The following is a 121,896-nucleotide window of genomic DNA, read 5'->3' as shown; positions in this document are numbered from 1 at the left end:
AATTGTTCTGACCTTTCAGAGTTCAGTTTATGTACAAAGAGGAGAGTTCCAGCGGTGACTCTGGGGGCACCACAGTCAGGACCTGTAATCCAAAGCCCTTTACTCCTTGAATCAGCTTTGATCATGTCAAAGAGAAGGTAATGGAGGCCTTGATTGCCTGGAGACTATCAGCTATGAGGTGGCTACAGCTGTCTGTGTGCTCCCCGAGGGCAGAGTCTCACAGTGGTTCCTCCAGGCAGTCACACACAGCTGTGAGCACTTCAGCACTGCTGAGCTGGCTCACAGATCAGCCAGGGAGCCCAAAGCTTGCTCTGGGGCTCCACTTGGGCCACAGGAAGCAAGCTCAGCCTAGAATTCATCACTCAGTTTATCATCCATCGGTGAATTCCACAGGGAGCTTTCAGCCCTGCCCTGCCAAGAGAAGGATCTGCAAGACTCCACCATCTGACTTCACTTTCAGCCAGCATCTAGCAGCATCAGGAAACCAGAACTTGGGTTTCCAGCCTCATCCAGGACAGAGCAGATGCAGAGCTGATGGCAGACACCGCCCCAAAGCCTGTGTGACCCCCACAGTAGCCTCTGATCCTGCTTTGGAGTGAAAGGTTTGGTGGCTTTGCCACCCATGGGATTCAGATTGCAGTTTCCCTCCAGGGTCATTTTTATTCTTCCTGGAAGCTTTTCTCCTGCTGGCAGCTGGCAGGGCTCTGGCAGCTCACAAAATGCAACCCAGCAGAAGTCCACCCCAGTGGAGCCCAGCCTGAGGGACCTTGCAGACCACTGCTGGGAAACCTGGAGGCCTCTCTGGTGCATCACAACCCTCCAGAGAGGCCACTGCCCAGGAGTGGGGGAGCTTCAGCAGTGCCTCACCTGGCTGCACAGCAGCTGTGGGTTGGCTGGGGTGGTTTTTTTCCTTCTTTTCCTGTTTTGCTCTTTAAATAAGCTCAAGAATGAAATCAACAGGAATAAGAATAAAAACATATGTCTGAGATCCAGCAGAAACCAAAGGGCCCAAAAAGGAGCTGCACAGAAAGCACTTTCAGAGGGGTTTCCAAATAGTCCTTTTCTCCATCCAGCTTTACCTAGAAAGTGACCCCAGGGCTCTCAAAGGCTAAACACAGAGCAGGGCTAAACACAGAGCAGGGCTCCCAAAGCAGGGCTCCCCAAGGCTAAACACAGAGCAGGGCTCCCCAAGGCTAAACACAGAGCAGGGCTCTCAAAGACTAAACACAGAGCAGGGCTCCCAAAGGCTAAACACAGAGCAGGGCTAAACACAGAGCAGGGCTCCCAGAGCTGGGCTCCCAAAGGCTAAACACAGAGCAGGGCTCCCAGAGCTGGGCTCCCAAAGGCTAAACACAGAGCAGGGCTAAACACAGAGCAGGGCTCCCAGAGCTGGGCTCCCAAAGGCTAAACACAGAGCAGGGCTAAACACAGAGCAGGGCTCCCAGAGCTGGGCTCCCAAAGGCTAAACACAGAGCAGGGCTAAACACAGAGCAGGGCTCCCAGAGCTGGGCTCCCAAAGGCTAAACACAGAGCAGGGCTCCCAGAGCAGGGCTCCCAAAGGCTAAACACAGCAGGGCTAAACACAGAGCAGGGCTCCCAAAGGCTAAACACAGAGCAGGGCTCCCCAAGGCTAAACACAGAGCAGGGCTAAACACAGAGCAGGGCTCCCAAAGGCTAAACACAGAGCAGGGCTCCCAAAGGCTAAACACAGAGCAGGGCTCCCCAAGGCTAAACACAGAGCAGGGCTAAACACAGAGCAGGGCTCCCAAAGGCTAAACACAGAGCAGGGCTCCCAAAGGCTAAACACAGAGCAGGGCTCCCCAAGGCTAAACACAGAGCAGGGCTAAACACAGAGCAGGGCTCCCAAAGACAAAACTTATTGCATTGCATCTTTCTTCTTCTCCTTCCCTGGGAATTCCACATGCAGTTGGGTATTTCCTAGGGCTGCTTTTAGGTGCTTTTAATACTGTCCCACTCTGAAGTGCTGAGCAGGATTTGCCTCTCTGGTGCTGGCAGGACCTGCAGGAGCACACAGCCCTGCACAAACAGGCTGGGGACCTCTGACAGAAGCAGCTTCACCATCTGTTTGCCAAGGTAAATTCCTCTGAAACAGGACCTGCCAGGTGGGAGGTAGCTTAGTGCCAGTCAAAGATTTAAGGTACTTGTTCCAAACCTGCTAGCTCCAAATTAGTATTTGTTGGGGGTTTTGCTGCAAGTCAAACTCCAAACTTACTGCAAATCACTGCTGGGTTTCCAGCACCTCTGCTTTAAAATCTGGGCCAGGTTCTATGTCTCTGTGGAGCTCAGCTGGATGCTGCAAGGACACACTGCCCCCCCTGAAACATTGAGAAAGAAGTCCCCAGGTTCTTCTCTTGCCACCAGTGGTGACCTTAGCTCTGCTTGGGCTTTATAACCCACTCAGCATTTGGGTTGAGCTGGTAGAGGTCCTTCATGTAGGTGTCGTCGTCCAGGCAGCGCTCTCCTGGAGGCAGAAGAGAGAAAGGTGGTCAGAGCAGTGCCAAGGAAGAGAGGACACAGCTTTCCAAGCCCCTCTCAGAGCTCTAGTCCATCCAGGCTTCCAAGCCTGCAACTGGGATCAAACTAAGGGCAATGCAGCTAAAACCCAGAAGTGCTCTTACCCTTCCCACGTGTCCTGGGGAGGCAGGGGGACAGAGGGGAAAGGCAGGAGAGGGGAAAGGCAGGAGAGGGAGAAGGCAGGAGAGGGGGAAGGCAGGAGAGGGGGAAGGCAGGAGAGGGGAAAGGCAGGAGAGGGGAAAGGCAGGAGAGGGGAAAGGCAGGAGAGGGAGAAGGCAGGAGAGGGGAAAGGCAGGAGAGGGAAAAGGCAGGAGAGGGGAAAGGCAGGAGAGGGGAAAGGCAGGAGAGGGGAGAAGGCAGGAGAGGGGAAAGGCAGGAGAGGGGAAAGGCAGGAGAGGGGAAAGGCAGGAGAGGGGAAAGGCAGGAGAGGGAGAAGGCAGGAGAGGGAGAAGGCAGGAGAGGGGAAAGGCAGGAGAGGGGAAAGGCAGGAGAGGGGAAAGGCAGGAGAGGGGAAAGGCAGGAGAGGGAGAAGGCAGGAGAGGGAGAAGGCAGGAGAGGGAGAAGGCAGGAGAGGGGGAAGGCAGGAGAGGGGGAAGGCAGGAGAGGGAGAAGGCAGGAGAGGGAGAAGGCAGGAGAGGGGAAAGGCAGGAGAGGGAAAAGGCAGGAGAGGGAGAAGGCAGGAGAGGGAGAAGGCAGGAGAGGGAGAAGGCAGGAGAGGGGAAAAGGCAGGAGAGGGGAAAGGCAGGAGAGGGGAAAGGCAGGAGAGGGGAAAGGCAGGAGAGGGAGAAGGCAGGAGAGGGGAAAGGCAGGAGAGGGAGAAGGCAGGAGAGGGAGAAGGCAGGAGAGGGGGAAGGCAGGAGAGGGAGAAGGCAGGAGAGGGAGAAGGCAGGAGAGGGAGAAGGCAGGAGAGGGAGAAGGCAGGAGAGGGAAAAGGCAGGAGAGGGAAAAGGCAGGAGAGGGAAAAGGCAGGAGAGGGAAAAGGCAGGAGAGGGAAAAGGCAGGAGAGGGAGAAGGCAGGAGAGGGAAAAGGCAGGAGAGGGAAAAGGCAGGAGAGGGAAAAGGCAGGAGAGGGAAAAGGCAGGAGAGGGAAAAGGCAGGAGAGGGAGAAGGCAGGAGAGGGAGAAGGCAGGAGAGGGGGAAGGCAGGAGAGGGAGAAGGCAGGAGAGGGAGAAGGCAGGAGAGGGAGAAGGCAGGAGAGGGAGAAGGCAGGAGAGGGAGAAGGCAGGAGAGGGAGAAGGCAGGAGAGGGAGAAGGCAGGAGAGGGAAAAGGCAGGAGAGGGAAAAGGCAGGAGAGGGAAAAGGCAGGAGAGGGAAAAGGCAGGAGAGGGAAAAGGCAGGAGAGGGAGAAGGCAGGAGAGGGAAAAGGCAGGAGAGGGAAAAGGCAGGAGAGGGAAAAGGCAGGAGAGGGAAAAGGCAGGAGAGGGAAAAGGCAGGAGAGGGAGAAGGCAGGAGAGGGAGAAGGCAGGAGAGGGAGAAGGCAGGAGGGCAGGGGCTGTGCCACCTCTGTGGCATGCTCCAGCTCAGCTTTTTCACACACACCAGGCACATTTAGGTTCAGGAAGAAAACAGCACTGCCCTGGGCCCCTGGTGCCCAAAACCACCCCGCAGGCTCACACTGGCAGAGAAGCCCATTGACATTTCCAGCTACTTCCCCTCTTCCCTGGGAACTGGAGCAAGGTTTGGCCTTGCCAGGCAGATGTTCCTCCCTGTCTTGCTCCCCTTGGTCAGCAGATCTGCAGAGCACTTCCAGCTGTCATGGTTTCCAAGGAGGGAGAAGCAGGACAGTGTTCTTGGTGCACTACAAGCACTTCATGTGTGTGCAGTAGCTGTGATGAGCCCACCAAGAGCTGCCTGCTGCTCCCATTGCCCTGCAGGCAAAGCTTCATCTCTTGCATTTGCAGATCACAGCCCCTCTCCTACTCTCTGCTCCACTGTGCTTGGCTAGATGGCTGCTGGTGTCCAGCACAGTGCTCCTGAAGCTGGAGGCAAGCACAGGAGCAATGCTGCAGCTGGGTTTGTGTCCCTGGACTCCCTGCACCGAGCAGGCAAGAAGGTTTGCAGCTCAACCAGGCCATTTCCAGCTGTTCCCTCTCCACCTGCTCTCCTTGCCACTTCCTGGAGCTGTATCCCAACCACATGCTGTGTACTGCCCCTGCTGCTGAGCTAGGTCCATTCCCACTCCCACTGCAGTGTCCAGGCAGTGAGAGCACAGAGGCAGTGCTGGGCCAGGTCCCTGTCCAGTCCTGGTCATGAAGCAGCAGCAGAAGCCCTACTCAGTGCCCTGAAGCCCTGAGGTGTCCTGAGTAGTCCAAAACTGTCTGGAGCCCTCAGCAGCTCCATCTGCCAGGGCAAAGGGTGGCAGCACTGCACAGGGCACAGCTGTGAACACTTCAAAGCACCTTGAGCCTGCTGAGCTCTTTCACTTCTGGGCTCCCTCTACAGCAGGTTAAAGCTTGGGAGTTTCTCTTAGCTCACCTGGGATTATTAACAGTTAGAATCACAGAATTGTCAGGCCTGGAAGGGAGCTCAAGGCTCAGCCAGTCCCAACCCCCTGCCATGGGCAGGGACACCTCACACTGCAGCAGGTTGCTCACAGCCACCTCCAGCCTGGCTGCAAACACCTCCAGGCAGGAGGCTGCCACCACCTCCCTGGGCAACCTGTGCCAGGCTCTCACCACCCTCCTGGGGAACAACTTCTTCCTCACAGCCAATCTCAATCTCCCCACTTCTAGTTCTGCTCCATCCCCCCCAGTCCTATCCCTCCCTGACAGCCTCAAAAGTCCCTCCCCAGCTTTCTTGGAGCCCCCTGCAGATCCTGCAAGGCCACAATGAGGTCTCCTGGGAGCCTTCTCCTCTCCAGCCTGCACAACCCCAACTCCCTCAGTCTGTGCTCACAGCAGAGCAGCTCCAGCCCTCTGCTCCTCCTCGTGGCCCTGCTCTGGACACCTTCCAGCCCCTCCAGATCCTTCCTGGCACAGAGGCTCCAGCACTGGCCCCAGAGCTGCAGCTGTGGTCTCAGCAGAGTGGAGCAGAGGGGCAGAATCCCCTCCCTGGCCCTGCTGGCCACACTTCTCTTGCTGCAGCCCAGAATGTGATTTGCTTTCAGCAGGCCCCCTTCAGATACTGCAAGGCCACAATGAGGTCTCCTGGGAGCCTTCTCCTCTCCAGCCTGCACAACCCCAACCCCCTCAGCCTGTCCTCACAGCAGAGCAGCTCCAGCCCTCTCTCTCTGGACACCTTCCAGCACCTTCCTTACAAATCAGCATTCGTAAGGGATGATTAGAGTTGAAATTGTCTGGAAGTAAACCACTCAGAGGAATGTCTAAGCTTCCTCTCCTGTTCCAAGCCTGCCACTAGCCATTGCTTCCTCTCCTAGAGACAGCTTTTGACACCTCTGAAGTGGCAGCAGAGGCTGCTCTGGTGTCCCTGCAATGCTGTGACAAAACCTTTTTTCCTACAGCCATTACAGCTGTCTCCCATGAACAGGATACTGCTCTCCTTCCAGAGAAGCCTTGCATCTGGGATCACAGCCTGCTTCAACAGGCACAGCAGATGTTTGGACCTGCTGAAAGCAAATCACATCCTGGGCTGCAGCAAGAGAAGTGTGGCCAGCAGGGCCAGGGAGGGGATTCTGCCCCTCTGCTCCACTCTGCTGAGACCACATCCAATCCCCTCTTGAACACCTCCAGGGATGGGGACTCCACCACCTTCCTGGGCAGCACATTCCAGTGGCTAACAACTCTCTCTGGGAAGAACTTTCTCCTCACCTCCAGCCTAAACCTCCCATGGCACAGCTGGAGACTGCGGCCTCTTGTTCTGCTGCTGGCTGCCTGGGAGAAGAGACCAACCCCCACCTGGCTACAACCTCCCTTCAGGGAGTTGGAGACAGCAAGAAGGTCTCCCCTGAGCCTCCTCTTCTGCAGGCTAAGCAACCCCAGCTCCCTCAGCCTCTCCTCCCAGGGCTGTGCTCCAGACCCCTCCCCAGCCTCCTTGCCCTTCTCTGGACACCTTCAAGTCTCTCAATGTCCTTCTTGACCTGAGGGGCCCAGAACTGGACACAGGACTCAAGGTGTGGCCTGAGCAGTGCTGAGCACAGGGCACAAGGACTTCCCTGCTCCTGCTGGCCACACTCTTCCTGATGCAGGCCAGGATGCCCTTGGCCTTCTTGGCCACCTGAGCACACTGCTGGCTCATGTTCAGCTGCTGTCAACCAGCACCCCCAGCTCCCTCTCTGCCTGGCTGCTCTCAGCCACTCTGCCCCCAGCCTGTAGCTCTGCCTGAGGTTGTTGTGGCCAAAGTGCAGCCCCTGGCACTTGGACTTGTTGAATGCCATCCTGTTGGCCTCTGCCCATCTGTCCAGCCTGGCAAGGTCCCTCTGCAGAGCCCTTCTGCCCTCTAACTGACCAACTCCTGCCCCCAGCCTCCTGTCATCTGCACATTTACTGATGACTGACTCAATGCCCTCCTCCAGATCATCAATGAAGATACTAAAGAGGCTGGGGCCCAGCACTGATCCCTGGGGCACACCACTGGATCATTGCTCTGGCTGAGCTTGGCTTTTCCCCCCTGCCCAGAGGAACCTGCAAGTGCCACTGAACTGCAGGGCACGAAGTCTGTGAGCTGAGTTTTTGTGCCTCAGTCCACAGAGATGAACTTCAGGCACCTTCCTGGCCACCCCCTCCCTGGTGCTTCACTGCACACAGAGCTCAGGAACATCTCTCTGCTTCCTCCTGCCCAAGGCTAACTGCCTTAGCCTCAGGGAGAACTAGGAACAGCAATGTAAGTGCAGCCTGTGGAGAGCAGGCCAAGGGATGTTCAGCAGCCTTTCTTACCAATATTTCCTCCTATTTCATAGAGAAAGACCTCTTCTTTCTTGAGTGTTTGGACATTTCCACTGTCAGGAACAAAAAGAAACCAACAGAGCATAAGTAGATTGGAAAGAGATTGCTCATCCTGTGCCCAGGAGAAGGTCAGCAGGGTGCTGAACTCTCAGGGCTTAGCCTCATTGCTGATGCACACAGTGCACCCCACCAGCCCTGCACACTGATCCTGCAGGGGGGCAATGCACTGGGCTGGAAGGGGCTCCCAAAGCTCCTCTTGTCCTGCACCCTGCAGTCAGCAGGAATATGCCCAACCAGAGCAGGTTGCTCAGGGCCACATCAAGCTTGGCCTTGAAGGTCTCCAGGGATGGGGAGGTTGCACCTCTGGGCAGCCTGTGCCAGTGTTTCACCACCCTCTGATGCCCCAACCTAACTCTGCCCTGCTCCAGCTTCCAAACCATTGCCTCTCACCCTGTCCCCACAGTCCCCCCCCTCAGCCTGCCTGCAGCTCCCCTGCAGATATTGAGATGCTGCTCTAAGGTCTCCCTGGAGCCTTCTCTTCTCCAGGCTGAACACCCTCAGCCTGGCCTCATTAGAGAGGTGCTCCAACTCTCTGATCATCTTTGAGGCCCTCCTCTGAACCTGCTCCATCAGGGCCAGTATTGAGGCCTCCAGAGCTGGACACAGGTGAGGTCAGAGCAGAGCAGAGGGGCAGGATCCTCTCTCTCCATCTCAGGCAATGGGCACTGGCAGCCCAGAAGGCCAAGGGCAGCCCAGGGGCTGCCCTTGGCCTTCTGGGCTGCCAGTGCCCATTGCTGGCTCCTGCCCAGCTTCTCCCCCACCAGCCCTCCCAAGTCCTTCTCTGCAGGGCTGCTCTCAATCTCCTCAGCCCCCAACCTGGAATGCTAATGGGGTTTGCCTTGCCCCAGGTGCAACAGCCCTGACCTTAGCCTCTAGATGAAGAAACTGGGGGGGGTGTGTGTGTTAGAAACCAGCCTGAGATTTACCCCCAGCCCTCTTTCAGGGCAAAAGAGCTGCTGCAGCACTAAGTATTCCCTGTGTCTGACCAAAAGCCCTTATGGCTGAGTGGGAGAAACCACATCCTTGCTGGTTTTAATTTGGCTGCAGCTCAAAAGAAGTGGAAAAATAGAGCCCCCAACCCAGAATCAAGTCCCTGTGGCACAAAGGGATTCTGTTCTTCTCCCTCTGGAGCTGTGCTAATGTATGCTGAAGGCACAGACAAGCCAAGAGCTGTCCTGCCAGAAAGTGGAAGCCCCAAACCCAGCAGTGTAGGGCAAAGCAGCTCCTTAATGCCAGGCAGTGCAGCACAGCACTTGCTTGGGCAGGATGCAGCTCTTCAGGGTGCACAGGGGGCAGAGACTGACTTCCACTGTGATCTCTTCTTTGTCTCATGCATATAGGAAGCAGATGGCAAAGCTGGATTAAAGCTTCTCCCCCTTGAGCTGCTGGTGGATGGCTCACAGGGAGCTCCCCACTGCACATGGAGGACATTGCACATGTTCATACCCCAGCTCCTGCTCCCTTGCATGGGGTTACAAAGTAGTTTGCTCCTCTTCCCTTCATCCCTTTGGTTCTTTCCCAGGCTTCTTTTCTTGGAGTTGCCTTCTGTCTTGGTACCAGAAATCACAGAAACACAGAATGGGTTTGGGTTGGAAGGCAGCTTCAAGACCAAGGTGTTCAAGGCCAGGCTGGATGAAGCCTTGAGCAGCCTGGGCTGGTGGGAGGTGTCCCTGCAGGGGGGGTTGGCTGTGATGATCTTGAAGGTCCCTTAGAACCCAAACCACTCTGGAAGGTCTCTTCCAACCTGGCCTATTCTCTTCTCTTCTGTTCTGTTCTATTCCCAGTGCAGCTCTCTGTCAGTGCTCATTCCCTTGTGTTTGCCTGGGCCATAAACACATCAAGTCTCATCTACTTGGAGCCAGTTTTCCATCCAGGTCAGGTTCTCTCAGCCTGCATTCCACTTCTCAGAGCTTGCCTTGCCTGAGCACTGCTGTGAGGCTGTTTCCTGTAACTGGACTTCTGCTTTCATTCCAATAAACCAGCAGACAAACCTCCTTCAGCAAGGTGGTGACCTTGCTGTCCTGCTGCTGGGGGACAGTGCACAAGCACAGGTGTGGGAAAGCTCTTTCCAAACCCTCAGAGAGAGAAGTGCTCAGAGCAGCTGCTGGGTGATTCATAGTTCCATAGAGTGGGTTGCGTTGGAAGGGACCTTCAACATCATCCAGTTCCAGCCCCCTGCCATGGGCAGGGACACCTCCCACCAGCCCAGCTTGGCCTTCAACACCTCCAGGGAGGAGGCAGCCACAGCCTCCCTGGGCAACCTGTGCCAGGGTCTCACCACCCTCACTGGAAACAATTTCTTCCCCATCACCAGTCTCAGTCTCCCCTCTCCCAGCTCAAAGCCATTGTCCCTCATCCTGTCACTCCCAGCCCTTGTCAGAAGTCCCTCCCCAGCTCTCCTGGAGCCCCTTCAGGTCCTGGAAGGCTGCTCCAAGGTCTCCCTGGAGCCTTCTCTCCTCCAGGCTGCACAGCCCCAGCTCTCCCAGCCTGCCCCCACAGGGGAGGCTCTGCAGCCCTCACTTGGACTTCACTTTGCTTGCTGTAACACCTGCAAAGCCAGCTCCCCCCACATGCCAACCAAAGGAAAGAGTGTCTGTACCTCTTCTGGCTGAGGAACCTGGCTACCACATCCCCTGCTCTCAGCTCTTCTGTCAGCTGGATTGCCATGGAAACCTTGGAGAGATGAGGAGCTTGCACCCGTATCACTCCCTGAGGAACATCAGCCTGCAAAGCAACAATGGAATGGGAACAAAGCTGCCAGCAGCTGGCTCTGAGCAGCTCCTCACTCTGCAGCAAGCAGCTTCACACAGTGCTCTGCACTGCACTCCTGCCTGCCACCCAGCCCTGCAGGACCTCAGAGAGTGACAGCAGACCTTCAGCCCCCTTCAGCAGCAGGGAGGGGGGGAGACCAAAGGGACAGCAGTGGTTAATGACCTTTCAGGGGTGGCAAGAACAAGAGCAGCAATCTCTGCCGTGCTCATACAACACACTCTGCTGGGACACAAGCACATCACAGGCTGCTGGGGCTTGGAAGGGACCTCAAGGGAAGGCAAGCCCCCTGCACCACCCCTCTGCTACAGCTTCCAGAAGAAGCCTTTCCAGCTTCATTTCATCTGCAATGCCTGCCAGAGGGGGAAAAAAACCCACCAAGCCAAGAGAAATCACAAAGCACTCATGGCTCAGCCCACTTGAAGTGAATCAAAGATGATTTCCCTTTCAAGCAGACATTCACTGCTGCAGCTTTTTTCTCCCCACTTTTGAATGCTCCAGAATCTAATAGCTTCAGCAAAGTCAGCCTGCAGGGCTGACTACAGGATGGATTTGTACTGATTTCAGCCCCCAAATCCTTGATGGTGAGTATCAGGCATATGAGTTGCAGAGAAGGGGGGGGTCCCAAGGAGGGTTTGCCTGTTCAGCTTGCAGTGCATGGCAGTTGAAGTCACAACAAGGCATCACTGATTAGTGGACAAGGTCCTAATGTCTCTTCCTGCAAGCCTGGAGGTCAGTTTTCTATTCATCTTACCCCATCCTTTACCTACATGTGCTGATTTTGACAGGAGAAGAAATGTAGGAGCCTCTGCAGTCAGGGGTGATGATGAGGGCACTTCATTCACTGCTGCTGCCCAGGGAGGGGACAGCCACAGCCTCCCTGGGCAACCTGTTCCAGTGCCTCCCCACCCTCACTGTCAACAATTCCTTCCTAATCTGCACTCTCAGTCTGCCCTCTTCCACAGAATCACCAAGGTTGGAAGAGACCTCAAAGATCATCAAGTCCAAGCTGTCACCAGAGGCCTCATGACTAAACCATGGCACCAAGTGCCACATCCAATCCCCCCTTGAACACCTCCAGGGATGGGGACTCCACCACCAGCTCAGCACCATTGCCTCTTGTCCCACAGGCAGGTGAGGAGCTGTGCTGAGTAGCTTTACCAAACATTCCTTCTCTATGTCCTTTACTGATTTAAAACAACCATGTCTAAAACATCATCAAATCAGGAATTTGCTCTGTAGAAATCATGAAGTCAAAGCTTTGGAGCACTGCAATGGATCTCAGAGAGCAGCTGCCTACATCTAGCCCTAATTCTGTCACATCATAGAACCACAGAATGGTTTGGGCTGGGAAGGACCTTAAAGAATAGACTGAGATGGAAGGGACCTTAAAGAATAGGTTGAGTTGGAAGGGACCTTAAAGAATAGACTGAGATGGAAGGGACCTCAAAGAATAGACTGAGATGGAAGGGACCTCAAAGAATAGACTGAGATGGAAAGGACCTTGAAGAACAGATTGATTTGGAAGGGACCTTAAAGAATAGACTGAGATGGAAGGGACCTCAAAGAATAGACTGAGATGGAAAGGACCTTGAAGAACAGATTGATTTGGAAGGGACCTTAAAGAATAGACTGAGTTGGAAGGGACCTTAAAGAATAGATTGAGATGGAAAGGACCTTAAAGAACAGACTGAGATGGAAGGGACTTTAAAGAATAAACTGAGATGGAAGAGACCTTAAAGCATAGATAGAGTTGGAAGGGACCTTAAAGAATAGACTGAGATGGAAAGGACCTTGAAGAACAGACTGAGATGGAAAGGACCTTAAAGAATAGACTGAGATGGAAGGGACCTTAAAGAATAGACTGAGATGGAAGGGACCTTAAAGAATAGACTGAGATGGAAGGGACCTTAAAGAATAGACTGAGATGGAAGGGACCTTACAGACTGAGATGGAAGGGACCTTAAAGAACAGACTGAGATGGAAAGGACCTTAAAGAATAGGTTGAGTTGGAAGGGACCTTAAAGAATAGACTGAGATGGAAGGGACCTTGAAGAACAGATTGATTTGGAAGGGACCTTAAAGAATAGACTGAGATGGAAAGGACCTTAAAGAACAGACTGAGATGGAAGGGATCTTAAGCATCATCTAGGTCTAACTCTTCTGCCATGCACCTCCCACCAGCCCAGGTTCCTCAAGGCCTCATCCAACCTGGCCTTCAACACCTCCAGGGAGGGGGCATCCACAATCTGTTCTTTCAAGTCTCCAGCTCTGGAGACAATGGCTGCAGCCATCTGCTAGCAAGCAAACTCCTGTTTAAAGTCTCTTGCTTCTTTCCAAACTGCTGGCATCTTGGCAAAATAGAGGGGAAACTCTGAAGGCTGAAATGGTTATTCACAGATGTCCTTAACCAGCCTCTCACCAAAGCCAGCATGGTAAATTGGAGCTGGGTTTGAGTTTTGCACACAGTTCTGCCTCATTCTGGCTCAGTCTTTCCAACCTTCAGCTGGAGAACAGCAGGCACATGATGAATGAATTTAAAACCTGCCTGCTTGGGAGTAGAGGAGAGACAAAGCAAGAGATGGCCACAGAGCTGTAACATTCTGGTCACAGATCAAACAGAACAGTCACTGTTTATTCAGGCAAACTCATCACTGGCTCAGTCAATGAATGCATTTTGCCCCTCTCACCACCTGCATTCACAGGAGAACTGGTGCTCAGCTGCACAACCTGGTCATGGTGCCCAAGTGCAGGGAGAACAGACACTGAGCATCCCCTCACCCATTTGCTCTGCAAGTTGGTGGGGAAGAAAATGTGGCCATAAAACACCTGGGAGCTAAGTCACAGCAGGACCTTTTCTCTGCACAGCACAGCTCAAAGCATCCAGGTCATAAGGTAAAAGCAAGCACCTACAAGGGGACTGACAGCTTCCTGATGGGGGAGTCACCCACACTGTTTAGTTTGGGGGTCCCCTCTCCTGCCTCCCAGGGACTCTCAGCATGAGGGCTCCAAGAGTGAAACCTCTGGCTGAGTTAGGTGCTTGCACACTTCAAAAACCTGAGGAGATCTATCCTCAGCTGATGGAAGTACAGTGGCCTACCACACTGAGCCTGGGGCAGGCACAGCAGGCACCTGTGAGCTTCTTTCAAACCCTTCCAGCAGCCAGCAGCAGAACAAGAGGACACAGTCTCAAGCTGTGCCAGGGGAGGTTTAGGCTGGAGGGGAGGAGAAAGTTCTTCCCAGCAAGAGAGATTGGCCACTGGAATGTGCTGCCCAGGGAGGTGGTGGAGTCCCCCTGGAAGTGTTTAAAAAGAGCCTGGCTGAGGCCCTTGGTGCCATGGTTTAGTTGATTAGATGGTGCTGGGTGATAGGTTGGACTTGATGATCTCTGAGGTCTTTTCCAACCTGGTCTATTCCATTCCATTCCATTCCATTCCATTCCATTCCATTCCATTCCATTCCATTCCATTCCATTCCATTCCATTCCATTCCATTCCACTCTAACAGAGGAGGCAGACTTGAGGGTCTTTACATCATCATCATTTGTCATATTCTATTTAATACTTTTTCCTTAACAGTTTGATCAAAAGCCTCTCCTGGAATGTGACAACTTTTGTTCTGGCCAGAGTGTGCCAGCACACACTTGCTGAGGCAACCCCAGGCCCCTCAGAGCAGTGCATTCCAACAAGCCACCACGAGATGTCTCCCAATCACCACAAGCTTCAGCAGGACTCCAGTGCTCTCTGTCTGACATGGACCGAGGCAATGAGTGCTCCCTCAGCAAGCCTGCTGGTGACACCAAGCTGTGTGGGGCAGGGCAGTCACTTGAGGGCAGGGATGGCATCCAGAAGGAGCTGGACAGGCTTGAGAAGCGAGCCAGTGCCAACTGCATGTGGTTCAATAAATCAAAGTGCAAGGTCCTGCAGCTGGGTCAAGCAACCCTGGGCACAAATCCAGGCTGGGTGCAAGAGAGGGTTGAAAGCAGCCCTGAAGAGAGAGCCTTGGGGGTGCTGGGTGCTGAGCAGCTCCCCAGGAGCCAGCAGTGCCTCCTGCAGCCCTGCAGGCAGCTGTGTGCTGGGCTGCAGCCAGAGCAGGGTGGGCAGCAGGGCAGCAGAGGGGATTCTGCCCCTGGGCTCTGCTCTGCTCAGGCCTCACCTTCAATCCTGCCTCCAGGTCTGATGTCCCCAGCAGAAGGACACAGAGCTGCTGGAGTGAGCCCAGAGGAGGCCAAACATGCTGGAGGGCTGGAGCAGCTCTGCTGTGAGGCCAGGCTGAAGGAGCTGGGGGTGTTCAGCCTGGAGAAGAGAAGGCTCCAAGAAGACCTTAGAGCTGCCTGCCAGGACCTGAAGGGATCCTGCAGGAAGGCTGCAGGAGGGCTTTTCATGAGGGTGTCTGGAGCCAGGCCAAGGGGGAATGGTTTGAAGCTGAGGGAGAGCAGGGTCAGACTGGAGCTGAGGAAGTTCTTCAGTCTGAGGGTGGTGAGGCTCTGAATAAGTTGCCCCTCAGCCTCCTCTTCTCCAGACCAAACACCCCCAGCTCCCTCAGCTGCTCCTCCCCAGCCCTGTTCTCCAGACCCTTCCTCAGCTTTGTTGCCCTTCTCTGGGCACACTCCAGAACCTCGATGTCTTTCTTGGAGTGAGAGGCCCAAAACTGATGCCACAGAGACAGAGAGACAGAGAGAGAGACAGACAGAGAGAGAGACAGAGAGAGAGAGAGACAGACAGACAGAGAGCCCAACCCTCTAAACGTGTCCCGCTGGTAACCCCAAAGCGATGAACCCCACTGGTACCTAGAGAAATGCTGAGCTTAAACACAAGCAGCTCTCCCCTCTGCTCTACCCTCTTTGCCAGCACCCCTGGCAGCCCTTCTCATCCCCAAGCCCCTCAGCTGCCTGTGCCCTTACCTCAGTGGTGCTCCTCTCCTGCCTCTCGTGCTTTTCCCGGTCGTATGCCATCTTCTTCAGGAGTTTCTTCATGGCTTTGTCCTTCTTCTCCTTCCTCTGCTTCTCAACATTCTGTTTTCTCACTTGGTTAACAATAAACTTGGGAATCTAGGTGAACAGAGAGAGAGAGCATGAAAGGCTACGTCATTTCCTGAAGGAAGGAACTTGACAAAGCTTTCTCAGTGCACACATTAAGGAGGTCCAGCCTGCAAACACTGCATTTAATGCCAGCCATAAGAACAGAGTCAAACAAAGTGAAGCTGTGGAACCATTTAAAAGCCACTCCACTTGTGATGTGAATCAGAGAATCACTCAGGTTGGAAAAGACCTCAGAGATCATCAAGTTCAACCTATGACCTAATACCTAACCCCTCCTAACAACTAAACCATGGCTCCAAGTGCCACATCCAATCCCCTCTTGAACACCTCCAGGGATGGGGACTCCACCACCTCCCTGGGCAGCACATTCCAATGGCCAATTCCTCTTTCTGGTCAGAACTTTCTCCTCACCTCCAGCCTAAACCTCCCCTGGCACAGCTTGAGACTGTGTCCTCTTGTTCTGCTGCTGGGTGCCTGGGAGAAGAGACCAACCCCCACCTGGCTCCAACCTCCCTTCAGGGAGTTGGAGAGAGCAAGAAGGTCTCCCCTGAGCCTCCTCTTCTCCAGGCTAAGCAACCCCAGCTCCCTCAGCCTCTCCTCACAGGGCTGTGCTCCAGACCCCTCCCCAGCCTCCTTGCCCTTCTCTGGACACCTTCCAGCAAGTCAACCTCCTTCCTAAACTGAGGGACCCAGAAGTGGACACAGGACTCAAGGTGTGGCCTAACCAGTGCAGTGTACAGGGGCAGAATGACCTCCCTGCTCCTGCTGGCCACACTCTTCCTGATGCAGGCCAGGATGCCCTTGGCCCTCCTGGCTACCTGGGCACACTGCTGGCTCATGTTCAGCCTACCATCAACCACTACCCCCAGGTCACTCTCTGCCTGGCTGCTCTCAGCCACTCTGACCCCAGCCTGTAGCACTGCCTGGGGTTGCTGTGGCCAATGTGCAGCCCCTTGCACTTGGATGTGTTCAATCTCCTGCCCTTGGCCTCTGCCCATCTGCCCAGCCTGGCAAGGTCCCTCTGCAGAGCCTTTCTTACCCTCCAGCAGATCAACTCCTGCCCCCAGCTTGCTGTCATCTGCACATTTACTGCTGATGGACTCAATTCCCTCATCCAGATCATCAGTGAAGATGTTAAAGAGGCTGGAGCCCAGCACTGCTCCCTGGGGCACACCACTGGTGCCTGGCTGCCAGCTGGCTGTGGCACCATTCACCACCACTCTCTGGGCTCAGCCTTTTCCAGCCTGGCTGATTCCCTGCATTCTATGGCTAGATGCACACTGGTGCCTTGTGCCTTGCCTGCACAGCTCCTCCTCCCCCCTCCCCTCCAGAAGATACTCACTGTCCAGAGCAGGTCTTGGTACTGAATCATGAAGCGCATGACGGACGCCGTCCCGGCTGCCATGACAAACTCCCTCTGCTCGATGGCCTTGGAGCCAAAGCCATGGAAGGTGAAGAGGTTGGGGGCCATCACCATGGCAACGTTCTTCAGGGTCATTTTGTTTTTGTCCCGATGCTCAATGACCCTTTGGAGGAACTCAAGCAGCACCTGGAGGAACAGCAGGGCTCACGGCTCAGCTCGGCACCAGAGAGAGCCCCGAGGGAAACACACTGCTGCAGGGGGCTGGGAACAGCTTGGCAGCACTGAAAGCTGTCAGCAAGAGAAGGGCTGAGAGCCCTGGGGCTGGAGAAGAGAAAGCTGAGAGGGATTTGATCAATGGTTACAATCATCAGAGGGGTTTGGGGCAGGAAGGGGCCAGGCTCTGGGCAGTGGTGTCCTGGGATAGGACAAGAGGCAGTGGACACAAACTGGAACCCAAGGAGGTTCCACCTCAATTTGAAGAGAAACTTCTTTATGGTGAGGATGATTTGAGCCCTGGAGCAGGCTGCCCAGAGAGGTTGTGGAGTCTCCTGCTCTGGAGCCTTTCCAGCCCCAGCTGGCTGTGTTCCTGTGTGCCCTGCCCTGGGTGACCCTGCCCTGGCAGGGGGGTTGGAATGGGTGACCTCTGGGGGTCCCTTCCAAGTGCTACCATCCTGGGACTCTGTGAAAGGTGGATTGTTCACAGGACTGCACTTTTTTGTTCACAGAACTGCAAGTTTTGCTTCCTTTGAGTAATGAAGTAAATCATCAGGTGCTCAAAGCCAGGCTGGATGAGGCCTTGAGCAACCTGGGCTAGGGGGAAGTGTCCCAGCCCATGGCAGGGGGGTTGGAACTAGGTGATGTTCAAGCTCCCTTCCACCCAAACCAGTCTGGGATCATTTTTTGTGGCTAGCATTCCCAAAAGCATCCAAGTGTCTTCCAATCTCTGCCCAGGAAGACTTTTTCCCCACAACTCTCATTATGCCAGAGCAGAAGCAGCATCCCACAGATGTGAAAACACCCCTGTGGGCTCTTCCTGAATTGAAAGCAAAGGCTGCAGTGGCAGCTGTCATGGTTGTAGACACAGAGAGTGGCTGATTGGGTAAGGCAAGCAACTGGTGAGCAGAGCACTGCAGTGGGACTGAGAGGCAGCCAGCTGGAAGCTGACAATCCTCCATTCATTCCCTTCCACAGACTTGTACCTCAGCTCAGGAGCTCTCCTGACTAATCCCACACCACAAATAAGGCCCAAAAAGAAAGTGATGTTGAAACAACAAAACCCTAACAGGCCTTGAGAGGGAAATTTGTCCCAGTGCAAACAATCCTCCATTGGAATAATCTCCCCAAGGAAGCAGTGGAGTCCCCAGCACTGGGCACTTTCAAGACCCAGCTGGACACAGTGCTGGGCCACCTGAGCTAGGCTGTGCTGTTCCCAAGACAGGGTGGACTGGATGATCCTTGGGCTTCCTCCCAACCTGCTATTCTATGATTCCAGGATTCTATTTGCCTGGAATAGATGTCCTGCATCCTGAAAGGGGTCTATGAAACCATGAGGTTCCTTCCAACATGCTATTCTAAGACTCCAGGACTCTTTTTGCCTGGAATAGATGTTCTGCACCCTGAAAGGGGTCTGCAAGGAACCTTGAGGCTCCTTCCAACCTGCTATTCCATGATTCCAGGATTCTTTTTGCCTCAAACAGAGGCTCTGCATCCTGAAAGGGATCTATAAGGAGCCTTGAGGCTCCTTCCAATCTGCTATTCCATGATTCCAGGATTCTTTTTGCCTCAAACAGATGTTCTGCACCCTGAAAGGGGTCTGCAAGGAACCTTGAGGCTCCTTCCAACCTGCTATTCCATGATTCCAGGATTCTTTTTGCCTCAAAGAGATGCCCTGCATCCTGAAAGAGGTCTATGAGGAGCCATGAGGTTCCTTCCAACCTGCTATTCTAAGGCTCCACGACTCTTTTTGCCTGGAACAGATGTTCTGCACCCTGAAAGGGGTCTATGAGGAACCTTGAGGCTCCTTCCAACCTGCTATTCCATGATTCCAGGATTCTTTTTGCCTGGAATAGATGTTCTGCACCCTGAAAGGGGTCTATGAGGAACCTTGAGGTTCCTTCCAACCTGCTATTCCATGATTCCAGGATTCTTTTTGCCTCAAACAGATGTTCTGCACCCTGAAAGGGGTCTGCAAGGAACCTTGAGGTTCCTTCCAATCTGCTATTCCATGATTCCAGGATTCTTTTTGCCTCAAAGAGATGCCCTGCATCCTGAAAGAGGTCTATAAGGAACCATGAGGTTCCTTCCAACCTGCTATTCTAAGGCTCCACGACTCTTTTTGCCTGGAACAGATGTTCTGCACCCTGAAAGGGGTCTATGAGGAACCTTGAGGTTCCTTCCAACCTGCTATTCTATGACTCCAGGATTCTTTTTGCCTGGAATAGATGTCCTGCATCCTGAAAGGGGTCTATGAGAAAGCTGGGAAGGGACTTTTGACATGGGATTGTAGTGCCAGGACGAGGGACAATGGCTTTGGTCTGGGAGAGGGGAGATTGAGACTGGAGTTGAGGAAGAAATTCTTTCCAGTGAGGCTGGTGAGACACTGGCACAGGCTGCCCAGGGAGGCTGTGGCTGCCTCCTGCCTGGGGGTGTCCCAGGCCAGGCTGGATGAAGCCTTGAGCAAGCTGTGCTGGTGTGAGGTGTCCCTGCCCATGGCAGGGGGTTGGAACTGGCTGATCTTGAAGCTCTCAGCCCAAACCATTCTATAAAGCTCTGAATCTCTCCTCAAATCCTGAAAATTCAGCTTTGATTGTAGAAACTCTCCTGGCTGAGCATATTGTGAAAGAGGCCCAAAGTGGAGCAGGAAGAGCTGAAGGAGAGCAGGAGCAAACAGCACAGAGAAAAGGGAGGACCAAAACTGAAGAGCTAAGGCCATTGCAAAAAGGCAAACTCTGAAGCTGTTTGGGTTTTTTTTGCACGGGAAATAATGACAGCTGGGGGGAAAATGAGCAAAACAAAAACCAGAAAGGAAGAAAAGTTGTAGGAGAAAAGGTCTCTCACTGGGAGGATCATTACTGCAATCTGCTGGAAAAGGCTCAAGTCCCATTCTCAAAAGTCATCTGGGAGGAATTAGGGCCCTAAGGGCTTTCCTTTTCTTCCTGAAGTACTGTGGAAGTAGAAAGAATCTCCAAGCTGAGCACTAAGAGGGAGCTGAAAGATGCCATTGGTAAAAGCCAGACACAGTATTTGTGCAGGGGGGACAAAAAAAGGGTATCAGCAGTTCTAACCTTCAGAGTGTCTCTGTTGGCTTCAGGTAGAAGGAGAACCAAAAGATTCAAAGCTTGCAGCTGCTGTTTCCTTGTTGGAAGATCTGCCAAGTGAAGCACAGGAAGCTCAGTATTTTCAGCTGCCTCCTGCCCTCCCCCAGAGCACCACCTCCACGTGGCAGCCTCCTGCGGGATGCCGAATGGGTGCACCGAGCTGATTGCCACGGGAGGGCAAGGGGCTGGCAGGGCCTTGTTTTCTCACACTCCTTCCCAGCTCTCCTCTTGGGCTTTGCTGGATGACTCAGCAAGCCTCCTGGCACTGGTTTCTAGCTGCCTGGTGATTCTTTGTTTGGCAGTGTTACAAGAGCCAGGCAGCTAAGGGTCCCTCCCTTTCTGAGCCTGTGCCCCAACACGTGAGGGGAGACGCTCGAAGCCGCTCGCACAGCTCCGGCCACTGCCGCAGCAGTTGTGTGGTCTCCCAGGTCACCCACGCAGGATGAGTGAAGCCCAGGTGCTGCTGAGGAAGGCAGGTCTCCAGGGCAGCTGCAGTGGCAGTGGGGACAAAACCAGGAGCAGAGCAGCCTGGCACATTCCTCCAGCAGCCAGCACGGAACGAGGCATGCTGCAATCACAGAGAGGGGACATCGGCTCTGCCTCTTCCCCACCTGTGCTGGGATGTCTCAGCCACCCAAGGTGCAGGATCAGGGCATCCCTACACTCCCCCACCTCCTGGAAGAGCTTTGGCAGCGTGGAGCAGGAGTTCTGGCACCTATCAGTTTGCCCTCAGGTTAGGAAAGATGTTGAGGTGCTGGAACGAGTCCAGAGAAGGGCAAGGAGGCTGGGGAGGGGTCTGGAGCACAGCCCTGTGAGGAGAGGCTGAGGGAGCTGGGGTTGCTTAGCCTGCAGAAGAGGAGGCTCAGGGGAGACCTTCTTGCTCTCTGCAACTCCCTGAAGGGAGGTTGGAGCCAGGTGGGGGTTGGTCTCTTCTCCCAGGCACCCAGCAGCAGAACAAAAGGACACAGTCTCAAGCTGTGCCAGGGGAGGTTTAGGCTGAAGGTGAGGAAGAAGTTCTTCCCAGCAAGAGAGATTGGCCACTGGAATGTGCTGCCCAGGGAGGTGGTGGAGTCCCCACCCCTGGAGGTGTTTAGGAAGAGCCTGGATGAGGCCCTTGGTGCCATGATTGAGTTGATCAGATGGTGCTGGGTGATAGGTTGGACTGGATGATCTCAAAGGTCTTTTCCAACCTCGTCTATTCTATTCTATTCTATTCTATTCTATTCTATTCTATTCTATTCTATTCTATTCTATCCTATCCTATCCTATCCTATCCTATCCTACTCTACTCTCATACTGCTGGAGAGCAACAGCAAGCAATAGCTCTGTGCAATAAACTCCCTCCTGCCATGCTCTAGAGGACATGCTCTGCCAAGTCTTCTCTTGGCAAGACTCCTAATGAACCAGGCCACACTTAGACATTCTTGACAGTGAGGGAGGGGAGACACTGGAACAGGGTGCCCAGGGAGGTTGTGGATGCCTCCTGCCTGGAGGTGTTCAAGGCCAGGCTGGAAAAGGTTTGGTTTTTTTTCTTTAATACTCTTAATAAATGAGTCCCCAATGCTGCACCACAGATGTCAGGGGTTGGAAAGGACCTGAAGAGATCATCCAGTCCAACCCCCCTGCCAGAGCAGGAGCAGAGAATCCAGCACAGGTCACACAGGAACACATCCAGACAGGGCTGGAAAGACTCCAAAGGAGTCACCACAACCTCTCTGGGCAGCCTGCTCCAGGGCTCTGGGAGCCTCACAGTGCAGAAGTTCCTCCTTGTGTTGAGGTGGAAGCTCCTGTGCTGCAGCTTACATCCATTGCCCCTTGTCCTATGCCAGGGAGCAAGTGAGCAGAGCCTGTCTCCTGGATGAGGCCTTGAGCAAGCTGGGCTGGTGGGAGGTGTCCCTGCCCATGGCAGGGGGTTGGAACTGGATGATCTTGAAGGTCCCTTCTAACCCAAACCACTCTGTGCCTCTGATTAACTTTTCCTGGTGTGAATGGATAAAAGACCCTAAATTAACTTCTTTCTTAGATTTTCAGCAGAGCTGCTAGATCTTTGCTCTTCTTGTCTCTTGAGGCTAATACACTTCATGAACTGATACCATCCCACTAGTTCTTTACAATCCATCTGTACCTCCTGAGGACCAACACAAACATCTTGCCAACAAGAGGCAGTGTGGCTTTCATTTGATGTGCAAACTACTTGAACAAGTGACAAAAAGCTACCTGTACAGCAGCAAAAACACATCCAGCCTTTAGCAGTCAGATTGGTATCCAGTTTGTATCTCAGTTTCACAGCAGTGTGCCCAGGGGGCCAAGAGGGCCAAGGGCATCCTGGCCTGCATCAGGAAGAGTGTGGCCAGCAGGAGCAGGGAAGTCCTTGTGCCCTGTGCTCAGCACTGCTTAGGCCACACCTTGAGTCCTGTGTCCAGTTCTGGGCTCCTCAGCTCAAGAAGGACATTGAGAGACTTGAAGGTGTCCAGAGAAGGGCAAGGAGGCTGGGGAGGGGTCTGGAGCACAGCCCTGGGAGGAGAGGCTGAGGGAGCTGGGGTTGCTTAGCCTGCAGAAGAGGAGGCTCAGGGGAGACCTTCTTGCTCTCTCCAACTCCCTGCAGGGAGGCTGTAGCCAGGTGGGGGTTGGTCTCTTCTCCCAGGCACCCAGCACCAGAACAAGAGGACACAGTCTCAAGCTGTGCCAGGGGAAGTTTAGGCTGGAGGTGAAGAAGCAAGAGAGATTGGCCACTGGGATGTGCTGCCCAGGGAGGTGGTGGAGTCCCCAAGAGGGGACTGGATGTGGCACTTGGAGCCATGGTTTAGTTGTTAGGAGGTGTTAGGTATTATGTTGGAGTTGATGATCTCTGAGGCCTTCTCCAACCTGGCTGATTCTGTGACTCTATTAGTGACAATGCTGCTGTGGCAGAGGCCCTTCTCTGCACTGGTATCCCTTCCTTGCAGCTGAGAGAAAGGACACTACTCACTCTGCACATCCTGGAAAGCTTTGAGATACTCCACGGTGAGGAGGGGCTGAGGCAGCTCCCGGATGAAGAGCTTCAGCAGACTTGCTGCATCATGCTGCTTTACATTCTCCCAGTTGAATGTCCCCTCATAAAATTTTGCTTCCAGCTCTTGGCAAAGACTCTGAAAGGCAGCAGAGAGAAGCATTAGTAACACTTGGCTGCAGGGAGCCATGCATTCTACACACAGCAGGTACTGTCCATACACTGCAAGGGGAAAAAAGGGACTGCTGATGTGTGACTAACTCCAGCTGCTGCTGAGAGAGGGGACTCTGCCCCTCTGCTCTGCTGAGACCTCATCTGGAGCACTGTGTCCTGCTCTGGGACCCTCAACACCAGGAGAAGATGGACCTGCTGGAGAAGGTCCAGAGGAGGCCACTAACATGATCAGAGAGCTGGAGCACCTTCCCTATGGGGACAGGCTGGGAGAGTTGGGGCTGTTCAGCCTGGAGAAGAGAAGGCTCCAGGGAGACCTTAGAGAAGCCTACCAGGACCTGAAGGGGCTCCAGGAGAGCTGGGGAGGGACTTTGGACATGGGCTGGGAGTGACAGGATGAGGGACAATGGCTTTGAGCTGGGAGAGGGCAGATTGAGACTGGAGATGAGGAAGAAATTGTTTCCAGTGAGGGTTATGAGACCCTGGCACAGGTTGCCCAGGGAGGCTGTGGCTGCCTCCTGCCTGGAGGTGTTCAAGGCCAGGCTGGATGAGGCCCTGAGCAAGCTGGGCTGGTGGGAGGTGTCCCTGCCCCTCGCAGGGGAGTTGGAAGTGGATGATCTTCAAGGTGCCTTCCAACCCAAACCCTTCTATGAATCTATGACACCTGTAAAAACACAGTGGCCAGTGGCAACTAAACCAACCCAGCTTCCACAACCTTCCCTTCCTTCAGCTGGTTCTAATGTAGCAGCAGCTGGACCCAGGGCTGCCCAGCAGACGCTGGCAGATGTCCTCAGACAGCTGAACCCACCTCAATGGCCTATTCTGTTCAGAAGTTAAGGCCAGCTCAGACCATCTTTTTATCACACTGCCTCTTGGCATGACTCAAGAGCCTGTGGTGAGTCTGCTGCATGCAGGCCAAAGCCAGGGCAGAGCCTGTTGGTAGCTGGCAGGGAGGTGCCGGCGGCGTGCAGCGCGCTGAGGAGTTCGGCTGCTGCTCACCAACATCAGGGTGAGAGGGGCTGCAGAGCATGCTGCTGCCTTGCCCTGAACACAGGGCAAGGCTACCAAAGCAGGCTCACAGTGCCAGGGAAAAAGCTTCCTCCTGAGGGGGGACAGACTGTGGGTGAAGTGTTGCATGAACTGGGTGATGAATCTGGCTCATGGAAAAGGCCACAGCTCCTGCCAAGGATTAATGAGAGTCTGGCACAAGTGAACCTAAAGCACAGCCCTGGCTCTCCTTCAGACTTCTCCTCAAGGCTCCAGAGTGAAACCATCAGCTCTCTAGCTGACACAACAACCTTTGTGAAGAGGTTTTGCTGCCTGGTTTTGAGGACTTTTGTAACAGCCTGGGGTTAAAATGTCTTTGTATGGCAACAGGAGCCCTGCAGAGACAGAGGAGTGCTGGGGGGTGCTGAGAACCTGTGCAGGGGTTTACCTTTATCCTTGTTGCAGCTCCTGGGATTCTAAGAAGTCCTTCAGTTTCCAGAGTTGCTTCTTCTATCTGGGTGATCAGCTGTCAAAGACAAAGCAAACTCCATGAACAGGACTCTGCTCTGCAGAGGGAACTTGCCAGGCTGGGCAGAGGCCAAGGGCAGGAGATTGAACACAGCCAAGTGCCAGGTGCTGCACATTGGCCACAGCAACCCCAGGCAGAGCTACAGGCTGGGGGCAGAGTGGCTGAGAGCAGCCAGGCAGAGAGGGACCTGGGGGTAGTGGTTGACAGCAGCTGAACATGAGCCAGCAGTGTGCCCAGGTGGACAAGAAGTCCAAGGGCATCCTGGCCTGCATCAGGAAGAGTGTGGCCAGCAGGAGCAGGGAAGTCCTTGTGCCCTGTGCTCAGCACTGCTTAGGCCACACCTTGAGTCCTGTGTCCAGTTCTGGGCCCCTCAGCTCAAGAAGGACATTGAGAGACTTGAAGGTGTCCAGAGAAGGGCAAGGAGGCTGGGGAGGGGTCTGGAGCACAGCCCTGTGAGGAGAGGCTGAGGGAGCTGGGGTTGCTTAGCCTGCAGAAGAGGAGGCTCAGGGGAGACCTTCTTGCTCTCTCCAACTCCCTGAAGGGAGGTTGTAGCCAGGAGGGGGTTGGTCTCTTCCTTCAGGCACCCAGCACCAGAACAAGAGGACACAGTCTCCAGCTGTGCCATGGGAGGTTTAGGCTGGAGGTGAGGAGAAAGTTCTTCCCAGCAAGAGGAATTGGCCACTGGGATGTGCTGCCCAGGGAGCTGGTGGAGTCCCCATCCCTGGAGGTGTTCAAGAGGGGATTGGATGTGGCACTTGGAGCCATGGTTTAGTCATGGGGTCTGTGGTGACAGCTTGGACTTGATGATCTTTGAGGTCTCTTCCAACCTTGGTGATTCTGTGCATCCTAAGTACTGTTCCTCTGAAACCCATGAAGGCTACATCCAAGAGCATTTATCCAACCCCAATCTGTAAATGCCAAGAGCTGCTGACATCATTTTAGCACCAATTGTTCTCACTCTGTTTAACCAGGGCAGTGCCTTGGTTAAATATCTTCCTGGCCCAGCTCTCCAGTGAGGAAATTGAGGCAAGCCTGTGGTGTTCTCTCCAGTTAGAGATACTGAAGAGTGTTCACCCACCCCTGGGTTCATGGAATTGAGAAATGCCAGAAGGCAAAGCCACAACAGCACCAGAAGTGCCTCTCTGGAGTATTTTCCTTGGGTAAGAGGAAACAAAAGATACCACAAAGGTGCTACCTGCCTGCATCCAGCTCTGCCTGCATCCAGAGCAGTGGCTGCCCCCCTCCCCTGCTGCACACAAAGGTGCTGTGAAGTAAGGGAATTTATGATCTGATTTCAGTGTTCTCAGCAAGCTGCCTTCCTGCTGCCTTCATTTGTTTCATTCCAGTGCTAAACAAGGCACATCTGAACAGCAGCCTGCACAGCACAGTACTGCTTGCACTTAGAATCAGAGAATCACAGAATGGTTTGGGTTGGAAGGGAGCTCAAGGCTCAGCCAGTTCCAACCCCCCTGCCATGGGCAGGGACACCTCACACTGCAGCAGGTTGCTCACAGCCACCTCCAGCCTGGCTGCAAACACCTCCAGGCAGGAGGCTGCCACCACCTCCCTGGGCAGCCTGTGCCAGGCTCTCACCACCCTCCTGGGGAACAACTTCTTCCTCACAGCCAATCTCAATCTCCCCAGTTCTAGTTTTGCTCCATCCCCACCAGTCCTATCCCTCCCTGACACCCTCCAAAGTCCCTCCCCAGCTTTCTTGGAGCCCCCTGCAGATCCTGCAAGGCCACAATGAGGTCTCCTGGGAGCCTTCTCCTCTCCAGCCTGCACAGCCCCAACTCCCTCAGTCTGTGCTCACAGCAGAGCAGCTCCAGCCCTCTGCTCCTCCTCGTGGCCCTGCTCTGGACACCTTCCAGCCCCTCCAGATCCTTCCTGGCACAGAGGCTCCAGCACTGGCCCCAGAGCTGCAGCTGTGGTCTCAGCAGAGTGGAGCAGAGGGGCAGAATCCCCTCCCTGGCCCTGCTGGCCACACTTCTCTTGCTGCAGCCCAGGCTCTGCTTGGCTCTCTGGGCTGCAAGTGCTCCCTGCTGGCTCCTGCTGAGCTTCTCCTCCCCCAGCACCCCCAAGGCCTTTTCTGCAGGGCTGCTCTCCAGCCAGTCCCTGCCCAGCCTGTATTGGTGCCTGGGATTGCCCTGCCCCAGCTGCAGGACCTTGCCCTTGGTCCTGTTGACCCTCCTGAGGCTGTCCTGGGCCCAGCTCTGCAGCCTGTGCAGGTCCCTCTGGATGGATCCTTGCCTGCAGCTGTCAGCAGCACCACACAGCTTGGTGCCATCAGCAGCCCTGCTGAGGCTGCACTCAGTGCCACTGTCCCTGGCACCAACACAGATGTTCAACAGGACTGGTGCCAGGGCTGAGCCCTGAGGGACTCCACTTGTATAAAGTCTGTAAAGTTTTTGCTGGAGAGAACAAACAAAGGAGATGGAAACTTTTGGGTTGTCCTGGGCCCAGTGCTGCTCAGTACCTTCATCAGTGGCAGAGAGAGCAAGGCTGAGGCACTCTCCCTTGTGCCCATTTACCTTTTGGAAAATCAGTGGAATCTTGGTTCCTGGCACCTTCTTCTGGTCCTGCTCCAGTAGAACTGACAGTGGGACACCAAACAAGCCAGAGTCTGAAGAACAAAGCAAAAGAGACAGAGACATTATCCCCACCTGCCCCAGTGCCTGTGGTGATGGCACAACCCCCCAGCTCTGCAGGGCTGAGCCTCTTCAGCACCTTCAGACCTTCTGTTCACAGCCTTTGAATGCCTTTGCCAATCAAGTTACTGCACAGAGCATTCTGCCTAGCAGGATTCATTCCTCTCTTCCTGCAGGCATAAAGCAGTCTTCTGGTTTGACTTCAAACTGCCAAGCCCATATCCTGCAGCACAGTGAAGCATCTATCCTGCTGGATAACAAGTTACCCATGGGACAGCAATGTGCCCTGGGGGCCAAGAAGGCCAATGGGATCCTGGGGTGTATCAAGAAGATCCAGGGAGGTCCAGCAGATCCAGGGAGGTTCTCCTCCCCCTCTACTCTGCCCTGCTGAGACCTCATTTTGAGTACTGTCTCAGCTCTGGGCTCCCCAGTTCAGAAGGGACAGGGATCTGCTGGGGAGAGTCCAAGGCAGGGCTATGAGGATGATCAGGGGACTGAGCACTGCCTGGGGAGGAGAGGCTGAGGGACCCGGGGCTGTTTGATCTGGAGAGGAGAAGACTGAGAGGGGATTTAATCAATGTTTGTCAATATCTGAGGGCTGGGGGTCAGGAGGGAGGGGACAGGACAGGCTCTGCTCGCTTGTTCCCTGGGACAGGACAAGGAGCAATGGATGCTAAGTGCAGCACAGGAGGTTCCATCTCAACATGAGGAGGAACTTCTTCCCTGTGAGGGTCCCAGAGCCCTGGAGCAGGCTGCCCAGAGAGGTTGTGGAGTCTCCTTCCCTGGAGCCTTCCCAGCCCTGTCTGGATGTGTTCCTGTGTGACCTGTGCTGGATTCTCTGCTCCTGCTCTGGCAGGGGGTTGGACTGGATGCTCTCCAGAGGTCCTTTTCAATCCTGTTGGCTGTGATCCTGTGATCTCTGTGGTTCCAGGTTGCAGAGTCAGGGGATGCTGATCACTCTGCTCTGCAGAGCTGGAGATCACTCACTGCAAATTATGGTAATTAAGAGGGAAATGGCTTGAGGAAATTATCTAGGAACTTGGCCACTGAAATGAATCAGATGTAATGCTGGAGTGGGTCCAGAGGAGGACATGAAGATGATTGGAAGCTGGATCACCTCCCTTGGGGGAACAGGCTGGGAGAGCTGGGGTTGTTCAGCCTGGGGAAGAGAAGGATCCAGGGAGACCTGGCAGCAGCCTTCCAATACCTGAAGTGAGGCACAAGAAAGCTGGGGAGGGACTTGTTACAAGGGATTGTAGTGACAGGATGAGGGACAATGGCTTTGAGCTGGGAGAAGGCAGATTGAGACTGGAGATGAGGAAGAAATTCTTTCCAGTGAGGCTGGTGAGACTCTGGCACAGGTTGCCCAGGGAGGCTGTGGCTGCCTCCTGCCTGGAGGTGTACAAGGCCAGGCTGGATGAGGCCTTGGGCAACCTGGGCTGGTGGGAGGTGTCCCTGCCCATGGCAGGGGGCTGGAACTGGATGATGTTGAAGGTCCCTTCCAACCCAACCCATTCTATGGACCTATGAATCACCCAGCAGCTGCTCTGAGCACTTCTCTCTCTGAGGGTTTGGAAAGAGCTTTCCCACACCTGTGCTTGTGCACTGTCCCCCAGCAGCAGGACAGCAAGGTCACCACCTTGCTAAAGGAGGTTTGTCTGCTGGTTTATTGGAATGAAAGCAGAAGTCCAGTTACAGGAAACAGCCTCACAGCAGTGCTCAGGCAAGGCAAGCTCTGAGAAGTGGAATGCAGGCTGAGAGAACCTGACCTGGATGGAAAACTGGCTCCAAGTAGATGAGACTTGATGTGTTTATGGCCCAGGCAAACACAAGGGAATGAGCACTGACAGAGAGCTGCACTGGGAATAGAACAGAATAAACCAGGTTGGAAGAGACCTTCAAGATCATCAAGTCCAACCTATCACCCAACACCACCTAATCAACTAACCCATGGCACCAAGCACCCTATCAAGTCTCCTCCTGAACACCTCCAGGGATGGGGACTCCACCACCTCCCTGGGCAGCACATTCCAGTGGGCAATCACTCTGTCTCTGTAGAACTTCTTCCTCACCACCAGCCTAAACCTCCCCTGGCACAGCTTGAGACTGTGTCCTCTTGTTCTGGTGCTGGCTGCCTAGGAGGAGAGACCAACCCCCACCTGGCTACAACCTCCCTTCAGGGAGTTGGAGAGAGCAAGAAGGTCTCCCCTGAGCCTCCTCTTCTGCAGGCTAAGCAACCCCAGCTCCCTCAGCCTCTCCTCACAGGGCTGTGCTCCAGACCCCTCCCCAGCCTCCTTGCCCTTCTCTGGACACCTTCAAGTCTCTCAATGTCCTTCTGAAACTGAGGGGCCCAGAACTGGACACAGGACTCAAGGTGTGGCCTAACCAGTGCTGAGCACAGGGCACAAGGACTTCCCTGCTCCTGCTGGCCACACTCTTCCTGATGCAGGCCAGGATGCCCTTGGCCTTCTTGGCCCCCTGGGCACACTGCTGGCTCATGTTCAGCCTACTCTCCATCAGTACCCCCAGGTCCCTCTCTGCCTGGCTGCTCTCAGCCACTCTGCCCCCAGCCTGTAGCACTGCCTGGGGCTGCTGTGGCCAATGTGCAGATCCTGGCAGGAAGGATTGCCCCAAAGCCTGCTGACACAGAGCTGCTCTCAGCAGCACTGCTAACTGCTGTCTGTGCACCCCTCCTGCAACAGCACTGCTCTTGGGGGGGATGCTGTGCCAAGGCTGAGCACAGAACAGCTGCAATGACTACAAAGCTGTCAGCTCTTGAGGGACTCTGATGTTAGTCAGAGAAACAGCAGTCCCAGTGCCAACCCAGGCAGCTCTGCATCACTGTTAGCATAACAGGTCTGCCTATGAAATAGGAAGGGAGCCATACCCACAGTCAATATCCACACCCCACACTTTGATCACCTTGAAGACCTTGTCAACCAGAAAAGTTTCCACTGAGATCAAGTCGCAGAAACAAGCAGGAGGAGGTCAGCAGAAAGGCAGAGCTGGGCACTAAGCACAGTGATCCCCAGAAGAATTCTCCTTTAAAGAATGCAGAACTAACCAGGTTGGAAAAGGCCTCAGAGATCATCCAGTCCAACCTCTCACCCAGCACCATCTGATCAACTAAACCATGGCACCAAGGGCCTCATCCAGGCTCTTCTTAAACACTAGTACCTAATACCTAACACCTCCTGACAACTAAACCATGGCACCAAGTGCCACATCCAAGCCTGTCTTGAACACCTCCAGGGATGGGGACTCCACCACCTCCCTGGGCAGCACATTCCAGTGGCCAATCTCTCTTGCTGGGAAGAACTTTCTCCTCCCCTCCAGCCTAAACCTCCCCTGGCACAGCTTGAGACTCTGTCCTCTTGTTCTGCTGCTGGTTGCCTGGGAGAAGAGCCCAACCCCCACCTGGCTACAACCTCCCTTCAGGGAGTTGGAGAGAGCAAGGAGGTCTCCCCTGAGCCTCCTCTTCAAGCCACATCCATCTCATACAGTCACAGAAAGGTTTGAGTTGGAAGGGACTTTAAAGACCACTTAGTTCCAAGCCCCCTGCCATGGACAGGCACTAGAGCAGGTTGCTCAAGGCCTCATCCAGCCTGCTCTTAACCACTTCCACTGATTCCACCATGGCCATTAAACCACATCCCAAAGTACCATGTCCAGACATTTCCTGAAGACCTCCAGGGATGGGGACTCCACCACCTCCCTGGGCAGCCTGTGCCAACCCCTGAGCACTCTTTCCTTCACCACTGCACAGAGCAAAATGCTGCTCAGGCCTGGTTACTGCTCATACAAATGTTCTGCTGGGACAAAACAAGCAGGAAGGACCAGAGGCCTTGGCTTTATGGGATGCAACCAGAGCCATATGGTTCAGAACACAAAACACCAACTCACCTTTGGTTTTGATTTTCACAGCTTTTTGCTGCTTGAGTTCTGTCCCCAGTATGTCATAGAGAGCAGTGAGCTCAATCAGTGCTAAGGAATAGACTTTCTTCATGTCCTGAGGGGCCAGGTCACCAATCCTGGTGGTCCCTGTCTTGTCCTTCGGCACCCTGTAGTTCTGAGAGCAGAGATTGCAGCAGAGTGAGGAATCCAGCCCACCACAAACCACTGAGCCCCACTTCAGGGCACAGCCTTTCATCACACAGCCTGCTGCCACTGACTGCATCACCCCCAGGCAGGGTGAAAAGCAGAGGAGCCTAAAGATCTTTGGAGGGCTGAGGCTCCTGCTCACTTCTGGGGGTCATCTAATTCAACTGTCTCTTCAAAACAAGGCTAAATGTGAGGTCTCATCAGGCTGCTTGCTGTGCTGTCCAACTGGACTCTGAAACTCCCACTAAGCCCTGTGGGTGCCAGCTCCAGTGCTTAATGCTCTCATGGGGACGACTTCTGCTTTGCATAACAGAACATCCTCTGTGGTCAGCTTGTATAACAGAATCACAGACTGCTGTGGCTTGGAAGGGACCTTCAAAATCTTCCTGTTCCAGGGACACCTCCTACTAGACCAGCTTGCTTTAAGGCCCCATCCAGCCTGGCTTTCATAGAGTCACAGAACTGTCAGGGCTGGAAGGGACCTCAAGGCTCAGCCAGTCCCAACCCCCCTGCCATGGGCAGGGACACCTCACACCACAGCAGGTTGCTCACAGCCACCTCCAGCCTGGCTGCAAACACCTCCAGGCAGGAGGCTTCCACCACCTCCCTGGGCAACCTGTGCCAGGCTCTCACAGTATCACCAAGGTTGGAAGAGACCTCATAGATCATCAAGTCCAACCTGTCATCACAGACCTCATGACTAGACCATGGCACCAAGTGCCACATCCAATCCCCTCTTGAACACCTCCAGGGATGGGGACTCCACCACTCACCACCCTCCTGGGGAACAACTTCTTCCTCACAGCCAATCTCAATCTCCCCATTTCTAGTTCTGCTCCATCCCCCCCAGTCCTATCCCTCCCTGACACCCTCAGAAGTCCCTGAACTCTGCAACACTTCAATACTTCCTGGCTTGGAGCCTCCACAACTTTTCTGGGCAGCCTGTCCCAGTGCCTCCCCACCCTGATGGGGAAGAATCTCCTCCTAATGTCTAATCCAAATCCAGCTTCCTGTACTTTGAAGCCATTGCCCCTCACCCTCTTGTCCTTTTGCTGAGCACCTCCAAGAAGCCTGGCTTTGTCCTGCTCCCACCACAGCCCATGCCCCCTTCTACATCCTTCTGCCACCATCAGTGGTGGCCATGGCTGTCCAGGAACAAGCCTATGTGTGCACAGCTGCCCCCAGGCAGACAAAACAGCAGCTTGGCTGCCACAGAAATCATAACATAGGGGCTCCCTTCTCAGAGAAGGAGGATCCTTTTAGGCTGGATGTTAGGAAGAAGTTCTTCCCAGCAAGAGAGATTGGCCATTGGAATGTACTGCCCAGGGAGGTGCTGGAGTCACCATCCCTGGAGGTGTTTAGGAAGAGCCTGGATGAGGCCCTTGGTGCCATGGTTTAGTTGATTAGATGGTGCTGGGTGATAGGTTGGACTTGATGATCTCAAAGGTCTCTTCCAACCTGGTTAATTCTATTCCATTCCATTCCATTCCATTCATGGTTCATTTCTACTGCACTGCAGCTCAGCTGCAGTCAGAGACTAATGTAAGGAACTGAGCTGGGAGAGCAAGGGAGAGGAATTTGTGCTGCTGAGGCCTCACCCTGAGTACTGTGTCCAGTCCTGGGCACCCCAGCTCAAGAACTCCAGCGAGAGTCCAGTGCAGGGCCACTGTGTTAGGGGACTGGAACATCTCTCATCTGAGGACAGACTGAGAAAACAGAGGCTTTGTAGCCTGGAGAAGAGCAGCCCAGCTAAAACTCCAGCTACTGTCTGCAGGATGTCCTGAGGTAAGGCAGAGCACAGCCAGCACCTCCTTGGAACAGGCTTGTGTTAGAGAAACATCTCCCAAAGCCTCTGGAAGCCATTCCCACATCTCCATTAGTTGATGTTCAAAGGAGGATGCGTGGGGCTGCCTGAGGAGCTGCACCTGTCCTTATCTACAGAAGTGCCTGCAGAACTGGGGAACAGGAGGGCTTCAGCCTGTGTTTGCTCAGAGAGCTTTGCATACACAGTCAGAGGTGGGGAAAAAAAGCTGTTTTTCACACCAGCTCACAGGTCAGAAGTTGGCTGTCAATGGCTCCATGTCCCAGTGGAGGCCAGGGACAAGCAGAGACCCTCAGGGATCAGTCCTGGGACCAGGATTGTTCAACATCTCTGTGGGTGCCATGGACAGTGGCACTGAGTGCAGCCTCAGCAGGGTTGCTGATGGCACCAAGCTGTGTGGGGCAGCAGACAGCTGGAGGGAAGGGATCCATCCAGAGGGACCTGGACAGGCTGGAGAGGTGGGCACAAGCCAACCTCAGGAGGTTCAGCAAGACCAAGGGCAGGGTCCTGCAGCTGGGTGGAGGCAACCCCAGGCACAAATCCAGGCTGGGCAGGGACTGGCTGGAAAGCAGCCCTGAGGAGAGAGACTTGGGGGTGCTGGGGGAGGAGAAGCTCAGCAGGAGCTCTCAGTGTGCACTTGCAGCCCAGAGAGCCAAGCAGAGCCTGGGCTGCAGCAAGAGAAGTGTGGCCAGCAGGGCCAGGGAGGTGATTCTCCCCCTCTGCTCAGCTCTGGGGAGACCCCACCTGGAGTACTGCCTCCAGGTCTGGAGCCCCTATTGCAAGAGGGATCTGGAGGAGCTGGAAGGTGTCCAGAGAAGGGCCATGAGGATGAGCAGAGGGCTGGAGCTGCTCTGCTGTGAGGACAGACTGAAGGAGTTGGGGCTGTGCAGGCTGGAGAGGAGAAGGCTCTGAGGTGACCTCATTGTGGCCTTCCAGGATCTGAAGGGGGCTCCAAGAAGGCTGGGGAGGGACTGCTCAGGATCTCAGGCAGTGATAGGACTAGGGGGAATGGAATGAAGCTGGAGGTGGGGAGATTCAGGCTGGAGGGGAGGAGGAAGTTCTTCCCCATGAGAGTGGTGAAGCCCTGGAATGGGTTGTCCAGGGAGGTGGTTGGGGCCCTGTCCCTGGAGGTGTTTAAGCCCAGGCTGGATGAGGCTCTGGCCAGCCTGATCTAGTGTGGGGTGTCCCTGCCCATGGCAGGGGGGTTGGAACTGGATGATCCTTGTGGTCCCTTCCAACCCTGACTGATTCTATGATACTATTCAGGGACTGTTAGGTAGAGAGAGATCCTGAAGATCAACAACAAAATTCTTTGGCCTCTGTATTTACTTGGGTTCAACAGGGGAGATTGAGGTTGGACCTCAGGAGGAAGTTCTTCTCAATGAGGTGGTGAAATACTGGCACAGGCTGCCCAGAGAGGTGGTGGAGACTCCATCTCTGGAGACATTCAAGGTCAACCTGCCACCTACATGCAAAGTTCCTGAGAGAAATGCAAAGGCAAAGCAGAAGAATGTAAATCCTGTCTATAAGGATGTGGCAAACACCTCTGACAGCAGCCTGGCTCCATCCTCCCCCCACTGCTCTGCACATCTTTAGCCCCAGCAATGAGAGCAGCCCTCAGGCTCCTCCTCTCCAAGCCTCAGCTCCCTCAGCCTGGCCTCACAGGGAGATGTTCCACTGCCTGCAGCAGCTCTGGGATGGACTCTCTCAAGCAGTTCCCTGAGGTCCTTCCTGAACTGAGGGGCCCAGAACTGGACACAGTATTCCAGCTGTGGCCTCAGCAGAGCAGAGGAGAGGGGGAGAAGAATCTCTCTCAACCTACTAATCAGCATCCTTCTAATCCACCCCAGGATGCCCTTGGCCTTCTTGGCCACCAGGACACATTGCTGGCTCATGGCCATCCTGTTGTCCACCAGCACTCCAAGGTCCTTTCCCCCTTCCCTGCCCTCCAGCAGCTCAGCCCCCAGCCTGTGTTAGTCCATGGGCTTGTTCTTCCCCAGATGCAAGATTCCATACTTGGCCTTGCTGGACTGCCCCAGATGAGCTACCTAGAGCAGCTCTGTCTTCACAAAGCTGCACCTGACAATGCTCCTCTCAATCTAATTCCCCCACCAAGAGGCAAACCCCAGCCAGCAGCCCCAGGGAAGAGCCAGAAACAGGCAACACCTACCGGGAGCAGAGTGTCCCCCGCTCCACCCCTGCTGATTTTGCCTCCTGAGAGGTCCTTGAGATTAGCTGCCTGCTCTGCAAATGAGATCTCCAGGTTGATGTCAGTGTCTGAAGATGGCACATCCTCCAGAGGGCTCTTCTCTTCTGCTGCTCCCAGACTGAACTGTGGACCTGAAAATGGAGAGGGAAAAAAACAAACCCATGATGATATGGTTGGTGTTTTGAGCCAGCAGCACAAGGAAGCACCACCCAGGGCAGGAGGGCAGCTTCAAAGCCCAGCAGAAGTTAATGCTGGGGGGAGGGATGGACTCTCTGCTTCCAAATGCACTGATTGCTGCAGTTTGGGTATGGCTGTTGGAAAATGTAGCTTCTCACAAGGCTCCAGCTTCTGTTGTTCCTCTGGAATGATTCTGCCAAGCCAGAGAATGGTCTGGGTTGAAAGGGAGCTCCAAAGCTCATCCAGCCCAACCCCCTCTGCGCTCAGCAGGGATATCCCCAACTAGATCAGGTTGCCCAGAGCCCTGCTGAGCATCACCTTGAATATCTCCAGGGATGGGGCCTCAACTACCTCCATGGGCAACCTGTTCCAGTGTTCCACCACCCTCAGGAGGAGACTTGATGGGGTGCTTGGTGCCATGGGTTAGTTGATTAGGTGGTGTTGGGTGATAGGTTGGACTCAATGATCTTGAAGGTGTCTTCTAACCTGGTCTATTCCATTCTATTCTATCCTATCCTATCCTATTCTATTCTGCTCTTATTCTATTCTACTCTTATTCTATTCTATTCATGATGCAGAACTTGTTCTTCACATCCAACCTAGACCTGTTCATCTCTCATTTCAAGCCATTGCCCCTGGTCCTGTCCCTGCAGGCCTTTGGGAACAGTTCCTCTGCAGCCTTCTTGTAGCCTCCTTCAGGTCCTGCCAGGCTGCTATTAGGTCTCCCTGGAGCCTTCTCTTCTGCAGGCTGAACAACCCCTGCTCCCTCAGCCTGGCCTCATTAGAGAGGTGCTCCAACCCTCTCATCATCTTTGAGGCCCTTCTCTGAACCTGCTCCATCAGGTCCATGTCCTTCCTGTACTGACGGCTCCAGACCTGGACACAGCCCTGCAGGTGAGGTCTCCCCAGAGCAGAGCAGAGGGGCAGGATCCTCTCTCTCCCTCTCTGGCCATGCTGCTGTGGATGAAGCCCAGGCTGCCAGGGCCCATTGCTGGCTCCTGCCCAGCCTCTCCTCCATCAGCACCCCCAAGTCCTCTTCCTCAGGACTGCTTTCTATCACCTCATGCCCCAGCCTGTACTGATAGTGAGGATTGCTCATGAGGCTTTCTCCTATTTCTCTATTAAGAGCAGATAAAGCAGCCCATCTCAAGCCCCAGTAGGCTCCCAGAACCCTCCACAGCCAAACAGCTTTGGTTTCCTGCCTCAAACACCTTCCAGCCTCAAAGACACAGTCTTAAGCTGTGCCAGGGGAAGTTCAGGCTGGAGGTGAGGAGAAAGTTCTTCCCAGAAAGAGGAATTGGCCACTGGAATGTGCTGCCCAGGGAGGTGGTGGAGTCCCCATCCCTGGAGGTGCTCAAGAAAAGCTTGGATGTGGCACTTGGAGCCATGGTTTAGTTGTCAGGAGGGGTTAGGTATTAGGTCATAGGTTGGACTTGATGATCTCTGAGGTTGATTGTGTGTGATTCTGTGATACTGCAACCACACCAGCAATTCCTTCTTCTGCTAAAGATTCCAAGGCCAAAGGCCTTGTTTGCTCTGTGCTCCAGAGCTTTCCCAGCTGAGAATCACTGTACAGCACACCAATCATGTCTTTGTCCCAGCATTCCTGTCCTCATCTCTTGAGGAGTCTACTCCATCCCTCAGTGTCTGGCCATGTTTCCATGAGGTGGGGAGATTGAGACTGGAGATGAGAAAGAAATTCTTGAGAGTGAGAGTGGTGAGAGCCTGGCACAGGTTGCCCAGGGAGGTGGTGGCAGCCTCCTGCCTGGAGGTGTTTGCAGCCAGGCTGGAGGTGGCTGTGAGCAACCTGCTATGGTGTGAGGTGTCCCTGCCCATGGCAGTAGGGCTGGAACTGGATGACCTTCAAGATCTCCTCAAGCCAAGCCCCTCTCTGATACAACACACAACAATGAGCTAACTTCTCTTTCTTTGTTCCTTAAAGGAACCAAACACCAGACAAACCTGGAACACTTTTTGTTGCAAAAAAACCCCAACCAACACAAGAGAAGGACAACCAGGGAGAGACAGTTCCTGTTTGCAGCCAAGAAGTCTAATTCCCTAGCAGAGTAACCATTGCTTGGCAGTCTGAAATTAAAATACACCCAGAATGAAAGAAGAGGGAAAGGAGACTGTAAATAACCACAGGAAAAGCATCAGAAGTTATTTAGCCAGGAAAATATTTTCATCTCTTCCCCATCTCTGCAAGCTAGAGAAGAGCAGATTTGGATTGGATGTCAGGAACTAGTTCTGCACCATGAGGGTAGTAGAACACTGGAACAGGCTGCCCAGGGAGGTGGCTGGGCTCCTTCCTTGGTGATATTCAAAGTGGGGCTCAACAGGGGTCTCAGCAGCCTGACCTAGTTGAGGATGTCCCTGCTGACTGCAGGGCTTTGGAGCTCCCTTCCAACCCAGACCATTCTGTGATGGTTCTGTGATGTGGTAGGACCACAGAATTGTCAGGGTTGGAAGGGACCTCAAGGCTCAGCCAGTGCCAACCCCCTGCCCTGGGCAGGGACACCTCACACTGCAGCAGGTTGCTCACAGCCACCTCCAGCCTGGCTGCAAACACCTCCAGGCAGGAGGCTGCCACCACCTCCCTGGGCAGCCTGTGCCAGGCTCTCACCACCCTCATGGGCAACAACTTCTTCCTCACAGCCAATCTCAATCTCCCCATTTCTAGTTTTGCTCCATCCCCCCCAGTCCTATCCCTCCCTGACACCCTCAAAAGTCCCTCCCCAGCTTTCTTGGAGCCCCCTGCAGATCCTGCAAGGCCACAATGAGGTCTCCTGGGAGCCTTCTCCTCTCCAGCCTGCACAACCCCAACTCGCTCAGTCTGTCCTCACAGCAGAGCAGCTCCAGCCCTCTGCTCCTCCTCCTGGCCCTTCTCTGGACACCTTCCAGCACCTCCAGATCCTTCCTGGCACAGAGGCTCCAGAGCTGGCCCCAGAGCTGCAGCTGTGGTCTCAGCAGAGTGGAGCAGAGGGGCAGAATCCCCTCCCTGGCCCTGCTGGCCACACTTCTCTTGCTGCAGCCCAGGCTCTGCTTGGCTCTCTGGGCTGCAAGTGCTCCCTGCTGGCTCCTGCTGAGCTTCTCATCACTGGTGCTTCTTAAGGATCCATCCAGGACTAGGTTCCTTGTAGGAGACATCACAAAAACTCTGCAAGTAGCTGTGATGAAATTCAGACTTTCTCAACACCAGGATAAACCTAAACCAAGCAACCTGCTCATCTCAGCAGGACCAGGACTCTGCTGCTGGATCCTGCTCATGGGGAGCTGTAGCTTTTTGAAAGCTAAGGCAGCACAAGAGCCAGAAAAGGGGGATGGAAAATCTGGAAGTGTTTAACAGCAGGCTGGCTGGGGCCTGGAGCATGGGAGTGGGAATGAGAGATGTCCCTGCCCATGGCAGGGGGGTTGGAACTGGATGATCTTTAAGGCCTCTTTCCAGCTGAAGTCACTTTAGGATTCTATGAAATGGATGTGGCTGGAGGAAAACCATGAGAAGAAACTGAGGAACCTGAGGAACCTGGGGTTGTATAGGCTGGAGGAGGGGAAGAGGAGACCTCATGGCCCTCTGTAACCCCCTGAAAGAAGGTTGCAGTGAGGTGAGGGTTGGGCTCTGCTCCCTAGTCTCAGGTGATAGAAGGAGAGGCAATGGCCTGAAATTGTGCCAGGGGAGGGTTAGGTTGGAGATGAGGAGAAATGTCTTTGCTGCAAGAGTGGTCAGGGATTGGCAGAGGCTGCCCAGGGAGGTGGTGGAGTCCCCATCCCTGGAGGTGTTCCAGACACCTGTGGCCATGGCACTGTGGGCTGTGGTTTGATGGCCATGGTGGGGTTGGGTTGATGGTTGGACTCCCTGATCTTAGGGAGCTTTTTCAACCCAACAACATCTGTGTCAGCTGAAAGACACCAACCCCACACTGGGGTCTGATATTCCTTACATTGAGTCCTGACAATGGTCTCAGTCTGTTGAGGCCAAACTCAGGGGATGTCACAGACAGGCCCCTGGCTGCAGACCCTACAGCCACCCTCTGGTAGGGCACAGGGCTTTGCACCACTGCTTCCAGGGCAGTGTAATGGATCCAAGCTCAGGCTTCCAGGGGGAGAAGGTGGATTGGAATTAACACTTTGACTCTACTTAAACACAAGCAGTTCACAGCCACAGAGTGCATTGGAAGGGACCCTCCAAAGTCATCATGTCCAATACCCCTGTACTCAGCAGGGACTTCTCCAGCTCCAAGCTGCCCAGGGCCACATTCAAGTCTCACTTTGTCTCCAGGGATGGGGCCCCCACCACATCCCTGGGCAGCCTGTTCCAGCACTTCACCATTCTCATTGTGCAGAGTTTCCTCCTGATGTTCAAACCATTGCTCCTCATCCCATCCCCACAGGCCCTTCATGATCTCAGCCTTCCTGTAGGTGCCCTTCAGGTGCTGCTCTATGGTCTCCCCAGAGCCTTCTCTTCTCCAGGCTGAACAGCCCCAACTCTTTCAGCCTGGCCTCATAGGAATGCTCTAAGGAGTAAAGCACTTCCAAAACCTTGTGTGGGTTACTCACCACTTGCTCTTTCCAGAGTGGCTTCTGCTCACTTTCCATGACCCTGAAAGATGCCTGAGGCACACACTAAAGATTAAGCTGATCCTGAAACCAGAGCTTCTCCTCTGGCTACAGAGATACATGAGACCTCAGCAGCTGAACATTAGCAAGGTTAAATTCATCCTTGGCTTCCAGCTTTGGCCTCCTCCTGTGTTTATCTGTATGGATCATGTAAACTATTTAATGCATCTGAACTGGGGGAAGGCAGGTCCAGGTCCCCCTCCTCCCCCCCCAAGACTTCTGTCATGCTAATGTAGCCTATACCTGACCTACATCCTTCCTGCCAGGCTGCAGGGATCTGGTGTTAACAAACAATAAAGCAGTGGCTTCTGTTTCACTCCTCTGGTCCTAGGAAGGGGCTGTGTAAAGCAGCTGCCCAGGCAATGCTGTGCACAGCTGAAAGGTCTGGAAGTGCTGCTGCTGCTGGGGGAGCAGAGCCCTGCTGCTATTCCTGTGCATTCAGGAACTAGGAAGCAGCTGCAAGAGGAAGCAGCTTTGGTGTTCTGCCAACCTGCCACCCACATGCAAACATCTCCTGAGCTAAACCCAAATGTAAATCCTCTCTGGAAGGATGTGGGAACCACCTCTGACAGCAATCCTGTCCCTAGGCCACAGGGCTGTGGAGAGGTGGCAGAGAGTGGTGGGGACTCTTCAGCAGTGCAGTGGGAAAGGTGCTTTGGGTATGGAAATACTGCAAGTGTCTGCCTTGCTGTTTCTCAGTCTTGCCAGGAAAGCTGGAGCAGAGCTCCTGAAAAGAGAGGCTGGCAGAGCTGGGGCTGGTCAGCCTGGAGAAGAGAAGGCTCCAGGGAGACCCTAGAGCTGCATTTCAGTATCTGAAGGGCACCTGGGGAGAGACTGTTCAGAAGGGCTTGTGGGAACAGGATGAGGACCAATGGTTTGAAACTGGAGCAGGGCAGAGTTAGGTTGGACATCAGGAGGAAGTTCTGCACAGTGAGGGTGGGGAGACACTGGGACAGGCTGCCCAGGGAGGTGCTGAGGGCCACACTCCTGGAGACATTCAAGAACAGACTTGACATGGCCCTGGGCAGCCTGCTGTAGTTGGAGATGTCCCTGCAGCCTGCAGGGGGGTTGGACTGGATGAGCTTTGGAGGTCCCTTCCAACCCAATGCAGGCTGTGAAAACCAAACAAGACCAAAAATACCCCAACAAAGGAAAAACGTCTTAGAAACTGCTGAACTGCTCTGTCTGAGCAAGATGGGGCAGAGAACAATGGAAAGTTCATGGCTTCACAGTATTCCCTGAGCTTGCTGACACTGTTTAGAACAGAACAGAACAGAACAGAATAGAACAGAACAGAATAGAACAGAACATAACAGAATAGAACAGAACATAACAGAATAGAACAGAACATAACAGAATAGAACAGAAGAGAAGAGAAGAGAAGAGAAGAGAAGAGAACAGAACAGAACAGAACAGAACAGAACAGAACAGAAAAGGACTAGACTAGACTAGACCAGGTTGGAAAAGACCTCAGAGATCATCAAGTCCAACCTCACACCCAGCACCATCTGATCAACTAAACCATGGCACCAAGGCTCTCATCCAGACTCTTCCTAAACACCTCCAGGGATGGGGACTCCACCACCTCCCTGGGTAGCACATGCCAAGGGCCAATCAGTTTATCCAAGCAACAAGGTTTTGGACTGGCAAAGAAAGGAGGAGAGAGCACAGGTTGCTTTAAGGGCAAACCAGAGTCACCTTCACTCTGCCAGAAGCACTCTGGAATGCAGCAGTCAAACACCACATGAGCACCAGAGTCATCCCCTTTGGATAAGGGCCAAACAGAGTCACTCATGCTGACACTCAGAAGGCAGAGAATCATAGAACCATGAAGGTTGGAGAAGACCTCTAAGGTCATCCAGTCCAACCTTCTACCCCACAACTCTAAAACCACCAAACCATGTCCCCAGGTGTCATGGCCACAGGTTTCTTGAACACCTCCAGGGCTGGGGACTCCACCACCTCCCTGGGCAGCCTGTGCCAATCCCTGACCACTCCTACACCAAAGAGATTTTCCCTCCTCTCCAGCCTCCCCACTTTCAGGCCATTTCCTCTCCTCCTACCACCTGAGACTAGGGAGAAGAGTCCAACCTCCACCTCACTGCAGCCTCCTTTCAGGGAGCTGGAGAGAGCAATGAGGTGTCTCCTCAGCTCCCTCAGCTGCTCCTCCCCAGCCCTGTTCTCCAGACCCTTCCCCAGCTCTGTTGCCCTTCTCTGGACACACTCCAGCATCTCAATGTTTATCCTGTAGTGAGGGGCCCAAAACTGAACCCAGCACTCAAGGTGTGGCCTCAGCAGTGCCCAGTACAGAGCCACCATCACTTCCCTGCTCCTGCTGCCCACACTAGAGGTGATCCAGGCCAGGATGCTGGTGGCCTTCTTGGCCACCTGGGCACACCCTGGCTCACCCTGGCTTGTGTTCAGGTGGCTGTCCCCCAGCACCCCTGGGCAGTTTCCAGCCACTGTGCCCCAAGCCTGGAGCCTTCATGGGGTTGTTGTGACCCAAGTGCAGGAGCCAGCACTTGGCCTTGTTGAAGCTGCTACAGCTGACCTTGTCCCCTCCACCCAGCCAAGCTTGTGGCAGCTTTGCTTCTGGGGCACTCTGGCATCACAAACCAACACACTAAACTTTCCCTGGCCCAGCAACTGAGTTTAAGCTTTGGATGATTATTTTTACCTAATGCCTGAGATGATATTCAGATTTTGGGGGTTAACAGGGGTACAACTTCTCTGTCTAAGAGGATTCCCATTCTAAAATGACATCTTTGGCCTTGGATTTCATCAGGTTTTAGTATCTTTGAACTATTGGGCTGGGGAAGGGTCTGGAGAACAGGGCTGGGGAGGAGCAGCTGAGGGAGCTGTGGGGGTGGTTAGTGTGGAGAAGAGGAGGCTGAGGGGAGACCTCATTGCTCTCTACAGCTCCCTGAGAGGAGGCTGCAGTGAGGTGGGGGTTGGGCTCTGCTCCCTAGTCTCAGGTGATAGGAGAGGAAGTGACCTGAAATGGTGCCAGGGGAGGGTTAGGCTGGAGATTGGTAAAAATGTCTTTGCTGCAGGAGTGGTCAGGGATTGGCACAGGCTGCCCAGGGAGGTGGTGGAGTCCCCATGCCTGGAGGTGTTCAGGAAACCTGTGGCCATGGCACTTGGGGATGTGGCTTGATGGCCATGGTGGTGTTGGGGTGAAGGTTGGACTGGCTGATCTCAGAGGGCTTTTCCAGTCCAAACAATTCTCTGATTCCATCAAGCACTGCTTACTTGCTCTGCCTCCACACAACTCTCTGATCCCATCAAGCACTGTTTACTTGCTCTGCCCTCCCTGTTTGTATAACACTGATTTGCTCAGCCTTGTGGAGGAAAGATCACAGCCCAGCACCGAAACAGGTGTGGTGCTGTTAACATCCCTGAACCTGTGTGGCTGGACTGCAAGCTGAGCTGATTCTGGAGTTCCTGCTGCAATCCTTGGAGCAGAGCCCACTGGAGCAGGCTGACAGGAGCAGAAGTGTAGCAGGATGGAAGCAGCCTTTCCATGCAGGCTGTGCTGTGGAGAGGCAGCAGCTGGGATTTGCCTGTCAGAGCTTCCCATTCCTGAAGGGCTCATCAGGGCCAATGGCAGAAACAAAACACAAAGAGAGAAGCAGATGTGATAAAAACTCTGCCATCATTGCTTGGGAGTGTTCCAGCTCTGGAGCCTGCAGTGCAGTTTACTGATAGAAGCAGCAGGAATCTCTTCCTTCCCTTGTGCTGAACCAGCAGTCTGGCAGCCCTCACCATTTTCCCCCCTGCTCTAACTGGAGTGAGGTTTGCTGAGAGGGAGAGGAGGATTAACAGCACCTCTGCAAGCACACGGGTTGGGTGCTCCTCAGGGCTGCTTTGTGTTCCCCTCCTTCCCACTTCAGCTTCCCTCCACACCCTGGGCTGTTTCCTAAGCCTCACCCCAAGGTACCAATTTGTGCAGAATGCTGCTGCTGAGGCAGGGAACTGGGGCAGAATTTTAGTGCTGGCTTCATTAACAGCTAAGTTGCTCGAAGCAGGGAACTTGATCTGCCTGCTTGAGTGTGTGAGTGGCTACAGGGTTCAGTGGAACATCTCTGTGCTAGGCAGTCCCCTGGATGAAGGGAGAAAAACCCAACAGTCAAACAGTGCAGGACAGCAGTGGAGAGTCTTACAGCCTAACTGGTGGCCACTTAACATCCTGATCTCTGCAGTGCTAGGTGTGGGGCTGTAAGAGCCAAGGGGCAGCCCTGCTCCAGCAAGAGAGATTGGCCATGGGAATGTGCTGCCCAGGGAGGTGGTGGAGTCCCCATCACTGGGGAGGGGTTTAAGAAGAGACTGGATGGGGTGCTTGGTGCCATGGTTTAGTTGATTAGATGGGGTTGGGGGATAGGTTGGACTTGATGATCTCAAAGGTCTCTTCCAACCTGGTTAATCCTATTCTATTCTATTCTATTCCACTCCATTCCATTCCATTCCACTCTATTCTAAGACACCTAAGGGTGCAGGGAAGCCACCCTTTTACTAGTGGATCTGAAAAACAGCAGAATCATAGAATGGTTTGGGTTAGAAGGGACTTTGAAGATCATCCACTTCCAACCACCCTGCCATGGGCAGGGACACCTCCCTCTACTGCAGCTAGCTCAAGGCCATGGCCAGCCTGGCCTTGAACACCTCCAGGGAGGAGGCAGCCACAGCCTCCCTGGACAACCTGTGCCAGTGTCTCACCACCCTCATGGAAACAATGTCTTCCTCACCTCAGTCTCCTCTCTTCCAGCTTAAAGCCATTGCCCCTTGTCCTGCCACTCTAGGCCCTTGTGAAGAGTCCCTCCTCAGCTCTCCTGAAGCCTCTGGCAGACTGCTCTAAGGTCTCCCTGGAGCCTTCTCTTTACCAGGTTGAACAAGCCCAGCTCCCTCAACCCCTTAGCAGAGGTTCTCCAGCCCTCTGATCATCTTTGTGGCCTCCTCTGGACCCTCTCCAGAAGTTCCATGTCCTTCATGTGTTGGGAGCATCATAAGTGCACTCAGTGCTCTAGGTGGGGTCTCCCTCAATCGGCTCCCTGGGCAGCCTGCTCCAATCCCTGACCACTCCTGCAGCAAAGAAAGTTTTCCCTCAAAGGTCATGTTGGCCAGCACCTAGGAAGGTGACTCCACCACCTCCTTCCAGGGAGCTGTTGAGAGCCTCCCCTCAGCCTCCCCTTCTCCAACCCCAGCTCCCTCAGCTGCTCCTCACCAGCCCTGTTCTCCAGACCCTTCATCAGCTTCTTTGGACACCCTCCAGCCCCTCAGTGTCCTTCTGGGAGTGAGTGGCCCAAAACTAGAAGCAGGGTTCAAGGTGCAAAACCAGATGGAATCACTTAAGGATCAGAAAAGCCCTTGGCACAAGTTATGAGAGGAGACTTCACCCAGGTGACTTGAGGGTGAGATGATCACTGGCAACAAACAAGCTTTCCCAGGGGGCTTGAAGTCATACTCACACCTCAACAGCTTGATACTGCAACCACACAGGCCAGAGCAGGTTTCTCTTAAGATGATCATTTTGTTGTGATCAAAAGTCACTGCACAGCATCACAGAGTGCCAGCTTGGAAGGGACCCCAAGGACCAGCTGGTCCAACCCTTCTAGGTAGTAGCAGAGATGAGCTGGCCCACTTGCAATGTCTGGGCCTCTGCAGAGCTTGTGTACTTGAAAGCCTCCAGATTAGAAGGGGAGGAAAATAAAGAAGAAAGGGCAAAAAACAGGCAGGCAGCTGTTTGGCATTACCTTTTGTTCCATCCTGGGCTTCAGGTTTGTTCTCACCTGCTGGCACAGCTGAGGGGTCACTTCCATCACAGACCTAAGAAAGGCACAACAAAGAATCATCCCTCTCATGAGGACCCAAGTGCTGCTGGTGGAGACTCTGACTCTGGGCAGGACCCAAATGCCTCCTATCAAACCCAAATGCTGCTGGTGGAGACTCCTTTGACTCAGTGCAGGGTTCAAATGCCTACTCCTATCAAACCCAAATGCTGCTGGTGGAGACTCCTTTGACTCAGTGCAGGACCCAAATGCCTCCTATCAAACCCAAATGCTGCCTGTGGAGACTCCTTTGACTCAGTGCAGGACCCAAATGCCTCCTATCAAACCCAAATGCTGCTGGTGGAGACTCCTTTGACTCAGTGCAGGACCCAAATGCCTCCTATCAAACCCAAATGCTGCTGGTGGAGACTCCTTTGACTCAGTGCAGGACCCAAATGCCTCCTCCTATCAAACCCAAATGCTGCTGGTGGAGACTCCTTTGACTCAGTGCAAGGCCCAAATGCCTCCTCCTATCAAACCCAAGTGCTGCTGGTGGAGACTCCTTTGACTCTGGGCAGGACCCAAATGCCTCCTTCTATCAAACCCAAATGCTGCTGGTGGAGACTCCTTTGACTCAGTGCAAGGCCCAAATGCCTCCTCCTGTCAAACCCAAATGCTGCTGGTGGAGACTCCTTTTACTTAGTGCAAGGCCCAGATGCCTCCTCCTGTCAAACCCAAATGCTGCTGGTGGAGACTCCTTTGACTCAGTGCAGGACTCAAATGCCTCCTCCTATCAAACCCAAATGCTGCTGGTGGAGACTCCTTTGACTCAGTGCAAGGCCCAGATGCCTCCTCCTATCAAACCCAAATGCTGCTGGTGGAGACTCCTTTGACTCAAATGTCTCCTCCTGCAATTCAGGGGCAAGCAAAAGCACAGCTCTGTGTTTCAGCAGTAAACCCTCCACCAAAGCCTGAGGGGATCTGAAAGCTAGGTAATTAAAAGAGAAATAATTAAGTCTGTTCCCCCTCTTCCTAAGAGGCCAGGTGGGGGTAAGACTTCATTGTCCTGAGCTGTCAAGAAAATGCAGCCTGGGACCTGGACACAGTTGGCACTGGGAAGGATACAGAAAGGGGATCTGGAGGAGGCATTTTGACTGCCTCAGTCCAATTTCCTTCTTCCTGCAAAACCTGACATGCTTGCTGTGCTTAAAATGGCAAGCAAGAGTTAGATCCTTCCAGAGAAGTCAGCTAAGGGGACACATGTTCCTCAGAGGCTAAGCAAAAGCAGCTAGTGCTAAATTCCTCTCATTTCATTGCCTCTGGGAGGTTAGGCACACAAGTTTTCTTGCTCTTTTCTCTCTGCAGCTTCTTGCTTGCTTGGCTGCTTCATCTCCCTGCTGACCTCCTGAACTGACCTGGCAGAATTGACTTTTGGTGTGTCTGGGAGGTACAGGGGAGAGATACAAAACAGTCTCCCTCTGGGCTGCCCAGGGTGGGGTGAATAGGCCCCTGGGGGTACTTCTGAGCCTTGCTGAGCTGTAAACATATGTAAATAGATTTTGTACATGCCATATTACCTTCTATCATTTCAGATTTAGTCCATTTATGTAAATATAACTTCCCTGTTGCTTCTCAGTATGTCTGGTGAATTGCTCTCTAGGGGTTCTGCACTTTGGCCACAGCAACCCCAGGCAGTGCTGCAGGCTGGGGGCAGAGTGGCTGAGAGCAGCCAAGCAGAAAGGGACCTGGGGGTGCTGATTGACAGCTGTCTAAATATGAGCCAGCAGTGTGCCCAGGGGGCCAAGAAGGCCAAGGGCATCCTGGGCTGCATCAGGAAGAGTGTGGCCAGCAGGAGCAGGGAAGTCCTTGTGCCCTGTGCTCAGCACTGCTTAGGCCACACCTTGAGTCCTGTGTCCAGTTCTGGGCTCCTCAGGTCAAGAAGGACATTGAGAGACTTGAAGGTGTCCAGAGAAGGGCAAGGAGGCTGGGGAGGGGTCTGGAGCACAGCCCTGTGAGGAGAGGCTGAGGGAGCTGGGGTTGCTTAGCCTGCAGAAGAGGAGGCTCAGGGGAGACCTTCTTGCTCTCTCCAACTCCCTGAAGGGAGGTTGGAGCCAGGTGGGGGTTGGTCACTTCTCCCAGGCACCCAGCAGCAGAACAAGAGGCCACAGTCTCAAGCTGTGCCAGGGGAGGTTTAGGCTGGAGGTGAGGAGAAAGTTCTTCCCAGCAAGAGAGATTGGCCACTGGGATGTGCTGCCCAGGGAGGTGGTGGAGTCCCCATCCCTGGAGGTGTTCAAGAAAGGATTGGATGTGGCACTTGGAGCCATGATTTAGTTGTCAGGAGGGGTTAGGTATTAGGTACTAGGTTGGACTTGATGATCTCTGAGGTCTTTTCCAACCTGGTTGGTTCCATGATAAATCTCCATTCTGGGCCTGAATCTTCCAACTTGTTGGGGTCCAAATCCAGCCCACAACAGCTGCCATCCCCAAAGAGCAATCCCATCCTTCTTACAGGGTGCCCTGACATCAGTGTCTGTGCTCACAGCTGGGGTTCCCAACAGCAAGACTCAGACATTTCAAAGAGGCAACCAAGCAGGGAAGTATTGGAACCATTCTCTCCCTTCTGCCCAGGCTCCAGACCTCTCCCATTGTAGGACCTGGCTGACACAAATCTGTGCACTTCCTTTTATAAAACCAGGGGTTGTGAGAGGTGGAAGGAGACAACACAGCTGCCCAGAACATTATTACTGTTGCACAGAGCAGCAGAAGCAGACTGGGAAGCTGTCAAGTCCACCTCCTCCTTGGGAACGGGGCAGGAAACTTAAGAGACACAGAACACAACTGCTGTGTTGGTGAGAAACATCAGCCCCATTGTTTGACCTTTCCTCCTGCCTTCCTGCAGGTGAAGGGAGCTTACAGGACTTTAGAGGCTATTATTACCCTGGAAAGACTTCAATACAGCTGCAGATGGCTTCAGTCCTCCTTTGTTACACAGGATGCTGTTTAAGGCTGGGAGAGTAACAAAGCACTGAGACAAGCTATACAGGGAAGCCGTAGAAGCTCCTTCATTGTAGACTTTCTGTGACAGATGAGGTGAACAACCAGCCTGTTTCCTGAAGGCTAGAGAGAGTCCAGTGGAGGCTACAAGGATGCTGAAGGGCCTGGAACAGCTGTGTGAGGAGGAGAGGCTGAGAGCCCTGGGGGTGTTGAGCCTGGAGAAGAGAAGGCTGAGAGGGATCTGAGCAATGGCGACAAATATCTGAGGGGTGGGGGGCAGGAAGGGGCCAGGCTCTGGGCAGTGGTGTCCTGGGATAGGACAAGAGGCAATGGACACAAACTGGAACCCAGGAGGTTCCACCTGAACATGAGGAGAAACTTCTTTGGTGTGAGGCTGCTGAGCCCTGGAGCAGGCTGCCCAGAGAGGTTGTGGAGTCTCCTGCTCTGGAGCCTTTCCAGCCCCACCTGGATGTGTTCTGTGTGACCTGCCCTGGGTGACCCTGCTCTGGCAGGGGGTTGGACTGGGTGATCTCTGGAGGTCCCTCCCAAGCCCTAGCATTCTGTGATTCTGTGATCTTGCTTTAGACAAAGGAATGCAAGGACAGATTTGAGAGTCTGCACTTGTATTGCTCTGTTTCAGTCACAGAATCCCAGAATCAATTAATCAGGTTGGAAAAGACCTCAGAGATCATCAAGTCCAAGCTGTCACCCAGCACCATCTAATCAACTAAACCATGGCACCAAGGGCCTCAGCCAGGCTCTTCCTAAACACCTCCAGGGATGGGGACTCCACCACCTCCCTGGGCAGCACATCCCAGTGGCCAATTCCTCTTCCTGGGAAGAACTTTCTCTTCACCTCCGGCCTAAACCTCCCCTGGCACAGCTTGAGACTGTGTCCTCTTGTTCTGCTGCTGGCTGCCTGGGAGAAGAGACCAACCCCCACCTGGCTATAACCTCCCTTCATCCTGGCCATTCCCCCCCCTGCCAGAGCAGGGCCACCCAGGGCAGGTCACACAGGAACACATCCAGGAGGGTTTTGAATGCCTCCAGAGATGGAGACTCCACCAACTCTCTGGGCAGCCTGCTCCAGCCACCCTGAAATGAAAGGAGCTCCTCCTCATGTTCAGATGGAACTTCTGATGTTCCAGTCTCTGCCTGTTACCCCTTGGCCTGTCACTGGGCACCACTGAACAAAGCCTGGCCCCATCCTCCTGACTGCCTCCCTGTAAGTATTGATCAGCATTGGCAGAATAGAATACAGAATAGAATACAGATTTAACTAGGTTGGAAGAGACCTTTGAGACCATCCAACCTCTCACCCAGCACCATCTGATCAACTAAACCATGGCACCAAGGGCCTCATCCAGGCTCTTCCTAAACCCCTCCAGGGATGGGGACTCCAGCACCTCCCTGGGCAGCACATCCCAGTGGCCAATCTCTCTTGCTGGGAAGCATTAGATGAGATCCCCCTCAGGCTGCTCTTCTCCAGACTAAACAGCCCCAATCCTCTCAGCCTTTCCTCAGGAGAGTGCCCTCAGCATCTTTGCAGCCCTTTGCTATTCCCTCTCCAGCAAGTCCCTGTCCCCTGAACTGGGGAGCCCAGAGCTGGACAAGGCCTTCCAGCAGCCCACTGAAGCCTGTGCCATGGTTTTCAACCATTCCCATGTGTGATTTCAACACAAGGGCAGGAGCATGTGCTGTGCTTCCCTGAAGTGATCCTCCTTGCAAGGGCAATCCTGCTGCCTGAGCTCTGTTGCTCTGCACTCAGACCTTGTGGCTCTTAGCTTTCATGGAGCTCAGCACTTGTGCAACCCCATGCAAAGCAGCACAGTGAAAGGGAAGCTGTGCCCCCAGAGCACACATCTGAGCTTACAGATTCCACCCCCTGCATTTCCTCTCTGCTGAACTGGAAAGGAGCTGCTGCAGCACAGGAAGCTGATGGGGGACAGGAGGAAGTTAAAGGCCCTCCAACTCTGCTGTGCTTTCTACCACCACTACCACTGCTCTTGTGAGGAGGGATAAACTGGCTGAGCACCTCCACCAGCTCAGTCTTCTCATGGCTGAGGAGCTTGGGGGTTTGGGGGGAGCAGACAGGACCCACAAAAGAGAGCTGCTACTCAGTCTCCAGCTCCCTCCTTCCTCTTTCCTGCACAGAAAGGAGGAACTATCCCATTCAACACCCCATGAGAGGAAACTGGGCCCCTTCAGGACCCACCAAAGCAACTTCCCACACACAGTTTAATGACACATACAGGCCCCAGGAGGTAGCAGGAGGTCTGGATGAAGGCTGAGCAAAGCCTTCAACACTGTCCCACAGCACATCCTGGGCTGCAGGCTGGTGAGGGAGGGGTTCCATAGAAGGACCATTCAGTGGGTACACAACTGGCTTGAGGGCTGCACCCAGAGGGTGGCTGACAATGGTCCATGGCCAAGTGGAGGCCAGGGACAAGTGGAGTCCCTCAGGGCTCAGCACTGGCACCAGTCCTGTTGAACATCTGTGTGGGTGCCAGGGACAGTGGCACTGAGGGCAGCCTCAGCAGGGCTGCTGATGGCACCAAGCTGTGTGGTGCTGCTGACAGCTGCAGGCAAGGATCCATCCAGAGGGACCTGCACAGGCTGCAGAGCTGGGCCCAGGACAACCTCAGGAGGGTCAACAAGACCAAGGGCAAGGTCCTGCAGCTGGGGCAGGGCAATCCCAGGCACCAATACAGGCTGGGCAGGGACTGGCTGGAGAGCAGCCCTGCAGAAAAGGCCTTGGGGGTGCTGGGGGAGGAGAAGCTCAGCAGGAGCCAGCAGGGAGCACTTGCAGCCCAGAGAGCCAAGCAGAGCCTGGGCTGCAGCAAGAGAAGTGTGGCCAGCAGGGCCAGGGAGGAGATTCTGCCCCTCTGCTCCACTCTGCTGAGACCACAGCTGCAGCTCTGGGGCCAGTGCTGGAGCCTCTGTGCCAGGAAGCTCTGGAGGGGCTGGAAGGTGTCCAGAGCAGGGCCACGAGGAGGAGCAGAGGGCTGGAGCTGCTCTGCTGTGAGCACAGCCTGAGGGAGTTGGGGCTGTGCAGGCTGGAGAGGAGAAGGCTCCCAGGAGACCTCATTGTGGCATTGCAGGATCTGCAGGGGGCTCCAAGAAAGCTGGGGAGGGACTTTTGAGGCTGTCAGGGAGGGATAGGAGTGGGGGGGATGGAGCAAAACTAGAAATGGGGAGATTGAGATTGGATGTGAGGAAGAAGTTGTTCCCCAGGAGGGTGGTGAGAGCCTGGCACAGGCTGCCCAGGGAGGTGGTGGCAGCCTCCTGCCTGGAGGTGTTTGCAGCCAGGCTGGAGGTGGCTGTGAGCAACCTGCTGCAGTGTGAGGTGTCCCTGCCCATGGCAGGGGGGTTGGGACTGGCTGAGCCTTGAGGTCCCTTCCAGCCCTGACAGTTCTATGATTCTATGGTTCTAAGCCCCCAGAAGGACCTAGCCAGAATAAAGGAGGTTAGGCTGATGCCCCTCTGAGCTGCAGTCAGTCAGAGGCACTGACCCTGTCTGGCAGGGCCCTCAGGGTGGCAGCAGGGCACTACCACCCTCAGGTAAAAGTAGGCTTTAGGTAGCACTTTGGGTGAGTGCTGGCTGAGTTTTGCCTTGCAGTTAACATGAATTCAGATGTGTATCTTGAGCATGGAGTGGGTCTTTTATTCACCACCTTCAAGTAACCTGAGGACAATACACATGCTTCTTTCTGCCTACTAAAACTGCTTAATGCAAGGTCCAATCTAGACCAACTCTGTTCCAGGACAGTTAAAAACTCCCTTGGAAGTCAGGGAAAAGTCAGACACAAATCTGGGAATATTCCTTTGTGTCTGTGTGTCCTTCTCTACCCCAAGCCCTGCATGTCCCAGGGAGGTGGTGGAGTCCCCATCCCTGGAGATGTTCAAGAGGGGATTGGATGTGGCACTTGGTGCCACGGTTTAGTCATGAGGTCTGTGGTGACAGCTTGGACTCGATGATCTTTGAGGTCTCTTCCAACCTGGGTGATTCTGTGATACCTCCCTGGGCAGCACATTCCAGTGCCTAACAACTCTCTCTGGGAAGAACTTTCTCCTCACCTCCAGCCTAAACCTCCCCTGGCACAGCTTGAGACTGTGTCCTCTTGTTCTGCTGCTGGCTGCCTGGGAGAAGAGACCAACCCCCACCTGCCTACAACCTCCTTGCAGGGAGTTGGAGAGAGCAAGAAGGTCTCTCCTGAGCCTCCTCTTCTGCAGGCTGAGCAACCCCAGCTCCCTCAGCCTCTCCTCATGGGGCTGTGCTCGAGATGATGGCTAGGAACTTACTTTTCCCTTTGAGTCATTTTGTAGCCTGAAGATATCTCTGACATCAGGAATGTGGTGCTGCTTGTTCCTTTTCCTCATGGTCTGGGTGACAGTTTCCACTCTTTTTTCCACTGCTGCCCTCTGGGTTCTGGTGAGGGTGGACAGGAACACCATGCTTTCCAGGGAGTCACCAGAGCTCTCAGCAAACAGATTTGACAGGCCTGCCTCCTTCAGCCATTCTTCTTCCAGTTCTCCCTCTGAGCAAAGCAAAGAGAGAGGAAAAAAAGAGCATGAATGTTGGCCCTTGGGTACTGTTGGTCACCCTGGATGCTCACAGCATGGTGTCACCAATGCAGTTCAAGGGAAGGTGCAAAGGGGATCCACAGTTACAGAGCATGGAAGGGCTTGGAAGGGACAGAGATCACCCAGTCCAACCCCCTGCCAGAGCAGGGTCACCCAGGGCAGGTCACACAGCAACACATCCAGGAGGGTTTGAAATGTCTCCAGAGATGGAGGCTCCACCACCTCTCTGAGCAGCCTGCTCCAGGGCTGCAGCAGCCTTCAATGAAAGCATTTTAGATGGCACTGCTCACATTCACCAGCTGTGAAGGACACACTTGCTCTACAATTGGAGCTCTAAACACAGCTAGGGCTGTGTGCAAGGGGGATCTGCTGGGTGTCTCTGCAGCTTGGACACTCCTTGCAGAGTCACAGAATGGGAGGAGGTTGGGAGGGGCCTCCTGTGAGTCCAAGTCCCCTGCCAAGGCAGCAGCACCTAAAGCAGGTCACACAGGAACACATCCAGGCAGGTCTGGAATGTCTCCAGAGATGGAGACTCCACCAACTCTCTGGGCAGCCTGCTCCAGGGCTCCATCACCCTTAAATGAAAGAAGTTCCTCCTCATGTTCAGATGGAACTTCAGATGTTCAAGTCTGTGCCTGTTACCCCTTGGCCTGTCACTGGGTACCCCTGAACAAAGCCTGGCCTGACTGCCTCCCTTTAAGTATTGCTCAGCCTTGATGAGATCCCCCTCAGGCTGCTCCTCTCCAGGCTCAACAGCCCCAATTCTCTCAGCCTTCCTTCACAAGAGAGATGCTCCTCTGCCCTCAGCATCTCTGGAGCCCTTTGCTGTATCCTCTCTAGCAAGTCCCTGCCCTTGAACTGGGGAGCTCAGAACTGGACACAATATTCCAGATGGGACCTCAGCTGGGCAGAGAAGAGGGGGAGGAGAACCTCCCTCAACCTGCTGGCCACACTCTTCTTAATCCACCCCAGGATGCCCTTGGCCTTCTTGGCCACCAGGGCACACTGCTGGCTCATGGCCATCCTGTTATCCACCAGCACTCCCAGGTCCTTTTCCCCTTCACTGCTCTCCAGCAGCTCAGCCCCCAGGCTGGACAAGAACAATGAGTTAGACTGGCATGAGTTGGAAGAAGCTGTGGTTTCCCCAGAGCTTCCAATGGGCTACCATGATACCAAAGCTTTCAAAGCAGTGAGGTCTGTGGAGCCAGCTGTGGAGCAAGCTTTGTAATAATCTGCAGCACTTCTGTAAGCCATCAGCCACTTTGTGCATGCACCTAGCTAGAAATGTGCCTGGGGAAGTCTGAAAGCCTCTGATCATTGCTGCTCCATTGACTGCTCCACAGCAAACTCCTGGCCAAGCTGTCAGCCCCTGGCTTGGGCAGCAGCTCTCTGAGCTGGGTTAGGAACTGGCTGGAGGCTGAGCCCAGAGAGTGGTGGTGAATGGTGCCACAGCCAGCTGGCAGCCAGGCACCAGTGCTGTGCCCCAGGGAGCAGTGCTGGGCCCCAGCCTCTTTAACATCTTCATTGATGATCTGGATGAGGGCATTGAGTCCATCAGCAGTAAATGTGCAGCTGACAGCAAGCTGGGGGCAGGAGTTGATCTGCTGGAGGGTAGAGAGGCTCTGCAGAGGGACCTTGCCAGGCTGGGCAGATGGGCAGAGGCCAAGGGCAGGAGATTGAACACATCCAAGTGCCAGGGGCTGCACATTGGCCACAGCAACCCCAGGCAGTGCTACAGGCTGGGGGCAGAGTGGCTGAGAGCAGTCAGGCAGAGAGGGACCTGAAGGTGCTGGTTGATGGTAGACTGAACATGAGCCTGCAGTGTGCCCAGGCAGCCAGGAGGGCCAATGGCATCCTGGCCTGCATCAGGAACAGTGTGGCCAGCAGGAGCAGGGAGGTCATTCTGCCCCTGTATGCTGCACTGGTTAGGTCACACCTTGAGTCCTGTGTCCAGTTCTGGGCCCCTCAGTTTAGGAAGGACATTGAGAGACTTGAAGGTGTCCAGAGAAGGGCAAGGAGGCTGGGGAGGGGTCTGGAGCACAGCCCTGTGAGGAGAGGCTGAGGGAGCTGGGGTTGCTTAGCCTGCAGAAGAGGAGGCTCAGGGGAGACCTTCTTGCTCTCTCCAACTCCCTGAAGGGAGGTTGTAGCCAGGTGGGGGTTGGGCTCTTCTCCCAGGCAGCCAGCAGCAGAACAAGAGGCCACAGTCTCAAGCTGTGCCAGGGGAGGTTTAGGTTGGATATTAGGAAGAAGTTCTGCACAGAGAAAGTGATTGCCCATTGGAATGTGCTGCCCAGGGAGGTGGTGGAGTCACCATCACTGGAGGTGTTCAGGAGGAGACTTGATGGGGTGCTTGGTGCCATGGGTTAGTTGTTTGGGTGGTGTTGGATTGGTTGATGGGTTGGACACGATGATCTTGAAGGTCTCTTCCTACCTGGTCTGGTCTATTCTATTCTCAGTTCTCAACCTGCTGAGCTCCCTCAGCTTACATGCTCCTGCCCACTCTTCTGGATACATTAATCCCACAGCTCTCCATGAGCTCCATTTAATGAAGGACAAACCAGGCTGCAGGAGTCACCTTAATGCCAGTTCTTTAATCAGTCCTCCAGTCATGGTCTCCAGCAGGCTGACAGCCCACAGAACAATTTGTTGCTTTAGTCTTAGAGCTGATAAGGTTTCCTTTATTGACAGACCACTGCTCAGGAGAGAGGAGAAAGCTATCAAATCCCCTCACTGAGGCCAACATTTCTGCTTCTGAACTCAGTATCCCTCTACACTGACACCAAGTCCTGTCTTCTGCTGCCTGCCAGGAACCCTCTCAACCATTCCAGCCACACTTCCATTTATCAGGCATCTAACAGTACCCATGTCAGCTTCACTGCTGCCTGCAGCTGCCCACCCTGCCCACTGAGTGCCCAAGTGGGCATCTGAATGCTAACAGCTCTCAGAAAACAGACACAAAATTGTGCTGAAAGCTGAAGGCTGAGCCTCTGACAAAGCTCTCTTTGATTCTGTTGCTAGGGCTGGGAAGAAAGGCTGCACCCACTCACCAGAGCAGAGCACAGAGTGGCTTGGGCTGGAAGGGACTTGAAAGACCATCCAGTTCCATGGGCAGGGACACCTCCCACCAGCTCAGCTTGCTCAAGGCCTCATCCAACCTGGCCTGGAACACCCCCAGGGAGGGGACATCCACAGCCTCCCTGGGCAGCCTGTGCCAGTGTCTCACCACCCTCACTAGAAAGAATTTCTTATCATAGTATCATAGCATCAGTCAGGGTTGGAAGGGACCACAAGGATCAGCTAGTCCCAGCCCCCCTGCCATGGGCAGGGACACCCCACACTAGATCAGGCTGCCCAGAGCCTCATCCAGCCTGGGCTTAAACACCTCCAGGGCTGGGGCCCCAACCACCTCCCTGGACAACCCATTCCAGGGCTTCCCCACTCTCATGGGGAAGAACTTCCTCCTCACCTCCAGCCTGAATCTCCCCACCCCCAGCTTCATTCCATTCCCCCCAGTCCTATCACTGCCTGAGATCCTGAGCAGTCCCTCCCCAGCCTTCTTGGAGCCCCCTTCAGATCCTGGAAGGCCACAATGAGGTCACCTCAGAGCCTTCTCTTCTCCAGACTGAACAGCCCCAACTCCTTCAAGTCTCTCAATGTCCTTCTTGACCTGAGGAGCCCAGAACTGGACACAGGACTCAAGGTGTGGCCTAAGCAGTGCTGAGCACAGGGCACAAGGACTTCCCTGCTCCTGCTGGCCACACTCTTCCTGATGCAGGCCATAGCTATCCCTCTTGAGAGCCCAGTGGGGCAGAAGTGCAAATCCCTTTGCCAGCAAAGGGAGCACACTGTCTCATTGTGCAGAGGTCACCCAAAATGCAAATCTCATCCCTTGAACTTACTGAGCCTGTGGGGCTCTTGCAAGAAAGGGAGAGAGGCAGCTCCTGCACTGCTGGAGGCAGATACAGGACTGTGAGAAAAAGGTTTTTTTTTGCTGGAATTAAGGACATTTGTTTTTCTTGTCCTATCAGACAACAGAGGAGTAAAGAAATTACTCAGATTCTGAGGTCATGCCCTCAGGGTGCTTCTGAGAAACAAAACCAACACACCTGACCAGTCACAGCTCTTACAAGCCTAGAAAGTTACTCACTAAACTCAAGCCAGTTAAACATTGGCTTCTCTTCTAGAGCAGGAGGCTGCTACCCACCACAGCCACAGTAATGAACACCAAGCACAAAACCCAAGCCAGTTTAACAGTAAACTGCAAAGAAAGGTCCAGTTGCTGGGGTCTGCAAGCACAGACAGCTTTCTGATCTCCTGCAAACACCATTTAAAGGACACCCAGCCTTCTCCTCAGCTCTGACCCAGCTCTTTCTCAGGGCACTGCCTGTTTCTGGTGCTATCAGAGGCAACCAAAGTGGATGCCCAGCAGTGGCCTCCTGTGAGATTTAAGTGTGTTTCATAGATTCATGAAGTGCCTTGGGTTGGAGGGAACCTTACAGATCATCCAGGTCCAGCCCCGAGCCATGGGCAGGGACACCTCCCACCAGCCCAGCTTGCTCAAGAGCTCCTCTGACCTGGCCTTGAACACCTCCAGGGAGGAGACAGCCACAGCCTCCCTGGGCAACCTGTGCCAGAGTCTCACCAGCCTCACACTCAACAATTTCTTCCTCATCTCCAGTCTCAGTCTCCTCTCTCCCAGCTCAAAGCCATTGTCCCTCATCCTGTCACACCCAGCCCTTGTCAAAAGTCCATCCCCAGCTTTCTTGTGGCTCTCTCCAGGTACTGGAAGGCTGCTCTAAGGTATCATAGTATCAGTCAGGGTTGGAAGGGACCACAAGGATCATCTAGTTCCAATCCCCCTGCCATGGGCAGGGACACCCCACACTAGATCAGCCTGGCCAGAGCCTCATCCAGCCTGGGCTTAAACACCTCCAGGGATGGGGCCTCAACCACCTCCCTGGACAACCCATGCCAGGGCTTCACCACTCTCATGGGGAAGAACTTCCTCCTCCCCTCCAGCCTGAATCTCCCCACCTCCAGCTTCATTCCATTCCCCCCAGTCCTATCACTGCCTGAGATCCTGAGCAGTCCCTCCCCAGCCTTCTTGGAGCCCCCTGCAGATCCTGGAAGGCCACAATTAGGTCTCCTTGGAACCTTCTGTTCTCCAGCCTGCACAACCCCAGCTCCCTCAGTCTGTGCTCACAGCAGAGCAGCTCCAGCCCTCTGCTCATCCTCGTGGCCCTGCTCTGGACACCTTCCAGCACCTCCAGATCCCTCTTGCAATAGGGGCTCCAGACCTGGAGGCAGTACTCCAGGTGGGGTCTCCCCAGAGCTGAGCAGAGGGGCAGAATCCCCTCCCTGGCCCTGCTGGCCACACTTCTCTTGCTGCAGCCCAGGCTCTGCTTGGCTCTCTGGGCTGCAAGTGCACACTGAGAGCTCCTGCTGAGCTTCTCCTCCCCCAGCACCCCCAAGGCTCTCTCCTCAGGGCTGCTTTCCAGCCAGTCCCTGCCCAGCCTGCATTTGTGCCTGGGATTGCCTCGAAGGTCTCCCTGGAGCCTTCTCTTCTCCAGGCTGAACAGCCCCAACTCTCTCAGCCTGTCCCCACAGGAGAGGTGGCTGCAGCCCTCACTTGGACTCCATGCATTTGAATCCTGCACCACCTGGAAAGCCACCTCCCCCCCGGCTGCCTGCGGGGCGCACTCCCAGGAAGGGATTCCTTACCATCTGGCTCTTTCACTACCACTGGCTCCTCGTGGTTGTGGCCTCTGGTTTCATGGATGTTTTCCACTTCTTTCCAGTAGTCATCCATGGAGAGCTCATCCAAGGAGTCCTGGGATGCGGAGCGGGCAAAGGCTGCTCCCTCAGGGCTGCTCCTGCAGGCCTCATGGTTCATTGTGTACTGGCCGGACCGGCGGCTGCGGGCACAAACAGAGGGCAAGGCTTGGTTAGCTTCCTCAGGTGCAGGAGAGAGCAGCATGGAATCCAGAAGGTTGGAAAAGACCTCAGAGATCATCAAACTGAAGCCTGGAGATGCCTCGAAGAGGCAGAGATGTGGTGCTGAGGGACATGGGTCAGCGCCAGCCTTGGTCGAGTCAGAGAATGGTTGGACTGGGTGAGCATAAAAGTCTTTTCCAACCAAAACCAATCTGGGATTCCAAGGTCTTGGAATCATAGAATCAATAAGGTTGGAAGAGACCTCAGAGATCATCAAGCTGAATCCTGGAGATGCCTCGAAGAGGCAGAGATGTGGTGCCGAGGGACATGGGTCAGCGCCAGCCTTGGTTGAGTCAGAGAATGGATGGACTGGGTGAGCATAAAAGTCTTTTCCAACCAAAACCAATCTGGGATTCCAAGGTCTTGGAATCATAGAATCAATAAGGTTGGAAGAGACCTCAAAGATCATCAAGTCCAACCTGTCACCCAACACCTCATGGCTACTAAACCATGGCTCCAAGTGCCACATCCAATCCCCTCTTGAACACCTCCAGGGATGGGGACTCCACCACCTCTCTGGGCAGCACATTCCAATGGCTAACAACTCTTTCTGGTCAGAACTTTCTCCTCACCTCCAGCCTAAACCTCCCCTGGCACAGCTTGAGACTGTGTCCTCTTGTTCTGCTGCTGGCTGCCTGGGAGAAGAGACCAACCCCCACCTGGCTACAACCTCCCTTCAGGGAGTTGCAGAGAGCAAGAAGGTCTCCCCTGAGCCTCCTCTTCTGCAGGCTAAGCAACCCCAGCTCCCTCAGCCTCTCCTCACAGGGCTGTGCTCCAGACCCCTCCCCAGCCTCCTTGCCCTTCTCTGGACACCTTCAAGTCTCTCAATGTCCTTCTTGACCTGAGGAGCCCAGAGCTGGCCACAGGACTCAAGGTGTGGCCTAAGCAGTGCTGAGCACAGGGACAGAATGACCTCCCTGCTCCTGCTGGAAGTCTCTGTGAAGGAGGGAAGTTAGTGATGGATCTTGCCACGGGGGCAGAGAAAAGTACTCTCCACAATGCAAGCAGGATATTCAAATAGATCACACCTGGAACTTACTGGTGTTGAACATTGCTGCTAGAAGCCTGGATTGGCACAGGGGCCTGTACTAAAGAGGAAACAATGAATCCAGCTTCCAGGAACTGGAGTGACACCAAACCTCTACTTCAACTCACAGTGATCACAGGCTCACAGATTGCATCAGGCTGGGAGAGACCCTCCAGGGTCATCTTGTCCAACCCCCCCTGCAGCCAGCAGGGACATCTCCAACTACAGCAGGCTGCCCAGGGCCACACTGAGTCTCACCTTCAATGTCTCCAGGGATGGAGCCTCCACCCCTCTGGGCAACCCATTCCAGAGTCTCACCATCCTCATTGTGCAGAACCAAATGTCCAACCTAAACCTCCCCTGCTCCAGCTTCAAACCATTGCCCCACATCCCATCCCCACAGGCTTTTCTGAACAGTCCTTCCCCAGCCTGCCTGCAGGTCCCCTTCAGATACTGAAATGCAGCTCCAAGGTCTCCTCAAAGCCTTCTCTCCAGGCTGAACAGCCTGGTCTCATAGCAGTGGTGCTCCAACCCTCTGATCATCTTCATGACCTTCTCTGGGCCCTCTCTCCATCAGGTCCTTGTGCTGGGGGCAGCAGAGCTGGCCCCAGCCCTGCAGGTGAGGTCTCCCCAGAGCAGAGCAGAGGGGCAGGATCCTCTCTCTCCAGCTCTGGCCACACTGCTTTGGATGCAGCCCAGGCTGCCCTTGGCCCTTCTGTGCTGCCAGTGCCCATTGCTGGCTGCTGCCCAGCTCTTCCCCCCCCAGCAACCTCAAGTCAGTTCCACAATCCTCATCTCACAGCTCTCCCAAGCACCACCATTCCTCAAGAGTTTTTCCAAAGTGCCTTTTCTGCCTGAGTAAATGGCTAGAGCTTGGCAGTATTCTTACCCCTTTATGCTTTGCTAGTCTTTCATTTTTAATTAACAGTTAGTCTGGTGGCTCTGACCTGAATTACAAGGACAAAGCAGACTTCCTGAGCCTGTGAACTGAAGGGCTGAGCCCAAATGTCTACTAAAGGCCACATCTGCTTCTGTCCTCTCTTCTCTTTGACTCAAAGCTCACTGCTTTTCCACCTTGATGTTCCAGCATTCCACTCACCCTGCCAAATGGATCTTGCCAAGGGCTTTCAGGAGGGATCCTTCACCTCAACCACAGCTGTGACAAGAAAATAAGCAACCAACAAGCTGAAGCCTCCAGCTCCCACCTTGACCTCATGAAGTCGTTGGCAAAACTCAGCACTGCCCTAGGAAAGAACTCCTCTGAACAAGTGCAAAGGTTCTGATGATGTCACTCAAGCTGCAGGTCCTCCTTACCAGCAAAGAGACCAAACCAACAGCCACAGACTGACTCTGAGCATCAGTGGCTCACGAGCAGCAACCTGACCTGGCTTCACAGCTGGCCCTACCCTGAGTGGGGTTGCTTAGCCTGCAGAAGAGGAGGCTCAGGGGAGACCTCATTGCTGTCTACAACTCCCTGAAGGGAGGCTGTAGCCAGGTGGGGGTTGGGCTCTTCTCCCAGCAACCAGCAGCAGAGCAAGAGGACACAGTCTCAAGCTGTGCCAGGGGAGGTTTAGGCTGGAGGTGAGGAGAAAGTTCTTCCCAGAAAGAGGAATTGGCCACTGGGATGTGCTGCCCAGGGAGGTGGTGGAGTCCCCATCCCTGGAGGTGTTCAAGAGGGGACTGGATGTGGCAGTTGGAGCCATGGTTTAGTTGTCAGGAGGTGTTGGGTGACAGCTTGGACTGATTGATCTCTGAGGTCTTTTCCAACCTTACTGATTCTATGATTGAGTGGGGAGCAGATGAGCCAAGATGATTCTCAGTGGCCCATTCTACACTAAGCCACTCTCCTGTCATGACAGTAGGTAAGAATTCTTCCTTCCTTTAAGAACCAGTGAAGTTCTTAACCCCTCAGGAAGAGGTTCAGGTGTCTTTTATGTCTGAATTTGTCTCTACAGCCTAACAAAGAAGGCATGGTGTGGGGTTAAGTAATAAATAGTCAAAGATGCCTTTAATAGTTTGGGTTGGAAAGGACCTTCAGGATCATCTAGTTCCAACCCCCCTGCCACAGGCAAGGGACACCTCTCACTAAACCAGGTTGCTCAAAGCCTGCTTTGGCCACACTCAGCAGCAGTGCTGGCTGCTGGAGGTGGTTCTGGTGCACTGCAGGAAGATCTTCCTGCAGAGACTGGCACTGGATTGAGGAGCAGCACAGCTCACACAGGGCACACACCTTCCAGAAGCTTCACTGAGGCAGCTACATGGAGAAAATGCATTGATTGGGCACAGAATCAGAGAATCTTTTGGGCTGGAAAAGACCTCTGAAAGCATCCAGTCCAACCACCAGCCTAAGCCCACCATGGCCACCAAACCATGGCCCCAGGTGCCATGGCCACAGGTTTCTGCAGCACCTCCAGGGCTGGGGACTCCACCACCTCCCTGGGCAGCCTGTGCCAATGTCTCACCACCCTCACTCTCAAGAATGTCTTCAAAGAATCACAGTATCACCAAGGTTGAAAGAGACCTCAAAGATCATCAAGTCCAAGCTGTCACCACAGACCTCATCACTAAACCATGGCACCAAGTGCCACATCCAATCCCCTCTTGAACACCTCCAGGGATGGGGACTCCACCACCTCCCTGGGCAGCACATTCCAGTGGCTAACAACTCTCTCTGGGAAGAACTTTCTCCTCACCTCCAGCCTAAACCTCCCCTGGCACAGCTTGAGACTGTGGCCTCTTGTTCTGCTGCTGGTTGCCTGGATGAAGAGCCCAACCCCCACCTGGCTACAACCTCCCTTCAGGGAGTTGTAGAGAGCAAGAAGGTCTCCCCTGAGCCTCCTCTTCTGCAGGCTAAGCAACCCCAGCTCCCTCAGCCTCTCCTCACAGGGCTGTGCTCCAGACCCCTCCCCAGCCTCCTTGCCCTTCTCTGGACACCTTCAAGTCTCTCAATGTCCTTCTTGACCTGAGGAGCCCAGAACAGGACACAGTCTCTCCTCCTCAAGCTATCACTTATTCTGGGAGAGAACCACAGCAGAGAGCAAGCACTGTGGATTTATTACAAGGCAAGCACAGAACCACAGAAAGCAGCTGGCTGGAAGAGACCTCCCAGCTCACCCAGCCCAACCTTCAGCCCAGCACCGCAGGCTCAGCACCAACCCATGTCCCTAAGCACCAGGTCCACGCTGCTTGAACACCTCCAGGGATGGTGACTGCAGCACTGCCCTGCCAGAGCCTGGTAACCCTCCCTGCACAGCCAGTCCAGTCCTCCCTTCCCAGCTGGCTGACTTTGCAGCTTTATCTAGAATGAAAACAAGAGGCCCTTGTGCTTTTCATTTTCCCTTGGGCCCAGTGCCACTTGCTAGCTGCCCCCAGGTCCCCAGAGCCATACCTTTCTCTCTGCAGATAAGTCCCTTGTGTGGCCAGGTCACAAATCCTTTCACACCATATGTGCTTGATTCTCTGATAAGAAATACCAAGGGGGTGGACTTTGCCTTTAAAGGTAAAGAGCCCTATGGAAGGACTGGGACTTTCCACCCCTCCTGCCTCTCTGCTCCAGGTGCAAGTTAATAAATGACAGTGAATTACCCAGCTGATAGGCACCCCAACATCAGCCCTGAACCTGCCCTCACTTGAAAGCACGGAAAGGGAGAGGGGGAAGAAAGTAGCTATAAAGGAGGATTCAGCTTCTGCATCAGCAGCAATAACAACACCTTGCTAGGAGTGGAAGTAGAGAAGAGGAGGCTGAGGGGAGACCTCTTTGCTCTCTGCAGCTCCCTGAAAGGAGGCTGCAGTGAGGTGGGGGTTGGGCTCTTCTCCCCAGTATCAGGTGATAGAAGGAGAGGAAATGGCCTGAAATTGTGCCAGGGAAGGTTAGGTTGGAGATTGGGGAAAACTCCTTTGCTGCAAGAGTGGTCAGGGATTGGCACAGGCTGCCCAGGGAGGTGGTGGAGTCCCCAGCCCTGGAGGTGCTGCAGAAACCTGTGGCCATGGCACCTGGGGCCATGGTGGGCTTAGGCTGGTGGTTGGACTGGATGCTTTCAGAGGTCTTTTCCAGCCCAAGATTCTCTGATTCTGTGCCCAATCAATGCATTTTCTCCATGTAGCTGCCTCAGTGAAGCTTCTGGAAGGTGTGTGCCCTGTGTGAGCTGTGCTGCTCCTCAATCCAGTGCCAGTCTCTGCAGGAAGATGTTCCTACAGGGCACCAGAACCACCTCCAGCAGCCAGCACTGCTGCTGAGTGTGGCCAAAGCCAGTTGGGCTTCCCAAACCCTGCCCAGGCTTTGCTCCTCCTGCAGCTGAGGGTGCTCAGGGCAGCCTGGCCCACCTCAAGCAGCCCCTGCAGAGGACCTGCAGGCTGAGCCAGGGCAGGCTGCAGCTTATCACCCCTTAGCAGTTCTCTGGTGGCCTTTCACCTTTGGAACAACCTGCTCTCACTGACCCACCTCAGCTGAAGTTTAACCACCACAGCACACCACCTACAGAAGGAAACTAACAGACTGCCTGTGCTCAAAGCTTGCCCTGTTGGGGCCTCTGGCAGGCTGAGGGGGGACACCCTGCAGCAGGCAGGGTGGTGAGCAGCCACCCCTCAGCCTCCTCTTCTCTGCTTCCACTCCTCAACCTAATTACTGCAAGTGTCTTGGCAGAGCTGATCCTCTTGCTCCCACCCCCAGAGGCACATTTGTTTACTAGAAACACCCAGGATGTCAGAGGCAGCACTCCAGAGTGACCAGAGGGGAGCCATTAAAACCAGCTCCTGTGAGGAACACCACTCGTTATGGTTACAAGGGAAGGCATCAGATTTGACTTGCTGGAACGAGTCCAGAGAAGAGCAACAAAGCTGGTGAGGGGTTTGGAACATAAGCCCTATGAGGAGAGGCTGAGGGAGCTGGGGTTGCTTAGCCTGGAGAAGAGGAGACTCAGGGGTGACCTTATTACTCTCTACAACTACCTGAAGGGAGGTTGTAGACAGACAGATGTTGGTCTCTTCTCCCAGGTGGCCAGTACCAGAACAAGAGGACACAGTCTCAGGCTGCGCCAGGGGAGGTTCAGGCTGGATGTTAGGAAAAAGTTCTACACAGAGAGAGTGATTGCACATTGGAATGGGCTGCCTGGGGAGGTGGTGGAGTCACCATCCCTGGAGGTGTTCAGGAGGAGACTTGATGGGTGCTTGGTGCCATGGGTTAGTTGTTTAGGTGGTGTTGGATTGGTTGATGGGTTGGACGCGATGATCTTGAAGGTCTCTTCCAACCTGGTTTATTTTGTGTATTCTATGTATTTCACTGAGCACTGGACCACTTCACAATGTCCAACCTAACCCTCCCCTGGCACCATTTCAGGCCATTTCCTCTTGTCCAACACCTGAGACTAGGGAGCAGAGCCCAACCCCCACCTCACTGCAGCCTCCTCTCAGGGAGCTGTAGAGACCAAAGAGGTCTCCCTCAGCCTCCTCCTCTCCACACCAAACACCCCCAGCTCCCTCAGCTGCTCCTCCCCAGCCCTGCTCTCCAGACCCTTCCCCAGCCCTTTGTGCTCTTTTGCCACTGGATCTCTGGGCATTAACAATTCAGATCTGACTCACAGCAAGCTGCAAGGTAGATGAAAGGAAGCTCTGCTGATGTGGGTTTGTGACAGGCTCCAGCAGCATGGCTCTGAATAAGAGGCACTCTCAAAGCAGAGCCATCCTGATGACACAGGAGTTACAAAGTGAAGCAGTAATTGAAGCTTGTACAAAGGCCAACCAGATTCAAACAACCAAAGGATGCCTTTGGGGCTCATTTTGGAGTCTCCTCCCTGAGCAATCCCTTCCCTGAGGTGCTGTGCCCTGAAACATAAACACAGGACTTCCCAAATCCCTTCAAATCCAAACAACCTTAAGATATGGGCAGGGAAACAATGTGGTCTCCTGTCCTGCTTTGCATCCTGAAGGCTGAGCTACAGCACTGTGGGAATAAGTAAGGCTCCTAAAGCTCAAAGCTTCCCCCATGCCTCCCCTCCTTCCAAGGAGCCAAGCAGCACCACAAGCTCCAAAGAGCTCTTAGCTCCAGCAGCCAAGCAAGCTCCAGCCTAATGGCTGCAGCAGCTGCCTGCCTTGAGCTCTGTGTTCCTGCCTGGAACACTGCTTGAGGAAATGCTTGCCAGACCTTCCTGGTGTCACAGTGCCAGGCATCCTAATCATGGAGGCATAGAATGGCTTGGGTTGGAAGAGACCTCAGAGACCACCTACTCCAACCCCCTGCCATGGGCAGGGACACCTCCCACCAGCCCAGGCTGCTCAAGGCCTCATCCAACCTTGGCCTTGAACACCTCCAGGAAGGGAAGATCCACAACCACCCTGGGCAACCTGTGCCAGTGTCTCACCACCCTCCCACTAAACTTCTTCCTAAGATCTAGTCTAAACCCACTCTCCCTCAGCTTAATGATGGACATTTTAGTGTCCAGAACACCACAAACATATTCCTCACCCCTGCTAAAGTGCTTTGTAACTTTTAGAGGGCATTAGAGAAGCTTGAGCCTGGGCTTGGGCTTCTGCTTTTCATCCCAGCTCCTAGATCTTGCCCTGTTGCCACAACTCCATCCTTTCCTTACTACCTTGCCTTTTGTTTCTTCTCTGCATGACTGCCTGCAAACTCTTCTGCAACTCAGCCTTTTCAGGAGAGTCAGACAGGACAAGGAAAGACAACACAATCATAGAATCACAGAATGGGTTGGGTTGGAAGGGACCTTCAAGATCATCCAGTCCCAACCCCCTGCCATGGGCAGGGACACCTCACACTGCAGCAGGTTGCTCACAGCCACCTCCAGCCTGGCTGCAAACACCTCCAGGCAGGAGGCTTCCACCACCTCCCTGGGCAACCTGTGCCAGGCTCTCACCACCCTCATACTGAACAACTTCTTCCCTCCATGCATCTACCTCACACCCAGTGTTTGGGGGAACTGACAGCACTCCTCCCCCTTAAAGAGTTTTCTTCTGGCTGCTCTGTGACCTTATGGGACATTTGGAATGTCAGTTGCAATCAAACTTGCCCAAATCCTCCTTAAGCTCCAAAGGAAAGCCAGAGAAGTAGGCACTGAGGCAAAGCTCTGTTCTCCTTCCTAGGACAGAGCACAAAGTGAGTGCAGAGAGGCTGTGAACCAGCTCCCACTTGCTAAATGAGCATGGAAAAGCCTGAGCAGAGAGAATCAGGTCTCTTAAGGATTGTTTGGGGTAATACCATCAGCTGCTGTTAATACCTGGCTCAAAACTGCTCTGGAGATTAAAGCAAAGGGAGAAAAAACACCAACCCAAACAAACCCAAAAGCAAACCCCACAAAGTGGCATTTGAAAGCCCCCCATTAACAGCTAATGCAGAGCAGCCTAACGTATGGCAGGGAGGTTGGAGCTGATGATCCCCAAGGTCCCTTCCAAGCTAAGCCATCCAGTGATACCTGCACTGTGCTGCTCCCAGCCACATCCTCAGCATGAGTTAGGGCAGATGTTTTTTCCACCTCAGAGAACATAACCTTCCTCCTTTGCCCACCCCAGCCTGCCCCTGAAGACAAGAGGAAGGAAATCCTGGCAATGCCAGAGGCTGCACTGAATACTCTAATCCCCTGCAGCAGCCCCAGGGAGATTCCAGACACCATGGCACAGCTTAAGCTGCCTGAGCTATATGCAGCACTGCTAAGAAGATTAAAATACTTCAAGCCCTTTCCTTCACCAGGGCCTCATGTTCCTCCACAGCCATTTGGAACCTATTTCAGCCTCCTGATCAGATGAGTTATGGTGGACTACACACACCCCCCCTGTCTAAACTGATGGGGCAGAGCACAGAATGGTTTGGGTTAGAAAGGATCTCCACAGCAGGGAGAACAGGGACAGGCTGCTTAAGGCCACATCCATCCTGGCCTTGAACACCTCCAGGGAGGGGACACCCACAACCTCCCTGGGGCAACCTATTCCAGAGTCTCACCACCCTCAATAGAAGAACTCCTTCCTAATCTCCAGTCTCAGTCTCCTCTCTCCCAGCTCAAAGCCATTGCTCCTCATCCTGGCACTCCCACCCCTGGCAAAAGTCCCTCCCCAGCTCTCCTGGAGCCCCTTCAGGTACTGGAAGGCTGCTCTAAGGTCCCCCTGGAGCCTTTCCTTCTCCAGGCTGAACAGCCCCAACTCTCCCAGCCTGTGCTCATAGGGGAGGATGCTCCTGCCCTCTGAGCACAGACTCATAGAGCAGTTGGCATCTCTTCCTCACCTGGCTCCACATGCAGGCACCTCTTCCTCACCTGGCTCCACATGCAGGCACCTCTTCCTCACCTGGCTCCACATGCAGGCACCTCTTCCTCACCTGGCTCCACATGCAGGCATCTCCTCCTCACCTGGCTCCACATGCAGGCATCTCCTCCTCACCTGGCTCCACATGCAGGCATCTCCTCCTCACCTGGCTCCACATGCAGGCATCCCCTCACCTGGCTCCACATGCAGGCATCTCCTCCTCACCTGGCTCCACATGCAGGCATCTCCTCCTCACCTGGCTCCACATGCAGGCATCCCCTCACCTGGCTCCACATGCAGGCATCCCCTCACCTGGCTCCACAAGCAGGCATCTCCTCCTCACCTGGCTCCACAAGCAGGCATCTCCTCCTCACCTGGCTCCACATGCAGACAGAAGCTTCCCTCTGCAGTTTTGAGTCCCATTCATTTCCTGCCATCCAGATCAATTACAAGATTGGATGCAAATCATCTGCTCACTATCAGCCCTCATGCTGCTCACTGCACCCCCATTCCAACATGCCAGCCACATGGTGTTATTTTCTAAGTGACACTTCTTGGTGTAATCTTCCAAGAGAGCCACTGGAACTAATCTTCTCCCAGAGAAGAGAATGAAGCCTGTGTGAGATTCCCTCAGGCTCCAGAGCTATCAAAGAATAAAGCAGGAAGTGAAACAGATACAGTGTTTGTAATTCCATTATAGAGAGGCACAGGGAGGAAAGATTTAAATAATTTAGTTTCCTTTTCTCAGTGGAAAGGAAAAATATAAGCATGGCAACAAAGCCTGACTTAAGCTCTCTGGGCAAACACCAGCACCAGCCAGTAAAGCAAACCTGCAGCCATGAAATGGGACTGGAGGCTCTTCTGTGCCTCTAAAAGCAAGTAGCTCCCTAAAAGCATCAGCTCTGACTGAGTTAGGCAGGACTGAGGTGTGGCCTGCCCAGTGCCCAGCACAGAGGCACAGTCCCTGCCCTGCTCCTGCTGGCCACACCATTGCTGATCCAGGCCAGGCTGCTGGTGCACCTGGGCACCCCCCTGGCTCATCTTCAGCTGCTGTCAACCGGCACCCCCTTTCCTCCTCACACAGATGCTCCAGGCCACCAGCATCTCTGTAGCCTCCACTGGACTCTGTCCAGTAGTTCCCTGTCTCTCTTGAAGTGGGGAGCCCTGAGCTGTTCCCAGTACTCCAGATGTGGAGTAGTACACCAGGGCAGTGTAGAGAGAGGAGAGCCTCCCTGACCTGCTGGTCACACTCTTTCTTCCTGCACCCAAGGAGACCATTGGCCTTCTCTGCCATGAGGGCACACTGCTGGCTCCTGGTGAAGTCAGATGCACTCCTTTGTGTGGAGGGTAAAAACAGCAGTGACTGGCAGCAGCAAGCAGCTGTGACTGCAGAGCCCAGAGACAATCCAGGGAAAGGAAACACAACAGGACACACTCCACCTGAAACAAGGCACAAGCCATGTGCAGATGCTTCCAGAAGTACAAATCCACATTTTCCCTTTGCTGCAGGGGCACAAACCATGTACAGAAGAACAAGAGCAAGGGTAAGCACTCTTCAGCAACCCTCTCTGTGATTAACACAGGGCCAAGCTCTACTTCCCATCACAAGCCATCTCCTACAAAGGAACACCACAGGGCTTTATCCAGCAGCCTGTGCACACAAGGAAAGGGTTTGCTGCATGCAGTATTAACTCACATATGAAAACTCCAATTAATTATGAAGGAGTCTTGACAGCAGGCTGGAGGAGAAGGCCTTGGGGGTGTCAAGTGGTGACAAACTCCCCAGGAGCCAGCACTGGTCCCTGGCAGCCCAGCAGGCAGCTGAGTGCTGAGCTGCATCCAGAGCAGGAAGAGCAGCAGCACAGGGAGGGGATTCTGCCCCTCTGCTCTGCTCAGACCATATCTGTTATGATGCCCCAAACACAAGAAGACAGAGAGAGAGTCCAGAGGAGGCCAGGAAGATGATCAGAGGGCTGGAGAACCTCCCCTGCTCCAGACCCCTCCCCAGCCTCCTTGCCCTTCTCTGGACACCTTCAAGTCTCTCAATGTCCTTCTGAAACTGAGGGCCCCAAAACTGGACACAGGACTCAAGGTGTGGCCTAAGCAGTGCTGAGCACAGGGCACAAGGACTTCCCTGCTCCTGCTGGCCACACTCTTCCTGATGCAGGCCAGGATGCCCTTGGCCCTCTTGGCCCCCTGGGCACACTGCTGGCTCCTGTTCAGCCTACCATCGACCAGTATCCCCAGGTCCCTCTCTGCCTGGCTGCTCTCAGCCACTCTGCCCCCAGCCTGTAGCTCTGCCTGGGGTTGCTGTGGCCAAAGTGCAGCCCCTGGCACTTGGACTTGTTGAATGCCATCCTGTTGGCCTCTGCCCATCTGTCCAGCCTGGCAAGGTGCCTCGAAAGCCAGGCAGATACCCATTTAGCACTGTAAAAGCAAAGCCACTGTGTGTAGGTTACAGCCTCTGCCACCCTGCTGGGTGTTTTCAGCAGAGCTGCTCAGGTCCCTGCAAGCAGGAAGGTGCAGTGAGGCCTTCAGGGATATTTTCAGTGGTGATGCTCTCTAGGCCTCTAACCACACTGTCCCCTTTTTACTCTTTCAGGGCACCTCATTCAGAAGTAAAGCAGTTGTACAGCTCAGAGTAAATGAGACTCTTTATTACAAGCACTTCTGTCCCTGGTTTGAAAGAGGTCATACACTGAAGCAGCTTCTTCCACACCAGTGCCCCAGGCGATGCCCTTTGACTCCAGGGCCTGTGGCCTCACATCAGTGCAACCTGGGAATGTCCCAGGGTGATGCCCCCAAGGTGGCACCTCCAGGCCACCACACCCTCTGTAACTTGCAAGAGGCAGACACCACCCTTTGCAGCACCCTTAATCCACACCCTGAAACAAGCATGTGTCAGACCTTGGGCATCCCATCCCTACAGGCAGACCCTCGCAGGGCACAAGCAGGAAGGCAGACAGCCTGTCTGTGGTCTGTTTGAGGGCCAAGGGCATCCTGGCCTGCAGCAGGAAGAGTGTGGCCAGCAGGAGCAGGGAGGTCATTCTGCTCCTGTACACTGCACTGCTGAGGCCACACCTTGAGTCCTGTGTCCAGCTCTGGGCCCCTCAGGTTAGGAAGGAGGTTGACTTGCTGGAAGGTGTCCAGAGAAGGGCAAGGAGGCTGGGGAGGGGTCTGGGGCACAGCCCTGTGAGGAGAGGCTGAGGGAGCTGGGGTTGCTTAGCCTGCAGAAGAGGAGGCTCAGGGGAGACCTTCTTGCTCTCTCCAACTCCCTGAAGGGAGGCTGTAGCCAGGTGGGGGTTGGGCTCTTCTGCCAGGCAGCCAGCAGCAGAACAAGAGGACACAGTCTCAAGCTCTGAAAGGGGGCTTTCTTGTAGCCCCCTTCAGGTACTGGAATACAGAATACAGAATTAACCAGGTTGGAAAAGACCTTCCAGACCATCAAGTCCAACCTATCACCCAGCACCATCTGATCAACTAAACCATGGCACTAAGTGCCTGTCAAGCCATTCTGGGACTCTGTGAATAGTTAGAGGCAATGAGATGCATGACTCAAGCAGGCCTCCAGCCCCATGCAAATCACCACCTGCTGCAGCCACAGCAGCTCTGTTTAGAAACAACAATGGGACTGCATCAGCATCATCTCAGCACTGCACCTCCAGCCAGGCTTTCTTCTGCTGGAGATGTCCAGCAGACATCCACAGTACCACAGCCACCCTTGGAGCAGCTGAGCCACCTCCCACAAATGAGCCCCAGTGCCATGGCTTGGGGTTTGTACTGCTCATCCAACCTGACACAGCAGAACTCTTGGCTTCCCAGAGCTCTGCAAAGGACTCAGAATGGCCCTTGCCATCTAGCTCTTCCTTAATGCCAGTCAATCCTAGAGGGCCACAGTTAGACACTGGACATCTGCAAGGCTCCCACTGGGAGAACCAGAATGTACAGAGCCCCACCTGCCCATCAGGCAGCCCCCCAGCAGCCTGCCCCAGCTGCACATGCCAACCACCCTGCCCTGGCAGGCTGGCAAGGCAGAGAATCAGGAGCAGGTGTGCCTAGCAGAAGGAAGAAGCAAGAAATCTTGCTCATAGCACAGAGTGACTATGGTTGGAACAGACACCAAGTCCAACCATTCTCTGCCATGGCCACTACTGCACCACAGCCTTGAGCACCACATCTGGGGATTTAACCACGTCCCTGGGCAGCCTGCTCCAGCCTTTGCAAACCCTTTTACTGTGTCACAGAATCACCAAGGTTGGAAGAGACCTCAAAGATCATCCAGTCCAAGCTGTCACCACAGACCTCATGACTAAACCATGGCACCAAGTGCCACAGACAATCCCCTCGTGAACACCTCCAGGGATGGGGACTCCACCACCTCCCTGGGCAGCACATTCCAGTGGCCAATCTCTCCTGCTGGGAAGAACTTTCTCCTCACCTCCAGCCTAAACCTCCCCTGGCACAGCTTGAGACTGTGGCCTCTTGTTCCGCTGCTGGCTGCCTGGGAGAAGAGACCAACCCCCACCTGGCTACAAAACCCCTTCAGGTAGTTGTAGAGAGCAATGAGGTCTCCCTTGAGCCTCCTCTTCTGCAGGCTAAGCAACCCCAGCTCCCTCAGCCTCTCCTCACAGGGCTGTGCTCCAGACCCCTCCCCAGCCTCCTTGCCCTTCTCTGGACACCTTCAAGTCTCTCAATGTCCTTCTTGACCTGAGGAGCCCAGAACTGGACACAGGACTCCAGGTGTGGCCTAAGCAGTGCTGAGCACAGGGCACAAGGACTTCCCTGCTCCTGGAACTGGACACAGAAGCTTTTCCTACTGTTTAACCCAAACCTGTCCTGGTGCAACTCAATGCCATTGCTTCTTGTCCTACCAGCTGTGACTTGTGAGAGGAGCCCAAGCCCCACCTCACTGCACTCTCCTTTCAGAGAGCTGTGGAGAGCCAGGAGGCCTCCCCTCAGCCTCCTCCAGACTAACCCAGCCCAGCTCACTCAGCTGTTCCTCACCAGACCTGTTCTCCAGATCCTTCAGCAACTCAGTTGCCCTTCAGATTCTCCTCTCATCACCTTAACAATGGCCTCAGTGTTAGGAGAGCTCACTCAGACAGCGAGCAGGCAAGCTCCCACTCACCCAGCAGCAGCTTGGGTATGACCCAGGCAGGTGCTGCTGGAACAGCAAAACTTGTGGCATGGGAGACCCTCAGGGAGGGAAAAAGACAAAGAATGAAGCAATACCCTCTGCTGCTTGTAAGGGTCACAGGTGTCCACCTTAGGAACCAAAATGCTTATGGACAGTCATAGAATGGTTTGGGTTTGAAAGGACTTTAAAGATATAGAATAGAATAGAATAGAATAGAATAGAATAGAATAGAATAGAATAGAATAGAATTCAACAGGTTGGAAAAGACCTCAGAAATCATCAAGTCCAACCTATCACCCAGCACCATCTAATCAATAAACCATGGCACCAAGGGCCTCATCCAGTCTCCTCCTAAACACCTCCAGGGATGGGGACTCCACCACCTCCCTGGGCAGCACATTCCAATGGCCAATCTCTCTTGCTGGGAAGAATTTCTTCCTAACATCCAGGTTAAACCTCCCCTGGCACAGCTTGAGGCTGTGTCCTCTTGTTCTGGTGCTGGATCATCTCCTTCCAACCCCCTGCCATGGGCAGGGACACCTCCCACCAGCCCAGGTTGCCCAAGGCCTCATCCAGCCTGGCCTTGAACACCTCAAGGGAGGAGGCAGCCACAGCCTCCCTGGGCAACCTGTGCCAGTGTCTCCCCACCCTCACTGTAGAGAATTTCTTCCTCATTTCCAGCCTCTGTCTCTCCTCTTCCAGCTCAAAACCATTGTCCCTCATCCTGTCACTCCCAGCCCTTGTCAGAAGTCCCTCCCCAGCTTTCTTGTGGCTCCCTCCAGGTACTGCAAAGCTGCTCTAAAGGTCTCCCTGGAGCCATCTTTAAACCTCCCCTGGTACACAGCATGAGGCCAGGATGATCCTAACACACACACACACACTAACTTGTCTGAGGCAAACCTGCAGCAGTTTCTGGCAGTGAATGCCTGATTTAATGATTGAGTCCAATGAAGCCTTTTGTGTGTTGCTAACACTCCAATTAGAATCATAGAATTGTTGGGGGTCTCTTGTCCTGTCACTCCCTGCCCTTGTCAGAAGTCCCTCTCTCTCCAGCTTTCTTCTAAGCCCTCTTCAGGTACTGGAAGGCCAATATAAGGTCTCCCTGCAGCCTTCTTTCAGCAGCCTGGCCCAGCTGACCACCACATGCCCCCTGCCTGCAAGAGGGCTCAGATGGAAACAAGCTGGAAGCAGGCTCAAGGAGTTTCAAGATCTCTAAGGAGGTGCTCAACTTCCTGAGATAAAACTGCCAAGCTTCTGTTTGAACAAACCAACCAGAACCATGGAGGACAAGTATCACTGATGTATGCTCTGGGATCAGAATGAAGGGCTGGGAAGCATCCTCTGCACCCCCAAAGCTAAAGAGGCCAACCACAAGGCAGCTCACACACCAAGAAATGAACGCCCTGCTCTTGATCTGGAAGATGACATGACCCTCTGGGAGCCACTGCTAAGTCACTTCCTTGTTTGAAGTACCAGCAGTGGCTTCTTGTGACAGCAGGAGCTTGAAATGGGACAAAGGCTCATCTCTGACAGCTCAAAACTGGCTGCAGAGCTAAAGTTACAGAGCTAATAAAAATCCCAGCTTTAAACTGCTGCAGCTCCCCTCCTTGGTTACTGGAAGCTGCTGGCAGAAGAATTTCATGCTTTCAGGGCATGCTTCCCTGAACAGCTTGATTTTGCCAGCTTAAATCAAACCCATCTGATTTCATAGAATAGAATAGACCACACCAGGTTGGAAGAGACCTTCAAGATCATCGTGTCAACTAAACCATGCAACCAAACACCCTAATCAAGTCTCCTCCTGAACACCTCCAGTGATGGTGGCTCCACCACCTCCCTGGGCAGCACATTTCAATGGGCAATCACTCTCTGTCTGTAGAACTTCTTCCTAACTTCCAGCCTAAACCTCCCCTGGTACAGCTTGAGACTGTGTCCTCTTGTTCTGCTGCTGGGTGCCTGGCAGAAGAGACCAACCTCCACCTGGCTACAACCTCCCTTCAGGGAGTTGGAGAGCAAGAAGGTCTCCCCTGAGTCTCCTCTTCTCCAGGCTAAGCAACCCCAGCTCCCTCAGCCTCTCCTCACAGGGCTGTGCTCCAGACCCCTCCCCAGCTTTGTTGCCCTTCTCTGGACACCTTCCAGCAAGTCAACCTCCTTCCTAAACTGAGGGGCCCAGAACTGGACACAGGACTCGAGGTGCTGCCTAAGCAGTGCAGTGTACAGGGGCAGAATGACCTCCCTGCTCCTGCTGGCCACACTGTTCCTGATGCAGGCCAAGATGCCATTGGCCTTCTTGGCCACCTGGGCACACTGCTGGCTCATGTTCAGCCTACCAACAACCAGCACCCCCCCAGGTCCCTCTCTGTTTGGGAGCTCTCAGCCACTCTGACCCCAGCCTGTAGCTCTGCCTGGGGTTGCTGTGACCAATGTGCAGCCCCTGGCACTTGGATGTGTTCAATCTCCTGCCCTTGGACTCTGCCCATCTGCCCAGCCTGGCAAGGTCCCTCTGCAGAGCTCTCCTACCCTCCAGCAGATCAACTCCTGCCCCCAGCTTGCTGTCAGCTGCACATTTACTGCTGATGGACTCAATGCCTCATCCAGATCATCAATGAAGATACTGACCAGGCTGGGGCCCAGCACTGCTCCCTGGGGCACACCACTGGTGCCTGGCTGCCAGCTGGCTGTGGCACCATTCACCACCACTCTCTGGGCTCAGCCTCCAGCCAGTTCCTAACCCAGCTCAGAGAGCTGCTGCCCAAGCCAGGGGCTGACAGCTTCCTAGGTGCTGGACAAGATGACCTTTGAGGGTCCCTTCCAACCCAATGCAATCTGTGTATCTGTGAACCCTGCTCCATGCTGCCCTGTCCCCTGCCCCACTTCACACAGCCCCATGGAGAGCTGCTGCTCAACAGCTTGCCTCCAGTTGCACTTTCCTCAGCTAACTGCTGGCTGCTAGCTCCCTCCCTGCTAACTACCTGCATCTGCTTCAGGACCCGCTCCAGAAGCACACAGCAAAGCCTGAACCTGTGCCTGATCCATACTTTGGAGCTGCCCTGCATGCACAGCCTAGAAATGAAACTTCTGAAGAGTCTAACAGCCTGTCCTGAGGTGAGATCAGCACCAAAGGCTGCAGCCAAGGGGCAGGCAGTGCAAACCTGTCAGTGAATGTTTCCTCTACACTCCCTGTGACAGGATGATGAAACTGGCTTTAACAATCACTTCAAAAGCCCAGGCAAGGCCCCAAAACCAAACCACTGTGCCATACCACACAGATTATAACACCATACATCTTCATTAGCTGCTTTCTGCTCTGAAACACAACCTGCCAAACACCAGCTTTCACAGCATGGAGCTCATAAAGTGCCCCATAAATTGTTCACGAGCTGCTCCTGCTCACCAGGAGAGAAAAGGAAACCATGGCTCAGTTTGCTCTTGTGTGCCACTATGCACAGGAGGAGTTGGGGGAGGGAAATCAGCCTTTATCCTAGCTTTCACCTCAAAGAACAAGCACCACGGGGTAAACGGTGCTGCAGCAAGAGAAGTGTGGCCAGCAGGGCCAGGGAGGGGATTCTCCCCCTCTGCTCAGCTCTGGGGAGACCCCACCTGCAGTACTGCCTCCAGGTCTGGAGCCCCTATTACAAGAGGGATCTGGAGGGGCTGGAAGGTGCCCAGAGAAGGGCCACCAGGATGAGCAGAGGGCTGGAGCTGCTCTGCTGTGAGCACAGACTGAGGGAGTTGGGGTTGTGCAGGCTGGAGAAGAGAAGGCTCCGAGGTGACCTCATTGTGGCCTTCCAGTGTCTGAAGGGGGCTCCAAGAAGGCTGGGGAGGGACTGCTCAGGATCTCAGGGAGTGACAGGACTGGGGGGAATGGAATGAAGCTGGAGGTGGGGAGATTCAGGCTGGAGGTGAGGAGGAAGTTCTTCCCCATGAGAGTGGTGAAGCCCTGGAATGGGTTGTCCAGGGAGGTGGTTGGGGCCCTGTCCCTGGAGGTGTTTAAGCCCAGGCTGGATGAGGCTCTGGGCAGCCTGATCTAGTGTGGGGTGTCCCTGCCCATGGCAGGGGGGTTGGAACTAGCTGATCCTTGTGGTCCCTTCCAACCCTGACTGATACTATGATACTGCTATGAAACCCCCACCCCCAGCCCTGGAGGTGTTTCAAAGAGGCAGGGATGTGCTGCTGAGGGCCATGGCTTAGCACCAGCCTTGGCAGAGTCAGAGAATGGTTGGGCTGGATGAGCCCAAAGGACTTCCCCAACCCAAATGACTCCATGATTGCCTGAAAGAAGGCGGCAAGCAGGATGTGGCTTAGTGGTTAGATGCTTGGACAATTTCACTAGTCCATATAATGACCATAGAATGTTTGGGTTGGAACAGCTCAAAACAGGCTGCAGAGCCCAAGTTACAGAGGCAATAAAAACCCCAGCTTTAAACTACAGCAGTTCTTTTCCTTGGATACTGGAAGCTGCTTGCAGAAGAATGTCATGCTTTCAGGGCATGTTTCCCTGAGCAGCTTTGGGTTGGAAGGGACCTCAAAGATCATCCAGTTCCAAACCCCCTGCCGTGGCCAAGGACACCTTCCCACTAGCCCAGGCTGCTCAAGGCCCAAGACCTTGAACACCTCCAGGGAGGGGACATCCCTGGGCAACCTGTTCCAGAGTCCCACCAGCCTCACTGGAAAGAAATCCTTCCTAATCATGTAGTTCCAGCCCCTGGAAAGTGTGGTCATGAACTGGAGCAGGCTGCCTGTGGAGGTGCTCAAGAAATGTGTGCATATTGCACTTGTGGACATGGTTTAATGGCCTTGGTGGCCTTAGATTGAAGATAAGGCTCAGTGATCTGGGAGGTCTTTTCCAACCAACCAATTCTGTGACTCTGCCCTGGACAATGATTGTAGCAGCTCTGCTATCAGGACAGGCTGAGGGAGCTGGGGCTGTCCAGCCTGGAGAAGAGAAGGCTCCAGGGAGACCTAAGAGCAGCCTGCCAGGACCTGAAGGAGGCTACAAGAAGGCTGCAGGGGAAGTGTTCCCAAAGGCCTGCAGTGACAAGACCAGGGGCAATGGTTTGAAATGAGAGAAGAACAGATCTAGGTTGGCTGTGAGGAACAAGTTCTGCACCATGAGGGTGGTGGAACACTGGAACAGGTTGCCCAGGGAAGGGGTTGGGGCTCCCTCCCTGGAGATATTCAGAGTGGAGCTCTGGGCAACCTGATCTAATTGGGGATGTCCCTGCTGACTGCAGGGGGTTGGCCTGGCTGAGCTTTGGAGGTCCCTTCCAACTCAACCCCCTTCTCTGATGCTGTGACTTCCAGAGCATCGTGGCTAACACTGCAGCATCGCTCCCAGCAAGAGCTCTGCTGTGCTTCTGGCCTCTGCTCAGCCACAGGAGCCTGAGTCACAATAGACAAAAAAAGAACTGCACACTCAGTAAGTGCAGTTAAAAAGCTCTAACAGGGCAGCAGGGTGCTGGCAATGCACATGTCACCAGAACACCCAGGAGTAGCCTTTGAAACCCTTTCAGCTCCAGCCCCACAGCAGCAGTTACGAAAGGAGCACGCCCCTGCAAAGGCAGGAGATTAAAGCAGCCCTGAGCCCAGGGCCAGCACCAGCAGACTGAGAATGCCAACAGTCTTACTGGAAAACAAGCTCAACAATCCTGCTCTGCAAAGGAAAAGAACTTAGAAAAACACTCCAGAGACTTTCAAGGCTCGCCTGGACATGTTCCTGTGAGACTTGCTCCAGGTGGTCCTGCTCTGGCACTGAGGTTGGACCTGATGATCTTCAGAGGTCCTTTCCAACCCCTACCATTGTGTGTGACTGCCAGTCCCAAGCACTGATACAGGCTGGGCAGGGACTGGCTGGAGAGCAGCCCTGCAGAAAAGGCCTTGGGGGTGCTGGGGGAGGAGAAGCTCAGCAGGAGCCAGCAGGGAGCACTTGCAGCCCAGAGAGCCAAGCAGAGCCTGGGCTGCAGCAAGAGAAGTGTGGCCAGCAGGGCCAGGGAGGGGATTCTGCCCCTCTGCTCCACTCTGCTGAGGCCACAGCTGCAGCTCTGGGGCCACTTCTGGAGCCTCTGTGCCAGGAAGGATCTGGAGGGGCTGGAAAGTGTCCAGAGAAGGACCACGAGGAGGAGCAGAGGGCTGGAGCTGCTCTGCTGTGAGCACAGACTGAGGGAGTTGGGGCTGTGCAGGCTGGAGAGGAGAAGGCTCCCAGGAGACCTAACTGTGGCCTAGCAGTATCCAAAGGGGCTACAAGAAAGCTGGGGAGGGACTTTTGAGGGTGTCAGGGAGCGATAGGACTGGGGAGGATGGAGCAGAACTAGAAATGGGGAGATTGAGATTGGCTGTGAGGAAGAAGTTGTTCCCCAGGAGGGTGGTGAGAGCCTGGCACAGGTTGCCCAGGGAGGTGGTGGCAGCCTCCTGCCTGGAGGTGTTTGCAGCCAGGCTGGAGGTGGCTGTGAGCAACCTGCTGCAGTGTGAGGTGTCCCTGCCCATGGCAGGGGGTTGGGACTGGCTGAGCCTGGAGGTCCCTTCCAGCCCTGACAGTTCTGTGATTCTGTGGGGTCACAGAAATGTTTTGGCTGGAAAGCTCTCTGAGACCATTGAGTCCAACAATCAATTCAACACCACCATGGCCACCAACCATGTCCTCAAGTTCCACACCTGGAACACCTCCAGGGCTGGGGACTCCACCACCTCCCTGGGCAGCCTGTGCCAATCCCTGGCCACTCCTGCACCAAAGGTATTTTTCCTCATCTCCCACCTAACCCTCCCCTGGCACAGTTTCACTTCCATTCCAGCTGTGCATGAAGTCTCCATGCTCACACCAGCAATCCACTCTGTAACCATGGAATCATCTAGCTCTGGCCACACTCATGGGAGGAAGGGGAAGGCCTTCATTTAAGTGTTCAAAAGGGCTTGATGGTTCCCATTCCTTACAGCCAGACAAGCAGAACTCACTCTCTGTGTCACTCAAACCAAACAAAAGGCAGCCTACATGCAGAGGACACTGATTTTCCCCTTCTCTGCTGTCTATCTCCACTGAATCAGCAATGGTTCTCACTCTGTAGCTGCTGCAGGGCCTGACTCACAGCAGAACTGAACAGCCTGCTTGCACTGATAGTGAAGGGCATTCAGTCAAAGCTACAGCCACGATCTGGGTCACCCAGTGAACTGGCCCTGCTGAGCTAGTGGTGTTTAATCATCATGGCAGATGTTAAATGGGGGTCTAAGTGCAAGCAGCAGTGCCTGTGTGTGCAGTGAGGACTGCACTGCAAAAGAAGAGCTTGAGCAGATCGAGGGCTCAGACAGGACACAATGCACAGTGAGCTTCATTAGGACCCTGATCTGTAAGAGGGCAGAGGGGCTCTGCAGAGGGACCTTGCCAGGCTGGACAGATGGGCAGAGGCCAACAGGATGGCATTCAACAAATCCAAGTGCCAGGGGCTGCACTTTGGCCACAGCAACCCCAGGCAGAGCTACAGGCTGGGGTCAGAGTGGCTGAGCACAGCCAAACAGAGAGGGACCTGGGGATGGTGGTTGACAGCAGCTGAACATGAGCCAGCAGTGTGCCCAGGGGGCCAAGAAGCATCCTGGCCTGCATCAGGAAGAGTGTGGCCAGCAGGAGCAGGGAAGTCCTTGTGCCCTATGCTCAGCACTGCTTAGGCCACACCTGGAGTCCTGTGTCCAGTTCTGGGCTCCTCAGCTCAAGAAGGACATTGAGAGACTTGAAGGTGTCCAGAGAAGGGCAAGGAGGCTGGGGAGGGGTCTGGAGCACAGCCCTGTGAGGAGAGGCTGAGGGAGCTGGGGTTGCTTAGCCTGGAGAAGAGGAGGCTCAGGGGAGACCTTCTTGCTCTCTGCAACTCCCTGCAGGGAGGTTGTAGCCAGGTGGGGGTTGGGCTCTTCTCCCAGGCAGCCAGCAGCAGAACAAGAGGACACAGTCTCAAGCTGTGCCAGGGGAGGTTTAGGCTGGAGGTGAGGAGAAAGTTCTTCCCAGAGAGAGTTGTTGGCCACTGGAATGTGCTGCCCAGGGAGGTGGTGGAGTCCCCATCCCTGGAGGTGTTCAAGAGGGGATTGGATGTGGCACTTGGAGCCATGGTTTAGTAGTCAGGAGGTGTTGGTGACAGCTTGGACTTGATGATCTTTGAGATCTCTTCCAACCTCATTGATTCTATGATAAGCAAGACGGCTCAGCTGCAGCATAGACAGCAGGCTGAGGGGACAACCCATAGACTCGTAGGATGGTTTGGGTTGGAAGGGACCTCAAAGATCATCCAGTTCCAGTCCCCTGCCATGGCCAAGGACACCTTCCCACTAGCCCAGGTTGCTCAAGGCCCAAGACCTTGAACACTTCCAGGGAGGGGGCATCCCTGGGCAACCTGTTCCAGAGTCTCACCACCCACACTGGAAAGAATTCCTGCCTAATCTCCAGTCTCAGTCTCCTCTCTTCCAGCTCAAATGAATCACCCCTCATCCTAGCACTACAAGCTCTTGTCCAAACAGTCCTTCCCCAGCTTTCCTGCAGCCCCTTTCAGGTACTGGCTGGAGGGAAGGAAGCAGCATGGAAGTGATTCTGCCTCTGCAGGTGGCACTCATGAGGCTGACCCTTAAGAACTGTTTGTTATTCAGGCTGGGATTGAAGGAGAAGCAAAGCAGCAGGACAAGTGTAAAGAAGGATGCAGAGAACACTGAAGGGTCACAGAAAAGATTGTCAGGCTGGAGAAACCAAGAGAATTGTTTGCCCCAGCTCCCAAGATAAAACTGAGCAGCAACCTGGCAAGAGGCAACAGGCACTGGAGGGGGTCATCAACTGATAGGAAAGACACAGCAAGAACCAAAGGCAGGAGCAAGGCACGTTCAAACAAGAAGTAAGATGCACACTGGGGGAAGGAGGAACCCCAGGGAGCAGGGATGTGGAATGAAGCAGGAAATGCTGGGTTACCACAGCTTGCTGACAATAGATCAAGTTCCTGGGATTAGGACAGCAGTAAGGAAGCTGCACATGAAAGGCCTGCAGTGTGCTGAGGAACTGCAGGAACTGCACAAGACAAAAGCAACTCTAAAGCAAGCATGGCAGCTCTGTCTGAAGATGGTGGCAGACAGCAGGCAGCAAATGCTCTTCCAATTAGCAGGCAAATCCAGGGCAGGAAAGGTTTTGCTCATGCATTTCAGATACAGACTGTGCTCATGCAGAGCCTGCAAGCTCAGAAGAGACAAGGGCTGGGAGTGGCAATGACCTTGAGCTGGGAGAGGGGAGGCTGAGAGTGGAGAGGAGGAAGAAACTCTTTCTAGTGAGGCTGGGGAGACACTGGCACAGGTTGCCCTGGGAGGCTGTGGCTGCCTCCTCCCTGGAGGTGTTCAAGGCCAGGCTGGATGAGGCCCTGAGCAAGCTGGGCTGGTGAGAGGTGTCCCTGCCTATGGCAGGGGTTTGGAGTTGATGATCTTTGAGGTCCCTTCCAACCTGAGACATTTTATAGCCTAAATGATCTTTCTAGGACTCTGACTTGCTAGCCAGATGCAAGCTGTCAAAACTATGCCAGAACCTGCTCAAACCTAACCTAAAGCAGGGGGGGGAGTAGCTGCCACAGGCTGTGAACCTGTGGATGGATGCAGCCTGCCCTTTAAAGCAGCACATCACAGGTTTGCTTTTGAGCCAGCACCACCTCCATCTCACTTGCTGAATCAGCAGCTGGTCACCTTAGCCATCTCCACAGCAGATGCTGGATGTGGGGGTCTCTGTCCTGACTTAGAGAGCTGGAGCTGTGAGTTACAGGGATTTCCTCTGCTTCTGCCTCTCCAGTGGGTTTGGTGTTGGTTGCAGTGTCCAGGAGCAGGGACAAAGCCAGGGTTTGTGGCACTTGTGTGACAGCAGCCTCACAAACCACAAAGTGAATGTCACAGGATCACAGGATGTCAGGGGGTGGAAGGGACCCAAAGAGATCATCCAGTCCAACCCCCCCTGCCAGAGCAGGAGCAGAGAATCCAGCACAGGTCACACAGGAACACATCCAGACAGGGCTGGGAAGGCTCCAGAGAAGGAGACTCCACAACCTCTCTGGGCAGCCTGCTCCAGGGCTCTGGGACCCTCACAGTGCAGAAGTTCCTCCTCATGTTCAGGTGGAGCCTCCTGTGCTGCAGCTTACATCCATTGCTCCTAGTCCTATGCCAGGGAGCAAGTGAGCAGAGTCTGTCCCTGTCCCCTCCCTCCTGACCCCCAGCCCTCAGCTATTGATAAACATTGATTAAATCCCCTCTCAGTCTTCTCTGCAGAGGTGAAGCAACAGGTGGAAGGTACTGCACTGAGCCATCCATACCAGCACCACAAAAGAGAGGTTAGCAGGGTTAGGAGCAGCAAATGCTGTGATGATATGGAGAACCTGAAAGCTGTGCTGTGCTAGCAGGTTGCAAATGAAACTGCAGAAGGCTCCAGCAACCCAAGCCAGTTGTGACTAAGCAGCATGTGAGCTTGCTGCCCTGCTGCTGGTACACAGAGCACTCCATCTATCTCCCAGTGCTGCAGCCCTGCAGCATGGATTTCACTGGATTCCAGTTCCAAGAGTGAGTCACTGGTGGGAAAAGAGAGGAAATGGAACAAGAGCTTTGCTCTCTGCAAGAGTGGAGATGGAAACTGCCCCTGAAAAAAAAAGGCATCAAATCACAGAGCTGTCAGGGTTGGAAGGGAGCTCAAGGCCTACCCAGTCCCAACCCCCTGCCATGGGCAGGGACACCTCACACTGCAGCAGGTTGCTCGCAGCCACCTCCAGCCTGGCTGCAAACACCTCCAGGCAGGAGGCTGCCACCACCTCCCTGGGCAACCTGTGCCAGGCTCTCACCACCCTCCTGGGGAACAACTTCTTCCTCACAGCCAATCTCAATCTCCCCATTTCTAGTTTTGCTCCATCCCCCTCAGTCCTATCACTCCCTGATACCCTACAAAGTCCCTGCCCAGCTTTCCTGTAGTCCCCTTCAGATCCTGGAAGGCCACAACTAGGTCTCCTCAGAGCCTTCTCTTCTCCAGGAGACCTGATTGCTTACTACTGGGTTTCTTCTTGGCTTAGGATGCAAACTACTGAGGCTTCAGATTAAACTCAGCAACTGTTTGAGCAGAGAGTAGGGCAGGTCATTGTGGTAAGGCAAGAGTAAACCCTCTTGTTTGGGTGACTTGTAATGTGGTCAGCATATGAAAATGTCCTATCCTGTGGGGACCTCAGAGCAGCAGCCTTTGTCATTTTCCCATGCTCAGAGGTCATCTATCATCTGGTTTCTTTCTCAGGGAGATCAAACAATGAGGCCACAGCTGCCTGTAGAAAGCACCAAGTATTTTATGCCCCTCACTTGTCCCCATCCCCACACAGATGGTACCACTGCTAAGCTACCAGAGCCCATACTTACACAGAGAAAAATGAGTACCTTGGTTTGTGCAGCCTGACACAGCAACCCACAAAAAAGGGCACCTCTCTACAACAAGCCCAGCCTAGGGTGTCAATGTTAGGGGTTGGAAGGGACCTGGAAAGCTCATCCAGCCCAACCCCCCTGCCACAGCAGGGTCACCTAGAGCAGGTCACACAGGAACACATCCAGGTGGGGTTGGAAAGTCTCCAGAGCAGGAGACTCCACAACCTCTCTGGGCAGCCTGCTCCAGGTTCCAGCACCCTCACAGGGAAAGAATTTTTCCTCTGGTCCTAGACTCTATGAAAAGTCAGAGCCCTTCTTCAGAAGTCATTAGCAGCATGAAGAGCCAGCAGTGGATGATGACAACGAGGCACTGGCTTGGGAAGCTTCAGTTAGGCCACACCTTGAGTCCTGTGTCCAGTTCTGGGCCCCTCAGTTCAGGAAGGAGGTTGAGTTGCTGGAAGGTGCCCAAAGAAGGGCAACAAAGCTGGGGAGGGGTCTGGAGCACAGCCCTGTGAGGAGAGGCTGAGGGAGCTGGGGTTGCTTAGCCTGCAGAAGAGGAGGCTCAGGGGAGACCTTCTTGCTGCCTACAACTACCTGGTCTCTTCTCCCAGGCACCCAGCACCAAAACAAGAGGACACAGTCTCAAGCTGTGCCAGTGGAGGTTTAGGCTGGAGGTTAGGAAGAAGTTCTACACAGAGAGAGAGATTGCCCATTGGAATGTGCTGCCTGGGGAGGTGATGCAGTCACCATCACTGGAGATGTTTAGGAGGAGACTGGATGGGGTGCTTGGTGCCATGGTTTAGTTGATTAGGTGGAGTTGGATGATAGGTTGGACATGATGATCTCTGAGGTCTCTTCCAACCTGGTTTATTCTATTCTATTCTATTCAAAACTCAAACTGCTCTTCAGATGAAAGTTGAAGAGGTGCACTTGAAGTGTCAGCCAAGGAGCAGAGGCTGGCTGCCGGTGAGCAAGCAGTGACTCACTGGGAGCAGGCACGGGAGGCTGTGACTCACACCACAACCTGCTGCAGCACCACAGGGAGAGCACTGAACAGCACCTCCCAGGCAGGACAAAGGTATGCAGAGAAAAGCAAAGCCAGCCTCCAGCAGCCACCCCTTCTAATATCATTCAGCTACTACCTGGCTTGCATTTGAGGCTCCTGAAAATGCTCAGTGGCAGAAGCTTCTCTGCCTCATGCCCTGGGGGCCTTGAGTGATACGGTTGGCCCCATGAGTGAGCCCCAAACTGCCCCACAACCACGACATGCAGAGATACTCTGCAGGCAGTCACTTGAGGGTGTGCTGCAGCCTATTCACAGTATCACAGTATCACAGTATAACTAAGGTTGGAAGAGACTCCAAGGATCATCAAGTCCAACCTGTTCCAACAGACCTCACAACTAGACCATGGCACCAAGTGCCACATCCAATCTCCCCTTGAACACCTCCAGGGACGGCGACTCCACCACCTCCCTGGGCAGCACATCCCAATGACGAACGACTCGCTCAGTGAAGAACTTTTTCCTCACCTCGAGTCTAAACCTCCCCTGGCACAGCTTGAGACTGTGTCCCCTTGTTCTGGTGCTGCTTGCCTGGGAGAAGAGACCAACCCCCACCTGGCTACAACCACCTTTCAGGTAGTTGTAGAGGGCAATGAGGTCACCTCTGATCCTTCTCTTCTGCAGGCTAAGCAACCCCAGCTCCCTCAGCCTCTCCTCACAGGGCTGTGCTCAAGGCCTCTCCCCAGCCTTGTTGCCCTTCTCTGGACACCTTCAAGTGTCTCAATGCCCTTCCTAAACTGAGGGGCCCAGAACTGGACACAGGACTCAAGGTGTGGCCTAACCAATGCAGAGTCCAGGGGCACAATGACCTCCCTGCTCCTGCTGGCCACACTGTTCCTAATACAGGCCAGGATGCCATTGGCCCTCTTGGGCACCTGGGCACACTGCTGGCTCATGTTTAGGCGGGTGTCAATCAGCACCCCCAGGTCCCTCTCTGCCTGGCTGCTCTCAGCCACTCTGACCCCAGCCTGTAGCTCTGCCTGGGGTTGCCGTGGCCAAAGTGCAGCCCCTGGCACTTGGACTTATTAAATGCCATCCCATTGGACTCTGCCCATCTGTCCAGTCGGTCAAGGTCCCTCTGCAGAGCCTTTCCACCCTCTAACTGACTAACATCTGTTCCCAACTTGGTGTCATCTGCAAACTCACTTCCTCAGCCACTGGATGCTCCACACATGGACTGTGACCACATTTGTAAACTATTTCCTGCAGATGCTACAGACATGCACATCTTGTCTATAGGCAACACACACAGACTGAGCACTCTGCAGGGAGAGAAATGATTTGGCTGGAAAAGACCTTCAAGATCACCCAATTACAGAATCAGCCAGGTTGGAAAAGGCCTCAGAGATCATCAAGTCCAACCTGTCAACTAATACCTAACACCTCCTGACAACTAAACCACGGCTCCAAGTGCCACAGCCAAGCCTTTCTTGAACACCTCCAGGGATGGGGACTCCACCACCTCCCTGGGCAGCACATTCTAATAGCTAACAACACTCTCTGGGAAGAACTTTCTCCTCACTTCCAGCATAAACCTCCCCTGGCACAGTTTGAGGCTGTGTTCTGGTGCTGGGACCAACCCCCACCTGGCTACAACCTCCCTGCAGGGAGTTGCAGAGAGCAAGAAGGTCTCCCCTGAGCCTCCTCTTCTGCAGGCTAAGCAACCCCAGCTCCCTCAGCCTCTCCTCACAGGGCTGTGCTCCAGACCCCTCCCCAGCCTCCTTGCCCTTCTCTGGACACCTTCAAGTCTCTCAATGTCCTTCTTGACCTGAGGAGCCCAGAACTGGACACAGGACTCAAGGTGTGGCCGAAGCAGTGCTGAGCACAGGGCACAAGGACTTCCCTGCTCCTGCTGGCCACACTCTTCCTGATGCAGGCCAGGATGCCACTGGCCCTCCTGGCTGCCTGGGCACACTGCTGGCTCCCGTTCAGCTGCTGTCAACCACTACCCCCAGGTCCCTTTCTGCCTGGCTGCTCTCCAGTCTAACCCCTCTCTAACTCTGCCAAGGCTCTACTCATGTCTCTCAGCACCACATCTCTGCCTCTTTGAAACACCACCAGGGATGGAGAGCCAACCACTTCCCTGGGCAGCCTGTTCTAGTGGATGAGAATCCAGAGAGGTTATAATCTGTGGAGGACTCTGAATGGTATTTTGTGAGGAAAAACTTCTTCCCAGCAAGAGCTCTCAGGCCCTGTCCCAGGCTGCCCAGGGAGGTGCTGCAGTGGCCAGCCCTGGAGGGGTTTCAGCGCTGCATGGATGTGGTGCTGAGGGACGTGGGTTAATGGCAGTGGCTCAGCAGCAGGGGTTGTGAGCTCTAGGTGAGTGCTTGGACTTGATCTCCAAGGCCTCTTACAACTTCAGCAGTGATTCTGTGGTTCCCTGACTGCCCACAAAGCCACATGAGAAATGACCAATACCTGCAATGCCAACATGTGGCTGGCAAACAAGCCACAGGCCCTTCAGTCCTTTCTGCCACTGCAGATGGGGTCAAGTTCCCCAGCAAGAAATCTAAAGGGCACTGGAATTCTGTGCTTAAGAGGGAGGATTTCACCTGGATGAGTGTGACAGATCTACAGGGTCCTGGACTGAACCCTCTCAGATTCATTCCTAGTTTCCACAGTTCATGTAATGACAAATGGTTTCATGCAAAAAAATGAGAAGAAATTGTTTAAAAGTGGCCTTCCAGTACCTGAAGGGAGCTGCAGGAGAGCTGGATAGGGACTTCTGACAAGGACCTCTAGGGACAGGATGAGGGGCAATGGCTTTGAGCTGGAAGAGGGCAGATTTAGGCTGGAGATGAGGAAGATATTCTTGAATGAGAGAGAGGGTGGTGAGACACTGGCACAAGTTGCCCATGGAGGCTGTGGCTGCCTCCTCCCTGGAGGTGTTCAAGGCCAGGCTGGATGAGGCCTTGAGCAAGCTGGGCTGGTGGGAGGTGTCCCTGCCCATGGCAGAGGGGTTGGAGCTGGCTGATCTTTTGGGGTCCCTTCTAACCCAAACCATTCTATTAGCGCACGAAAAGCTTCTGCATGGACATCCTACAGCAAAGGAGATGACCCCAAAAAGCAAGCAGCATGCAGCCAAGAGGGCATCAATGGATTAAAACTGGGAAGTGAGAAAATTGAAGCAATACAGACAAAAAAACCCAACCAACCAGCTATTAAAACTGACTTTGGTGCTGGCCTATCTGCCTTTGTGATTCCTCTAAGGAAGCTCTTGGATAACCACTTCAGGTACACCACAGAGCTCACTCACAACCAACAGCCACACTAGATGAAGCTGTTCCTTTAACCACTACTTTAAAATCAAATGTGCAATAAATTCCCCTGGCTGGCAGCTCTGATGCCCTTCTGTTCATCACCACTGCCAAGGCAATATTCCTCAACTGTCAAACTTGGAAGGAATCCCACTGAGGCTGCTCTAGACTTAGCCCAGTGAACCAGAGGGAAGGGAAGCCTTTCCCAAAGGAAAGGTCACAGCCTCACTGTGCCTTGAAAGGGGAAACAAAAAAGCAAAACAAATAGAAAAGTACAGAATGAAGCAGGTTGGGAAAGGCCTCTGAGATCATCAAGTCCAACCTCTCACCCAGCACCATCTGATCAACTAAACCATGGCACCAAGGGCCTCAGCCAGGCTCTTCCTAAACACCTCCAGGGATGGGGACTCCACCACCTCCCTAGGCAGCACATTCCAGTGGTCAATCTCTCTCTCTGGGAAGAACTTCTTCCTAACATCAAGCAGCTCAACAAACTATTAGATCAGTAAAATCCTGAAGCCTTAGGAAGCAAGACTTCCTGTATGCCTGAAGGAAAAATGAATGGTTAGGAAGTCTAGTCCTCCCTAGGATGCCACTTTCACAGCATCACAGAATCACCAAGGTTGGAAGAGAAATCAAAGATCATCGAGTCCAAGCTGTCACCACAGACCTCATGACTAAACCATGGCACCAAGTGCCACATCCAATCCCCTCTTGAACACCTCCAGGGATGGGGACTCCACCACCTCCACTTTGCTTGGAGCACAGCCATGGTATTACTTCTCCCAGGAGGTACCAGAGCCATGCTTGCCCAGGCCTGCAAAGCCCTCTCTAACATGTAGTAATTGCAATGCCTGTGAAAAAAACACAACCATAATTCAGCACAAATTATAGAATGGTTTGGGTTGGAAGGGACCCCAAAGATCAGCCAGCTCCAAGCCCCTGCCATGTGCAGGGACACCTCCCACCAGCCCAGCTTGCTCAAGGCCTCATCCACCTCCAAAAATGAGGAATCCACAGCCTCCCTGGGCAACCTGTGCCAGTGTCTCATCAGCCTCACTGGAAACAATTTCTTCCTCATCTCCAGTCTCAGTCTCCCATCTTCCAGCTCAAAGCCACTGTTCCTCATCCTGTCTCTCCCAGCCCTTGTCAAAAGTCCCTCCCCAGCTCTTCTGGAGCCCCTTCATGTACTGGAAGAATGCTCTAAGGTCTCCTGGAGCCTTCTCCTCTCCAGCCTCAAAAGCCCCAACTCTCTCAGCCTGTCCCCATAGAAGAGGTTCTCCATCCCTCTGAGCATCTTTGCAGCCTTCTCTGAACCCTCTTCAACAGTTCCTGGATGCAATGCTGCAAGTGGGATCTCACCAGGGCAGAGGGGCAGAATTACCTCTTTTGACCTGCTGGTCACACTGCTTTTGATGCAGCCCAGGACAAGCTTTCCAAAAGGGCTGTTTCACAGGATCATAGAGTTGTCAGGGTTGGAAGGGACCTCAAGGAGCATCCAGTTCCAACCTCCCTGCCATGGGCAGGGACACCTCACACTGCAGCAGGTTGCTCACAGCCACCTCCAGCCTGGCTGCAAACACCTCCAGGCAGGAGGCTTCCACCACCTCCCTGGGCAACCTGTGCCAGGCTCTCACCACCCTCCTGGGGAACAACTTCTTCCTCACAGCCAATCTCAATCTCCCCATTTCTAGCTTTGCTCCATCCCCCCCAGTCCTATCCCTCCCTGACACCCTCCAAAGTCCCTCCCCAGCTTTCTTGAGGCTGGCACTGCCCTGCCTTTGCACTATGTTGATCCTTGGCAAAAATCACAGAGTTTTCAAGCTGGCAGAGAGCTGCTAACCCAGATGCTGAAAGCTGTTCTTACTGTGGTATTTTTAAACAGGCAAAGGAAGCTCCAACTCCACAGCAGCAATAAAGCACAGAAGCTGGGAAGGCAGGACTGGTACACTGCACACTGTGCAGAGCAGAATGGAAGACTGCATCTCCAGAAGGTAGTTCAGAACTGCACAGCTTTGGCTGTCTCCTCTGTTATTACCATGCAGCGCTGTACCATCTTGGGAATGGTGAGGAAGGAGGGAAGTAGTTAGGGAAATGGCAAACAAAAAACCCCAGTCCCACAGGAATGTTGCTTTTGTTTGTTTCCATTTCAAAAGCCCAAACAATAACAAGTGCTCACTCCCCTCCCTCCCTTCCCCCATCAACACAATATTCCCAACCTCTCCTACTCCAGAAGGGGGAATGCACTGGGGAGCCAGAGCAGGAGGGAGCAGATGGACCAGGACCACAGAATGGTAGGGGCTGGAAGGGATTTCCAGAGATCATCAAGTCCACTCCCCCTGCCAAGGCAGGATCACCTAGGGCAGGTGAACACAGGAGTATGTCCAGGAGGGTTCTGAATGTCTCCAGAGATGGAAACTCCACTACCTCTCTGGGCAGCCTGCTCCAGGACTCCAGCACCCTTCAATTAAAGAATTTCTTCCTCATGTATAGATGGAATTTCTTATGTTTAAGTTTCTGCTCCTTACCCCTTGTCCTGTCACAGGGCACCACTGAAAAGAAGCCTGGTGCCATCCTCCTGACACCCACCCTGATCAGCATTGATGAGATCCCCCTCAGTCTGCTCTTGTACTGACTATAAAGCCCCAATTCTCTCAGCCTCTCCTCACAAGAGAGATGTTCCAGTGCCCTCAGCATCTTTGTAGCCATCTGCTGTACCCTCACCAGCAGTTCCCTGTCCTTCTTGAACTGGAGAGCCCAGAACTGGACACACTATTCCAGATGTGGCCTCAACAGGGCAGAGCAGAGGGGAAGAACCTCCCTCAACCTGCTGGCCACACTCCTACTGATGCACCCCAGGATGCCATTGGCCTTCTTGGCCACAAAGGCAATTGCTGCCTCATTGCTATCCTGTTGTCCCCCAGGACAAGAAGATACTGATTAATGAAGAGAGGGGAGACAGAACTGGAGCCCAGAGTTAAGAGTGGCACAGCAGAAAGGCAGAGAAGTATCCTTCAGGATCTGAGTTCAAGGAGCTAAATGGGCAAATGTGCAGAGCCTGGAAAGCAGCAGCAGTGCTGGGGTGGAACTGAGGCCAAGCCACCCTGGGGATCTGCTGTGGTGTGCAGCTTTAATGTGCACATTGATATGCTATAATTAAAGAAAGGAGACTGGTTTTCACACTCCTTCCCCCTTGCACTCCCTTCACCTCTCATCAGCACAGCTTGTGGAGGATCACCATTACTCACATAGCAATGGCTCAAGTTTACCCAGGAAGCTGTCCCCAGCAGCAGCTGCAGAGGAGTGGGAACCTGATGAGATCACTGCTCCTAACAGCATGGCTTTAGCACAGGAGACACGTTTCTAGGACACAGAGGGGCCCTCCCGACTGTGCTCATGCATCTGGGGGCCTCTGGGGGCTAAGAGCCACTGCAGCTTAGAGCCATGTATCCAGGCAGCCCTGCACTGAAAGGGAGAAGTGGCCCCTTTCAGATACACAGGTCCGTATTCAGAAGGCATCCCAAGGAGCAGGGAGAGTGGTGCTCATCTAGGAGTTTGAGGAGAGGGGCAAAACCACCCCAAACAATAGCAGGGAAGGTGGTGGATCTTCTGCTTTCTTGCCAACAAATGCCCTCATGTTGCATTCAAGAGTAACCAGCTGGATCTGCAGTGCTCTTAGCCATGGAGCTAAGGTGACACCTGGACTTAAAGCCTGGATGATAAGCAACATTACCGAGGGAGAAGAAGTACCTCAAGAAAAAGAGGGGCATGGCTCTGTGGTTCCAGCACAAGGGAGGCTGCATTTCAGTTCAGGTCTTGCCTTTGCTACAGGCTCCCGGTCTGACAGGTATCTTCCATCCAGGGTGACACACTGCACTTCCTTTTATCTTCTGCTAATCAGACTCTAATCTCTCTGATCAGACACAGGCTTCCTACAGACCCATGGAAACAAGTGTGCCACTTTCACTGCCTTCCCAGTTTCAGCAGGCTTCTCAGCATTCATCACTCTCCTTTTTATCAGTGGGACATTTGTTGGCAGTTTCAGCAAGGAAAAGACGAGGCTGAATGGGCCATAAAGACAGAACTCTCCTCTCCACACAGCAGTCTCCCTGGTCATGGCTACGGATAAGCCAGCAGTGCCTCTGTTAAACTGAGCAGCCTGAGAGGGGATCTTGCCAATGCTGATCAATACCTAAAGGGTGGAGGTCTCGAGGCTGGGGCTGGGCTCTTCTCAGTGGAGCCCAGTGATAGGACAAGGGGCAATAGGTACAAACTGGAACACAGGAGGTTTCACCTGAACTTAAGGAGGCACAGGCGGTGGAGTCACCATCACTGGAGGTGTTTAAAAAGAGCCTGGATGAGGCTCCTGGTGCCATGGTTTAGTTGATTAGATGGTGCTGGGTGATAGGTTGGACTTGATGATCTTGAAGGTCTTTTCCAACCTGGTTAACCTTGTAGGGCACTGAGAGCTCCACAGCCTTCACAGGAGTGGGCTGCTTTGTCCATCTCTTAAGGAAAACGACAAATGCTCTACAAAGTTTACCTTGTCACTACCTGCACCTTCCTTCTGCTTATCACAGTAAAACAATAAGAATAATGCAAAGTACAAAGCAGTGAAACACAGAGGTGATATGCAAACCATAGAACCTTAGAGCTGGAAAAGCCTCTAAGATCATCCAGTCCAAAAATTAACCCAGCCCCACCATGGCCACGAAACCATGTCCCCAGGTGCCATGGCCACAGGTCTCTTGAACACCTCCAGGGATGGGGATTCCACCACCTCCCTGGGCAGCCTCTGCCCATCCCTGACCACTCTGGCAGCAAAGAAATTTTTCCTCATCTCCAACTTAAACCTACCCTGGGGCAACCCGAGGCTGTTTCTTCTTGTCCTAACACTTGTTACTAGGGAGAAGGGACCAACCCCTGTCTCAATACCACCTCCTTTCAGGGAGCTGCAGAGAGTAATGAGGTCTCCCTCAGCCTCCTCTTCTCCACACTCAACACCCCCAGCTCCCTCAGCTGCTCCTCCCCAGCCCTGTTCTCCAGACCCTTCCCCAGCTCCATTGCCCTTCTCTGGACACGCTCCAGCCTCTCAATGTCCTTATAGAGAGAGAAACTCAACCGCCCCACCTGAGGCCTGAGGGGTCGGTCCAGCTGCCGCCGAAGCCAGCGGGCAGCACCCACCCCCCGCAGCCTGCCGCCCCTCCCGGCGCTCAGCCCGGCACCGAGGAGCACGCCGCGGGGCTCGCCGCACGCCGCGGGGCTCGCCCCCGGCCACCAACACCTCCACACCAGCCGGCGCCCGGCGCTGCCGCTCGCCCCTCGGCAGCCCCGCAAACACCTGGGCTTGGCACCGGAGGAAGAGGAGGGAAAAACCTCCAGGAAAGCTCTTCCGAGAGGACGCGGACCAAAGCGCAGCGAGGGGAAAAGCGCAGGGTCCCCCGGGGCCGCACAAACACCTTCTCCCCGAGCAAACAAACACTTTCTCCCCGCGCAACAGTTTCCCCAGCAGCCGGCTCCGCTCCTCCTCCTCGGCGGCACAGCCCCGGCTCGGCGCCCTCCCCCGCCGCACCTGCCGAGCCCAGCCGGGCAGTGCCCGCCGCCGCCCCGGCCTGCCCTTGCCCCGCACTCACCCTCCGGGGCCGTCGCCGCCGCCGCTGGGGTGGTAGGCGGTGAGGACCACGCCGCGGGAGCCGGATCGCCAGTTCATGGCGTGCGCCGCCGCATCCCTTCTGGCTACGCTGAGCGGGGCGGCCCCGGCCCCTGCCCGGCGCGGCCAAGCCCAGCCCAGCCTCCCGGCACGGCGGGGCAGGGCCGGGTGACGGCAGCGCTTCCTGCGGCCCGCCGCCGCCGTGCCCCTGCGCCCGCCCCCGACACGGCCGCCCGCGCCCGGCGGCGCACACAGCTCGCGGCTCCCGGCCGCCTGCGGGGGGCTCGGCCCGGGCTGGGCTCCGCTCCGGCCATACCCCGGGAGCTGCTGCAGAGCAGCACTGCCTCGGCCAGGCCGCGGTTCGGCTTGAGCTTCGGAAACGCTGAGTGCAACGGAGCAAAGCTGGGGCAGTGCCAGCCCACAGCGAGCTGCAGGTGCTGCTGCCACACCGGCCTGAGGAGGAGAATAAGCAATGTGCCCATGAAGAGCTGAGTGCAATGGAGCAAAGCTGGGGCAGTGCCAGCACACAGCGAGCTGCAGGTGCTGCTGCCACACCGGCCTGAGGAGGAGAATAAGCAATGTGCCCATGAAGAGCTGAGTGCAACGGAGCAAAGCTGGGGCAGTGCCAGCCCACAGCAAGCTGCAGGTGCTGCTGCCACACCGGCCTGAGGAGGAGAATAAGCAATGTGCCCATGAAGAGCTGAGTGCAATGGAGCAAAGCTGGGGCAGTGCCAGCCCACAGCGAGCTGCAGGTGCTGCTGCCACACCGGCCTGAGGAGGAGAATAAGCAATGTGCCCATGAAGAGCTGAGTGCAACGGAGCAAAGCTGGGGCAGTGCCAGCCCACAGCGAGCTGCAGGTGCTGCTGCCACACCGGCCTGAGGAGGAGAATAAGCAATGTGCCCATGAAGAGCTGAGTGCAACGGAGCAAAGCTGGGGCAGTGCCAGCCCACAGCAAGCTGCAGGTGCTGCTGCCACACCGGCCTGAGGAGGAGAATAAGCAATGTGCCCATGAAGAGCTGAGTGCAATGGAGCAACGCTGGGGCAGTGCCAGCCCACAGCGAGCTGCAGGTGCTGCTGCCACACCAGCCTGAGGAGGAGAATAAGCAATGTGCCCATGAAGAGCTGAGTGCAATGGAGCAAAGCTGGGGCAGAGCCAGCCCACAGCGAGCTGCAGGTGCTGCTGCCACACCAGCCTGAGGAGGAGAATAAGCAATGTGCCCATGAAGAGCTGAGTGCAATGGAGCAAAGCTGGGGCAGTGCCAGCACACAGCGAGCTGCAGGTGCTGCTGCCACACCAGCCTGAGGAGGAGAATAAGGAATGTGCTCAGTGTTTGCTTTGTACCTTGGCCTGTTCATGGGGAAAAAATGCTTGTTAGTATTTTTAATGCCAAGCTCTCGCTATAAAGAGCAGGTGAGGGCAGCAGGCAAGGGCACAAGGTGTCAGAGCTCCTGCCACCAAGCTCCAAGGTCATCCTCTGCCAGCCAGCAGCAGCTGGATGTTAGGAAGAAGTTCTTCACAGAGAGAGAGACTGGCCATTGGAATGTGCTGCCCAGGGAGGTGGTGGAGTCACCATCACTGGAGGTGTTTAGGAAGAGACTGGATGGTGTGCTTGGTGCCATGGTTTAGTTGATCAGATGGTGCTGGGTGATAGGTTGGACTTGATGATCTCAAAGGTCTTTTCCGACCTGGTCTATTCTACTCTACTCTACTCTTGGGGTGCCCTTTCCAGCAGGGACAGACCACTGCTGTGCCTCACACAAACTCTCAGGAGGTGGTCTTAGCTCTGCACTGGTTGGCAGGATCTGCATCACAGTGCTCAAACCTGCTTTTTTCATTCACTGCAACTACAGCCCCTGCCCTGAAAGGGTTCTCAGACCCTGGCCCAGGCTTCCCAAGGAGGTGGCTGAATCTCCACACCTGGAGGTGTTTCAAAGAGGCAGAGATGTGGTGCTGAAGGATGTGGCTTAGCACCACACTTGGTAGAGTTAGAGAATGGTTGGGCTAGATGACCTTAAAGGTCTTTTACAACTGAAGTGATTCTGTGTGTCTGTAACATGGACCTGTAAGTGCACACACACTGCTTAGGGGTCTGGACACGTTCCTGTGTGACCTGCCCTAGGTGTTCCTGCTTTGGCAGGGGGGTTGGACTCCCTGAGCTCTGGAGGTCCCTTCCAACTCCTACCATTCTGTGATTCTGTGATAAGCTTTGCCAAATTATCATCACTGTGACTTCAGCATGAGTGTGTCTTGCATTTCCTTTTCCCCTTTAAAACAAAAAGAATTGTGCAACTGCTCTGCTTGCAGTGGAAGAGCTGAGAAGTTCAGCAGCAGGCTGTGAGCTGCCTTCACTTACTTGAACCCCTGAGATGCCTTCACTTATTTAAACCCCTGGTACAGCTAAACTGGGCAGCTGCATGTGGTCCTGGACCCACCAGGTGTTCTGCACAGCTGCTCTCCAGCACACAGCTACCAAGCACAGAAACCTCCACCGAGGTTCGCTGAGAAGTTGATCCCAGCAGAGAAGCAAACAGGAAGAACTTTCCCTCGTGTGTGAGCAAGGTCAGTTTGTCCTTCAGACTCCTTGAAGCTTGCAGCTGCAGACTTTCCAGAGCTCACAGGTGATAGCCAGACATGGCTGAATTTTGTCATTGACTTAAGCTGATAACTTCACCCAGGAGGTTTCCTTTGAAAGGGGTGGCCTTCAACACAGTGCCAAGCAGGACATCCCCCACTCCTTTAGAAAGGGCAATGTCACCCTGTTAGAGAACAGTCCCAGCATTACAAGCCTGTCACCCTGTTTGATAACACCCTGTCACTCTGTTTGAGAACATCCTGTCACCCTGTTTGATAACACCCTGTCACTCTGTTTGAGAACATCCTGTCACCCTGTTTGATAACACCCTGTCACTGTTTGAGAACACCCTGACACCCTGTTCGAGAACAGTCCCGGCATTACAAGCACAGGAAAGCTTGGCTGCTGTTCAGCAGGCCAAGCATCACACACCTAGCCCCTTCTTACACCACTGAAGGTCAACTGCTGCCTTAGCTTTAAGTCATAGAATCATAGAATCAACGAGGTTGGAAGAGACCTCAGAGATCATCGAGTCCAACCTGTCACCCAACACCTCATGACTACTAGGACCATGGCACCAAGTGCCACATCCAATCCCCTCTTGAACACCTCCAGGGATGGGGACTCCACCACCTCCCTGGGCAGCACATTCCAGTGGCTAACAACTCTCTCTGGGAAGAACTTTCTCCTCACCTCCAGCCTAAACCTCCCCTGGCACAGCTTGAGACTGTGTCTTCTTGTTCTGCTGCTGGGTGCCTGGGAGAAGAGACCAACCCCCACCTGGCTACAGCCTCCCTTCAGGGAGTTGCAGAGAGCAAGAAGGTCTCCCCTGAGCCTCCTCTTCTGCAGGCTAAGCAACCCCAGCTCCCTCAGCCTCTCCTCACAGGGCTGTGCTCCAGACCCCTCCCCAGCCTCCTTGCCCTTCTCTGGACACCTTCAAGTCTCTCAATGTCCTTCTGAAACTGAGGGGCCCAGAACTGGCCACAGGACTCAAGGTGTGGCCTAAGCTAGTGCTGAGCACAGGGCACAAGGACTTCCCTGCTCCTGCTGGCCACACTCTTCCTGATGCAGGCCAGGATGCCCTTGGCCTTCTTGGCCACCTGGGCACACTGCTGGCTCCTGTTCAGCTGCTGTCAAACAGAAATCACAGTAGCCTGATACAGAATCACAGCATTGTTTTGGTTGGAAAAGACCTTTAAGATCATCCAGTCCAATCATCATCCCAACACCACCACAGCCACTAAACCATGGCCCACAGTGCCATGGCAACAGGTTTCTGCAACACCTCCAGGCATGGGGACTCCACCACCTCCCTGGGCAGCCTCTGCCAATCCCTGACCACTCTGGCAGCAAAGAAAATTTTCCTGATCTCCAACCTACCCCTCCCCTGGCACAATTTCAGGCCATTTCCTCGCCTTCCATCACCTGAGACTAGAGAGAAGAGCCCAACCCCCGCCTCACTGCCATCTCCTTTCAGGGATTTACAGAGACCAAGGTGGTCTCCCCTCAGGCTGTGTCCAAAAGGCAAGAACTGCCCAAACCTCTGCCATAAACACAGTGAGGAGACTCACCTGGTGTCACTGCTCACTTCAGGAGCACAGCAGCCTGAGCTGAGCTAACAGCCTCTCAGTGTGTGCCAGGACAACAATCTGCTGGTGCCTGCAGCTCCCTCTTTGAGTGCTCCCCTGATTAACTGTCCCACAGCCAGTGCAGAATGCAAATCAATATTTGCTAAAGGTCTCAACCTTTTCCTTTTAAACTAAACCAAGCAAACTACACATGGAAACACCAGGGGCCTTAGGACCTGGCCATGCCTCTGACTTAACCTAACTCACTGCATGCCAAATGCTCCCCTGAGTTATGAAACTCCTTTCAAGAACAGCTGGAAAATAGCAGAGAGAAAAGTAAAACCATCCAAAGCATTCTGTGTTTGATGAGTTGTTTCCCAAAGGGGTTGGTGCTGGGACCAGCACTATTCATCAACATCCTGGCTGAGGGCACAGAGAGCACTGGCAACAGGTTTGCTGATGGCACCAAACTGGGAGCAGTGGCTGACAGCCCCTCAGGCTGGGCCACCATTCAGCCAGACCTAGACAGGCTGGAGAGCTGAGCAGGGAGGGACTGAATGAAACCCAACAAGGACAAGGGTAGAGTCCTGCATCTGGGGAAGAACAACCTCAGGGAGCAGTACAGGCTGGGGGCTGAGCTGTTGGAGAGCAGCTCTGCAGAAAAGGACCTGGGAGTGCTGGTGGACAACAGGATGGCCATGAGCCAGCAATGTGCCCTGGTGGCCAAGAAGGCCAAGGGCATCCTGGGGTGGATTAGAAAGGGAGTGCTTAGTGGTTTGAGGAAGGTTCTCCTCCCCCTCTCCTCTGCCCTGGGGAGGCCACATCTGGAATATTGTGTCCAGTTCTGGGCCCCTCATGTCAAGAAAGACCTCAGGGAACTGCTTGAAAGAGTCCATCCCAGAGGCACAGAGCTGCTGCAGGCAGTGGAACGTCTCCTGTGAGGCCAGGCTGAGGCAGCTGGGGCTTGGAGCTGGGAGCAGAGCAGCCTGAGGGGTGCCCTCATGGCTGGGGATAAAGATGTGCAGGGCTGGAGCCAGGCTCTGCCCAGGGATGGCCAAGAACAGCACAAGGGGCACTGGGGGCAAGCTGGAGCAGAGGAGGTGCCAGGGGAACAGGAGGGAAAACTTTGTGACTGTGAGGGTGCTGGAGCCTGGAGCAGGCTGCCCAGAGAGGTTGTGGAGTCTCCTGCTCTGGAGACTTTCCAACCCCACCAGGATGTGTTCCTGGGTGAGCTGCCCTGGGTGACCCTGCTCTGGCAGGAATCAATCTCTTGAGGTCCCTTCCAACCCCTAACAGTCTGTGGTTCTGTGAAAGCCCTTTGCACCAAACTAAATGTACAGCAGGGGCTATGGGGACAAAAATATAACTCCTTTTTCTTTGATGCACTGTAATTAAGGCACAACCTTGCATGCTGCCCTGCTGCTGGAAAGGAAAGAAGCAGAAAAAAGATGTACCCAGTGTGGTTACCAGGGACTGCCCAGAGGGCATTTACAGCATGTGGAGAAGAGGAAGAAGCTGCCTTGTTCCTAGGGAGGGGGTGGATCAGGAGGGAGGTTGCACCACTCAGCTGGAGGGCAAGCCAGCTTTGGAAAGTGTGGCACAAAGGGGGTGGAAAAAGGAGCTAGAATGAAGTAAATTCAATTAAGAAATCAAATGGGATTTAAACTGCTGATAAACCAACCAGAGATATTTATACCCTTCTTAAACCTGTCTTTAATAAGACAAGGGCCAATGGTTTGAAGCTGGAGCAGGGCAGAGTTAGGTTGGATATCAGGAAGAAGTTCTTCACGAGGGTGGTGAGACACTGGAACAGGCTGCCCAGGGACATGGTTGGAATCCCATTCCTGAAGGCATTCAAGGTCAAACTTGATGGTGCCCTGAGCAACCTGAACTAGTTGGAGGAGTCTAGTAGGACTGGACTAGTAGGAGGAGTCCCTGCTGAGCACAAGGGGGTTGGACAAGATGACTTTTAGGGGTCCCTTCCAACCCAATGCCATCTCTGACTCTATGGTCACACACACAGAGGCACATGGGAAGCAGCCAGTCAGTAGCCTGTTTGCTAGTCAGCACCTTGTGAGTGTTGTCTGTGGCCTGATCCTGCCAGTTGCAGAGCATCCTGCAATCAAGTGCTCACAGGATTCTTAATAGTGTGGCAGCTCAGGCTGGCTGCCTCCTGTCCCTGCCACAGGAGTTACACCTCTGCTGTCCCCAGTGTCCAACCCAGCCAGGTGTGCACAGGGAACAGCCTATGGCATACCCATAATATCCTGCACCCTGTAAACCCCTCTGCAAAGTCCTTCTCTGCCTCTTCCTTCCCTCTTTGCTCCCGTGGGAGATGCTCCCTAGTGGGGAATGCTGGGGGAGGATCTCAAGGCCTCTCAGGTCTGTCTGGGCCTAATGCCAGGAGGAGAAGGGGTTGGGGCAGGCTCAGCCCTGGCCAGCCTGAGACCAGTCTAGCAATGGGGGGAAGAAAGAGCCCTGGGGGGCTTGGGTAGACCCTCAGGTGGGGAGAAGGGAAGTGTTGGGGACCTTTGGGTGTGCTGGAAGGGACTCTGTGTGCTTTGGGATTCTTTGCCACTATGCTTTGGAGCTGGCACACAACTGGCACAGGGCAACCAGGAGGACATGGGCACAGGTAAGGGAACCAACACCCTCCAAGCCTTCTGAAAGCTTTCACCTTCGCCCCCACTCATCATCATTAAACAGCTGATTAATTTCTGATAGCAGAAAGGAGGAGAAAAAAGAGAGGGACATTCCTTGGAAGGGGCTCTAAAGCGTATCTGGTGCACTCTGGTGGCTGCTTTGGTAAGGCTGAATTTGGTGACTGCAAAGGTGTAACAGCAGCTCCCGGCGCTGGGGGTGGGGAGAGGGAGCAGCGGGCGCCCGGCGCTGGGGCCGCGCAGGGCGAGCAGCGGGCGGGGAGCAGCGGGCGCCCGGCGCTGGGGCCGCGCAGGGCGAGCAGCGGGCGCCCGGCGCTGGGGCCGCGGACGGCGAGCAGCGGGCGCCCGGCGCTGGGGCCGCGCAGGGCGAGCAGCGGGCGCCCGGCGCTGGGGCCGCGGACGGCGAGCAGCGGGCGCCCGGCGCTGGGGCCGCGCAGGGCGAGCAGCGGGCGGGGAGCAGCGGGCGCCCGGCGCTGGGGGCGCGCAGGGCGAGCAGCGGGCGCCCGGCGCTGGGGCCGCGGACGGCGAGCAGCGGGCGCCCGGCGCTGGGGCCGCGGACGGCGAGCAGCGGGCGCCCGGCGCTGGGGCCGCGGACGGCGAGCAGCGGGCGCCCGGCGCTGGGGCCGCGGACGGCGAGCAGCGGGCGCCCGGCGCTGGGGCCGCGCAGGGCGAGCAGCGGGCGCCCGGCGCTGGGGCCGCGGACGGCGAGCAGCGGGCGCCCGGCGCTGGGGCCGCGCAGGGCGAGCAGCGGGCGCCCGGCGCTGGGGCCGCGCAGGGCGAGCAGCGGGCGCCCGGCGCTGGGGCCGCGCAGGGCGAGCAGCGGGCGCCCGGCGCTGGGGCCGCGGACGGCGAGCAGCGGGCGCCCGGCGCTGGGGTTAGGATCATCCAAACAGAACCTAAGGAGCCCCTGGGTTTCTGCTCCTTTATCTGGTTTGATTTGTCCTGAATGCACCCCCTGGAGAACTCGGATCCTGCCCATCACAGTCCATCTGCTTACCCTACATAAAGCACAGGGTGAGGTTCTCATCTCCTCTGCTTTATGGCTTTGCAGATGATCAGACAGCTGCTGAGCTTCACCCAGAGGTGTACCAGTTTCTGCAGGGGTAATTTAGCCCTGGTTATCTGGAGAGTGACCTTGCACAAACCCTCACATCAATTCTTGCTCCCCGTTCCCTCTCCATACAACAGGGCTAATAATATCCGGCTCTTGATGAGGATTGTTCACCACATGTTCAACCACACTGAAAGGTACCAAAAGACACAGCATGTTCCTGCCCAGGACATCAGGAGGTTCACCTTTTGTGGTGCATTATTCAATAGGGATGAAGTGACACAGATATCATAGAATGGGTTGGGTTGGAAGGGACCCCAAAGATCATCCAATTCCAACTCCCCTGCCACGGGCAGGGACACCTCTCACCAGCCCAGCTTGCTCAAAGTCTCATCCAGCCTGGTCTTAAACACTTCCAGGGATGAGGTGTCCACAACCTGTTCCAGTGTCTCACCACTGTGAAGAACTTCTTCCTGATGTCCAACCTAACTCTGCCCTGCTCCAGCTTCAAACCACTGCCCCTTCCTATCCCCACTGGCCCTTCTGGACAGTCCCTCCCCAGCCTGCCTGTAGGTCTCCTTCAGATACTGAAATGCAGCTCTAGGTTTTCCATGGAGCCTGCTCTTCCCCAGGATGAACAGCCTCATCTCTCCCAGCCTGTCCCCATAGGAGAGTGTTGTAGCTCCTCAGCCCAGAGCTACCCTGCTCTAGTTCCAAACCATTGCCCCATAGCAGGAAAGCAGTGCTGGGGAGCAGAGTGGTCAGCAAGCCCCTGAGAGAAGCAAGGAGTTCTTGGCTCTCCCAAGATGTCACCCAGCTGTGGTGCAGGTACACAGCTAGATACACACTGCTAGCATATGAACATGAAATAAACATCAAAGAGAACCTCTGGAGCAGGCTGTCTCCTGCTCCTGCTCATTCCTGGCTTGCATTTCTACCTGGCAGCTGGCTGCACAGCCCTTCAGAAAGGGCTTTTCTGGGTTAAACATGACACATGCTTTTGGTTTTCTTTCAAGCAGAGTTCTTCTCTCCTCCTGACCACCCTTCCCCACTCTTTCTGCATCTGTTCAACTCCTGTTTCATCTTCCATGAGCTCTGAACTCTGCAGAGCAACTGAGACTTTGTACAACATCACAAATACTCTCCTGACCACATCCCAGAGTCACTGTTTAGAGAAGAGAAGCTTTTCCCACAGCTGCTTCTCACCTTGGTGCTTCTAGTCCTTCTATGGCTGATTTGAACACAGACCCACAGAATCCTGGAGTTTGGAAGGGACCTCTGGAGATCACCCAGTCCATCCCCCCTGCCAGAGCAGGGTCACCCAGGAACACATCCAGCTGAGTCTTGGGAGTCTCCAGAGCAAGAGACTCCACAACCTCTCTGGGCAGCCTGCTCCAGGGCTCTGGGACCCTCACAGTGACAAAGTTTTCCCTTCTGTTCCTGTGGCAGCTCCTCGGCTCCAGCACCCTCACAGCAAAGCAGTTCCATCTCATGTTGGGCTGGAACTTCCAGTGCATGTATGACACAGCTTGAACAGATTTGCTGATCACTTTGCACACTGAAGCATAGTTAGGATGCTCATTCTGCAGCTTCTTATGGAGAGAGTGGTAGAGGACAGTTTAAGAGGGACAAGGATCTGCAGGAGAGGGTCCAGCAGAGGCTATGAGCATGATCAGGGCACTGAGCACTGCCTGGGGAGGACAGGCTGAGAGCCCTGGGGCTGTTTAGTCTGGAGAGGAGAAGACTGAGAAGGGATTCAATCAATGTTTATCAATAGCTGAGGGCTGGGGGTCAGGAGGGAGGGGACAGGGACAGACTCTGCTTGCTTGCTCCCTGGCATAAGACAAGGAGCAATGGATGGAAACGGCAGCACAGGAGGCTCCACCTGAACATGAGGAGGAACTTCTGCACTGTGAGGCTCCCAGAGCCCTGGAGCAGGCTGCCCAGAGAGGTTGTGGAGTATCCTTGTCTGGAGCCTTCCCAGCCCTGTCTGGATGTGTTCCTGTGTGACCTGTGCTGGATTCTCTGCTCCTGCTCTGGCAGGGGGGTTGGACTGGATGATCTCTTTGGGTCCCTTCCAACCCCTGACATCCTGTGATCCTGTGACATTCACTTTGTGGTTTGTGAGGCTGCTGTCACACAAGTGCCACAAATCCTGGCTTTGTCCCTGCTCCTGGACACTGCAACCAACACCAAACCCACTGGAGAGGCAGAAGCAGAGGAAATCCCTGTAACTCACAGCTCCAGCTCTCTAAGTCAGGACAGAGACCCCCACATCCAGCATCTGCTGTGGAGATGGCTAAGGTGACCAGCTGCTGATTCAGCAAGTGAGATGGAGGTGGTGCTGGCTCAAAAGCAAACCTGTGATGTGCTGCTTTAAAGGGCAGGCTGCATCCATCCACAGGTTCACAGCCTGTGGCAGCTACTCCCCCCCTGCTTTAGGTTAGGTTTGAGCAAGTTCTGGCATAGTTTTGACAGCTTGCATCTGGCTAGCAAGTCAGAGTCCTAGAAAGATCATTTAGGCTATAAAATGTCTTAGGTTGGAAGGGACCTCAAAGATCATCAACTCCAAACCCCTGCCATAGGCAGGGACACCTCTCACCAGCCCAGTTTGCTCAGGGCCTCATCCAGCCTGGCCTTGAACACCTCCAGGGAGGAGGCAGCCACAGCCTCCCAGGGCAACCTGTGCCAGTGTCTCACCAGACTCACTAGAAAGAATTTCTTCCTCATCTCCAGTCTCAATCTCCCCTCTCCCAGCTCAAAACCATTGTCCCTCATCCTGTCACTCCCAGCCCTTGTCAGAAGTCCCTCCCCAGCTTTCCTGTGGCTCCCTCCAGGTACTGGAAAGCTGCTCTAAAGGTCTCCCTGGAGCCATCTTTAAACCTCCCCTGGTGCAGCTTGAGGCCAAGATGATCCTAACACACACACACTAACTTGTCTGAGGCAAACCTGCAGCAGTTTCTGACAGTGAATGCTGGATTTAATGAGTCCAATGAAGCCTTTTGTGTGTTGATAACAGTCAAATTAGAGTCACAGAATTGTCAGGGTTGGAAGGGACCTCAAGGACCATCCAGGTCCAACCCCCCTGCCATGGCCAGGGACACCAATTATTGAAGCTCAGAAATGAATTCACAGGACATGGAATGTTTCCACTTCACCAGGAACTCCTCAGGGACTTGAGGTTGTTTAGAAGTCTGTGGTGCCAGAAATCAGCAGAAGTAAATAGACACAACTTGAATGTTTGATAGAATCATGGAATTCTTTCCTCACCTCCAGTCTCAGTCTCCCCTCTCCCAGCTCAAAGCCATTGTCCCTCATCCTGTCACTCCCAGCCCTTGTCAACTCCAGACTCTCTGTCACATCTTCACTAAGCCAGCAGCTCACTGGCTGGCAGCTCTTCATCATCCTGTTCATTTTGCCATGGCCTCAAGTTTTGAACACAGCTGGATTGGCAAGGCAAAAACATCTGATGAGGTGGAATACACTGGAACAGAATACACTGGAATAGAATAGAGTAGAATAGACTAGAATAAACCAGGTTGGAAGAGACCTTTGAGATCATCAAGTCCAACCTATCACCCAGCACCATCTGATCAATTAAACCATGGCACCAAGGGCCTCATCCAGGCTCTTCCTAAACACCTCCAGTGAGGGTGACTCCACCACCTCCCCAGGCAACACATCCCAGTGGCCAATCTCTCTTTCTATGAGGAACTTCATCCTAACATCCAGCCTAAACCTCCTCTGTTACTCCTCAGAAAGCTATGGATCCCTTCCCTGAGGTTAGCTCAGTGGCACTGTTTGTTTCCTTCCCTCTCTATTGCTGCTGTGAACTTCCAGACTGTCAAGATGCTTAGGGAAGTAGATGGGAGGACTGGATCGCCAAAACCAGAGGAAATACAATGATAGAGCAGAGCAGAGCAGAATAGAATAGAACAGAACAGAATAAACCAGGTTGGAAGAGACCTTTGAGATCATCAAGTCCAACCTCTCACCCAGCACCATCTAATCAACTAAACTATGGCACCAAGGGCCTCATCCAGTCTCTTCCTAAACACCTCCAGTGATGGCGACTCCACCACCTCCCTGGGCAGCCCAGATAAAACTCAGGTAAAACACAGAGCAGCCAAGGGTTTCCTCTGAGCTGAGTCAGTCAGAAAAGCTCCGGAAGATGGGGACACTCCCAAAGTGAGCAAGCCAGAGCTACCCAGAGATGCTGCTTTGAGCTGAGGAGAAATGCTTCAGAGGAAAGAGAGGAACAATGGCATGAGTCATGGGCTGCAAGAAAGCATCCCACTGCTCCTTGAGGGCTTTGAAACTGAGCATTCCCCAGGCAAATGTCAAGGCAGCACAAAGTCAAAGCATTCTTAGCTCTTTCTCATTGACAAAACAATAGATTCCTTCTGCATCATTCCCTCTCATCCCAACCAAACCCTAGCACAATGTTTCCTCCTCCAATCCCATTTTATGCTCTGCAATTAGATTCAGCCACACTTATTATGGGATATTTTAAGCTCTCACCATTTTTGCTGTTTTGAAGTGAAACAATCTTCTGAATGCAACAGGAGTTAAACAAAGAAAGGAACAAAATGGTTCATAGCAACCCAGAAGGGCATTCCCAGAGATTTAACTGAATCCCAAAGAAAGGCAGAAAACTTTAGCCAGGTCTGAGATCCTGACTGCACTTTGGGAAGTGTCATCTTAACCATAGAATCACAGAATCAACCAGGTTGGGAAAGGCCTCAGAGATCATCAAGTCCAACCTATGACCTAATACCTAACCCCTCCTGACAACTAAACCATGGCTCCAAGGGCCACAGCCAAGCCTCTCTTAAACACCTCGAGGGATGGGGACTCCACCACCTCCCTGGGCAGCACATTCCAGTGGCCAATTCCTCTTGCTGGGAAGAACTTTCTCCTCACCTCCAGCCTAAACCTCCCCTGGCACAGCTTGAGACTGTGTCCTCTTGTTCTGCTGCTGGCTGCCTGGCAGAAGAGACCAACCCCCATCTGGCTACAACCTCCCTGCAGGGAGTTGCAGAGAGCAAGAAGGTCTCCCCTGAGCCTCCTCTTCTGCAGGCTAAGCAACCCCAGCTCCCTCAGCCTCTCCTCACAGGGCTGTGCTCCAGACCCCTCCCCAGCCTCCTTGCCCTTCTCTGGACACCTTCAAGTCTCTCAATGTCCTTCTTGAGCTGAGGAGCCCAGAACTGGACACAGGACTCCAGGTGTGGCCCAAGCAGTGCTGAGCACAGGGCACAAGGACTTCCCTGCTCCTGCTGGCCACACTCTTCCTGATCCAGGCCAGGATGCCCTTGGCCTTCTTGGTCCCTTGGCACACTGCTGGCTCCTGTTCAGTGAGGGGACAGTGTCTCCTAAAACTGTCTCTGTCAGCATCACTGACAAGTCAGAAAGGAGGAAGAAGAGTCCCCACATTCTTACACAAACATAGAATTGTTTTGGTTGGAAAAGGCCTCCAAGATCATCCAGCCCAACCACCTGCCCAGCACCACCATGGCCACCAAACCCTGCCCCCAAGTGCCATGGCCACAGGTTTCTGGAACACCTCCAGGCATGGGGACTCCACCACCTCCCTGGGCAGCCTGTGCCAATGCCTGACCACTCTTTCAGCAAAGAAATTTTTCCTCATCTCCAACCTAACCCTGCCCTGGCACAATTTCAGGCCATTGCCTCTCCTTCTATCACCTGAGACTAGGGAGCAGTCTTCCAGTACCTGAAGGGTGCTACAGGAGAGCTGGGGAGGGACCTTCTACGAGAGCTTGTAAAGGTCATGGATGAATATGTTGGACAAAACTGGACCTGGTACTGACTCCTGGTGGCCTCCAAAAAGACCATGCACCGTTGGTCACAACCCTCTGAGTTCTGTTAGTCAGCCAGTTCTGAACCCACCTCACTGTCCACTCATCTAACCCACACTTCCTAAGCTTGCTTATGAGGTCATTACTGGAGACAGTGTCCACAGCCTTTGTCACCTGTTGCATTAAGTTCCTCATCTCTGACTGCAGAGGGCAACAAAGCTGGGAAGGGGTCTGGAGCACAGCCCTGTGAGGAGAGGCTGAGGGAGCTGGGGCTGCTTAGCCTGGAGAGGAGGAGGCTCAGGGGAGACCTTCTTGCTCTCTCCAACTCCCTGAAGGGAGGTTGTAGCCAGGAGGGGGTTGGTCTCTTCTCCCAGGCAGCTAGCAGCAGAACAAGAGGACACAGTCTAAATCTGCACCAGGGGAGGTTTAGAGTGGATGTTAGGAAGAAATTCTTCATAGAGAGAGAGATTGGCCACTGGGATGTGCTGCCCAGGGAGGTGGTGGAGTCACCATCCCTGGAGGTGTTTAAAAAGAGCCCGGATGAGGCCCTTGGTGCCATTGTTTAGTTGATCAGATGGTGCTGGGTGATAAGTTGGACTTGATGATCTCAAAGGTCTCTGCCAACCTGGTTAATTCTATTCTATTCTATTCCATTCCATTCCAACCTGCAGAGGTTCACACAAAGCTGCAGAAGCACAAGGCAAGACTCTCCTGCCCCTGCTGTGTGCTTTGGAAGCAGCTGCTGGTGCTGCAGAAGGATAAACCTGAAGGTTTGCCTACAGCAGGCTATCATCTGTGGAGTTCCCACAGGGAAAACACAACATTTGCACTGCACTTGGAAGATATTCACCCAAAGCCATGGGATTTATGGCAGGGCAGTTAGATCTGAAGAATCACAGAATTAACCAGGTTGGAAAAGGCTTCTGAGATCCTCAAGTCCAAGCTATCACCCAGCACACCACTAAACCATGGCACCAAGGGCCTCATCCAGTCTCTTTTTCAACAGACTCATGAGGGGGATGGAGGGAAAGGCAGATGAGGAAAGGCTGAGGGAGCTGGGGGTGTTCAGCCTGGAGAAGAGGAGGCTCAGAGGGCACCTTATCACTCTCTACAGATACCTAAAAGGAAGTTGTATGCAGGTGGGGGTCAGGCTCTGCTCCCAGGCAACTTGTGGCTGTTCAGTCTGGAGAAGAGAAGGCTCTGAGGTGACCTCATTGTGGCCTTGCAGGATCTGCAGGGGGCTCCAAGAAGGCTGGGGAGGGACTGCTCAGGATCTCAGGGAGTGATAGGACTAGGGGGAATGGAATGAAGCTGGAGGTGGGGAGATTCAGGCTGGAGGGGAGGAGGAAGTTCTTCCCCATGAGAGTGGTGAAGCCCTGGAATGGGTTGTCCAGGGAGGTGGTTGGGGCCCCATCCCTGGAGGTGTTTAAGCCCAGGCTGGATGAGGCTCTGGGCAGCCTGATCTAGTGTGGGGTGTCCCTGCCCATGGCAGGGGGGTTGGAACTGGATGATCCTTGTGGTCCCTTCCAACCCTGACTGATGCTATGATACTATGAACTTGTGACAGGACCAGAGGGCATGGCCTGAAGCTGCACCAGGGCAGGTTTAGGTTGGGTATTAGGAATCTCTTCCTCATGGAAAAACTGATTAGGCACTGGGATGGACTGCCCAGGGAGGTGGTGGAGTTGCCATCACTGGAGGTCTGTAAGAAAAGCTTGGATGCAGCATGTGGAGGCAGGGTTTAGCTGATGTGGTGGTGTTAGGTCATAGGCTGGACTTGATGATCTCAGAGGTCTTTTCCAGCATCAATAATTCTGTGGTTCTGTGATTCAGTTCTAACCCATGTACATTTTAAACACAGAATAACCTTGGCATACAGGCTGGAGGAGAAGGCCTTGGGGGTGTCAGTTGGTGACAAACTCCCCAGGAGCCAGCACTGGTCCCTGGCAGCCCAGAGCCAGCTGAGTGCTGAGCTGCAGCCAGAGCAGGGAGAGCAGCAGCACAGGGAGGGGATTCTGCCCCTCTGCTCTGCTCAGACCACACCTGCAGCACTCAGCACTCAACCTCCAGTTCTGAGGCCCCAGCACAAAAAGGACCTGGAGCTGCTGGAGCAGGTCCAAAAGAGGCCACAAAGATGATCAGGGGGCTGGGGAACATGTGCTATGGGGACAGAGTTGGGGTTGCTCAGTCTGGAGAAGGCTCAAGTGAGACCTTAGAGCAGCCTTCCATTACCTGAAGGGGCCCCAGGAGAGATGGGAAGGGACTTTGGACAAGGGCTGGGAGTGACAGGATGAGGGACAATGGCTTTGAGCTGGGAGAGGGGAGATTGAGAGTGGAGATGAGGAAGAAATTTTTCTATTGAGGGTGGTGAGACCCTGGCACAGGTTGCCCAGGGAGGCTGTGGCTGCCTCCTGCCTGGAGGTGTTCAAGGCCAGGCTGGATGAGGCCCTGAGCAAGCTGGGCTGGTGGGAGGTGTCCCTGCCCACGGCAGGGGGTTGGAACTGGCTGATCTTGAAGGTCCCTTCCAACCCAAACCATTCTGTGATGATTCCACAGAGTATATAATATCTGTGTACCTTTAATTGTGCTAAAGATCCATATTTACTATTTGACCTTATTGCTCTCTACAACTCCCTGAAGGGAGGTTGTAGACAGGCAGGGGCTGGTCACTTCTCCCAGGCAAGCAGCACCAGAACAAGAGGACACAGTCTCAAGCTGTGCCAGGGGAGGTTTAGGCTGCATGTTAGGAAGAAATTCTTCATAGCAAGAGAGAGATTGGCCACTGGAATGTGCTGCCCGGGGAGGTGGTGGAGTCCCCATCACTGGAGGTGTTCAGGAGGAGACTTGATGGGGACTAACCCATCAACTAACCCATGGTGCCATGGGTTAGTTGATTAGGTGGTGTTGGATGATAGGTTGGACAGGATCATCTTGAAGGTCTCTTCCAACCTGGTTTATTCTGTTCTATTCTACTGGAACATGAGTTGCCACATCTGTGATGGAGCAAACAACGAACCACCACAATGGGTTTCCATCAGATTAAGGAACAAACAGCTGCCTTCAGATGGCAGCAGGATGCCAGCTGTGGAACAGGATGGATTACAGCATCCAAGTCACCTTAATCCTAGTGCAGAAGCATTAACAGAGGCTTTTCTTTCATCACAAATGCCTAATGAAGCTAAGCTCTGACACTGGCCCAGACCCCAGACTTGCTGAGGAAATCTGGCTGCTGTTGCTAGCAGTGTCAGAGCTGAGGTAATGCCTCCTTCAGCAAAGGCATCATGAGGGGTGCACCCATCTGATGCAAACCACTCAGTGGATACCAACACAAAGCCTAAAACATGAAAATGTTGTCTCTGCATTACAGATTCATAGACTCACAGAGTGGTTTGGGTTGGAAGGGACCTTCAAGATCATCCAGTTCCAACCTCAACGCCATGGACACCTCCCACCAGCACAGCTTGCACAAGGCCTCATCCAGCCTGGCCTTCAACACCTCCAGGCAGGAGGCAGCCACAGCCTCCCTGGGCAACTTGTGCCAGGGTCTCACCACCCTCACTCTCAAGAATTGCTTCCTCATCTCCAGTCTCACTTCTTCCTCATCTCCAGTCTCAATCTCCCCTCTTCCAGCTCAAAGCCATTCCCGCTCATCCTTGCTTGTAAATACAGCTTGCATTTGCTTCCAACTGAGCTAGTCTGGCAAATTCAATGTTGGGGGGGAATTTCAACCCACCAAATCCTGTCACTCCAAGCCCTTGTCAAAAGTCCCTCCCCAGCTCTCCTGGAGCCCCTTCAGGTACTGGAAGGCTGCTCTAAGGTCTGCCCGGAGCCTTCTCTTCTCTGGGCCGAGCAACCCCAACTCTCCCAGCCTGTCCCCAGAGGGAGGGGGCATCCACAGCCTCCCTTGGCAACCTGTTGCAGGGCTTTGTTATCATCACCTGTGTTTTGCTTTTGCTGCTGCTGGTTGCTATTCTGAGAGCAGCAGTTTGCCAGCTCCTTGGCTCGTGTCTCTCCCAGTGTTCATTGTCCACGCCGAGTACATCGCTCACCGCCGAGTGCCACCGCGGGGAGCGACAGCTAAGGGCAGGCTGCCTGCTGCAGGCACTTCCAAGGATTTAATCACACAGCCCAACCCTTAAACTTCATTAGAAATTGATCCCTTAACTGAATTAAGCATCCACAGCAGGTTTTTATCCAAATTAAGTTTCCTTCTTAAGGCTGCCCCAGGGCAGATGGCAGTCTTTCAAGATCACTGGAGAAATAAAGCATCCTGTCTCATATAGGTGATTAGGCATCATCAGCTTGGTAGAGAACAGCTACTTGTCTCTGGCTGGAGAACCTCTTCTCTCATTATGCCCAGGTTTAATTGCATTCCCAGTCAGGAGAGCAAAGTTTATCTGAGATGTTCATCTGGCCACCAAAACCAGCACTGAGTGGTTCTCTACTGAGAAGGGCAGAGAGGACCAAAATTATAGCATCATAGAATTGTCAGGGTTGGAAGGGAGCTCAAGGCTCAGCCAGCTCCAAGCCCCCTGCCATGGGCAGGGACACCTCACACTGCAGCAGGTTGCTCACAGCCACCTCCAGCCTGGCTGCAAACACCTCCAGGCAGGAGGCTGCCACCACCTCCCTGGGCAACCTGTGCCAGGCTCTCACCACCCTCATGGGGAACAACTTCTTCCTCACAGCCAATCTCAATCTCCCCATTTCTAGTTGTGCTCCACCCCCCCCAGTCCTATCCCTCCCTGACACCCTCAAAAGTCCCTCCCCAGCTTTCTTGGAGCCCCCTTCAGATCCTGCAAGGCCACAATGAGGTCTCCTGGGAGCCTTCTCTTTTTCAGACTGCACAACCCCAACTCTCTCAGCCTGTCAGCAGAACAGAGCAGCTCCAGCCCTTGGGTCCAGGGCGACTCCAGCAGTAACCAAGCTTGCACTTGGAATAGAATAGAATAGACCAGAGCTTTGAGACCATCCAGTCCAACCTATCACCCAGCATCTAATCAACTAAACCAAGGCACCAAGGGCCTCATCCAGGCTCTTCCTAAACACCTCAGGTGATGGTAGCTCCACCACCTCCCTGGGCAGCACATTCCAGTGGCCAATTACTCTCTCAGGGAAGAACTTTCTCCTCACCTCCAGCCTAAACTTCTCCTGGCACAGCTTGAGACTGTGTCCTCTTGTTCTGGTGCTGTTGCCAAGGCAAAGAGACCAACCCCCACCTGGCTACAACCTCCCTTCAGGGAGCTGCAGAGAGCAAGAAGGTCTCCCCTGAGCCTCCTCTTCTCCAGGCTAAATAATAATAATTATTATCATGTACAATTAATTTGTACCAAATACTGATGTCCCCAGGCAGCACTTCAAGCCTGAGGTTGCTCTTTTCCACCTGCCTGGCTTAATCATTTCATGTCCTGAAATGAGACAGTCCCCCAGCTGTGCTTCAGATCAAATCTCTGCAGCCTAACTTACAGTGTGAACCTCCCTGGCAGCATCCAACCTTCACTCCCCTTGTGAATGCCTCACATTCAGAAGTCCACATCTCTGTCTTCAGTTGACAGAGAGCCCAACCCTTGACCCAACCCCACCACGGCCACTAAACCCTGTCCCCAAGTGCCATGGCCACAGTTTTCTTGAACACCTGCAGGGCTGGGGACTCCACCACCTCCCTGGGCAGCCTGTGCCAATCCCTGACCACTCTGGCTGCAAACAAACTGTTCCTGATCTCCAACCTCGAATGAGGCAGTCCCTTAACTGTGCTTCAGATCAAATCTCTGCAGCCTAACTTACAGCGTGAACCTCCCTGGCAGCATCCAACCTTCACTGCCCTTGTGAATGCCTCCCATTCAGAAGTCCACATCTTTGTCCTCAGCTTGCTTGTGGTGCCTGGTGCTGCGGCTGGGAGCCGCTCTCTCAGCTCCCATCGCCTTTGTCCCTTGTTCTCTGCGATCGCTGCTCATCTCCTTTCCTTTCTGTTGTTTCGGTATGCTGCTGCGCTTTCACTTGGTGCACAATCTTTAATCGAGAGCTAATTACACCAAGTATATTTATATGAAAACATCTTGCCTTGCTGAGAAGGTAATTTAGTACTTTTGCAATCATTTCCTTGGCTGGATCCATCCCCATTCAGGCAGCCCGCTTTTGTCTGACTGAAACTAATCATTAGCTAATGACCCAGCTGAATGGGATTCAAATGGGCACACAACCATCCTCTGTGAGGGCTAATTAGCTGAGGCAAGTGCAAGAGACTGAGTACTGACACAGGATTCCTTCTGGCACGTCTGAGTGCTGGATTTCAGGCTGGTTCAGACATTAGGAGGAAGTTTTTACAACGAGAATGGTGAAATCCTGGGACAGGTTGCCCAGGGATGTGGTGGTGGTGGCCCCTGCCTGGAGCCATTCAAGAGCAAACTTGATGGAGCCCTGAGCGAGTGGAAGAGAGTGGAAGAGAGTGGAAGAGAGTGGAAGAGAGTGGAAGAGAGTGGAAGAGAGTGGAAGAGAGTGGAAGAGAGTGGAAGAGAGTGGAAGAGAGTGGAAGAGAGTGGAAGAGAGTGGAAGAGAGTGGAAGAGAGTGGAAGAGAGTGGAAGAGAGTGGAAGAGAGTGGAAGAGAGTGGAAGAGAGTGGAAGAGAGTGGAAGAGAGTGGAAGAGAGTGGAAGAGAGTGGAAGAGAGTGGAAGAGAGTGGAAGAGAGTGGAAGAGAGTGGAAGAGAGTGGAAGAGAGTGGAAGAGAGTGGAAGAGAGTGGAAGAGAGTTTCAAGATCATCCAGTCCAACCTGTCACCCAACGCCACCTAATCAACTAACCCATGGCACCAAGCACGCCATCCAGTCTCCTCCTAAACATCTCCAGTGATGGTGACTCCATCACCTCCCTGGGCAGCACATTCCAATGGGCAATCAATCTCTCTCTGTAGAACGTCTTCCTAACCTCCAGCCTAAACCTCCCCTGGCACAGCTTGAGACTGTGTCCTCTTGTTCTGATGCTGGGTGCCTGGGAGAAGAGACCAACCCCCACCTGGCTACAACCTCCCTTCAGGGAGTTGCAGAGAGCAAGAAGGTCTCCCCTGAGCCTCCTTCTTCTCCAGGCTAAGCAACCCCAGCTCCCTCAGCCTCTCCTCATGGGGCCTGTGTTCCAAGCCCTATGTCCCTGCTGACTGCAGGGGGCTTCGACAAGTTGCTCTTTGAGGCTGCCTTCCACCCTGATGCGCTCTGTGGATTTGCTTTGATTTGCAGCAAGGGCATTTATTTCCAGAACAATTTTATAATGCCCAAGGCTGCAACACTATTTCTGTAGCTCGAGCAACCTGTGTTTTGCAAGGCATCAGGTTCAGGGGTAAGATGTCCACCTTCCTGCTCACTGTACTCCTCCCAGTGGAGGCCAGGGACAAGCAGAGTCCCTCAGGGATCAGTCCTGGGACCAGGATTGTTCAACATCTTTGTGGGTGCCATGGACAGTGGCACTGAGTGCAGCCTCAGCAGGTTTGCTGATGACACCAAGCTGTGTGGGGCAGCAGACAGCTGGAGGGAAGGGATCCATCCACAGGGACCTGGACAGACTGGAGAGCTGGGCACAAGCCAACCTCAGGAGGTGCAACAAGACCAAGGGCAGGGTCCTGCAGCTGGGTGGAGGCAATCCCAGGCACAAACCCAGGCTGGGCAGGGACTGGCTGGAAAGCAGCCCTGAGGAGAGAGCCTTGGGGGTGCTGGGGGAGGAGAAGCTCAGCAGGAGCCAGCAGGGAGCACTTGCAGCCCAGAGAGCCAAGCAGAGCCTGGGCTGCAGCAAGAGAAGTGTGGCCAGCAGGGCCAGGGAGGGGATTCTGCCCCTCTGCTCAGCTCTGGGGAGACCACACCTGGAGTACTGCCTCCAGGTCTGGAGCCCCTATTGCAAGAGGGATCTGGAGGTGCTGGAAGGTGTCCAGAGAAAGGCCATGAGGATGAGCAGAGGGCTGGAGCTGCTCTGCTGTGAGCACAGACTGAGGGAGTTGGGGTTGTGCAGTCTGGAGAAGAGAAGGCTCCAAGGTGACCTCATTGTGGCCTTCCAGTATCTGCAGGGGGCTCCAAGAAGGCTGGGGAGGGACTGCTCAGGATCTCAGGCAGTGATAGGACTGGGGGGAAGGGAATGAAGCTGGAGGTGGGGAGATTCAGGCTGGAGGTGAGGAGGAAGTTCTTCCCCATGAGAGTGGTGAAGCCCTGGAATGGGTTGTCCAGGGAGGTGGTTGAGGCCCCATCCCTGGAGGTGTTTAAGCCCAGGCTGGATGAGGCTCTGGCCAGCCTGATCTAGTGTGGGGTGTCCCTGCCCATGGCAGGGGGGTTGGAACTAGATGATCCTTGTGGTCCCTTCCAACCCTGACTGATACTATGATACAAGGCCTTCAATTCATTACATGCTTCTCAGTAAGCACTGACTGAAGGGCATGATGATGCTTTTCCAAGGGTCTGTTTGTTTAAGCTTCCTGGTGGTACTCTCTTACTCCTAGCACAGTCTAAGCTTGGCACAAGCTGTCCTGAGGAACTCACTAAGTACATCTTTTTTTGCATTCAAATACCTTTTCCTGAAGCCATCTTACCACAGCAGTTATTCACCCAACTGTGGCAGAACCTTCAAATCCAGTTCATGGACTACTGGTTAACAACTTACACAGAACATGAGGATGGCAGCTGACCCTCAGCATGTCACAGGCTCACAGGATGTCAGGGGGTGGAAGGGACCTCTGGAGACCTTCCAGTCCAACCCCTGCCAGAGCAGGAGCAGAGAACCCAGCACAGGTCACACAGGAACACATCCAGACAGGGCTGGGAAGGCTCCAGAGAAGGAGACTCCACAACCTCTCTGGGCAGCCTGCTCCAGGGCTCTGGGACCCTCACAGGGAAGAAGTTTCTGCTCATGTTGAGGTGGAACCTCCTGTGCTGCAGCTTACATCCATTGCCCCTTGTCCTGTCCCAGGGCACAAGTGAGCAGAGGCTGTCACTGTCCCTGTCCCTTCCTTCCTGACCCCCAGCCCTCAGCTATTGATAGACATTGATCAGATCCCTCTCAGTCTTCTACTCTCCAGACTAAACAGCCCCAGGGCTCTCAGCCTCTCCTCCCCAGGCAGTGCTGCAGTCCCTTCAGCATCCTTGGAGTCCTCTCTTGGACTCTCTCCAGCAGATCCCTGTCCCTCCTGAGTTGGGGAGCCCAGAGCTGGATGCAATATTGCAGGTGAGGTCTCAGCAGGGCAGAATAGAGGGGTAGGAGAACCTCCCTGGCTCTGCTGGGCACACTCTTCACGATACACCCCAGGACCCCATTGGCCTTCTTGCCCCCCAGGGCACATTCTGTCCCATGCAGAGCTTGCTGCCCCCCAGCACTCTCAGGTCTTTCTCCCCAGGGGGCTGCTCTCCAGCAGATCACCTCCCAACCTGTACTGCTGCAGTTTATTCTTCCTCCCCAGGTGCAGGACTTTGCTCTTGTCTTTGTTGCACCTCATTTGGTTCCTCTGTGCCCAGCTCTCAGCCTGTCCAAGTCTCTGAATGGCCTCACAGCCTCCAGGTGTCTCAGCCAAGCCTCCTAGTTTGTTATCACCAGCAAACTTGCTGAGCAAACTCTGTCTGTCTGTCCCCTCATCAATGTTATTGATAAAGATGTTGAACAAGACCAGACCCAGCAGTGATCCCCGGGGGACTCCACTGGTCACAGCTCTCCAGCTGGACCTGGCACCATCAACCTGTGTGCTGCACCCAGGTAGGCAAAAGGCTCAGTGCTGAAGGATAAGCATTTTCCCCAGCTCCCCAGCTATTCTTAGTCACACAGCTTATTTTCAGCCTTGCCTGCTGTTAATTGGTTTTGAACTACTTCCATCCTCACATGTAACAAAGGAACAAACCAACACCCAAACCACTATTGCTGCATGGCTAGCCAGAAGCCTGCTGAAATGCCTTGATCAGAAGCAGGCATTCCAAGAGCATGTCAGACAACTGCATCTGTGTGCAGTCTCTTTTCTGCTGTTCTTAGTTGCTGGCCACTTGCTCAGACAGGTGGAGAATAAGCACAGGGTAACATCCACCAGGGGCTGCTCACACCTGGCTGGCATGGATGGAAACTCTCATCAACAACCTGTCAGGGTTTAGGGATTCACAGAAACACAGAGTCACAGAATCGAAGAACTCAGAGATCATCAAGTCCAACCTACCACCCAGCACCATCTGATCAACTCAACCATGGCACCAAGGGCCTCATCCAGGCTCTTCTTAAACACCTCCAGGGATGGGGACTCCACCACCTCCCTGGGCAGCACATTCCCATGGCCAATCTCTCCTGCTGGGAAGAGCATCTTTCTAAGATCCAGCCTAAACCTCCCCTGGCACAGCTTGAGACTGTGTCCTCTTGTTCTGCTGCTGGTTGCTAGAGAGAAGAGACCAACCCCCATCTGGCTACAACCTCCCTTCAGGTAGTTGTAGAGAGAATGAGGTCTTCCCTGAGCCTCCTCTTCTGCAGGCTAAGCAACCCCAGCTCCCTCAGCCTCTCCTCACAGGGCTGTGCTCCAGACCCCTCCCCAGCTTTGTTGCCCTTCTCTGGACACCTTCCAGCAGCTCAACATCTTTCTTGAATTGAGGGGCCCAGAACTGGACACAGGACTCAAGGTGTGGGTGGACAAAAGCACAATGTGATCTCACTAAACTCAAGCTGCACCTCTAGCCTAGAGGCTCACTAAAGATGACTGAGTGCCCTGCCCTGCCTGAAAGCAGCTCTGCCTCCCTGACCTGTCCTGCTTCCAGGGAACCCTCTGCTTAAGAACTTACACAGAACATGAGGAGGGCAGCTGACCCTCAGCATTTCACAGGATCACAGGATGTTAGGGGCTGGAAGGGACCTCTGAAGATCACCCCCTGCCAGAGCAGGACCATGGAATCCAGCACAGGTCACACAGGAACACATCCAGATGGGGCTTGAAGCCTCCTGCTTGTCCTGCCAGGTACTGCCACTATCCACCACTCCAGCAACACTCAGTGAGGCTTCTCTGCTCTTACTGAGCTCTGACAATCAGAATCCTGGCCAGGCTTATGTTCATTCAGCACCAGTAACATTTACCTCTCTACTGCCTGGGTTTCTTCAGTCCCTTTGCAGCCCTGTCTCCAACAGCTCTGCTTCTCCTGCAAAAGCAAACTGCAGGACCTTTAAAAAGCTTCCCTCATTTTAGAGACTTCTGTCACTCAGTGCTAAAATAACTGAGCTCTGCCTCCAGCCAGGCCACTGGCCTTGCATTTAGTCCATTTTCAGACAGGCTCATCAGGCTTGGTCTCAGCAGTGTGATGCTCACCCAGCAGGAGCTGAGCTGCCTTTCACTTTAGTGTCAACCTCTCTGCATCTCTAGAAAACACTGGCAGTGATCAGGCTGCTGCTGCTTCAAGAGCATCACTTTATCACTCTCCTGCATTCCCTGTCTGTTATCCATTCCCTCCCAATTCCCATTATATCATAAAGTATTGAGGCTGGCTTATTGTTGTTCCCATAGCATTGTTTTGGTTGGATAAGAGCTCCAAGATCATTGAGTCCAACCCTTGACCCAACCCCACCATGGCCCTCAAACCATGTCCCCAAGTGCCATGGCCACACAGTTCTTGAACACCTCCAGGGATGGGGACTCCACCACCTCCCTGGGCAGCCTGTTCCACTGGCCACTCTTGCAGCAAAGAAATTGTTCCTAATCTCCAACCTAGCCCTCCCTGGCACAACTTCAGGCCATTTCCTCTCCTACTACTTGAGACTAGGGAAAAGAGAGCAATCCCCACCTCGCTGCAATTTCCTTCTAGCGAGTTCTGGAAAGCAGTATCACAGTATCACAGTATAACTAAGGTTGGAAGAGACTCCAAGGATCATCAAGTCCAACCTGTCCCAACAGACCTCACAACTAGACCATGGCTCCAAGTGCCACATCCAATCCCCTCTGGAACACCTCCAGGGACGGTGACTCCACCACCTCCCTGGGCAGCACATTCCAATGACGAACGACTCGCTCAGTGAAGAACTTTTTCCTCACCTCGAGTCTAAACCTCCCCTGGCACAACTTAAGACTGTGTCCTCTTGTTCTGGTGCTGGTTGCCTGGGAGAAGAGACCAACCCCTTCCTGTCTGCAACCACCTTTCAGGTAGTTGTAGAGGGCAATGAGGTCACCCCTGAGCCTTCTCTTCTGCAGGCTAAGCAACCCCAGCTCCCTCAGCCTCTCCTCACAGGGCTGTGCTCCAGACCCCTCCCCAGCCTCCTTGCCCTTCTCTGGACACCTTCAAGTCTCTCAATGTCCTTCTTGAGCTGAGGAGCCCAGAACTGGACACAGGACTCAAGGTGTGGCCTAACCAATGCAGAGTACAGGGGCACAATGACCTCCCTGCTCCTGCTGGCCACACTCTTCCTAATACAGGCCAGGATGCCATTGGCCCTCTTGGCTGCCTGGGCACACTGCTGGCTCATGTTTAGGTGGGTGTCAATCATCACCCCCCGGTCCCTCTCTGCCTGGCTGCTCTCAGCCACTCTGACCCCAGCCTGTAGCTCTGCATGGGGTTGCCGTGGCCAAAGTGCAGCACCCAGCACTTGGACTTGTTGAATGCCATCCTGTTGGCCTCTGCCCATCTGTCCAGTCGGTCGAGGTCCCTCTGCAGAGCCTTTCCACCCTCTAACTGACCAACATCCGTTCCCAACTTGGTGTCATCTGCAAACTTGCTGATGACTGACTCAATCCCCTCATCCATATCGTCAATGAAGACATTGAAGAGGATGGGGCCCAGCACTGATCCCTGAGGTCTCCCCTCAGCCTCCTTTCCTCCAGACCTTTTGGTCTCATGTTTATAATGCAAATAGTGCCACAAAGCTCTGGTTCCAAATCAGCAGCAATATGCTGATAAACAAGTAACCACTGTCCAGAGCAGGACAGGAGAAGAGAGGCAGGTATAAGGAATTGGCAGGGATTTTCCTTCCTGACTTCACC

General features: G+C 54.1%; 1 protein-coding gene across 1 annotated transcript; it reads right to left on the bottom strand.

Moving 5' to 3' along the window:
- Positions 1–1,895: 1,895 nt before the first annotated feature.
- ARHGAP18 (Rho GTPase activating protein 18) lies at positions 1,896–103,055 on the bottom strand. The gene is made up of 16 exons (XM_054173979.1): positions 102,256–103,055; positions 95,257–95,655; positions 59,238–59,431; positions 53,235–53,470; positions 45,924–45,996; positions 35,344–35,513; positions 31,154–31,319; positions 27,134–27,225; positions 24,522–24,599; positions 22,895–23,054; positions 19,894–19,976; positions 16,589–16,795; positions 15,109–15,255; positions 10,036–10,160; positions 7,368–7,429; positions 1,896–2,482 (listed from the first exon to the last, which is right to left on the bottom strand). Exons 1-16 carry the CDS (start codon positions 103,053–103,055, stop codon positions 2,391–2,393), a joined length of 3,084 nt encoding a protein of 1,027 aa, XP_054029954.1. The 3' UTR covers positions 1,896–2,390.
- Positions 103,056–121,896: the final 18,841 nt, after the last annotated feature.

Source organism: Dryobates pubescens, chromosome 28, assembly GCF_014839835.1.
Source record: "Dryobates pubescens isolate bDryPub1 chromosome 28, bDryPub1.pri, whole genome shotgun sequence".
Taxonomy (NCBI): domain Eukaryota; kingdom Metazoa; phylum Chordata; class Aves; order Piciformes; family Picidae; genus Dryobates; species Dryobates pubescens.
Note: the sequence above shows the minus strand (reverse complement) of the source record. Positions and strands in the feature narration are given on the sequence as shown.

What these genes read in the sequence shown, in the direction of transcription:
- ARHGAP18 (XM_054173979.1), bottom strand. Translation starts at nt 103,055, where the DNA reads ATGGGCAGGATCCGAGTTCTCCAGGGGGTGCATTCAGGACAAATCAAA. An exon ending in GGTAGTGAAAGAGCCAGATG is followed by an intron (nt 53,471 to 59,237) that starts GTAAGGAATCCC and finishes TGCTTTGCTCAG; the next exon opens with AGGGAGAACTGGAAGAAGAA. An exon ending in AAAATGACTCAAAGGGAAAA is followed by an intron (nt 45,997 to 53,234) that starts GTAAGTTCCTAG and finishes TGCCTTTCTTAG; the next exon opens with GTCTGTGATGGAAGTGACCC.